The sequence below is a fragment of the Lynx rufus genome, unplaced genomic scaffold (genome assembly GCF_022079265.1).
Source record: "Lynx rufus isolate CCGP_SWC_20201006 ecotype Redwood Valley unplaced genomic scaffold, mLynRuf1.p SCAF_15, whole genome shotgun sequence".
In the NCBI taxonomy this organism is placed as follows: domain Eukaryota; kingdom Metazoa; phylum Chordata; class Mammalia; order Carnivora; family Felidae; genus Lynx; species Lynx rufus.
This window is the reverse complement of record NW_025814829.1, coordinates 52,692,450-52,834,214: the sequence shown is the minus strand read 5'-3', so window position 1 is coordinate 52,834,214 and position 141,765 is coordinate 52,692,450. Positions and strand designations below refer to the sequence as shown.

General features: G+C 47.3%; 3 protein-coding genes across 3 annotated transcripts; all 3 read left to right on the top strand.

The window, feature by feature from the left end:
* The first annotated feature begins 28,285 nt into the window (after positions 1-28,285).
* Positions 28,286-60,655, top strand: TIPRL (TOR signaling pathway regulator). The gene is made up of 7 exons (XM_047077055.1): positions 28,286-28,484; positions 34,726-34,905; positions 36,070-36,169; positions 42,945-43,076; positions 53,618-53,713; positions 58,102-58,164; positions 59,079-60,655. The coding sequence occupies exons 1-7, from the start codon at positions 28,381-28,383 to the stop codon at positions 59,220-59,222; spliced, it is 819 nt and encodes a 272-aa protein (XP_046933011.1). The 5' UTR covers positions 28,286-28,380; the 3' UTR covers positions 59,223-60,655.
* An 11,750-nt stretch (positions 60,656-72,405) lies between these two features.
* On the top strand, positions 72,406-90,804 carry SFT2D2 (SFT2 domain containing 2). Its single transcript, XM_047077054.1, has 8 exons — positions 72,406-72,546; positions 75,425-75,511; positions 75,753-75,838; positions 79,580-79,661; positions 80,908-80,943; positions 81,028-81,086; positions 82,880-82,909; positions 85,294-90,804. Exons 1-8 carry the CDS (start codon positions 72,484-72,486, stop codon positions 85,331-85,333), a joined length of 483 nt encoding a protein of 160 aa, XP_046933010.1. The 5' UTR covers positions 72,406-72,483; the 3' UTR covers positions 85,334-90,804.
* Positions 90,805-111,394: 20,590 nt separating this feature from the next.
* Positions 111,395-134,265, top strand: TBX19 (T-box transcription factor 19). The gene is made up of 8 exons (XM_047077053.1): positions 111,395-112,167; positions 119,836-120,100; positions 121,735-121,869; positions 124,881-124,942; positions 126,094-126,155; positions 128,394-128,582; positions 130,803-130,938; positions 133,878-134,265. The coding sequence occupies exons 1-8, from the start codon at positions 111,965-111,967 to the stop codon at positions 134,161-134,163; spliced, it is 1,338 nt and encodes a 445-aa protein (XP_046933009.1). The 5' UTR covers positions 111,395-111,964; the 3' UTR covers positions 134,164-134,265.
* Positions 134,266-141,765: the final 7,500 nt, after the last annotated feature.

The following is a 141,765-nucleotide window of genomic DNA, read 5'->3' as shown; positions in this document are numbered from 1 at the left end:
AATGAAGTAATTTCAAAACGACACAAGAGTCAGGGCACCTGGGTGGCTCAGTCGGTTAAGCATCCGACTTTGGCTCAGGTCATGATCTCATGGCTCGTGGGTTCAAACCCTGCAACTTCTGTCTCCCTCTCTCTCTGCCCCTCCCCTGCTCGTGCTCACTCTCTCTCTCTCTCAAAAATAAACGTTAAAAAAATTTTAAAAAGACGCAAGAGCCGAAGTGAAGGGACAATCTGAGCATCAAAAAGGAATAACTGCAGTGGATGGAAAATACCCAATAAATAAAACTCTCCTTTTGTAGTTAAATCTAGTGGTCACCACTGGTGATTGCTAAGTAACCAACTAATTTCTCTAAAAAATTAATAAACAGAAGGAATCAAATATTCATTCCACCTTTTCTATAGGAATTGCATGCCCGTGTCACCAAAAGGGAAGTGAAGGAAAAGTTCTTTTTGATGGAAAAATTCCAGCCAATAAATGCAGAAGAAAGAATAGAATTTTAAAATCACTCCTTTGCCACTGTTAAGGGAATCAGGGTGGTAGGCACCAATCATCAACGGATACTGAAATCATTAGGTGAATGGTTGACGAACAACTGATCGATTTAATCTTAATATGCCAAAAAATGGGATGCAATGGAAGTCTACGGCACCATTTAGGAAGTATTCTTGCATGAATCTTACGAAGCAGGTGGATGTTCAGCAGGAAAAATGAGTTTAAAAAAATTGCCATGTTAACCTTCAAGCAACAATTACTGACTTAGTGGACTTCCAGCTGAGAGAAAGCCCCAGTGGAATAAGAGAAAAGCCCGGAACACTACCACCGCGTTCTACCCACCGTATGATTTTACCCTGAAGAGGCTTTCTTTGAGCTGTTGACTTGTCAGTTTGCTGCCCTGCTAGTTTCGAGGTGCCTCTTAGCGATTGGCTCTGGCCAGCAATGAAATCTCCAAATCCAGAGTACGTGGGAAGGAACCCGTCAGGTTAAAAATGGGAGCTCTTGAAAACCTGTACACTCGCAGGGCAGAGAAAATCAGTATTTTTTCAGCGACGTTCTGAACCAGCTGAGAAGGCAAAGATATATTTGTGTTTTTACACTTGATTTGTTCAGGCTTAAAACTCAAGATATTTTCGGATCGCAAACATGTTTATATGCATACCTTTCTATTCTATTGCTGCTGTTACTATATGCATTATGCATATAATACGTATATCGCTTCATGCATGGCCCTTTGAAGGATGGCCTGTGGTATAAATGGCAGTCTGCAGTTTGAAAGTCGGAAGAGCTGGGTTCGGATCCTGACTCAGCCCCAGCCTTGCTGCTGGTCCTGACTCCACAGGGAGTCAGATCAGATACTAGCAAGGGCAGACTCCCAATGCTAAGAGCCATAGAGACCTCTGAGTGGGCTCAAGAAAAACACCCAGGAGGCTGGCACCGGAGGGCCAGGAAGTGGAGGGAAGGTAAGACCTCAGGACGGTTGCAGAGCAAAAGCTCCCCAGCAAGGAAAAGCAAGAGGAGCTGGGAGAATCCTCCCCAAGGTCATGCGGAGAGAGATGGTTAAGAACGAAGTGTTGAGGGGCACTCGGTTTCCTTCCTGCTAACTCTCCTGTCATGGCCAATGTAACTTACTGTTGCTTTGTGTTCCCTCAGAGGGGGGAAGAAACGGAACCGAGGCTGGAGCCAATCAGCCGTATCAATCGAGAGCTAAGACTAGGTTTGGGTCGTCTTAAACTCAGAAGCTGTATTTGCTGTTTGGAGCGTCTTCTTAAAATTTCTCTTTGTTTTCCCTTGGTTCGTCTGGGGGATATCCTTTTGAAAATACCCGGGAGACTTATTTCCATTAAGAAAGTTGGAAACAATGGGGCGCCTGGGTGGTTCAGTCGGTTGGGCGTCCGACTTCGGCTCAGGTCGCGATCTCACTGTTCCTGTGTTCAAGCCCAGCGTCGGGCTCTGCGATGACAGCTCAGAGCCTGGGGCCTGCTTCGGATTCTGTGTCTCCCTCTCTCTGCCCCTCCCCCACGTAAGCTCTGTCTCTCTGTCTCAAAAATAAATAAACATTAAAAAAAAAAAGTTAAAAAAAAAAAAAGAAAGTTGGAAAAGAGAAAAGGCATTTTTCTCTGCCCACAGGCCAGGGGAGCAGAGGGCCCCTAGTGGTCAATGTTGGAACTGCAGCAGCCCCAGCCGTCCGGTGTGAGGACCTTGGGTTGGAGGGGGGAGATGGGGAGGGGGGAGATGAGGAGGGAGAGATTGGGAGGAGGGCAAGGAGAAAATAATAGAAAAGAGAAGAAAAGGAAAAGAATGAGGAAATGCCAACATGGGAATATAAAACATATGGTATATTCAGTATTTACTTTTAGCAAACAAATCTAATACTTTTATCCAATACAAGATCATATTTTGTTTCTCTACAGAAAAATTAAAACATTAGGGTATTTTTGACATAAAGGTTAGAATTTTTGTAGCAAAATAATATTGCTGAAAGAATTGTTCTGATTACTGTTTGAATGACGGCCATGTGTTATACATAAGCTATAGACTTAATTGAATTTAAAATATTCCATCAGAGACGGCAACGTTCTACCATATACTTGTGCTCACAACAAAAATTTATTAAAAGATAAGTATTACCAGTGGGGTGGACAGATAATGAGACATATATTTAAGGTTGAATTATTAATATTTTCTTTCTCCAGTCCTGTCAAGTTTTCTGTTGCTTATAATTTTATTATTGTTTTAATGTTTACTTATTTTTCAGAGAGAGAGAGGGAGAGAGAGGAAGAGGGGCAGAGAGGGAGGGAGGCATAGAATCTGAAGCAGGCTCCAGGCTCCGAGCTGTCAGCACAGAGCCCAACGCAGGGCTCGAACTCAGGAACCCCGAGACCATGACCTGGGCTGAAGTGGAACGCTTAACTGACTGAGCCACCCAGGCACCCCTGTTGCTTATAATTTTATTTGGTGATAATGTGAAAAGTTTTCATTGAAAGTCCTTTGTTAAAGGGAGTCCCCCATCAGATGTCTTTCCTGATCTCTGCCCCTTATTTCTCCCATGGGGTAGATCCTACAGAGACAAATCTGTGACTTCCAAATCTTAGTACCTATTAAAATTACATGGAGAGCTTTGAAAAAAATAGAGATTCCTGGGTCCCTCCCAAAGCCTACTAAATGGACAATTCATGAGGCGGTCTCAGACTAGCATTTGGAACTATGACCTGTACTCTCCTACATTGCTGGTAAAGTGTGTGTTTGTATAGGCATTGAAAAGCAATCTGGCAATATCTATTCAGTGATAATAATTGTATGCCCTTTGACTCAGAAATCCTACTCCTGGGAATCTATTCCATAGAAATAAAAACACCAGGGGCACCTGGGTGTCTCAGTCAGTTGAGTGTCCAACTTCGGCTCAGGTCATGAGCTCACAGTTTGTGGGTTCAAGCCCCACGTCGGGCTCTGTGCTGACAGCTCAGAGCCTGGAGCCTGCTTCGGATTCTGTGTCTCCCTCTCTCTCTGCCCCTCTCCCCTTCGTGCTCTGTCTCTCTGTCTCTGTGTGTCTTTCTCTCTCAGAAGTAAATAAACATTAAAAAAATTATTAAAAAACACACACCAGTACAGAAGAATATACATATGCAAGAAAGTGTATTGCAACATTATCTGCTGTGGCAAAAAGTATAAACAAGTGGGGCGCCTGGGTGGCGCAGTCGGTTAAGCGTCCGACTTCAGCCAGGTCACGATCTCGCCGTCCGTGAGTTCGAGCCCCGCGTCAGGCTCTGGGCTGATGGCTCGGAGCCTGGAACCTGTTTCCGATTCTGTGTCTCCCTCTCTCTCTGCCCCTCCCCCGTTCATGCTCTGTCTCTCTCTGTCCCAAAAATAAATAAACGTTGAAAAAAAAAATAAATAAAAAAAAGTATAAACAAGTAAATACCCATCCATAGAGGAAAGTTTGAATAACCTAGAATAACCATACTATGGGTTATATCATTAAATAATAAAGAGTTAAAGTGATATCAACTGATCTGGAAGGATTTTCACTATTGTTAAGAAAATATAGCAATAAGTAGTATATATATATATATGAGCATAGAAGTGCATAAAACTATATATTGTGAGAAGTATACAAAACAGGGGCACCTGGGTGACTCAATCAAGTGTCTGATATCAGCTCGGGTCATGATCTCACGGCTTGTGGGTTTGAGCCCCACATCCAGCTCCACGCTGATGGTGCGGAGCCGGCTTGGGATTCTCTCTCTTCCCCTCTCTCTGCCCCTCCCCAGCTCAAGCTTTCTCTGTCTCTCTATCTCAAAATAAATAAATAAACTTAAAAAAAAGAAAAAAGTATATGAAACAAACTATGGCCAGTTCCTCAATGCCACCAGCGAGAAATACACACCAACTGCAATTGTTTTTGTTGGGGGAGGGGGTGACCCAGGGAGAGGGCAAGAGGTGTGTAAGAGAAAAGAAAATAACAAGATGATAGAAATACATGTATGCATATGTGGAAAAGTTAAAAATATGTGATTTCCATAGACTATATAAAATATATTAAAACAATAAAACTGTACAGTATAGTGGCAATTGAGAATGAATACTACAGAATTCTGATATTATGGTAAATCTGTAAAAATTAAGTATGCAGGGGCGCCTGGGTGGCTCAGTCGGTTGGGCGTCTGACTTCGGCTCAGGTCACGATCTCGCTGGGTTTGTGAGTTCGAGCCCCGCGTCGGGCTCTGTGCTGACAGCTCGGAGCCTGGAGCCTCCTTCGGATTCTGTGTCTCCTCCTCTCTCTGCCACCCCCGGCTCGTGCTCTGTCTCTCTCTTCTCTCAATAGTAAATAAACACTAAAAAAAAAAGTATAAAAATAATTAAGTATGCAAATACAAAGTTCTAGAAGATGACAAAGACAGATGAAAACTGATGGGAGTTTTAATGAGACCAAGAGTAAGTTTCTTCTTAAATTTGCTACTTAATGCAGAATCTGTAATTGTGTGGGTTTTCTTTTTAAGAGAAGGAAAAAATAAACCTCTGCTCTGGACTCCAGCTGGGAAGAATTGCTTCCCTTAAAAGGCGTATAAAAGAGTTTAGACTTTCCAGCCAGACATTCTTGAGTTTGGCTTTCGATTCTATCACTTAAGGAGCCTTGCGATCTTAAGTAAGACACTGACTTCTCTAAGCTCTGGTTTCTTTGACTATAAAGTAGGGATAATAATTGTACCTGTGGGCAAAGGGCTTAATGTAGTCCCCGCACACAGCAAACTTTAAAAAAAGGTAGCTTCGTGGTCGATTAATTAATTGCAATATTAATTGGAATTTTTTTATTTTTACTCCTGTGGAACTGTCCAAGAGAAAAAGCTATTTGTGCTGTACTCTCAGTATTTCCCTCCCCTGCTCTAAAAGGGCTTCTTTTTTTATTTTATGTATTTGGAGAGAGAGAGAGAAAGAGAGAGAGAGAGAGAGAGAGAGAGAGAGAGAGAATCCCAAGCTGACAGCGCAGAGCCCCACGTGGGGCTTGATCTTCCGAACTGTACGATCATGACCTGAGCTGAAATCGAGAGTCGGATGCTTAACCCACTGAGCCACCCGGGTGCCCCCTAAAAGGGGTTTCCTGTTTCAGGGGATATTTGCATCGTTTGAGGGGGAAGGGGAGGGGAGGGGAGGGGAAGTGGGAGATAGGCAAAAACAGAGACATCGAGACTTCTGCCAACGGAGAAGGATACGGAGAATTAGGGGAACCATGAGTGGCACGGACCTCCCTCCCCACGCCCTCCATACGTCCTGCAACCTGGGACAGGGCAGGATCCCCACGCGACAGAACTCTCAGGGGGGCTGAGCACAGGCAGCGGGGCTCCGGCACTCCAGGAAGCTGCAGGCTGGACTTGTGGGCATCGCAGGGGTGAGCACGTGGGCCGAGACCAGAGAGGCTTCCTCAAGCATTTTCCCCTGCGTACGATCCAGAACCCTAAGACCTTTGCATCAGCCTCAGGACAGGGGTGGATCGCACTGGGGTGAGGATAGCACTCGGCTGAGGTTCTGAGTTGAACTTAACCTGATTTGAAGAAAAGACAGGGGCTATCGCTAGTGTTGCAAGTACCTTCCGTATTTGTATTCTTTTTCTTATTTGCTTTATTACTGTGTGATACTGGGGAAGTAGGCTGTTTGACCCTTACCCTCAGCTTCCTCCTCTGTAGAATGGGCATAATAGCGGGTAGCTCCCAGAGTTGTGGCAGGTGAAGGTTGAGAGGGAGCGTGTGTCTGCAACGCCGTCTATAACTGGTCACTGTTATCGCCCCTGCTATCATTTCCGTGGGTGTTCTGGGCTCTTGGCCTCTGGACATGACGCTTTAGCGCTTAGAGTCATTTTTCCTCTTCTGCTGTTTGAATCCTACTTCATCATTCAAGTCCTAACGGAAGCACGGTCCGTTTATGCCTTCCTTGACCACAAGGCAACATTCCTTTCTCTGGACTCCTGAGGCATTTCTTGATCGCGCTCCATTCTCCTTTCACTCATCTGACATTTCTTAGACACCCTCCGAGCGGCAGGTACACCGAAGGGAAGAAGAGAAGGTCTTGCCCCCACCCCCCACAGCTCACGTAAGCAAATTGTGTCCATGGTTGTTTTTTTATCCTGCCCCCAGAGTGGTCAAGGTTGTACTTACCGCAAAGAAAATGTGCACATGAGCATCTATCGTATTCACTTTCCACGCCATATAGCCTGGGATTGAGCTGGTGACTCTGGGGGCCGGCTGGGCTGCCCTTTCCACAATGGCTTTGGCTTGGGGCTTCTGGGAGGAAACACCGTGAGCAATCCGAGAACAGCGAGATCTCCTGCACCACAGGAACACTTCCAGCTCCTTGATGTGGTGGACGAGGAACCTCCAGAAGCTTCTGGGCAGCGTGGGCTTTGTTTTCTGGTTGCCCCACGGCCGTTGTGGGGCATCACCATCTGGCCCTGGAGGGCGGATGTGATGCTAGGGGAGGAGACGGCTGCCATCCCAGCTGGTGGTGTGAAAAGGGAGCGTATGTCTTTTTTTTATGGAGATGTGTCACGTTCCCCAATACGCTATCTGCTTCCTAAGGTCAGAGGTGATGTCCTTTACTTCAGTATTGTCTACAGAGAACAGTGCCTAGAATACAGAAGATACAACATGGATGCTCTCTTGACTGGGTGTGCCCTGAGGCAAGCGATTCCTCCTTCCCCTTTCTTTCAAACCTAGATTCCCCCTCTGTCATTTAGTCCGAAGTGGCGCTTCCTGGGCATCGTGGTCCGTATCATTAGCCTCTTTTCCCAACCCAGCACAAACCAAGCTCGTATATGTTGGAATGCATAAAATAACACAATATTTGAAAGATGGCTGACAGGATTGGGGTGTGATCTGTGGCATAGACCTGTAGGATTCTGGGCAGATGCTCCTACCCAGTCCCCACTTTACCCCTGCTCGGTCACCTGAGTGGCTTCAGAATTACTCAGAACAAAGAGCCAAAAATCATTGGGATTTCCAGAATTCCATGTTAGGGTCAAGTAATAGTTGCCTGCATCTTTCCACGTTTGCGTCACAATCAGGAAAACAGACCTGCGTGGCTGAACGTTTGAATCATTATAGTAACTGATATATGGCCATTAATGGTTTAGGAAGGGTCCCGCATTTGTGAGGAAGCTAAGGGAAGTCATTCGATCGTCATCGTTATTATTATTACCGCTGTGAGGTTACAAAAATACAGATTCCAAACATTATCTCAAGGCCTTATGGCACCGCAAGGCAGTAACAGATTCGGGAAACGAACAGGCCGACTACTGCAACTCCTGTGGTCTTTGCATTACATCACATGGTGCTTTTTGCTTCACTTTCCCAAAAGCCCACCTCTTCTAGCCCTCAAAGATTTCTTTCATCGTTTAAGGAGGAAATAGATGTCTACATTCGGTCACTTCCCGACACGCCTAGTTCACAGCCAAGCTGAAGTAACCACCCTTGGTTTCAAATACCCTGCTATTTATTTATTTTTTTTAATTTTTTTTTCTGAATGTTTTTATTTATTTTTGAGACAGAGAGAGGCAGAGCGTGAGCAGGGAAGGGGCAGAGAGAGAGGGAGACACAGAATCGGAAGCAGGCTCCAGGCTCTGAGCCATCAGCACGGAGCTCGATATGGGGCTCGAACTCACAGACTGTGAGATCATGACCTGAGCCGAAGTCGGACGCTCAACTGACTGAGCCGCCCAGGCGCCCCTCAAATACCCTGCTATTTATTTAGGCAGCAACCACTATAACCCCCTGGTTCCACGCAAGGGGGTACTTCTCAGGAGAAAAAAAAGAAAGACATTCCTTGGGTGGCGGTGGGGGAGTCGGTCATAGGAAAGACACGGAGAAACAATCTGATATTGTTATCGAGTTGATTCGTTAATCGTGCCTTCCTTGGGGAATATTTGTTAAACTGAATCATGGTTATGCGGTAATCAATTAGCTCTCGCTGTGTGAGGAGAAGGTCATTGTTTTCTTGCTGAGGTAATAAGAAAGCCCAGTATAATCCGGGCCTCTTTATTTGTGCCGCAACTTAAGTCAGCCAATACATTTCCCGGACACCCTCCGAGCATTTGCAAGGGCTGGCTTTTATTTCTCCTTTACTAATGAGTTGGTATGATTTCCAACTCACGGTACAAGTGAGAGTAGGCAACGTTTCTTTTTTAAAAATAAATTTGGATGGGGGCGCCTGGGTGGCTCAGTCAGTAGAGCGTCCGACTTCGGCTGAGGTCACGATCTCACGGTTGGAGAGTTTGAGCCCCCACGTCGGGTGCTGTGCCAACAGCTCAGAGCCTGGGGCCTGCTTCGGATTCTGTGTCTCCCTCTCTCTCTGCTCCTCCCCCCGCTCACGCTCTGTCTCTCTCTCTCTCTCAAAAATAAATAAACATCAAAAAAAATTTTTTTAAATAAATTTGGATGCAGTCAACTCTCCATAGGAGAAAACTCCCGTGGGTTTTCTGCGTCCTCTCTCCCAACCCACTTAGCTTGTTGAAATATTTATATTCTCACCCCTGGCAGGCTCCTCCCCTCCTTTTTGAATTCCTCAAAGCCAGAATTCCCTTATTCTCTCATTCTGCTCCCTCCCCTGCACAGAACTTGGCCTCCCTTATACATTCTATGTGAAAATTGGGGGATGAAGGGCCGTGGCTAGCGGTACTCCGGGAGATGTGGCAAGCAGGTTCTTATTTCCACTGAGCTCTTTGGTTGTAAGGAACGGAGACTCTCACAAACGGACTTGACGGACTTGACGAGATGATACACACGACAGTGAGGAAAGAGCCATCTCAGCCCAGGGACTAAGTTCTTCCCTTGTTGCTCTGTGACGAAACCTCTCTCTTGAGTGATGGAGCCCTCTTTTCTCCCTATGGGTCTGATGCTCTGAGCCCATTCTTTGTTTGTTACAACACCTGTCGGTGGACGGGCTTCTGACTTCCTCTCTTCATGCTGTGGAGCTGGATTCCCAGTCTTGGTCCTCAGATCTGTGACTGCATCTTCCACCTAGATGGTCCCACCAACGGGATGCTTCTGTCTGGGTGGTTTCTCTCCCCGTCTACTATTGGATTTCTCCCGAGGGGGTCCCTGTCTCCCTGGGCTTCCTCCCACCAACTATCTCTGGAATCCATCCCAGTCCTTGCTTTGACCCTGGGAGTCCATCCAGTCCCCAGCCTGCCTCTTCCCACTATTGCCCAAGCCCTGGATCATCTGTCCGCTCCCTTGAATGGTTTGCTGAATGACTACTGTGTCCCTCACGGTTCCAAACAGGCTCTGAGGGCACACACGTGAGTAAGACGAAGGTCCCTGCCCTTGAAGAGCTCAAAACTGAGGAGTTTTGATAATAGCTTCAACTGAATGGGTAAATCAGTGAGGAATTGGAAGCTATTTGGAATTGGGAGCCAAGAAGAGTCGGAGGGAAATAAATGGACCAAAGGAAGTAGGAAGGAGAGTTTGTGACCTAAAGACAGCCCGGTAGAGCTATAGGTTGGTTCAGTGTGGCTCATTTGGAAGGTAGAATCACACTGTTATGATACAAAGCAAGTATTTAAAATTTTTTTTTAACGTTTATTTATTTTTGGAGACAGAGAGAGAGACAGAGCATGAATGGGGGAGGGGCAGAGAGAGAGGGAGACACAGAATCCCAAGCAGGCTCCAGGCTCTGAGCCGTCAGCCCAGAGCCCGACGTGGGGCTCGAACTCACGGACCGCGAGATCGTGACCTGAGTCGAAGTCGGACGCTTAACCGACTGAGCCACCCAGGCGCCCCCAAAGCAAGTATTTTATTGCTGATTCTTCCTATTGAGACTCCCAGGAAATTGAACAGAGTGGAATAGTTTCAGCACTGGGCCATTTTATCTGTGTTTATGCAGCCCCAGCCCCAGTTGTCCCATATGTGTGTCAAAGGTACTCTTCACCGTGTGGATTCTGCAAGGCAAGGTGAGTTCTAAGCTGGCTCTTCCTGACACTTAGAAGATTCTTGGGTCCATTCCTCCCATTAGAACTAGCTCAGGAAAAGTGCCACGAAATGTAAAGGCCTTCCATATTATTTTATTAGAAATGTGGTTTCATTTTTTTTTTTCATTTTTGAGATCTTAGCATAATCGGATTTTCAGAAATTTCTTTTGAAATATGTTATAAAATTATTTATCCTAGGGGCACCTGGGTGTCTCAGTTGGTTGAGCGTCCGACTCTTGATTTCCGCTCAGGTCACGATCCCAGGGTCATGGGATCGAGCCCTGCATCAAGCTCCGCATTGCGAGTGCGGAGCCTGCTTGGGACTTTCTCTCCCTCTCTCTCTGTCCCTTCTCCGCTCGCGTTCTCTCTCCCTCTCCCTCTCTCTCTTTCTCAAAAAAAAAAAAATTATTTATCCTAACGAGACGAAACTTTTATTACTGCTTATCTATAGCATGACCACGAAAAAAAAAAGCCACATAATGGTTTTTGAGCAGGAATAAGGTATGTCGATATGGTCTAGCCTCTTCCCAAACTCGCCGTGCTCCACCTGAGACATCACACTGTTCCTTCTTTTTGGCTTCTCCATGGGGGATTCATAGCCTTTTTGGGGGTCTGCTTTCACATGAGAACCCTGCAATCATTCCAGTCTGGTCAGCGGCCCCTCTGTCTGTATTTTCGTAGCGCTTCCCACACGTGTCTACTGGCATTGGGGACACTGTCTATGTGTCTGTCTTCTAGGTGTAGATGGACATTCCTAAGCATACGTACCTTGTCTTTCTCATCTGTCAATCCTCAGGACCTAGCAGGTGCCCGCACCGCGGTTGGCTCTCGGTAAAAGCGTCTGAATCTGTAAGTCCAGTCACAGGCCCAGACTTTTTTTTTTTTTAAATACTTTTACATGCCTCCCGAAAAGGCACTGAAGTGCTCTGTTAAAACCTAAATTGGGGGGCGCCTGGGTGGCTCAGTCGGTTAAGCGTCCGACTTCAGCTCAGGTCACGATCTCACGTTCTGTGGGTTCGGGCCCTGCGTCGGGCTCTGGGCTGATGGCTCAGAGCCTGGAGCCTGCTTCCGGTTCTGTGTCTCCCTCTCTCTCTGCCCCTCCCCCGTTCATGCTCTGTCTCTCTCTCAAAATAAATAAACGTTAAAAAAAATTAAAAAAAAACATAAATTGGTAAATAAGCTGGAGGAACATGCCAATCACTAGTACTAAATCACTAGTGTGCTTGTTTCGATTAGTTTATCAGATAATTTTGTTAGTTACCTAATGAGTACTGAGATAATGAGACACAGAGAAAGTGAGCTTTCACTGGAGAAGGTGCGCAAGGTTCCACGGTGATCCGACCTGCCTCAGGAAAACAGGGGACGCTTTAAGGGACTCCCTGCTCATCGGGGGTTGATGTTAAGGGTACGAGTAGAAGAAAGGGGGTGGAGGCTATGATCGACCAGGCACAAAAGTTGCTTAATATACCGTTGAAAATCCATGTGAGCTTTCTGGATTTATTTATTCAACAAATATCCATGGAAGGTTTATCACGTGCCAGGCACTGTGCTAGGGAATTGGGGAAGATGAACCCACAGCTTCTCCCACGCAGGTTCTTGACGTGCGTCTCTTGGACCAGCAGCAGCAGTATCACGTTGGAACTTACTGGAAATGCAGATTCCTCGAGTTCCCTCGACGGAGTGGTAATAAACCCCCTAAGTAACTCTGGTGCACACTAATGTTTGAAAATCACTGGCTTATACTATGTCGAGAGAAGCAGAGGAAGAAGGGGACAGTTGCTATGTGATGAGAGAAGAGCTTTGATGATGCTGAAGAGAAGGTTCGGTGACAGCATGAAAGAAACATTTCATTCTGACAGGGTAGGTGGGGAGGGAAGATTTTCTCAAAGACAGAACACCGGGGCCTGCTTCTGAAGGAATTTATGATGAGTGAGCCAGATGGGGCGGGAGGACGGACAGTCTCAGGCCAGAGGGGTTTGTGCAAAGGCCCAGGGGTGGGAGAGAGAGAGAGAGAGAGAGAATGAGAGAGACCAAAGGAGAGGGGAAGGAAGGAGATGGGGGTGCCGTTCACCGATATCCATGAAAAACAAATTCTCACGTACGTTTTTAAGCTGTGTATAGACTGCTCCTTTCAGCGTCCTTAACTGAAATCTTTCCGGGAGGACTCTGCTTCCCTCGCAGCCCTTGTGAGCTGGGCGGCTCATTCTTCCCGACCCCGTATATGGTGGTGGGTTTCAGTCTCCTTACTCGACGGTGGTGCTTCGGAACCATTGCTTTTCCAACACTCCCTGAACCCCCTACCCTCTGAGGCCAAATCACCCCACTTTATCGTTCTCCCACCGTCCTCCGCTCTGTCGTCTCCAGGCCTGTCTGAGAGACTTGGCAACTGGCCTTCTGTTGCCTGTCCCTGCTAAGTCCTGCCATTACCCAGGGGACCTCAGTGCTCAACACATGGTCTACCCATCTAGAATCCTGGCCCAGCGTCCCCGGGAACAGTTTCAGTTACCTGTAGCCCCTTTGCTGAAATTAGGATGCCCTACTCATAGGTTGGCAGGACATGGGTCACGGTCTACATCAGGTGTCTCACAAATACGGTTAGCTGAAGCTGAGGTCATACTATGTTTTTAACGTAAAAGAAGAGTGTAAGTTAAATTTTATTCATGTTAAGAATTAATTTTTGGGGCGCCTGGGTGGCGCGGTCGGTTAAGCGTCTGACTTCAGCCAGGTCACGATCTCGCAGTCCGTGAGTTCGAGCCCCGCGTCAGGCTCTGGGCTGATGGCTCAGAGCCTGGAGCCTGTTTCCGATGCTGTGTCTCCCTCTCTCTCTCTGCCTCTCCCCCGTTCATGCTCTGTCTCTCTCTGTCCCAAAAATAAATAAACGTTGAAAAAAAAAATTAAAAAAAAAAAGAATTAATTTTTTTTCTAATGTTTATTTATTTTTGAGAGACAGCGCACGAGTGGGGAAGGAGCAGAGAGAGAGGGAGACACAGCATCCGAGGCAGGCTCCAGGCTCCGAGAGGTCAGCACAGAACCCGACAAGGGGCTCGAACTCACGAACCGCGAGATCATGACCTGAGCCGAAGTCGGTGTTTAACGGAAGGAGCCACCCAGGCGCCCCTATTCATGTGAAGAATGAAACGGGGATGCGCGGGTGGCTCCCTCCGTCCAACATCCAACTCTTGATTTTGGCTCGGGTCACGATCTCACGGCTCGCGGGTTCGAGCCCCATGTCAGGCTCTGTGCTGACAGTGCGGAGCTTGCTCTGGATCTCTCTCTCTCTCTGCCCCTCCCTCTTTCTCTCTCGCTCAAAATGCATACACTTAAAAAAAAAATTAAATGAACTCATTTTGTAAGTAACTTATCCCAGTGTCTGACACAGAATAGGTGTCCAATACATGATAATTACGGTCATCACTATTTTTAGCATCAGGCTCCACCCCTTCCAAGCGCACAGGGGTGCAGACACGCCGACACACCCCTCCCAGCAGAAGAAAAACACCGTGACCAGTAATTTGTAGGGACATCACATTTTCTCCCAACAGCCCGTGCTCTCTCTTTCTGGGTGAAAGCTGCCTCCGGGGTTGCTGCGTTCTGAAGATTCTGAGTTTTACGTACCTAAGACTAGTGTGGAGGGCTTGCTAAAAACGAAGTACCCCTCTGGAATCAGATCCCACTCTTGGAGATGGCGGATTAAGTGGTTCCGGGGTGCACGTGGCCTCAGGACCACACTTGAGAAGGAGCGACGCTCTGAGCGACCCGCGTGCCCTGGGCCTTTCTCCACTGCTGCGGCTGCATTTATTTATGCCGAAGGACCGCTTACCGAGCAAGGGCCTTTGCGAGGTACTGTGCTAGGTGTCCGCTTGTGTCCACCAAGGAAGAGGCCTGATTGCCACTGAGGATCCCCCCAGATCTCAGCCCTGTTGTCCCCCACCCCGCCTCGACCAGCTCATCCCTGCCTCCAGGGTCTGAATTTACGTTGACGCTTTCGCTTTCAGAAAGAAAGCCTGTTTTAGCCATTCAAGTTCCCGGCCTGTAGCTTGCCTCAGTTTCTTTTATCCTTGTTTTGGCTACAAAAGAAGCGGGGGGGAAAAGAAAGAAAAATATTTTGGCCATACAGCATCCCTGGACAAAAAGAGCATGGAGGGGCGCCTGGGTGGCTCAGTCGGTTACGCGTCAGACTTCAGCTCAGGTCACGATCTCGCGGTCTGTGAGTTCGAGCCCCGCGTCGGGCTCTGGGCTGATGGCTCAGAGCCTGGAGCCTGTTTCCGATTCTGTGTCTCCCTCTCTCTCTGCCCCTCCCCCGTTCATGCTCTGTCTCTCTCTGTTTCAAAAATAAATAAAGGTTAAAAAAAAAATTAAAAAAAAAAAAGAGCATGGATTCCTGAGAGCAAAAAGAGCACGGATATTCATTTTGTTGTTGTTTTTTATTTTATTTTATAAACTTACTTACTTACTTATTTACTTATTTTAAGCCATCACTACACCCCACATGGGGCTCGATCTCACAATCCCGAGATCAAGGGTCGCATGCTTCTCTGACTTAGCCAGCCAGGCACCCCTATTCGTTTTGTTTTTAATCCGTGTTTCTTGGCCGGCGGCCTTAGAATCCCTGGTTCACTTGCTCATTCCTGCCTTCCGACATGAGTATACAGTGTAGTTCCCCGAGTAAATCTGTGCATCCTCTGGAGTTTTATTTATTTTTTTTTTTTCTTAACGTTTATTTATTTATTTATTTATTTTTATATGAAGTTTATTGACAAATTGGTTTCCATACAACACCCAGTGCTCATCCCAAAAGGTGCCCCCCTCAATACCCATCACCCACCCGCCCCTCCCTCCCACCCCCCATCAACCCTCAGTTTGTTCTCAGTTTTTAACAGCCTCTTATGCTTTGGCTCTCTTCCACTCTAACCTCTTTTTTTTTTTTTTTCCTTCCCCTCCCCCATGGGTTTCTGTTAAGTTTCTCAGGATCCACATAAGAGTGAAACCATATGGTATCTGTCTTTCTCTGTATGGCTTATTTCACTTAGCATTACACTCTCCAGTTCCATCCACGTTGCTACAAAAGGCCATATTTCATTTTTTCTCATTGCCACGTAGTATTCCATTGTGTATATAAACCACAATTTCTTTATCCATTCATCAGTTGATGGACATTTAGGCTCTTTCCATAATTTGGCTATTGTTGAGAGTGCTGCTATGAACATTGGGGTACAAGTGCCCCTATGCATCAGTACTCCTGTATCCCTTGGGTAGATTCCTAGCAGTGCTATTGCTGGGTCATAGGGTAGGTCTATTTTTAATTTTCTGAGGAACCTCCACACTGCTTTCCAGAGCGGCTGCACCAATTTGCATTCCCACCAACAGTGCAAGAGGGTTCCCGTTTCTCCACATCCTCTCCAGCATCTATAGTCTCCTGATTTGTTCATTTTGGCCACTCTGACTGGCGTGAGGTGATACCTGAGTGTGGTTTTGATTTGTATTTCCCTGATAAGGAGCGACGCTGAACATCTTTTCATGTGCCTGTTGGCCATCTGGATGTCTTCTTTAGAGAAGTGTCTATTCATGTTTTCTGCCCATTTCTTCACTGGGTTATTTGTTTTTCGGGTGTGGAGTTTGGTGAGCTCTTTATAGATTTTAGATACTAGACCTTTGTCCGATATGTCATTTGCAAATATCTTTTCCCATTCCGTTGGTTGCCTTTTAGTTTTGTTGGTTGTTTCCTTTGCTGTGCAGAAGCTTTTTATCTTCATAAGGTCCCAGTAATTCACTTTTGCTTTTAATTCCCTTGCCTTTGGGGATGTGTCGAGTAAGAGATTGCTACGGCTGAGGTCAGAGAGGTCTTTTCCTGCTTTCTCCTCTAAGGTTCTGATGGTTTCCTGTCTCACATTTAGGTCCTTTATCCATTTTGAGTTTATTTTTGTAAATGGTGTGAGAAAGTGGTCTAGTTTCAACCTTCTGCATGTTGCTGTCCAGTTCTCCCAGCACCATTTGTTAAAGAGGCTGTCTTTTTTCCATTGGATGTTCTTTCCTGCTTTGTCAAAGATGAGTTGGCCATATGTTTGTGGGTCTAGTTCTGGGGTTTCTATTCTATTCCATTGGTCTGTGTGTCTGTTTTTGTGCCAATACCATGCTGTCTTGATGATGACAGCTTTGTAGTAGAGGCTAAAGTCTGGGATTGTGATGCCTCCTGCTTTGGTCTTCTTCTTCAAAATTCCTTTGGCTATTCGGGGCCTTTTGTGGTTCCATATGAATTTTAGGATGGCTTGTTCTAGTTTCGAGAAGAATGCTGGTGCAATTTTGATTGGGATTGCATTGAATGTGTAGATAGCTTTGGGTAGTATTGACATTTTGACAATATTTATTTTTCCAATCCATGAGCAGGGAATGTCTTTCCATTTCTTTAAATCTTCTTCAATTACCTTCATAAGCTTTCTATAGTTTTCAGCATACAGATCCTTTACATCTTTGGTTAGATTTATTCCTAGGTATTTTATGCTTCTTGGTGCAATTGTGAATGGGATCAGTTTCTTTATTTGTCTTTCTGTTGCTTCATTGTTAGTGTATAAGAATGCAACTGATTTCTGTACATTGATTTTGTATCCTGCAACTTTGCTGAATTCATGTATCAGTTCTAGCAGACTTTTGGTGGAGTCTATCGGATTTTCCATGTATAATATCATGTCATCTGCAAAAAGCGAAAGCTTGACTTCCTCTTTGCCAATTTTGATGCCTTTGATTTCCTTTTGTTGTCTGATTGCTGATGCTAGCACTTCCAGCACTATGTTAAACAACAACGGTGAGAGTGGGCATCCCTGTCGTGTTCCTGATCTCAGGGAAAAAGCTCTCAGTTTTTCCCCGTTGAGGATGATGTTAGCTGTGGGCTTTTCATAAATGGCTTTTATGATCTTTAAGTATGTTCCTTCTATCCCGACTTTCTCAAGGGTTTTTATTAAGAAAGGGTGCTGGATTTTGTCAAAGGCCTTTTCTGCATCGATTGACAGGATCATATGGTTCTTCTCTTCTTTTTTGTTAATGTGATGTATCACGTTGATTGATTTGCGAATGTTGAACCAGCCCTGCATCCCAGGAATGAATCCCACTTGATCATGGTGAATAATTCTTTTTATATGCTGTTGAATTCGATTTGCTAGTATCTTATTGAGAATTTTTGCATCCATATTCATCAGGGATATTGGCCTGTAGTTCTCTTTTTTTACTGGGTCTCTGTCTGGTTTAGGAATCAAAGTAATACTGGCTTCATAGAATGAGTCTGGAAGTTTTCCTTCCCTTTCTATTTCTTGGAATAGCTTGAGAAGGATAGGTATTATCTCTGCTTTAAACGTCTGGTAGAACTCCCCTGGGAAGCCATCTGGTCCTGGACTCTTATTTGTTGGGAGATTTTTGATAACCGATTCAATTTCTTCGCTGGTTATGGGTCTGTTCAAGCTTTCTCTTTCCTCCTGATTGAGTTTTGGAAGAGTGTGGGTGTTCAGGAATTTGTCCATTTCTTCCAGGTTGTCCAATTTGTTGGCATATAATTTTTCATAGTATTCCCTGATAATTGTTTGTATCTCTGAGGGATTGGTTGTAATAATTCCATTTTCATTCATGATTTTATCTATTTGGGTCATCTCCCTTTTCTTTTTGAGAAGCCTGGCTAGAGGTTTGTCAATTTTGTTTATTTTTTCAAAAAACCAACTCTTGGTTTCGTTGATCTGCTCTACAGTTTTTTTAGATTCTATATTGTTTATTTCTGCTCTGATCTTTATTATTTCTCTTCTTCTGCTGGGTTTAGGCTGCCTTTGCTGTTCTGCTTCTATTTCCTTTAGGTGTGCTGTTAGATTTTGTATTTGGGATTTTTCTTGTTTCTTGAGATAGGCCTGGATTGCAATGTATTTTCCTCTCAGGACTGCCTTCGCTGCGTCCCAAAGCGTTTGGATTGTTGTATTTTCATTTTCGTTTGTTTCCATATATTTTTTGATTTCTTCTCTAATTGCCTGGTTGACCCACTCATTCGTTAGTAGGGTGTTCTTTAACCTCCATGCTTTTGGAGGTTTTCCAGACTTTTTCCTGTGGTTGATTTCAAGCTTCATAGCATTGTGGTCTGAAAGTATGCATGGTATAATTTCAATTCTTGTAAACTTATGAAGGGCTGTTTTGTGACCCAGTATATGATCTATCTTGGAGAATGTTCCATGTGCACTCGAGAAGAAAGTATATTCTGTTGCTTTGGGATGCAGAGTTCTAAATATATCTGTCAAGTCCATCTGATCCAGTGTCTCATTCAGGGCCCTTGTTTCTTTATTGACCATGTGTCTAGATGATCTATCCATTTCTGTAAGTGGGGTGTTAAAGTCCCCAGCAATTACCACATTCTTATCAATAAGGTTGCTTCTGTTTATGAGTAATTGTTTTATATATTTGGGGGCTCCGGTATTCGGCGCATAGACATTTATAATTGTTAGCTCTTCCTGATGGATAGACCCTGTAACTATTATATAATGTCCTTCTTCATCTCTTGTTACAGCCTTTAATTTAAAGTCTAGTTTGTCTGATATAAGTATGGCTACTCCAGCTTTCTTCTGGTTTCCAGTAGCATGATAAATAGTTCTCCATCCCCTCACTCTGAATCTAAAGGTGTCCTCAGGTCTAAAATGAGTCTCTTGTAGACAGCAAATAGATGGGTCTTGTTTTTTTATCCATTCTGATACCCTATGTCTTTTGGTTGGCGCATTTAATCCATTTACATTCAGTGTTATTATAGAAAGATACGGGTTTAGAGTCATTGTGATGTCTGTATGTTTTATGCTTGTAGTGATGTCTCTGGTACTTTGTCTCACAGGGTCCCCCTTAGGATCTCTTGTAGGGCTGGTTTAGTGGTGACAAATTCCTTCAGTTTTTGTTTGTTTGGGAAGACCTTTATCTCTCCTTCTATTCTAAATGACAGACTTGCTGGATAAAGGATTCTCGGCTGCATATTTTTGCTGTCTAGCACCCTGAAAATCTCGTGCCAATTCTTTCTGGCCTGCCAAGTTTCAAAAGAGAGATCAGTCACGAGTCTTATAGGTCTCCCTTTATATGTGAGGGCACGTTTACCCCTTGCTGCTTTCAGAATTTTCTCTTTATCCTTGTATTTTGCCAGTTTCACTATGATATGTCGTGCAGAAGATCGATTCAAGTTACGTCTGAAGGGAGTTCTCTGTGCCTCTTGGATTTCAATGCCTTTTTCCTTCCCCAGTTCAGGGAAGTTCTCAGCTATTATTTCTTCAAGTACCCCTTCAGCACCTTTCCCTCTCTCTTCCTCCTCTGGGATACCAATTATGCGTATATTATTTCTTTTTAGTGTATCACTTAGTTCTCTAATTTTCCCCTCATACTCCTGGATTTTTTTATCTCTCTTTTTCTCAGCTTCCTCTTTTTCCATAACTTTATCTTCTAGTTCACCTATTCTCTCCTCTGCCTCTTCCATCCGAGCCGTGGTGGTTTGCATTTTGTTTTCCATTTCCTTTAAAGCGTTTTTCAGCTCCTCGTGACTGTTCCTTAGTCCCCTGATGTCTGTAGCAAGAGATTCTCTGCTGTCCTGTATGCTGTTTTCCAGCCCAGCGATTAATTTTATGACTATTATTCTAAATTCACTTTCTGTTATATTATTTAAATCCTTTTTGATCAGCTCATTAGCTGTTGTTATTTCCTGGAGATTCTTCTGAGGGGAATTCTTCCGCTTGGTCATTTTGGATAGTCCCTGGTGTGGTGAGGGCCTGCAGGGCACTTCCCCTGTGCTGTGGTGTATAACTGGAGTTGGTGGGCGGGGCCGCAGTCCGACCTGATGTCCGCCCCCAGCCCACCGCTGGGGCCACAGTCAGACTGGTGTGTGCCTTCTCTTCCCCTCTCCTAGGGGCGGGATTCACTGTGGGGTGGCGTGGCCCGTCTGGGCTACTTGCACACTGCCAGGCTTGTGATGCTGGGGATCTGGCGTATTAGCTGGGGTGGGAAGGCAAGGTGCACGGCGGCAGGGGGGGCAGGCTTAGCTCGCTTCTCCTTAGGAGATCCACTTCAGGAGGGGCCCTGTGGCAGCCGGAGGGAGTCAGATCCGCTGCCGGAGGTTTGGCTCCGCAGAAGCACAGAGTTGGGTGTTCGCGCGGAGCGAGCAATTTCCCTGGCAGGAACCGGTTCCCTTTGGGATTTTGGCTGGGGGATGGGCGGGGGAGATGGCGCTGGCGAGCGCCTTTGTTCCCCGCCAAACTGAGCTCTGTCGTCCGGGGGCTCCGCAGCTCACCCTCCCTTTGTCCTCCAGCCTTCCCGCTTTCCGAGCAGAGCTGTTAACTTATGACCTCCCAGACGCTAAGTCGCGCTTGCTGTCGGAACACAGTCCGTCAGGCCCCTCCGCTTTTGCAAGCCGGACTCGGGGGCTCTGCTTGGCCGGCGAGCCACCCCTCCGCCCCGGCTCCCTCCCGCCAGTCCGTGGAGCGCGCACCGCCTCGCCGCCCTTCCTACCCTCTTCCGTGGGCCTCTCGTCTGCACTTGGGTCCGGTGACTCTGTTCTGCTAATCCTCTGGCGGTTTTCTGGTTTATTTAGGCAGGTGTAGGTGGAATCTAAGTGATCAGCAGGACGCGCGGTGAGCCCAGCGTCCTCCTACGCCGCCATCTTCCCAGAATCCCCCCTCTGGAGTTTTATAACTTTGTATTTGTTACCCGAATTAAGGCACACACACACATCTACCTATACCAGAGTCTACTGCTATAAAAACACTTTCGAAAGTGTAATCTGTCTTGTTGAAGAATCATCCGGTAATTTTCCTCACAACCTTTTCAGATAACGTTCGAATCAAGGTCTTTTGTGTGTGTATATTTTCCCGAGTCCCCAAATGCCCACCTATGTACTGAAACAACACCAATTCTCTATGAAATGGACCAGTGACTCCCAAAGTTCACATTATTGTCACAAAGAGATAGTACCCCTGTTTCCCTTTATAACAGATCCTAAAATAGCGTCATTTACGGTCTGTCAGCTTTTCTGCCACTGTGGCATGCCATGCGCCTAAAGCTACACTCACAACGGGTCCCTCTATCGTATGCATGACACAACAAAGCGCTACAACGTTTGTGTAATTAAAACCACGATGCCCAACGTGAACATCAAAGACCAAAAAATTAACGCAAACAATGCGACTGATTCCCCACATGGTCGCCACTCTCAGCCATTCGAGTGCTCTGAGAGGGTCTCAACACAGCTAGGGACCCCCAGCTCTCTGGATGGCCACTCGGTGGGTCCTGCTTCCTGGTGCTCAGCAGCTCTCCAGGCAGGTGAAAAGTCACATCGGCCCTGGGTAAATTCAAAGAAATGCCTCAGAGGCCTAAGGAGGAGTGTTCATTCTCATCCATTGGGTTTCTCCTAATCCAAATGGGCGTATATCGGGTTATAGCAGTAACTATTGAAGACTAGAAGACTGACCTATAAGTAGATAACCCCCCGTTTTGCAAATTTGGTGAGCCTACATAGTTTTAATGTTGACTTTCGGAATAACCTGGTGCACACCTTTTTTCCATCCTTTTGCGGGTCCCCAAACCTTGCCAAAGTGTTGATGAGACATTGGATCTGTTTTGGGTCACAGAAAACTGTAAAGTACGTAGAGGTACAATTTCATAACTTCTCTTGCAACTTCTTTTTTCATATCCCATTCTGCCAATATTTTCCGTCCCCAGTGGGGCTTGCCTTTACTAACTATAACACGTACTTAAAAACCCTTCTGTTTCTCCCCTAATCAGCCCAAAGCCCACTGTTACAAACACTGGGGGTGGGGGGTGTATATCTATCTCTGAGAACCATTGTCTCCAAAGTCGAGAGGCTTGTACTAACGTGGCCCCATTTAGTCATGCTGACTGGGCTATGCTGAACACGGGACTCGAGCTGAGCCAATCAGATTCTCCCTTCTGGAAATTTAAAACGTGAACCAAGAAACGGCTATCAAGATGTCTACCAGGAAGCTTCTTAAACACGTAGAATAGACTACTTTGCTAAAGCTAGTTTGAAGAGGGTTTCTGTTACTGTCAACCAAGAGTAACCTGACTAAGATGCTCCCTTAGGGAATGCGCTTTGTGTTTAATATTCTCTACAGGCATTTAAGTCAGGAGACGCTTCCAGGCCCTAGGCTAACCCACTGTGAGCTGCTCTCTGTGCTGCGGGGGCTTACAAAACATCTCACATGTCTGCTGCTCCTCTCCACCTTTCTTTTTTTAATGTTTATTTTTGAGAGAGAGAGAGCGTGAACGGTGGAAGGCAGAGAGAGAGGGAGACACAGAATCCGAAGCAGGCTCCAGGCTCTGAGCCGTCAGCACAGAGCCCGACGCGGGGCTCGAACTCACAGACCGCGAGATCATGACCTGAGCCGGAGTCAGACGCCCAACTGACCGAGCCACCCAGGTGCCCCATCTCCACCTTTCATAAGAACTTTTCTTCTCCTTGCCCACGTCGGAAGGGACCAAAGGGTCCCGACAGCCACCTCCTCTGTTTGGTTTTGATACAAGTACAATTCCTTTTGAGGGTTTTTGAAAAAAAATCAGTTTAGGCAGCTAGTGAAAACAGGGAGCCAGAGAATGGATTTTTTTTTTTTAAAGCACAGGAGGAAAATAATATACATAAAGTGAGATGAGCGGTCAGGATGAAAGCACGCCAAGATCCTTATGTTGTCTGAGAGGAGGGTAGTCGTATAAACTAATAGGCTTTGGGAAGTACCCATGTTGGAAACTTCAGGGGGAACATTAAACGGGAATAGAATATAGAGCTTAAATCCTTGGCCTCGTGCACTGTAAGCAAGAAATTCAGGGAGTGTCTATGGTCACCTGTTATAAGTATCTCTGGCCTGTTAGAGCTACGAAGCTAAAATAGCACAAAATGAGCCACAGTGATGGCCTTGCAGGTAGCCGACCTGCAAGCCTCTTTTTTTTTTTTTAATGTTTATTTATTGTTGAGAGAGAGAGAGTGGTGCAGAGAGAGAGAGAGAGAGAGACAGAGGATCTGAAGCAGGCTCCAGCAGACAGCCCAACATGAGGCTCAAACTCACACCCCATGAGATTGTGACCTGAGCTAAAGTCAGATGCTTAAATGACCGAGCCACCCAGGTGCCCGTAGCTCACAGGCCTCTTTGGGGACTTATTCGACCCCGAGTGGGACATTTAGAGCTGAGGCAGTGAGATTTGAGAAAACTTTAAATACCCTGTTCCCTCAATCACTAGCCCCCTCCCTGTCTTTAAGGTGGTCCTGGTTTGCTTCAAGGCTCTAGGATGACCTCCTTTGAGGCAGACACCTTGCAAGAGAGTGCCAGTTCTCTCTGTGCCCAACACCTACCCCTTCTCGTGGCTTCTGGGTCCTTAGCTATATTCACTGTCAGGGCATCCAGAGGCCAAGACGCAAAGTCACATCTAGAACTTGTAAACAGCAAACGCATCGCAATAATTTGGTAACTTACGTTGGCAAGATTCCAGGAAACCAGTAGCAAGATTCCAGGAAATCTGTATTTCCATGCTGAGGATGCTGGTCCAGCGAAGGAGGAATGCAATTTTACAGAGAGCCGAATGCGTTGCTCTGTGGATTCGATGTGCTAGTGTGAGCAGCTGGGACTCGTTCGTTCAGTAGGCTCACTGCAACTTGATCTCAACCATGACCCGTGATGCCAGAACTAGAGATCCCGAGTTTCTTTCGTTTAACGTAGAAGTAACGCAAAGACGTAGGGGACAAGCACGTTGGCATGGATTTCGCTCACGTCACCTGCTCATCTGCCTCCTAATTATGTCCCGAGAGGACTAGAGTCCATGCCCTTTACCCAGAAATACACTGACGAAAGGGGCACCGCCATCCGTGAGAGGTGTTTCGTTGGCTGACTTCTGCAAGGCAGGGATGGAGATGGGAGATGTGCCATTAAGAGTGGACTCCATGATTTCCGTGAGGATGTAGCGATGTCCAAGATGGCAAAAACCAAATAGCGGTACTTAACCTCCCAGAGGCAAGGTGAGTACGGTGACTATAATAGGCAGCAAAGACAGCGTGATCATCAGAACGAGTTGACCCACAGAGATCTTGGGAATGCAGGGGTAACTGACAGTGGGTCCCGAGGCCAGAAATAGATGAGCGATACCTTAAGGTTCCCCTTGACGTGTACTACCAACACAACCCCGAGTATAGTAAAACATACAAACTGGGATCGCCACGGAAGCCACAGCTGCTCCCTAATTCCCAGATCGGAGTCAGTTCACAGACCCTGAACCCCTAGAACGAAGGAGAAGCTGGGCAGCCTTGTAGATGGGCAATGTGGCCAAACTGTTTGCAGTTTGAAGGTTCATCTTTCTGCATGCTCTCTTGCAGAGCAGAAGGGAATCACTCTGAAATAGAAGAGACAGTTAAATCAAATTATAACTGATGCCATATACATACTTGAACAATATCTACTGTTTAATGACCACGATCTTTCTTCTAGAAATGCCCCCGCCTCACACAGATCTTAGCATTCCGTGCCCATGTGCATCATCTGGAATTTCACATATGGGGGAACAAAGCAAGTCGGACTTCGTTTCCACAGGCTCTTCCTCAGAAAACTCCTTTTCCTCTCTTTTTATATGATCATGTCTTTTCTCATGGGGGTCCCTGTCTTTCTTTGTCATTGCAGAATACACAGGTCAGTTGACAGGCACCCTGATATCGGCGTTGTGATATCCAGGCCACAGACCGGACGCTTCTCTAACATCCAACCAGTCACCTAGCCCTCTCCCATATCTGTCCTCGCCTCTCTAACCCCTCGACTACTGCCTTCAAGTAGGTCGATGGTCCACAAGGTCATTTGATCACTTGACATTAATATCTGTAAAAAATCGAGCACACGTCCCAATATTTGTTTGCAAATAAAATACACATGAATGTGATATATTATATACATTATGAAACATGCACAAAAACAGAACTAAAAAAGGCGAGAGATAAATATAAATAGAAGTATTAATATTTTCTTCCTCCCCTCCAATGCATTTTGCAGTATGATGATATGTGTGCATGGATCTCACTTTGAAGACACAAGTTTAGGCCATCACACTATCTCACGGAGGCAGTGGCCCCTAATCACCCATTGGAAAAAGTCCCAGGTTCTTTAGCATGACATTCAAGTTCCTTCTCAATTTGGCCCATGCCCACATTTTTCGACTCATCTCCTAGATACTCCCAGTAATGGGCTCGTCTGATCACTCCATCTGTACAGTGCGCTCTCTGTCCCCAAACACACACACACACACACACACACACACAACTTAACTGTTTCTACCTAAGTTGCTTAATGTTCTGCACAGAACGTATCCATTTATGAAATTATAAATCATATTTGTTTACTTATTACCTGTCTTCTCCATTATCATGAAAGCTCTAAGACGAAAGGGATCTTGCCTGTCTTATTTCCTGCTGTGTCCTTAGGCCTAAAACAGATTCTGTCACCACAGTTCAGTGCCCCAAAAAGCCTGTGTAATGAGCAAATTTCTATAATAACCCGTTGGTTGTTCTCAGAACTGAATCTTGACAAACTTGTGTGGTAGATGGCTTGATTTTGCGGTTCAAACATCCTTTGTCCAATCTAGCTGAAGAATCAAGTCCCAGGTATTATGCCTTCCCTAGAACCACCTTTATAAAGCAGATAGTTTTTGCATGATAATACTTGAATGGGGACGGACAGTACCCAGTTAATGCCTAAATATCTCTCTTTCTAATGTGTGAGTGCTTTATCTTTCTTTAAGTTTATTTATTTATTTTGAGAGACAGAGAGAGAAAGCATGAGCAGGACAGGGGCAGAGAGAGCAGGAGAGAGAGAATCCCAAGCAGGCTCCTCAGTGTCAGCACAGAGCCCAACTGGGGGCTTGAACTCATGAACCGTGAGATTATGACCTGACCTGAAACCGAGAGTCGAATGCTTAACCAGTTAAGCAATCCAGGCACTCCTCTAATGTGTGAGTGCTTTAAATTGTACCTTTAAAGATTTGTTTCTTTGTACTCTCAAGAATTTTAGTCTTAAAAACTCTAATAAGTTGCTGAATTGGAGGCCATAGAGACAACGGGCTGAAATGTTAGATTTTAAACTTAAATTAAAAACTCCTTCTAATGGGCAGTCTTCATCATATCTTGCCTAGGAAAATCTGGGAGGAGGACAAATGTTTTGGAAGGGTAGGTGGGAAAGCACTGACTCAGGTCTGGATAGTGTGGCCTGGTACTTCTCTGTCAAGGCCAGCTCACAGAAAATGCTATAATAAAATCATTTAGACTAAGATGTAAATGACTGATTAAGCAAATCAGTGGCCCATTGCCCTATCTAGGAGTATTTGAAATTTTAGATGAAATTGGATAGATAGATAGATAGATAGATAGATAACATACATTTCGAGGGGAAGGCAGCCCTGCCTTGTATCGCTGAAATCATGTCTAGGAATTCCATTGTCAAGCTCTGTTATAAGACAGGGTGAGAGTGCTATTTTTGTAATAAAATGAATAGTTGGCAAATAGCAGGTGCTTACATTTTGACAATCATTTGGATGAGTGGACACTGAAGTTGATTTAAATAAACATGTTGGCCCAGAGAAAGAAGTAAATCCAGCTCCAAGGTTTAGGAAAAGCCTTTTTTTTTTTTTTTAAATTTTTTTTAATGTTTATTTATTTTTGAGACAGAGAGAGACAGAGCATGAACGGGGGAGGGGCAGAGAGAGAGGGAGACACAGAATCGGAAACAGGCTCCAGGCTCTGAGCCATCAGCCCAGAGCCCGACGCGGGGCTGGAACTCGCGGACCGCGAGATCGTGACCTGGCTGAAGTCGGACGCTTAACCGACTGCGCCACCCAGGCGCCCCTAGGAAAAGCCTTTTGAAGACGTAACTGATCAAGGCAAATCATTCCTTGGCTAGGGTGAGGCCCAGGGGCTGGAGAATCTATATTTTTAAAAGGTGCTGGGTTGAGTCTGAAACGGGATAGGTCTGAATACGCTTAATAGGTTTAAGAGAACAGCAAGAATAAGGGCTTAGAAGTAAGGCTGAGTGCAGATGGGTAGGGCTAAGAGGGAGTTTCTGGACATGAGACCGGAACGACAGATTTGGGAAATGTCCTAACACCAAGCTATGCTGGTTTGCGGCAACTGAACCCCAAAGCATTAGTTAAGTGATTTGCCCAAGGATGCACAAAACAGCACTGCAGAAGTGGATTTAGCACCGGTCTCTCCGGTATCGCTTCCACCATATCAAGGGCCTAGACCAGGAGAGCCTCGACCTGTCCGAAGGATGAAATTTTTGACAGGAGTCTGTCTTAGTCAACAGTAGTTACGTGTCCACTTCTAAATCATGTAACGCTTGGTGCAGGACCTCTTGAATTACAAGGATTTCTGCTTTGTGGCCTCAACAGAAGAATATAGGGGCCTCTCCTTTGCACACCGATTCGCCAAAATGCAAGGTAATCACACTGCTTTGCGAGGTCCGGAAAGGCCTTGTAGAACTCGCTTTCTCCACCTCCGGCGTTCCGTTAAGTACTCCCATCGGTACCAGCAAGTATCGGATGATGATCCAATGAGTCCGGGGACGGGGGCGGTGCGTCCCTGACCACACCCACTGCCGCCGAAGCCCCGCCCCTCAGCGTTTTCTCCCCTATTCTGTTTTCCGGTGCATCGTGACGTAAGACGTGGGTCACGCAACATTGGCGACTGGTCCCGGAAGCAAAAATCGAAAGGGCGGGGTAGGCGGAAAGGAGGGCCTGCGTCCGGGTCGGCCGGCAGGGGGCGGGGCGGGAAGGGGCCGGGCATGGAAGGCTCGGAAGCCGAGGGGGCTGGGCTGGACGGAGGCGGAGGAACCGGTGTCGGCCGCCGCCGCTGCCGCCGCTGCTCCAGCCTTTTCCGCGAGGCCCGCGCCGGCGCCGCCTCGGCCATGATGATCCACGGCTTCCAGAGCAGCCACCAGGACTTCTCCTTCGGGCCCTGGAAGCTGACGGCGGCCAAAACCCACATCATGAAGTCAGCGGATGTGGAGAAGTGAGGCTCCGGGACTCGGGACGCGACGCGGCGCGGGGCGCGGGCCGGGGAGCTGGGCCTGGGCGGGAGGCAGGGCGAGCTGCACGCAGCCCCAACCCTCCCCGGGGCGGAGGCTCCGTCCCTGAGGACGGGACCTTCGAAATGACATCGGGAGAGAATCCTGTCGCCACCTCCCGCCCTGCGGTGGGGGGTTCGCCAGGGGCTGCCTTCGTGCAACTGTCACTCCGCCCGGGTTTGAGCGGCGCTTGACTGTTCCGGTGGACTTCGCCCTCGCCGCAGGTCCCTACCTGCCCCAGCCTGCCACACCTTTAGACCGTTGCTTCCTGAGTGGCTGGGACCGGTTTTCTTGGGGGTCGATAGCGGGGATGATACATGTGCTTGGATTTTGAGCGCGTCAGGTGCTGTGCCAGGCGCTTGAGATACGGCAGATGAAAGAGCCTCTTGCAGGAATTCACCGTCTTAGGAGAGAGACGGAGAGGCCATTGTAATGCCGGGTGAATAACGGATAGAGACGTGTACGCGAGGTTATTTGAGATCGTTGAGAGGGGACAAGGCGTCCGGGAAATTCGGATGCCCGAGTGGATCTTGATAAAAATCAGAGGCACGGGGTGGGGGTGGTCGCGTGTGTGAAGCCGGGAGGCCAGGCATGGGGCGAGCCGTGAGGCGTTTGTGATGCCTGAACAGGATCTGGACAGAGTTTGGGGCTGTCAGGGGACACGTGTAAAGCCGGGAGGCCGGGGAGACTGCGGGCCTCCATTTGTTCGAAGAACCGTTTCTGCATGGTTGGAGCGAGAGGTACCAGAGCGGGAGTAGTGGGAAATGGGAGGGCCCCAGGGGAGTGGAGCTACTAAGGGAATTTGTATGCCAGGCTAAGGAGTTGGTATTGTATGGGGGCTCCCACCGGTGTCCTTTTGTACGCAGGAGTGACATGGGCAGATGTGCACTCGGAAAGATTTCTCGGGGGTTGGGGGGGGGGGGTGATGCGGAGGATGGATCGGAAGGCCACAGGACTGGGTAAGGAGACCAGTTAGAAAGGGCAGAGAAGAGGAGAGGTTTCAGGAGATTAAGTGCCTGGATGGCCACTTGGCAGGAGGAGGGAGGAGAGAGGAGAAATCTATGTCGATGAGAAGATTTCTGGCTTGGGAATAGGAATGGGAAGCCTCGCCATTGAACACGGTGGGCACAGGAGGAGGAACAGATGGGGGCAGTTGTTGGCTAGAGGATGAGTTTAGATGGTTGAAGTGTGAGTCGCGTGAGGGTCCTAGAGTGGTGGGCAATTCTCTTGGAACTCCAAAAAATGACTGTCGGTGGGTTTAGATTTGGGAATCGTCAGCTTATTGTTGACACCTGGAGCCTTGGGCGTGAACTAGGATCATGTAGAAGTCATCCTGAAGAAAAGGAAAGGTTATGGGATGGTATCCTAGGGAACCCTAGGGTATTTTAAGATTCAGGCAGAGGAAGTCACCAGGGAAGAGAGTCATGAAAGGATGGTTTAGCAGTGTAAATTAGTGACTAATTGTTTTATGTACATAACCGGAGTATTTTGTAAGACCCCTAGATTTTTTCAGGTATATTGGGGAAAATTCAGAATCACATCTTATTTCATGTGTGCATTATTCCATTAAGTAGTTTAAATTTATTTAATTGCTTTTTTATGGAATTTTTGTTCTAATACATTCAGTCTTCATCTTATTTAATCTTTGAAGTATTTAAAAAAAATTTTTTTTTAAATCTTGGTTTAGGGGCCCCTCGGTGGCCTGGTCAGACTTGGGCTCAGGTCATGATCTCATGGTTTGTGAGTTCGAGCCTCACATGCACCCAGCTCTCTGCTGTCAGTTTGGATCCTCTATCCCCTCTTTTCTCTGCCCCTCCCCCATGCACTCTCCCCTGTCTCTCTCTCTCTCTCTCCCTCTCTCTCTCAACAATGAATAAACATTAAACAAAATTTTTTTAAATTTTGCTTTATTGTAGTAGAAATACTTAACATGAGATCTGTGTTTGTAATAAATTTTTTTTCTTCCCCCTTGGGAGTTTGCACTTTTTTTTCTTGGAAGTGTGTGTGTGTGTGTATATATCTGTCTATATTTATATCTTTATCCATTTATCCTTCGATGGACACCAGTTGCTTTCATATCTTGGCTATTATAAATAATGCTGCAGTGAACATAGGGGTACATATATCTTTGCAAATTGGTGTTTTGGTTTTGTTCAAATAAATACCCACAAGTGCAATTGCTGGATCGTATGGTAGTTCTAGTTTTAATTTTTGGAGGAACCTCCATAGTCTTTTCCATAGACTGCAAAATGGCTGCACCATTTCGTATTCCCATCAACAGTATATGAAGGTTCCCTTTTCTCCACATCCTTGTTAACACTTGTTATTTCTTGTCTTTTTAATTTTAGCCATTCTGATAGGCGGATATCTCAATAGGGTTTTGATTTGCATTTTCCTGATGATTAGTAATGTTGAGCATCTTTTCATGTGTCCGTATGTCTTTTTTGGAGAAATGTCTATTCAGCTGCTCTGCCCATTTTTATTTTTATTTTTTAGCTGCTCTGCCCATTTTTAATTAGATTGTTTGGGTGTTTTTTGTTTTGTTTTGTTTTGTTTTATTGAGTTGTGTGAGTTCTTTACATATTTTGGATATTCATCCCTTATTGGTTATTTCACTTGCAAATATCTTTTCCCATTGGGTAAATTGCCTTTTCATTTTGTTGATGGTTTCTTTTGCTCTGTAAAAGCTTTTTAGTTTTATGGAGTCCCATTTATTTATTGTTTTTGTTGCCCTTGCTTGAGGAGACAGATCCAAAAAATATTGCTAAGACCGATGTCAAGGAGTTTATTGCCCAGTATTTCCTTCTAGGAGTTTTATAGTTTCTGGGCTTACAATGAAATTGTCTTTAATCTATTTTGAATTTTGATTTTATTTTTGTGTATGGTGTAAGAAAGTGGTTCAGTTTCCTTCTTTTTCTTTGTTTATATTTTAGAGAGAGAGCGTATGTGTCCATGAGTTAGGGAGAGGGAGAGAGATTGAGAATCTCAAGCAAGCAAGCGCCATGCTCAGTGTATGGAGCCCGACACGGGGCTGGATCTCATGACGCTGGGATCATGACCTAAGCCAAAATCAAGAGTCGGATTTTCAGTCAACGGAGCCACCCAGGCAACGCTCAGTTTCATTCTTTTGCATGTAATTTCCCAGTGTTCCCTACACCGCTTATTGAAGAGACTGTTTTTTCCTCTTCGTATAGTCTTGCCTCCTTTGTCAGAGATGAATTGACCATATAAGTGTGGGCTTATTTCTGGCCTCTCTAGTCTGTTCCATTGATCAGTGTGTCTGTTTTTGAGCCAGCACTGTACTGTTTTGATTACTACGGCTTTGTTGAAATCAGGGAGCATCATACCTCTATCTTTGTTCTTCTTTCTCAAGATTGCTTTGGCTATTCAGGGTCTTTTGTAGTTCCCCTCTTTACACGTTTTTAAGTTTACAGTGCTTTATTATTAACTACAGGTACAGCAGATTTCTAGAGCTTATTCCTCCCGCTTGACTGAAAATTTGTGTCTGTTGATTAGTCACTTCTTTCCCCACCCCCCCCAACCTTTAGTAACCACCGTTCCACTTTTTTAAAAAAAAAAATTTTTTTAACGTTTATTCATTTTTTGATAGAGAGAGACAGAACGTGAGTGGGGGAGGGGCAGAGAGCGAGGGAGACACAGAATCCGAAGCCGGCTCCAGGCTCCGAGCTGTCGGCACAGAGCCCGACGCGGGGCTCGAACTCACGGACCGTGAGATCGTGACCTGAGCTGAAGTCGGACGCTTAACCGACTGAACCACTCAGGCGCCCCCACAATTCCATTTTGTGATTCTGTAAATGTGACTATTTTAGATACATCATTTAAGTAGAATCATGCAAGGTTTGTCTTTCTGGGACTGGTTTATGAGGCCCTCAAGGCTCATCCACGTTGTTGCATATCGCAGAATTTCCTTCTTTTTTTTAAGGTTGCATTGTGTTCCGTTGTGTGGATAAACCATGTTTTCTTTATCTGTGCATCTGTGAGTGGACGTTAGGTGGTTTCCACATGTTGGCAATTGTGAATAGTGCTGCTATGAACATAGGTGCGTTAATCTCTCTAGTACTTGATATTTTCTATTTCCTTTTTTTTTTTTTTTTTTTTTAAAGCAGGCTTCACACCCAGCACAAAGCCCAACGTGGGGGCTTGAACTCACGGCCCCAAGATCAAGACCTGAGCTGAGATCAAGAGTCAGACACTTCGGGCGCCTGGGTGGCTCAGTCAGTTGAGAGTCAGACTTCAGCTCAGGTCATAATCTCATGGTTCGAATGCCACATCGGGCTCTTTGTGCTGACAGCTCGCTCAGAGCCTGGAACCTGCTTTGGATTCTGTGTCTCCTCTCTCTGCCTCTACCCCACGCGCGCTCTGTCTCTCAAAAATAAATAAATGCTTAAAAAAAAAAAAAAGTCGGACATTTAACCGATTGAACCACTCAGGCATCCCAATATTTTCTATTTCCTGATAATGAATACATTTTACTTAAATTTTTGATGAACAATTAACATTATTAGATATCTTAAAGATGTGCAGCTTAAAATGTTAAATCACTGATAGGTGCACACATACATACACACACAGATGTAATAAATATGTGTCCACTTTTTTACTATTGTGTCATAAACATTTTTCTACATTATTATATTTTCTCGTTAAATAAACATTTTTAACGATTCTATAATGTTTCATTCATCGTATGGATAGACCGAAGTTTACATTATGGTTTATTTCCTTATATTTGGACATTCCAGGTATTTCTCATTTACTATTATAAATAAGATGATTTTGAATGTCAATGTGTATAGCTCTTTTCTGCATTGGAGATTATTTTTTTATTACAGATTTCCCATTGCTGCCCTTTGGAGTCAGAATATAAATTTGATGAAATTCCTGGTGCTTTCTCCCTAATTGGTGCCCCAGGGGATAGACGGTAGATTTGCACAATCCTTCCAGAAATCCATGTAAGCAAGTGCTGGTTTCCCTCATCAGCCTTGGTGCTTTTGCCTTCTTCATTACCACCTTTTAAAACTTGTGACAAGGCAGGGCACCTGGGTGGCTCAGTTGGTTAAGCGTCATGATCTCACTGCTTGTGAGTTCGAGCCCCGCGTCGGGCTCTGTGTTGAGTTGTCTCAGCTTGGACCCTGGAGCCTGCTTCGGATTCTGTCTCCATCTCTCTGCCCCTCCCCTGCTCACACTTTGTCTCTCTCTCTCTCTCTCTCTCTCTCTGTAATATAAAATAAAACATTAAAAAAAATAAAACGTGACAAGTTGAGAATTATACTGGAAAAGTTGTTTTCCTATAAGAGACAGCATCTTTAATTGCTATATTTTCTTCATAACTTTAATTAATATAATTGTGTAAGAACAAAAAGTCTACCAGAAACATGAAGCTTATGGAAACATGAGACTGTGGTATGTTAGGTCATCTCCTAGGCAGTCATAGGAGGATTGGAACCCATATTTATTCTCGAAAGTGGTGGGCCTTTGATGAGCCAGGAATGAAATAGATGTTTCTAGTAGGAATCAGTATTTTTTTCCATTGTTTAATTTGTTCATGTAGTTTTCTTGGCTTGTTTGTTTTTAGTATGTTTGCAAGACTTGATTGGTATGTCTGATTGGAAATAAATCTAAAGCGATTAGAAAGAGGGTAATTGTGGTCTTAGGATATGTGTGATCTTTTACTGGATTTATGTAAGAATATATTCTTTAATATAGTGTTATTTTACCTTACCTAACAATAATAGCTGTGTAACTGTTCAAAAATGCAGAAGTCTCGGGGCACCTGGGTGGTTCAGTCGGTTAAGTGGCCCACTTCGGCTCAGGTCCTGATCTCAGGGTTCATGAGTTGGAGCCCCGTGTCGGGCACTCTGCTGTCAGCATGGAGCCCTCTGCTTTGGATCCTCTGTCTCCCCCTCTCTCTGCCCCTCCCCTGCTCATACTCACTCTCTCAAAAATAAATAAACATTTAAAAAAAAATCCAGAAGTCTTAAAGAAAATCGAAAAGAAAACCTGATCTGCTAAAGCGGCTGTCGTAGAACACTTGCACTAAAGTCCCGTGCCTTCTTTGGGGTCCCTTAGAACTTTACTCAGGGCACATTTAGATTTTTGCCTCTGTTGCACACTTTATAATTATACACATATTGGAAATATTACCTGACTTTTGGTTTTGCATAGGTTAGCCGATGAATTACATATGCCATCTCTGCCTGAAATGATGTTTGGAGACAACGTTTTAAGAATCCAGCACGGCTCTGGCTTTGGGATTGAGTTCAACGCTACGGATGCCTTAAGATGTGTAAACAACTATCAAGGAATGCTTAAAGTAGCCTGTGCCGAAGAGTGGCAGGAAAGCAGGTAAGAATCTCAACATTTATGGGTTAAGTGAAAAAGAAGAGTGGGGCGCCTGGGTGGCTCAGTTGATTAGGCATCTGACTTCGGCTCAGGTCATGATCTTGCGGTTCGTGAGTTCGAGCCCCACGTCGGGCTCTGAGCTGACGGCCCAGAGCCTGGAGCCTGCTTTGGATTCAGTGTGTCCCCCTCTCTCTGCCCGTCTCCTGCTTGCACTCTCTCTCTTTCTCTCTCTCAAAAATAAATAAACGTTAAAAAAAAAATGAAAAAGAAGAGTTGAAAGAAATCTTCTGTCATGATATGTGTATTTTATGAGAGTGAAGGGCAGGTATTATTATTAACTTAACAGTTGGATCATTCTAGAAGTCATTTTTCCCATCCATAAAACGGAGATTAGTTACTCTACCTTTTAAATACTTGTTGGGTTAAATTGAGTTGAGCCATGCAGGGTTTACATTTTTGAGCTTTCAGTGTTCCTTGGGGAAGACACAATAGGCTGTGGACTTCACTGTTCCTGTTTTTGAAGAAAAATGTTTACTGATGATTTGAACTGTAAATGTGAGGAGCATTAAAATAAAGAAAAATGTGTTTTCTTTGATAATCAAATCGGCAGTTATTTACTTTGTGCCTATCGTATACTAGGTACCTTGCAAGATACCAAGAAGTATAATAACGCCTTTATTTTTTTTTTTAATTTTTTTTAACGTTTATTTATTTTTGAGACAGAGAGAGACAGAGCATGAACGGGGGAGGGGCAGAGAGCGAGGGAGACACAGAATCGGAAGCAGGCTCCAGGCTCTGAGCCATCAGCCCAGAGCCCGATGCGGGGCTCGAACTCACGGACTCTCGGACCGCGAGATCTTGACCTGAGCTGAAGTCGGATGCTTAACCGACTGAGCCACCCAGGTGCCCCAATAACGCCTTTAAACTGTGTCCTCAAGGAGTATACTAACTAATTGGAGAGACCACATCAGCATATGACAAGTTTAATAACTGTAAATATGCAGACAAACCAAGAAGGATCTTGTATTAGTGAATTATGACAAGTATATGTATGTATTGATTAGGATATTTGCATTATTTGTAGAGTGTAACTTGGTGTGATATATGAATACAGACAGTCTATATTCTGCATCACTGAATCTGATCCTTCTCATTTTAATATTTGAGGACGGAGGGCGAACACTCCAAGGAAGTTATTAAACCATACGATTGGACCTACACAACGGATTATAAGGGAACGTTACTTGGAGAATCACTTAAGTTAAAGGTAAATCTTTATTTTTTGCTTTTATGATAAAGTCGTTAACTGTCTTGGACAGTCTCAGCATTAGAACTTTCTAGTAATGGATTATTTTTGCTACTACTTTCATCCCACTTTCTTTCTAGTGAGGGGAAGCTTCAGAACCTAATGTGAAGGGGTTTTGCTAATTGATAATAAGCCAAAAATAAGGAGGCCACAGCGAAACAATTTTTATTCTCAAAAGTAACCATGGCAAACTGCCTTAATGTTATCGTTATCACTGTCAAGAAGCATTCAAGGGGCACCTGGGGCGGCTCAGTTGATTAAGCGTCTGACTTCCGCTCCGGTCATGATCTTACAGCTCCTGGGTTCGAGCCCCGTGTCGGGCTCTGTGCCGACAGCTCAGAGCCTGGAGCCTGCTTTGGATTCTGTGTCTCCCTCCCTCTCTGCCCCTCCCCTGCTCATGCTCTGTCTCAGTCTCTCAACAATAAACATGAAAAAAAAAAAAGCATTCAAATGTGTATCTGTTCTTGGTGTGGTTAATTGGGTGATTGAGACAGAACCTGCTAGTTAATAGCTTACGGTTTTCCAGATGAACAGGTAGGTAGGCATATAGGACCTTTGTTCAGACCGCTTATGTTTTTGTCCTTCCTGCGCTATGTGTGAACCTGGTATGACTCCAGGCCAGTTACTGAATCTGAGTCTCAATTTATTAGTAATTTGGGTAAACAGACATATTTACCTCACATCAGAGTTTTGATAGGAAATAATCTGTGGGAAAGCTCTAGGTGAATTCGAAAGCCCCGTATTAATAATGCGAAGTTGCATCTGTGTGAGTCCTACTTAGGAAGAGATTCGCTTCGCGGTGAATGACGCTGGGAAAGTGGATTTGGTTGGTGTCGTATTGGGAGCTTAGCTACATTTCGAAATCAGACCGTACGACTGAAATGAAAATCTGGCTTAGGTTGCATGTCTCTGATGATCAGTGATAACATTATGGAGAACAAAATTATTTTACCGTAGATGAAATATTTATTGGAGACCCTATATCATGTGTTGGTGCTTAGGCAGAAATGTTAAGGAGATGAGTTGTGTATGGGCTTCTGGTCTCTACAGAGATTTTTAGTCTTGGGAGGACAGAACTTAAAGCAGGAATTCAGTTCTCAGTTTTTGCCTCTCTTATAATCCAAGCTTTACCTATTTTTCTGTGCTGCTTCTGAGACAAATACACACATTTTTTGAGAGAACATGTATTCATTCACTCACTGACTCGCTCTTGAGCTCTTCTCTGTGCCAGGCACCAATCCTAGGAGCCATGGATACAGCAGAGAACAGACAAAAATCCCTCCTTTACAGTCTATGGGGAGCAAGGTTATGTCAGCCCCTTAATACTTCACAGATGAACGTTCTCCTTTCTGTCTCACTCCTGATTGAAAAACTTTGTAAAGAACACAGTCCATTTGATATTTCATTGCCGGGAGTGAAGACATGGGAACTTGTTTTAACCCTGTGCAGGAATGATGACTTCTAAAAAGCCTCCTTTAGGTTATGAAGTAGCATTAGCTGTGACCGAGGAGCTAGAACCACGGCAGTAGAAACGGGAAAAGGAGAGTAGTGGGAGGTGAAAAGCGTGTGTTCAGTCCTCTTCCTGACAACTTCCGCCTGTAATGCAATTTGTTCTGAGGCGTTGTTGAGAAATAGCGGTGTGATCACCTGCTCACTGGAGTTCAGGCTTTGGCAGGCCTGGGTTCAGATCCCAGCACCATCACTCGACTTGGAAAAGCAATTTAATCTTGCTGAATACTGTTTCTCACTTTGGTAAACTGGATAATACCAGTTGTGGGAAGTAAATAAGATTATATATGTAAAGTGTTTAGCACAGTGTCTGTTATACAGCAAGATCTCAATAAATGGTAGCTGCTGTTATTAATAATATATCTCAAATGTCAGGGGAACTAAAGTAATATTATTGAAATACCAAGACTAGAAGTAGATATATAGATATAGTATCTAAATATTTATTCTTGCTTTATGGTCTAAACAGAGTTGTGAGTACATTCCTTTGCTTTCTTAAAAAATTGAGTATCTTTTTTTTTTTAATTTTTTTAACGTTTATTTTTGAGAGAGAGAGAGACAGAGCATGAGCATGAGCATGAGCAAGGGAGGGACAGAGAGAGAGGGAGACACAGAATCCGAAGCAGGCTCCAGGCTCTGAGCTGTCAGCACAGAGCCCGACGCGCGGCTCGAACTCACGGACCGCGAGATCATGACCTGAGCCGAAGTCGGCCGCTTAACTGACTGAGCCACCCAGGCGCCCCTTGAGTACCTGTTTTCTAGGCAAAAGTGTTAAAACTTTGTTGCTTAATCTTCAAAATAACCTTGTAGGATAGGCCTTCTTATCCTCGTTTTGTGGATGAAGAAATAGGTTCAAGATCTTAAAGTATGTATCTCTTGATAACGTAATACCAATGCTGTAGCTTATTGTTAAGCATGTTGTAGGTGGAAGATCACTCCATGGGCATATTTTTTGCATCTGACTTTCTTAATACCTAAGGGTTTTTTTGATCTATAATATCACTTGGGATTTTAAATTATTTAATGCTTACACCCTTTCTGAAATCAAAAGCCGTAGTGTATATAGGAAATATATGCCTGTGTAGGAGCATATATCTTATATGAACAGTAAGAATGTCAGAATGAGGCATTAGAATGAAGCCTTTCCTTTTGCACTTAAATTCTTGCCTTTTAATTGCTGGGAGCTGCTGGTGTGTGTGTGTGTGTGTGTGTGTGTGTGTGTGTGTGTGTGTGTAGTGCTTTCTCACTCTTTTTTGAGTTGTTTTACCTCTTACTCGTGAGTTGTAGCATAATTTAAGAGAAGAAAGCCAGTCATAGAGTTGTGCTGGCTGCATTCAAATCCAGCGTTGCTATGTATTGGCTGGGCCACCGTAGGAACATCTCAAAGATTATGGTATAAGAATGTTAGGAGGTCATAGGGCGCCTGGGTGGCTCAGTCAGTTGAGCGTCCGACTTCAGCTCAGGTCAGATCTCACAGCTTGTGAGTTCAGGCCCCGCGTCGGGCTCTGTGCTAATAGCTGACCCACTCGCATTCTGTCTCCGTCTCTCTAAAAAATAAATAAACATTAAAAAAAAATGTTTTTAAGGACTGTTAGGAGGTCAGATGCCTAAAAGGTACCTGGCAAAATGTGGCCATTTTCTTCTTTTCGGTTAAATACGTAAACTGACATTGTAGGAGAATAGAGTAGAAGACTACCTCTTCTAATTATATTGCTTTTTTGGAATAAAATGTGTGTAATGTCCACGCATTTAAAAAGCATTTTTTTTAAAGCATGTTGGAACATTTGCCAACTCCTTCAGTGTGATTGAATGTTTTGAACCTTTTTTTTTTTTTTTTACTGTGGTAAAAAACAACAAAACTTACCATCTTAATTTCTAAATATATTAAGTTAGTGGTAAATAAGCATATTCATATTGTTGTGCAGCCAGTTTCTGGAACTTTTTCATCTTGAAAAAATGACAATTGGTACTTTTTTTTTTTGGGGGGGGGTGCATAAAGGCAATTTTATTAAGGCATCCTAGGACACCTGGGTGACTCGGTGGGTGAAGCGTCAGACTGTCCATCTAGGCTTAGGTCATGATCTCATGCTTTTGGGGGTTCGAGCCCCACGTCGGGCTTTGAGCTGTGCTGGCGGCATGGAGCCTGCTCGGGATTCACTCTCCCCATCTCTCTGCCCCTTCCCTGCTCGTGTGCATGCTTGCTCTCTCTCTCTTTCTCAAAAATGAGTAAATAAACTTTAAAAAAAAAAACGAAAAGAAAAAAACTTTCTTGTCCTTACTTTATATATATATATATGTATATATATATATATATACATATATATATATATATATATACACACACATATATATATATTAAATGGCAAATATAGGGGCGCCTGGGTGGCTCAATCGGTTAAGTGGCCGACTTCGGCTCAGGTCATGATCTCACGGTCCGTGAGTTCGAGCCCCATGTCGGGCTCTGTGCTGACAGCTCAGAGCCTGGAGCCTGCTTCGGATTCTGTGTCTCCCTCTCTCTGACCCTCCCCTGTTCATGCTCTGTCTCTCTCTGTCTCAAAAATAAATAAAAACGTTAAAAAAAAATAAATGGCAAATATATATCTCAATGTGTACATACACGTATTACTGCTTTCAGTAATATTTAAAGAGGACATTTTTGAAACAAATTTAAAATAGGGTTCTTAGTATTTAGCATTAGTTGACTTTATATGGTAAATTTAAAAACACCTATAAATCAAGTGACTTCCTTATCATAAACCTCCATCTGACGTGAGGGAGGACTTCTTCGAAGGATGTAACTAGGACTCATTTTTCTTGTCAGGTGTCAAGAATGCGGTGTTCCATATTTTTTTAAAGCCTTTTAACGATTGTCAAACAACTCCGAAAATACGAAGTTACAGTGTAATGATTTGTGAAATGTAGCCACTCAGGAAAAAAAAAAACAGAACATTGCAACCACCCTCCAGCGGGACCCTACCTGATCACAATTCTTTTTCAAAAAACATTTCCTAGTATATTGTGGCATTTTTCAGCCTTAGCTTTGATTTCCTTGAAACTAGCGTGCATTGTTGCTGAACAGCTCGGGCCTCATTTCCAGTATCTGGGGTCCCTTGGGTCTTGTCCTATTGGCCTGTTCTTCTGTTGGTTCTGGTTTATGGTGTGCAGGCTCCTGATGGACCTGACCTCCTTAGTTTTGAGTCCCAGGATGATGATGTTTTTCCCCAGAAGGCAGTTCTGACAGGCACCTGAGGGTATTCAGAGTCAGAGACATAGTTGTACAAACTTTCTGTAAAGGTAGGAAATACTTGAGGCTCTGAGGGCGGTAGGGTTTATGAGCAGCTGCCCAGCTGTGCTGTTGTAGTTGAACGTAGCCATGGACAGGAAGTACACAAACGGGCACAGCTTTGTTTCGGTAACATTTCACTTAGGGACGTGGAAATGTGCGTTCCACAGTGTGAGTTATATGTGAATTCTTACATAGAATTTCATGTCATGAATTTCAATTTCATGTGCTCTGGAATATTCTTTTTTTTTTTTTTTCCAATCATTGAAAAAATGTAAAAATGATTCTTAGTTCCCATTTCACGCAAAAATGGGTGATGGGCCACATCTGGCCACATCTGGCCTACAGGTCTTAATTTGCTAACCTCTGGTCTGGGACCCGTGTTTGAGGTTTCTGGGCCTGTAACATAAGCTGTAACACCAGTGTGGCCCCATAGGGTACCATCCCCAATTCAGGAGGGGCACGGGGAATTCTCCAAGGTCCCTGTCCTTAGCACTGAGCGGTGATGGGGCCAGGAACTAGCAGACCCCAGCCTCTCCCCTGGAGCGGCCATTACAGATACGTCAAGGCCAAAGCCAGCCAACTACAGGCTCACTTTCACTTTTTCTGGGTTCCAGTCCTCTTGCAGATCTCAGTCCAGGAATTCTTCAGGATCTTGACCGTTTGATGCTTTTCAGAAATTTTTGTTTCTTCGTCCAGCTTTTAAGCAAGAGGGTTTGTCTGGGTTACTCATTCTGCCAATACTAGGAGTCAGAAGTACTTGTTACATTTTAAATTTAGCTGTTGGTTTTGGTTTTTTCCCCCTTTTCAGATGCCTGAGTTTAGTGAGAACATGAAAAGAGTTGAGAAAGAGAAAAGAGAAAGAGCAAATGTGTTTTAAATATATTTGTCCTTGTAAATGAAGAAGATAGTATAGGTAAATTAAATGTAATCAATATCCTTAACGCATGTTTTATCTAATTTTCTCTTCCAAATATTTAAAAAAATTTTTTTTAACATTTATTCATTTTTGAGAGAGAGAGACAGAGCATCAGTGGGGAAGGGGCAGAGAGAGGGAGACACAGAATCCGAAGCAGGCTCCAGGCTCCGAGCTCTCAGCACAGAACCCGACTCGGGGCTCAAACTCACAGACTGCGAGATCATGACCTGAGCCGAAGTCGGACGCTCAACTGACTGAGCCACCCAGGCGCCCTCATTGTGTTAATTTATGATACAACTATGTCAAAGAATGGAAAAGCTCAACATTTTGTAGTGAAATTGGATGGAGTAAAGAATGATGTGAGCTACCTACCGATTTAGTGAGCTACCGATAGGACCTGCCTTATTAGCATTGGTGACGCTCTTGTGGGGTTGTGAATATGTGTGTCCGTGAGCTGCGAAATAACACAGTGAAAAACCGGCCAGCATCCTCAGAAGCCCAGGATGCTAGGAGTTCTTCCCTCAGAATTTCTCGGAAAGTTCTTAATTTACCTCATTATTTAAAACACTGTTTTGTAGGCGTGGGGGAGCTAGGCTGCGAATCTAAAATACATAGCAAGACTCTAATGGGAGTTTTTTGTAAGTTCCATACCGATGTTTTTTACAAGTAGACTTTCACCGCACAAAACTGCTTTGGGTGTCTATGATAGCAGTCGTCCATCACACTGACTAATGTTCAGAGGACTGATTTTTCTCATAATCACAACAGAACACTTGATTTTAACTTGACTTATATGAAAGCTGAAGAATTTTGACTCTGTCTTGTAAGGCTACAGTATCAGCCACCTGTAGTGTTGTCAGCGTTTGAGGGACAAGGCACACACCTCATCTTTTGTGTCTACTGAGGACACCCAGGTGTAGAGCTGTGTGCTTTGGCCATGCAGAAAAGACTGGTAGGAAGACTGTTTTCCTGTGTCTCCAGCTCCTTAAATTTTCACGTGTTCCTTCCGAAATTTTTTCTTTCAGGTCGTACCTACAACAGACCATATAGATACGGAGAAACTGAAAGCCAGAGAACAGATTAAGTTTTTTGAAGAAGTTCTCCTGTTTGAGGATGAACTTCATGATCATGGAGTTTCAAGCCTGAGTGTGAAAATTGTGAGTATTATAAAATTAACTTCTTTCTTCCAGGGGCGCTTGGGTGGCTCAGTCCGTTGAGCGTCCAACTCTTGATTTCAGCTCAGGGCACGATCCCAGGGTCTTGGGATCGAGCCCCCCATTGGGCTCCACGCTGAGTGTTGAGCCTGCTTGAGATTCTCTCTCTCTCTCTCTCTCTCTCTCTCTCTCTCCTGCCCTCCCCACCCCACGTGCAGCACTCTCTCTCTCTCTCTAATAAATAATAATAATAATAAATTAAGTAAAACTAAATTAACTTCTTTCTTCCATTCTTCCCATTGGTTAGAGATATAAAGCTCACTTAGAATCACAGTGTCTTAACATGATATCATGTAAAGTATCACATGGGTTTAGAGTACATCTTACTATCCATTATAAAGTTCATAAAATCTTAGTATATTCCTAAGTCTTTAGTAGAACATTTTCTTTCAAGAGCTGCCTGACTGCTTTGTAGTTTTTTGTTTGTTTGTTTGTTTGTTTGTTTTGTTTTTTGCTGATTATTTAATTAGAATGAAAATTATGGATTTTCAGTTTTGAGTTAAAAATTATATCGAAAGGATCTGCAGACAGCACCTTGGGGGGGTCAGAATTTGGGTGCTCCAGAAACTGCACGTCCTTCGCCAGCACAGAGGTGACAGAAACGACAAGTGTAAAACGCCCTTCTCCGTTTGTACTCTCTTCTATCAGTGGAAGGTACTTCTGTTTACAGTGTTATCGGTGGAACGTGTTTAAGAAGGGTAATAAATAGCTCATTCGCATTGACTCATATGTGTTTACTATTAGGTCAGAATTGTGTTTCTAACACTTCACAGGACATCTTCTACTGAGACTTTGTATTACGTGCCTTATCCCTTAAGGCCCAGCCAAAATGTCACCTCCTCTGTAAGATGCACCACAGCTCCCCCGGGCAGAGTTCAGTATTCCTCTTCCAGACCCCCATGAGCACTTTTTCTTAACCCCTCAAGTATAGAACTTACTAGAAGGTCTCTCAAAGACAGGACCCTAGCATCAGAAATAGCTCTTAGATGGGGCGCCTGGGTGGCTCGGTTGGGCGTCCCGACGTTTGCTCAGGTCCCAATCTCACCGATCGTGGATTCGAGCCCCACGTCGGGCTCTGTGCTGACAGCCCAGAGTCGGGGGCCTGCTTCAAATTCTGTGTCTCCCTCTCTCTCTGCCCCTCCCCTGCTCGCACTCTGTCTATCTCTCAAACATAAATAAACATTAAAAAAAAAATGTTAGAGATAGCTCGTGGAGCATAATGGTTGTCGGTGTTGGGATTGAAATTATTGTTTTGTCCACAACAAATCAAAACAGCAATATATTTTAAAGCCACGTTTTTCTGTACAATCATAGCATTTTGGAATTATGATGAATTGGTAGGGAATCGCTTAGTCTAGCTTCTGTATTTTATAGACAAGGCCCAAAAGGTTCATTTACCTAAGGTCATGAAACTAATTAGCAACAAAGTTTTCCTTGTGCTATCTCGTCTATGTCGTTATTCTAGCATTAGATAACTGAAGAGTAGTGTCATCCTATCACGTTCTTTCTTTTACCTCGTGTTACTTTTAAAAGTGACGTGGGATAGGGTTGCATTTTAAGGATGCCTGCAAGAATTTCATTCGAATAGTGTTTCTTTCTAAGAGTGAAACACATATTGCCCTAAATAAATGCCATAGTTCCCAGCAGTGCGGTGTGGATAAATGAAGTTGCTTCTCTAAGCACAGACTAGCCTGGTAAATATAAATGCGGGTGAGAAACCAGGAACGTGGTGCCTGGGAAGCTAAGGAGGCACAGCTTTGCAAGAAGAAGGACGTGAAGGGGCAGCGTCGTGCTGTAAGGAGATCTTAGAATGTGATGGTGTCCACCAGACTAAAAAATTTATCGGTTATAGCAACTAAGATACTGGGATTGACCTCTGCAAGTGCAGTTTAAGTTACATGGTTAGGAAGTAAAGGAAAGATGTGGAGGTGGAGACAGAGTAGACCAGACTTCCAAAAAGCTTCCTAGATGGAGAAGACACAGGGACACGCCTAAGAGAGGACACGCGGTTGACAGGTGTGCGTGAGCATGTGCTTTTTGCTTTTTTAACATGGGGAAGACTAGTGTTGATCACGTGCTCACAGGAAGCAGTTCCTTGTAGAGAGGGGAGAAAATGAATGGTGTGAGGTTTTGGAGGAGGAGGAAGAGGGGAAAGAAGAGGAAGGCTTTGAGCCTTTACCGGGAGGAAAAATTTACTGTGAGACCCTGGGTTGGAAGAACTCCAGTCTTCTCCTCCTATGTCTCTCCTTTACTCTCAACGCTCAAAATGTTTCCGACATCAGATGTGTGGTACTTTTACCGACACCCAGAATTCTGGGACACTGGCCTCACTATCGACTTGGGGATAGTGTCAGATCTCTTAGGTTAAGGGCTCAAGCCCACAAGACCGCCATCCCTCGCCCTACGTCTTCAGTGCCAGCCACAAGGGGTCATAGGTCCCTACGTTCCCCACAACTTCTGTCCATCTTGGCTACAAATTGGAGGTTCCCGTGACCTCCTCTCCTTGGATTTAATTATTTGCGACAACAGCTCGTAGACCTCAGGGGAACGTAGCCAAATGTACTATGGATAGTCAGACAAGAAATATTCTTTGTCTTATGTTCACCAGTTTATTAAAGGATATGGTAACAGAGGTATGGATGAACACCCGGATGAGAGAGATATAGGGGGAGGTGTGGGATGGTCCCAGGTGCAGGAGTTCTGCCCCCTTGGAGTTGGGGTGCATTACCCTCCTAGTATATAGATGTGTTCACCAGCCTGGAAAGTCTCTGAACCCCATCCTACTAGGATTTTATGGAGGCTCCCTCACAAGGCATGATCAATTATTAACTCCCATTTCTGACCCCTCTCTTCTCTCTGGAAAATGAGGGGTGGAGCTGGAAATCCCAAGCTTCTAATCATGGCCTGGTCTTTCTGGGGACCAGCCCCCACCCAGGAGCCCCCCCAGAATCGCCTCATCAGAACCGAAGATGTTCCTAAGTGCCTTTTTCACTTAGAAATTTATAAGGGTTTCAGAAGCCCTCTGTCAGGAACTAGAAGCAGAGACCTATATATGTATTTTCTATTATTTCACATATAGCTTATTTATATTATCTCATTTAATCCTCCAGAAAATTCGGCTCAGTGAGAGGAAACGGAGGGTCAGAGGTATTAAGTAACTTGCCTAAGATCAATCACACAGTGGATCAGTTTGTCTTTGCTCATAATCTTCTAGGATGCAGATCGTGGGAGGGAGGATTAGCTTTAGACAGGAGAGATGCTTCTGTGGTGATGGGAGGAAAGGGGGACTGCGTGTAGATAAGCTTACCTCTCGTCCAGTGATTCCCAAACCTGGAGTTTTATGAGAATTAACTAAGCAGATTAGAGATTTAGTTGTCTCCGCACTATGGGACAAAGAATATTTCTTGTCTGACCGTGGTACCCTTGCCTATCTGACTGGAAAGTTGGGTAGACGCACGTGGGAATGGAGAGAAGAGGTCAGAAAAGGCCTGAGAACGAAGTGTGATGAAATGTAGAACAAAGTGTGACGAAGTGTGACGAAGTGTGACGATCATTTCCAGAGCCCTTGGTAGGTACTTTGCACATAAAGCTCACTCGATGCCCTTCACCTGGCCTTTTTGACATAGAACTTTTTCTGATTTAAAGTCTATGTGTTTCCCAGTTGCTCTCAAATAAAATATGAACCGTCTCAGATCATCTTTAGTTTTAACAGAGCTCTCCAAGGAACTTCTAAAAATAAGTGTAAATGTTTAAGGATTACCGTATATCTTTCCTTGTGGCTAGGAGTTTGACTGTGGGTATGGAATATACCGTTGACTCTCGAATAGTGAGGGAATTAGGGCAACCAGTAACCCTCTGTCCACAGTTGAAAATCGTTGTGTAACTTTTTTTTTTAATGTTTTTATTTTTATTTTTTTGAAGGAGAGAGAGAGAGAGAGACGGAGCATGAACAGGGGAGGAACAGAGAGAGGGAGACACAGAATCTGAAACAGGCTCCAGGCTCCGAGCTGTCAGCACAGAGCCCGACGCGGGGCTCGAACTCACGGACCATGAGATCATGACCTGAGCCAAAGTCGGCCACTTAACCGACTGAGCCACCCAGGCGCCCCTCATTGTGTCACTTTTAATTCCCCAAAAACTTAACTTCTAATAGCCTACTGTTGACTGGAAGTCTTACTGATAACATTAACAGTTGATTACACATTTTTTGTATGTTATATGTATTACATACCGTATTCTTACAAGAAAGTAAGCTAGAGAAAAGAATGTTATTTATTAAGAACATCATAAAGGGGGCGCCTGGGTGGCTCAGTCTGTTGAACATCCGGCCTCGGCCCAGGTCATGATCTCATGGTCCGTGGGTTCGAGCCCCACTTGGTATTTTAATCTTGGCCAGAAAACTACTAAAAAGTTCTTATTTTAGAATTTGTGAAGCTAGTTGCTTATGAATGCTTGATTTCTTGGTTTCTTGGTTTCTATAATAATTATAAAGCACCCTGTAAAGAAATGATACTGTAATGTGGAAACTACTTACATAAACAAAGTAACTTACTTATTTAAAAAAATTTTTTTAAGTTTATTTATTTTGAGAGAGTGCAAGCAGGGGAGGGGCAGAAAGAGAAAATCCCAAGCAGGCTCTATTCTGTCAGTGCAGAGCCTGATGTGGAGCTCAAGCTCACTCACTAGGAGATCATGACCTGAGCTGAAGTCAAGAATTGGCTGCTTAACCGACTGAGCCCCAGGCGTCCCTTTAAATTTTTTTTTAACGTCTATTTATTTTTGCGAAAGAGCACGAGCCGGGGGTGGCAGAGAGAGGGGGAGACATAGGACCTGAAGTAGGCTCCAGGCTCTGAGCTGTCAGGACAGGGCCCGACTGCTAAGGGGCTCAAACTCAACGAACCATGAGATCATGACCTGAGCTGAAGCCAGACGCTTAACTCACTGAGCCACCCAGGAGCCCCCAAAGTAACTTTAGATTCCTGTTACTGTTGGATGGGGCCTTTTAAGTTGCTTTTAACTTACTTAGTTTGTTTCAGGTTTTGAAGTATTTTTACCGTCTTAAAATTTTAATTCTATACCTAGACCATTTTAATTCAAAAAATAATAATGGTTTCCTTGTGACACAGTTCCCCAGGGAGAAAGAGTGGAGCTCTGTGCACCATGAGGTTTTTCGATTTAGTTCAGTGAGTTTATTATGAGTTTTGATAATTTTGTGTGGGTGGCATTACCTATATCTAATTATGAGTTATTCTAGGAATTAATTTTTGTTTTGTGTTTCTAAGGTAGCTTCTTTCAGCTATGTTTTTAGGCTAGGATTTTGTGTTGTAATCTACTGTCCTTGGTGTGATTTATAGTTTATAGGACTACTCTAAGATCTAAAGAAAAGCTATTTTCATGCTAATACGCAAGGTTTTAACTTTCAGAGAAAATATATTTCCTATCTCCCAAATACTGGCAGTGATGTTATGTAACCAGCTAATGGTTAGTTCCATTCTTTTTTTTTTTTTTAATTCATTTAATTCATTTAACATACAGTGTAGTGTTGGCTTCAGGATTAGAACCCAGTGATTCATCTCTTATATAAGACACCCAGTGCTCATCCCAACAAGTGCCCTCCTTCATGCCCGTCACCCATTTAACCCATCCTCCCACCCAACACCTTCCAGCAACCCTCAGTCTGTTCTCCGTATTTAAGAGTCTCTTATAGTTCGCCTCCCTCTCTGTTTTTATCTCATTTTTCCTTCCCTTCCCCTGTGTTCATCTGGTGAGTTTCTCAAATTCCATATGAGGGAAATCATATGATATTTGTCTTCCTCTGGCCGACTTATGTCACTTAGCATAATACCCTCTGGTTCCATCCGCATTGTTGCAAATGGCATTTGTATTCCATTGTATGCCACATCTTCTTTATCCATTCATCAGTATATGGACATTTGGGCTCTTTCCATACTTTGGCTATTGTTGATAGTGCTGCTATAAACATTGGGGTGCATGTGCCCCTTTGAATCAGCATTTTTGTATCCTTTGGATAAATTCCTAGTAGTGTAATTGCTGGGTTGTAGAGTAGTTCTATTTTTAATTTTTTGAGGAACCTCCATACTGTTTTCCAGAGTGGCTGCACAAAGTTTGCATTCCCACCAACAGTGCAAAAGGGTTCCCTTTTTTCTGCATCCTCGCCAACATCTGTTGTTTCCTGAGTTGTTAATTTTAGCCGTTCTGACAGGTATGAGGGGGTATCTCATTGTGGTTTTGATTTGTATTTCCCTGATGATGAGTGACGTTGAGCATCTTTTCATGTGTCTGTTGGCCATCTGGATGTCTTCTTTGGAAAAGTGTCTATTCATGTCTCCTGCCCATTTCTTCACTGGATTATTTGTTTTTTTGGGTGTTGAGTTTGGTAAGTTGTTTATAGATTTTAGGTACTAACCCTTTATCTGATATGCCATTTGCAAATATCTTCTCCCATTCCCTTGGTTGCCTTTTAGTTTTGTTGTTTCCTTTGCCGTGCGGAAGCTTTTTATCTTGATGAGGTCCCAATAGTTCATTTTTACTTCCCTTGCCTCTGGAGACACGTCGAGTAAGCAGTTGTGGTGGCCGAGTTCAAAGCGGTTGCTGCCTGTTTTCTCCTGTAGGATTTTGATGGCTTCCTATCTCAGATTGAGGTCTTTCATCCATTTTGAATTTCTTTTTGTGTCTGGTGTAAGAAAGTGGTCCAGTTTCCTTCTTCGGCCTGTTGCTGTCCAGGTGTTCTCCCAGCACCATTTGCTAAAGGAGACTGTCTTTTTTCCGTTGGGCGGTTAGTTCCACTCTGAGTAGTCAGGAGTGAATGTGGTCTACCTTCTGCTTCCATGTTTTACCTAAGAATCCAAGTATATCAGGTAGGCACGTATCTCATCTCTGTGGTACAAAAAATTCCACAAAGCCTGTGCTGAGGTGGCTTTTGTTGAAGTAGTCTTACAGAATGGTCGTGTTTTACGGAGACAGGGTCTAAGGAACGGTTTCTTCACACCCCCTAGTTTTATAGATGAAGAAGGAGACTTTAGGTGGTTTAGGATCTTGATCTGAGTTACTGGTTCTCAACCTACTTCCCCTCGTTGCTCCTTTTTTTTTTTTTTTTTTTTTCCTAACCAAATACTTTTAACACCCCCTCCCTTTTACTACCGTGAAATGAATTTCATAGATACTATAACCCACCTTCTTTCCAGTAAACCAACGTTGTGTCCTAATTATAAGATAAAAGAGAAATAAAAGGAAATTGATTTAGAATAAACGATGTATTTCAGTATGTACGTATTGAAATATGCATAATATGACTGCACTAAAGTCATAATGAAGCAGTCACATTTGCATATCGAATCACTGTGAATGTGACAGCTACAAGTGAAGGCTGATGGGGTGCCAGGGAGCAGCCAGTGACTCAGATACCACAATCAAGACTGCCATTGGTGATGTAACTTTTCAAAAATGGTGAACAACCCTTTAGTAAAGTTCCAAATGAAATACAGTATAATCCTTCCTTGATTTGCAAAGTAATTGCGTGCCCGGAAATTCAGTGTGTTTTGTATTTGTATGTAAAATGGAGTTAGGTTCTAAGGTGAGGTCAGTATAAATTGTTGGCTTATTTATGTATGTATGTATTCGTTTGTGTTTATTGCTATTGTTATCTTTTTCCCCACATGAATGCCAGAGAAGATCTTTGGAAGTTTTGTGGATGCAGGATTGGACTTTGTTGTATAGGATGGTCCTGTGCGTTACAGAACATCTAACGTCCCTGGTCTTTAACTGCCTAATATCATTGTGACGACAAAAACACCCTCAGAAATTTCCAAACATCCCCTGTGAGAGAACTGCCGCTTTAAAATACACAGTTAAATTGCGGAATTAGGACGAGCACTTGGGTCTTCTGACTCCTGCTCTGCCCTCCGCCATGCCGAAACGTTACTTCAGCTCGCTTCCTGTGTTGTGCCCAGTATAACTGTCGATAACCCACTTGGAAATGTGGGGAAATGTGGCCAGTGAGTCTTTCCAGTAATTACAGAGAGCGCTCTGTCAAGTAACGCTGCTTCCCAGTCAGTTGGCTGTGACGTAGCAACTTGTCTAGGTCAGGTTCTTCCTCCAGCCCTTCTTTATTCTGGGTTTTGCTTTGAAGTCTGTTGCTGATAATCCCGCCGGAAGGCAGTGTGACTGTGGGCCTTTTCTCCGGCAAAGAGAGCTCCAGCCTCTCTTTCCTTCAGGGAGTCGCTGACGAGCACCCACCGTGTGCTCGCTACTCGTCTAGACAGCAGGGACAAAGTGATGACCAGAGCACATGTTCGCAGTTATGGAGCCTGCGGCCTAAGTGGGGGCAGATAGGCTTTAAGCAAGTAAACACGTGAACGGCTGTAGTTACAAATCTTTTCGTTTATAAGGGAATCGAGAGAGAATAACAGAAGCCTGAATGGTAGGAGAAGATTCTGTGTACAAGTGATATTTACACCGAGATCTGAGACCAGTAGGCATTAGGTCAGGGAACAGGGTTCGTAAAGGTCCTAGGGCAGGAGAGCTTGGCCTGTGGCTGGTGACTCTGTAGGTAGTAAAGCCACTGTTGTTAGTGGGTTATCGTGTTAATTTCTTCGCTCTTCATTAATGTTGCCCTGTGCTTCTACAACTCACTCAGTTCCCTGCGTGTATCTTCTATTCCGTGCCTCAGTACTTGTTATACATGCTGTTTCCTCTTTTTGGAAAAAAAAAGGAGCTCGCCCCCAGCTCTTCTTTCCATGGTCAGCTTTCCATTGTCTTCTCTAACTTTCTTCAGCCAACTTCGGGACTTTCTCTGAGTGCTTACTGAACCTTGCGCATACCTCTGTCACTATATCTGCCACATCATTTTTTTTTTCTCTGTTTCTCTCTTTGATAAACTTCTTGACCACTGGGATTGTAACTTTTTATATAAATCCAAGATCTACTTATAGTTAGAACTGGACACTTAGTAGACGACGAGTGTTTATTTAGTAAATGGTCAGGCTTTTTTCTTTTTTTTTTTTTTAAGAAATGGTCTATATTTTTTTATTTATTATTTTATTTATATTTTATATTTATATTTATATTTTTTATATTTATATATGTATTTTATTTATTATATTATTTTATTTTATTTATTTTATTTTATTTTATTTTATTTTATTTTATTTTATTTTATTATTTTATTTTATTTATTTTAATTTTTAGTAATCTCTACCCCCAATGTGGGGCTTGAACTCATGACCCCAAGATCAAGAATCATATACTTTACCAACTAAGACAGCCAAGTGCCCACAAGCATATTCCTTTTAAAGGTCTAAAGGCCCCACAATATCCAACCCCTCCCTCCCTGCCACCAGGACCCACCTTCTTACTCTGTCACTGTCTCTGTCTTTTTTCCCTGGTTTACGCTTGGAAAACAGAAATGTGTAGATGTGACATAGATGAAAGATGCCAAGAACATGTTATAATGATCTGATAAACCAGTCTTCGGCAGTATGAAATAATACTTAATCGATTGCACTGAATTAGAGCATCTCGTTTAAGTTCTCGCCTTTATTTAACGTAAAGTGAGTAGAGATGAGTAACAACAAAGAAATAGGTTATTCTTTCCTTTTGGTATTACTGGTGTTGACATTAATGGTAAGTACTGTCAGTTTTTAAAATTTTTTTTTCAGTGTTTACTTATTTTTGAGAGAGAGCGACAGAGTGCGAGTAGGGAAGGGGCAGAGAGAGAGGGAGACACAGAATTCAGGCTCCAGGCTCTGAGCTGTCAGCACGGGGCCCGACGCGGGGCTCGAACCCACGAACCGTGGGATCATGGCCTGGGCCGAAGTCGGACGCCCAACCGACTGAGCCACCCAGGCGCCCCAAGTACTGTCAGTTTTTAAAGTGAACATTGTAATTTTCATATTACTTAGGTAAGTGTTAAGTCTTTTTAACCTCAATTATCTTTTGACCTAAAAAATATTTTTCTATTGTAGGAAACTGAAGCCAGGATATTTAGAATAGGATAGGATAGGATAGGATAGGATAGGATAGGATAGAATAGAATAGAATAGAATAGAATAGAATAGAATAGAATAGGACTAAGTTGGTGCTATGACAAAGAACCTTTAGTTCAGAGATTTCTGTATACTGCTAATTCAGCTTTTCTCTGATGCCTTTTAAAAAAAATTTATTTTCTGGGGCGCCTGGGTGGCGCAGTTGGTTAAGCGTCCGACTTCAGCCAGGTCACGATCTCGCGGTCCGTGGGTTCGAGCCCTGCGTCGGGCTCTGGGCTGATGGCTCAGAGCCTGGAGCCTGTTTCCGATTCTGTGTCTCCCTCTCTCTCTGCCCCTCCCCCGTTCATGCTCTGTCTCTCTCTGTCCCAAAAATAAATAAAAAACGTTGAAAAAAAAATTAAAAAAAAAAATTTTATTTTCTCAGCAAAGTAATAGCATTTAGTTTTCATTAAAATATTAACGTACTATTTTTTTTTTCAGAGAGTAATGCCTTCTAGTTTTTTCCTGCTGTTGCGATTTTTCTTGAGAATCGATGGAGTGCTTATCAGAATGAATGACACAAGACTTTACCATGAGGTATCTCTTCTTATTTAATGAATGTACTAGTTGATGTTGGGCTCGTTCGTGTTCTTTCACTGTCTGTCTGAGAATTTGAAATGAAATAATGCTTTATAATTTATGGCAGTCCTTCTAACCTTGAAGATTGGGTGTTCTACATTCACTATTGACCGCATCACATCTTCCTTTCTGAAAGTTCTGGTAGCTGAAAATGTTTTCTTTTTTTTTTTTTTTTTTTTTTTTAAATTTTTTTTTTCAACGTTTATTTATTTTTGGGACAGAGAGAGACAGAGCATGAACGGGGGAGGGGCAGAGAGAGAGGGAGACACAGAATCGGAAACAGGCTCCAGGCTCTGAGCCATCAGCCCAGAGCCTGACGCGGGGCTCGAACTCACGGATCGCGAGATCGTGACCTGGCTGAAGTCGGACGCTTAACCGACTGCGCCACCCAGGCGCCCCTGAAAATGTTTTCTGAAAGACACTCCCCAGTGTTCCTCCCCAGTAGAGGATGTCTGATGCTTTTTTAAAAACTTCATGTGTACTTAAGCTGTGTTTAAGAAACCTGTCCCTGGGGTGCCTGGGTGACTCAGTTAAGCATCCAGGTCTTGATCTGGGCTCAGGTCATTATCTCAAGGTTCGTGAGATCGAGCCCTGCATTGGGCTTTGTGCTGACAGTGCAGACTCTGCTTGAGATTCTCTTTCTCTCTCTCTGCCCCTCCCCTGCTCGCCCTCTCTCTCAAAATAAACTTAAAAAAAAAAACAAACCTGTCCCTTAACTCTTACCTTTGTGTATCATATGTATTGTTTATATAATGTCTTGATATTAAAAATACCAATCACGAGGGGGCACCTGGGTGGTTCATTTAGTCAAGCGTCTGACTTTTGATTTCAGCTCAGGTCATGATCTCGCGGTTCGTGGGATCGAGCCCCTCGTCGAGCTCTGTGCTGACAGCACAGAACATGTTTGGAATTCTCTCTCTCCCTCTCTCTCTGCCCCTTCCCCGATCATAGTCTCTCTCTCAAACTTAAAACAAAACAACAATCACATGACCTACTGAAATTTGTATTACATAATCATTTTGATAGTTGTTCTAAAGTTTGAAAGCTCTGTACTCACCTCTGAAGGAACTGTTAACATACAAGGTTTTCAGAAAAAGTTAAAAAAAGGAGGAGGCTTAAATTGAAGGCATGAAAAGTCTTCTAATAGCTTATAGCAGCCTGTCCTTGTGGAATGGATTTGTACCCTCAGATCTGTGATCATGTAGAATGGTGACTTAGCGAAGGGAACACCAGTACCAGTTGGGCAGTCCTAGGAACAGTGAAATCTCACAACCACCCTGTGAAATAAGTCCCGTTATCATCGCTGTTTATAGCTGTGGCAACTACAGCAAAGACAGAGTAAGTAACTTACCCGAGTTACACAGTTATTGGGTGGCAGAAGTGAGATTTGTACCCAGTAGGGTGAGGTTGGATTGGTGTTTTCCCAAATCCTGCACTTATAGACGGGTGGGGCTTTTTTCCTTGAAATAACATGGTAACTGTGATCTTTTTCTTTTTGTTTTTTTTTTTTTTTGCGATCTTTTTCTTTTAATAAGTGGTAGGGAAGTACTAAAGATAGACTGCATTTTTCTCCTTCAGAAAAGATGAAATCTAAGTTTTAAAAATGCTTATGCTTTAAGTCAACAGTATTTCTTAGGAATTTATCCTAAAATCATTCTTATACAGTAATCTGCAAATATTAATCAGGCAGTTGTACATTTATATATATATAACGTATATATATGTATATATACATTATATATATACACAGTATATATGTATATATACATATATACATACATATATACATATACATATATATACATTATGTATATATACATTATGTATATTATACATATATAATGTATATATACACACATGTATGTGTATCTATATATAAACGTATCTACACATACATATATATATATGAATGTTCATGGCAATGCTTTTGTTTATAATAGCAAAAAGGAGAGAAGGAGCTTAATGCCCACTGAATGGGCACTGATTTAAATTGTTTAATTTAGGGGCGCCTGGGTGGCACAGTCAGTTAAGCGTCCGACTTCAGCCAGGTCACGATCTCGCGGTCCGTGAGTTCAAGCCCCGTGTCGGGCTCTGGGCTGATGGCTCGGAGCCTGGAGCCTGTTTCCGATGCTGTGTCTCCCTCTCCCTCTGCCCCTCCCCCGTTCATGCTCTGTCTCTCTCTGTCCCAAAAATAAATAAAACGTTGAAAAAAAAAAAAAAGAAAAAAAAATTGTTTAATTTATATCCATATAGTAGAAAAGTACACATCCATTAAAATGAATGGCAGAGTTGTATTTAACTGGTATGTAAAGATCTGCATCTCAGTGTTGAATTTTAAACATTCGTTCATTTATTTATTTATTTTTTTTTTAATTTTTTTTTTTTCAACGTTTATTTATTTTTGGGACAGAGAGAGACAGAGCATGAACGGGGGAGGGGCAGAGAGAGAGGGAGACACAGAATCGGAAACAGGCTCCAGGCTCCGAGCCATCAGCCCAGAGCCTGACGCGGGGCTCGAACTCACGGACCGTGAGATCGTGACCTGGCTGAAGTCGGACGCTTAACCGACTGCACCACCCAGGCGCCCTCGTTCATTTATTTTTGAGAGTGCACGTGCATGCACGAGCTGGGGAGTGACAGAAGGAAAGAGAGAATCCCGAGCAGGTTCCGTTGTGGGGCTGATCTCACAACCCTGGGATCGTGACCTGAGTCAAAATCCAAGAGTTCGACGCTTAACCAGCTGAGCCACCTAGGCGCCCCTCAGTGTTGAATTTTAAAAAGCAAGTATGGGGGCACCTGGGTGGCTCAGTTGGTTGAGGGTCCCACCTCGGCTCAGCTTGTGATCTCGTGGTTTGTGAGTTCAAGCCCTGCATCAGTCTGGCTGCTGTCAGCACGGAGCCTGCTTCCGATCCTCTGTCCCCCTCTCTCTCTGCCCGTCCCCCACTTGTGCTGTCTCTCAAAAATAAATAAACATTAAAAATTTTTAAAAGAAAAAAGCAAGTGTGAATCTGTGTAAGATTTTGTGTAGAGATTTCTAAGTTAAAGATAGTATTATCTATAGAAGCTGTACTTATATATTATACTTTTATATCATCTAATTTTTCTTTCCTTAAGCATGAATGTGTTTTTATTGATAGAAAAGAATAAAAGTTGGGGTGCCTGGGTGGCTCAGTTGAGCCTCTTGATTTCAGCTTCAGGTCATGATCCCAGGGTCGTGGGATCGAGCCCCATGTCAGGCTCTGCACTTGAGTGTGGAGCCTGCTTGAAATTCTCTCTTTCTCCCTCCGCCCCAGGCCCCGGCTTGCACTCTCTCTCTAAAATTAAAAAAAGGATAAAAACGTTAAGGGAGTTTAATCTTATGTGATTTTTCTTTTATTGAATAATGTTTCACCAAAAAACAAATTGTAATACATTGCTTTTTAAAACCTAATTTTATTAAAAAATTTTTTTTAATGTTTATTTATGTTTGAGAGAGAGACAGAGTGCAAGCAGGGGAGGGGCAGAGAGAGAGAGAGAGAGAGAGAGAGAGAGAGGGAGAGAGGGAGACATAGAATCTGAAGCAGGCTGCAGGCTCTGAGCTGTCAGCACAGAGCTCGACGCCGGGGCTCGAACTCACAAATTGTGAGATCATGACCTGAGTCAAAGTCAGATGCTTAACTGAGCCACCAGGCGCCCCTCTAACACCTAATTTTAAACAGTTGTAAATGGAGGGTGCCTGGCTGGCTCAGTCAGTAGAGCATAGGACTCTTAATCTCAGGGTCGTGAGTTCAAGCCCCATATTGGGCATGGCGACTACTTAAATACGTAAGTAAAAAGTCATAAATGGGAAAAATTGAAGTGCCAAAAACTTGCTTTATTAAATAAGCAATTTGACAAGAATTTTGTGGAAATAGGAGGGAATAAAATTTGGTAAAGCTTTCTTTTGTTTTGTTTTGTTTTGTTTTGTTTTGTTTTGTTTTTTTAAACATGAGAGTAGCCTGGTTATGTAAGTAGATACTATAGCTTAAGGAAAAGGTATAGTTCCAAACATGCGGTAATATTAATATCTCTTGCATATCTCATTTGTAAATATACATACTTTCATAGTAAAACTTTGGCTGTGTTTCTCTTAGTTGGTAATTATCAAATCTGTTTACATATGCTATCACTGTGATTTATAGAGATTGGAATCAATAATTCAGAATTCTTGGTGAGATTAGTTATCTCATTACAGAATAAGATATTCTTATCAGACGTTATGCTGCTTTTGCAACCTGTTCTGTTGTCATAGGTGGTTCTGTTTAATAGAAACTATTTTGTAACAATAGAAATATTTATTGCAACCTTTTTTTTATCTTTCCACATAGGCGGACAAGACCTACATGTTACGAGAATATACATCACGAGAGAGCAAAATTGCTAATTTAATGGTACGCTGTTTAAATACCAGTTTCTAGAAGTTGACTTTTAATGTTTCATTTTGTATATTTCCAGCCACATCTGCCTCCCTAGATCTAGCGATTCACCCAATAAGCCCACCTATAAGATAAAGCCTCCTGGAGCGTAACTTCTCTGAATTCACCCCAGATACCAGGACAGGGTTGTTATGGGTAGCAGCACCATCATCCAATCTAATTTCCACTTTTTATGGTGGAAAAACAGACCCAGAATTGGTTGGCGGTGGGTCTGGTACTGGCACCAATTGGATGTTCATTCCACTTAGCGCCTCGTCCCCCCGTAACTTCTTTCTAGCCAGTCTGCTTTTCTGATTTTTTTCTTAAAGTGTGGTAATTCTGTACCGTAACTTGTTTTCACATAACGTCCTTTATTTTCTTGCCCCTCTGGGACTTGTAAAGGGCTTCTCCAAGTCTGTAGGATTCTGTAACGGGTTGTTTCCCAGGTGCCACCTTTCTGCAAACTTGTTATTCTTTTTCACCCCTAGCGCTTGTTTCCTTCTGGGGTGAGCACGTTCGTGGGTTAGAAAAGTTACTTAAGAGTCTGGCGTAGACCACGTACGGGGCTCTACCCGAAGGCTAGTGCTTTCAAGGTACAAAAGCAGCAGGGAAAGGGGATTGGATTAAGATGTATTAAATTCTTAATACATCTGTGGGAGCGTTATAAATAATATATCCCTGTGAGCTTTGAGGAAGTCATTCGGTAACAGGGCTGAATGGTCCAGTAACGAGATACCCGTTCTCATTAGAAACACCCATACATCCTCATAGACATCGATTGCCACTCATTTTAGAATTGGCATGCTTTATGCATGCTTGAACCAAAGCATTTCCAAAAAGTATCAGTGCAGTGACTGAATATATGCTAATACGACTTATGTATCTCCCAGCACGTTTCACCTTCCCTCTTCACGGAACCCAACGAAATATCACAGTATTTACCAATAAAGGAGGCAGTTTGTGAGAAGCTACTGTTCCCGGAAAGAATTGATCCTAAGCCTGCAGACTCACCAGAAAGTACACCTGTGGAATAGAATGTGCCACACAATGTCTACTCACCATGGAATCTGACTGGAGACCTTAGCTCCTTGGAGGGGGTATTTTTATTATGAGAATTAATCGCCTTGTCTATGTGCAGATTTTCTGTAGCCTTAAAGGAAAAAAAAAAAAAAGTAAATACAGGATTGTTGCAGGCAGGTTCCACTCAACTGCTACTTGTATTGTCTATCTGCAGAGTCCTATTCCAGATTTATATTTTCTGCAGCCAAATTTGGATTTCTAAATTGTTACAAAGTAGGATCTCACGAGTCTCAATGTGTGTATGTCTCGTGAGCAGTGGGCATAATCCGCATCCGTCACGGAACACTGTCTTCTCCCAGGAGGAGGTTCGTGGAAATCACGGAATCGCAGCACCTTGTGACTTTCACGGGATTCCTGACCGCGCATGTTGATGTACTAGCTCTTTACTTTGGGCTTTTTGATGTTTATTCGTACTTCTGGAGAGTCGTGAGTTGCCTTTTAGGAAAATCAGTGTCAGACTTTCATGATCTTTACCCACAGATTAAAAAAAAAATATCTCCCCTCTATGTTTAAATTGACTTTTGACGTCTTAGAGAAGATTTCAGACCCAGAACTGAGTAACCTAGGGTTTCGGCGAACTAGGGTGTTCTGTCCGTGGAAACACCTGAGCGAGGTGTGCCTCTCCCAGGCAGGCTCCCAGAGCTGTCCCTCCTCCGTCCGTAGGTGCTTTTTCTTATGTGTGGTTCTACTTGTACTTGACGTTTTTTACTTCCTTTTCCATGCAACCGTGGAATGAATAAATCCATTGAATATTGAATTTGTATTACCGTCTAGCTAATTTTGTTAGCTAAATTTTGTCAGAAGTGATTTTGGTATTCGTTTGCCTTCTGCATCACCTGCAGGGTATAGGAAATCGGGATTTTGTTGGCTTTAAGAAAATACATGGCATGTTCACTGTATATTAAATATACCTGTATTTAATGTTTTCTCTTAGGACAGAAAAGTGTATATATTGTACTCAGCTTTCTGTTGTATTTTATTTGCCGTGCAGATTTGAACAGAATAAACTCTTTATTCATACAAGATACAAGAAATGAAAACTCAATATTCATTCATTGAAGTTTCGGGGCAACGTCATTATATACGTGCTGACCTTGAATCAGATGTCTTTGTCTCTGAGTCAGGGTTAGGTTACTTATTTTGAGGCTCCATTGTTGAAAATTGTGAGGAATGAAAAGAATTGACTTTTTTTTTTTTTTTTTTTTAAACAGAGGGTGGAAAGCTGATAGGATGAGGGCACTTCTGGAAGCTCCTTTAGTTCATCCCTGTGGACAGTACCCAGAAAAACCTGTATTTGCCCATTGCTAAATAAGACGTATGCCATTTTATATTTATTTGTTCCAAGTGTCTTTTTGTAAGAAAAGAATAAACAATAAGGAATTACTGATCTATGTTTTTTGCTAGTTCATTTATTTCAGTTGTTCCCGAAGCTTCATGAAAGAAGGGTTTGGTATCCTTGTCTCATTTGCGCTTTGTTTTGAACTTGGTCAGCATCACAGCCAGATTCTCTGGGCAGATGATAAATGAAAATCTAGCAGATAGTTCAGAATATAATCTCCCAGTTTAGCTTTTGGGCCCTCGTTCTTCCTCTTCCTCGGCCCTCCCCTGCCCCCCGGTACTTCTGTGGATGTTTTAATCAGCCAGTGTTTGCTGTATGGTGGGCTAATGATTTTTCGAAAAAAGAAATATGTCATAAGTATCTTTTTGTTTAGTTTTAAGGGCTTTGTGTGCAATGTGGCACTCGGTGCGAGGGATTACGATCATGAAGAGACAGTGTATGTTTTCACGGTCTTAAAGTTAAGTGGGGGAAACAAAACAAAAATAATTACAAATTTACAAATTTTAGTAAGTATAATGATGGAAATAATAACTGGTTTCAGACAATAACAAAATCACCGTTAGTTGAGGTAGTCCGTTCTGCTTCTGAACAGGGTGTAGGAAGTCTCGAGACTGTAACCTCATAAGGAAAAACTTCTGGATAATCTACAAAATTCCAGCTTTCCTTGAGCGTGTCAGAGAGCTGAAGTTGGGAGACGGAGCACACAATCCCGGGGAGTGATCAGCGCTCCAACAGGAGATGGGATATGCACCCATTTCCTTCTAGAAAGAGTGCTCAAGAAAGAAGTGGCCGCTATATGAGCAGCTAAAGATAATCTAGAATGTTAAGTTCTTAAAGGAGTTTAAGAATGTGGCATAGCTGAGAGTTTCAAATCGGGGGACTTGATCTTCCCAGTGGTCTATACCAAGTGTTCACAAGAAACACCGGGGCAGGCTGGAGACCAGAAAGCCCCCGCTCGTCGCTGGTTCAAGCATTCGGGACGTAATTGGCTACTGCCGAGGGATAGGTAGGTATGAAACCCTGCCCACTTCCCCAGACCCGTTTCCAGAAGATGCAAAAGCTTTAGGCTGCTGAGGGAGGCGCAGCAAATCCTGTCACCCCTGGGGCTCAGGCAAAAATCCATCATCTCTAGGGGAGGAATAAAGACAAAACCCATTTGCCAGTGCGGGAATAGGAAATGTTCTGCCTTTGGACACAGGCAAAGAACCATTACTGCCGAGAAGGAGTACAAGCCAGTATCCTCCAAGGTCAGAGGAGGGACAGAAAAACCTGGGCCCGGGATCCTACATGGATAACATGACCCGCTACCATGGGGAGGTGGGCATGAGATTCACATAACAGTATAATGCACACCGTCTTCAAATGTTTAGGGAACATTCACCGAGGCAGAGAATATTCTGGGCCATAAAAAACTTCTACGTGGAATTAAAACTACTAAAAACCAATAACAGAAAGGTATCTGGGAAATCCCAAATAACTTAGGATAAGAGAAATTAAGGAAGTCCTGAGTAAATGGAGACAAATACCACATTTATAAAATGAAAGACTCAAGATGTTAATATGCCAGTTCTCCCAGGACTGATCTATAGTTAGTGTAATCCCGTGAAAAGTCCTAGCAGGCGGGGACTCGGGTGGCTCAGTCGGGTAAGCATCTGACTCTTTGATTTTTGGTTTCAGCTCAGGTCAAGATCTCATGGTTTGTGAGCTCGCACCCTGCGTCGGGCTCCGAGCCCCACACCAGGCTCTGTACTGACACCCCGCCTTAGGCTCTGTGCTGACATTTTTCTCGAAGTTTTTCTCTCCCTCTCTGCCCCTCCCTCGCTTGTGCGCGCACGTGTGTGTGTGTGTGTGTGTGTGTGTGTGTGTGTAGCGTGTGTCCACACCTGGGTGGTTCAGTCAGTTAAGCGTCCGACTTTGGCTCAGGTCCTATATGGTTCGTGGATTAGAGCCCCGCACCAGCCTCTGTGCTCGGAACCCGGAGCCTGCTTCAGATTCTGTGTCTCCCTCTCTCTCTGCCCTCCCCAGCTCACACTCTGTCTCTGTGTCTCAAAAACAAACAAGTTTAAAAAAAATTACGATAAAAAACTTCCACTTTTTGAAAGACACTCTTAACGCGTATCAACAGACAAGCCACAGACTGGGAGAAAAGATTTCCAAGACACATATAGGACATAGGACTTGTATCTAGAATGCATAAAGAACTCTTGTAACACAATAACCCAACTGAAAATGGGTAAACGCTGCGGATGGTAAAAACGCGTATGAAAAGATGCTCGAAATCATCACCTATTAGGCAAATGCAAATTAAAACCAGTAAGATACCACTGATGAGGGAACTGACATCCGGCAAAGACCCCGCCCCCAGGTGGGAGACCCCGCCCCCAGGTGGGAGACTAACATTCCTCAGGCACGTCTGGCTGCCCAGGAACAAAGGAAAGGACAGAAAACAAATGGTTAAACTGCTAGAGTCGCCCTCAGTTTACAAACATCTTCTCAAGAGCCTAAACTCCAGGAACTCCCTACTGAATGATAACGCTTTGCTAGAGGGGAAAACAACCTTAGCTTGAAAATAGGCCTCCACTATCCTGGGAATCTTCCTTAGCATATGGAAATCCCTTTAAGAAACTTCCTCTTGGCTTTAGTTCCCCAAACTCCACGGTGTAAAACCAGCCTCTCTTTCGCAACCCCCGGGGCAGCTCTTCCTGCCCGTGGATCCTGTCCCCGTGCATTAATAAAATCACCTTTTCTGCACCAAAGACGTCTTCAGGAATTCTTTCTTGGCCGTCAGCTCCGAACCCCGCCATCACCCCCAAAACCTCACCGCCGCTACGCCTGTTGCCAACAGCTGCAATTTAAAAACGGGCGAGACCACCGTCAGTGAGGATGTGAAACAACCAGAATCTCATAGGCTGTTCGGGAGAACGTGAAATCCGTTCAACCGCTTTGAAAAACAGTTTGGCGGTTTCTCGCGAATGTCAGCTTTCACTTACCTTTCAGCTCCTAGATAAAACGGGTCCACACAATGGCCTCTATACAAATGTTTATAACAACTTTGTTCGTAATTACTGGAAACTGGAGACCATGCAAATGTCCAGATAAACTGTGGTACATTTTCTTATCAGTCATCCACAAAGTGGAACTACTAATGCGTGGATGGTCTCAAAATCACTATGCTAAGTGAAAGCATACCTACTGTATGCTTTCATTTATTTTTTTTAAATTTTTTTTAATGTTTATTTATTTTTGAGAGAGAGAGCATGAGCAGGGGAGGGGCGGAGAGCGAGGGAGACGCGGAACCCGAAGCAGGCTCCAGGCTCCGAGCTGTCAGCGCAGCGCCCGACGCGGGGCTTGAACTCACGGACCGCAAGATCCTGACCCGAGCCGCAGTCGGCGGCATAACCAACCGAGCCGCCCAGGCGCCCCCGACCTCATTTCTGTGGTCCTGTTGGGGTTCTTCAGAGAAACAGAACCAATAGGATGCGCAGATACGTGTGCGTGTGTCTGTCTCCATAGATTCCGAGAGGTCCCAAGAGCTTTAGTGGGCAAGCTGGAGACCCAGGAGGGCCAGTGGCGTGACTTCTGGTCTGAAAGCCGGCAGGCTTGGGAAAGCCTTGAGATCCAAGAAGAGCCACTGGTTTTCAGCTTAAGCACAAAAGTCGGAGAAGACCTTTGTTCCGGCCCAACAGGCAGGAGGAGTTCACTCCCCAGCAGCGTTTGGTTCTCTTCAGGTCTTCAGACGGTTGGGTGAGGCCCATCCACAGGAAGGAGGCCCACCGGCCGCACCGGGCAGCCCCCTCAGATGTTCGTCTCTTTGGGGGGCCCTGGGCGGCTCGGTCCGACTCTTGGTTTCGGCCCAGGTCGCGACCTCACCGGTTAGGAGTTCGAGCCCCGCGTCAAGCTCCGGGCTGACAGTGCAGAGCCTGCTTGGGATTCTCTCTCTCTCCTCCTCTCTCTGCCCCTCCCCCACTCGCTCTCTCTGTCTCTCTCTCTTTCTCTCAAAAGTAAACTTAAAAAACCGCTAATCGCTTTCAGAAACACCGCCACAGACACACCCGGGATAACGTCTGACTCAGCTGACCCAATGCCTGCCTGGGCACCCTGTGTCCCAGTCGGGCTGACATAAAATTAACCGTCACAGCAACGTTCTGGAAAAGGCAACCCTGCTGGGCAGAAATCGGATCAGTGGTTGCAAGGGCAGGGGGAGGCCCCTGAGCACAAAGGGTCGGGAAGGAAACTGGGGAAAGGTGAAGGAAAGTGCTACGAATCTCCTGGTTTGTTATTACACCTCAACAAAACATTCATTTAAAAACACAGAGAATTTGAGGATCCATTTAAATAAATAAGAAAAAGAGGCAGTCTGGGGAATGTCGTTGAACTTGCGACCTGAAGGATGAAAAGAAGCTGACCAGGGGATTTGTTCAGGGTGGGAAGGGCTTTCTCAGGGAGGAGCAGTATGAGAACAGTCCTCAGGGCAGCAAAGATTGGCTCTTTCCTGGAAGTGGATAGAGCACAGGGTGAGTCCCAAGGGGCCGGTTGAGGCCAGCTGAGACCCACGAACAGGTTTCTAGTCCTCTTTTAAGGAAGACAGAGTTTGAGGCAATGAGAAACAAGAAGTTAAGCCTGGGGGCAAGTGATGTGACTTACATTTTAAATTCACTTTAGCCGTTGGGGCACCTGGGGGGCTCATTTGGTTGGGCTTCCGACTTTGGCTCACGGTTCACGGTTCACGAGTTCGAGCTCCGCTGATAGCACGGGGCCTGCTTCCGGGATTCTCGGTCTCCCTCTCTCTCTGCACCCCTCCCCCCCAGGAATAAATACATAAACATTAAAAAAAAAAAAAAGAAATTCACTTTAGCTGTGACATGAGGACGAATTGAAGGTGTTAGGAGGAGAGGCAGGGAACACATCGAGGAGGCCAGCAGACGGCCAGGTGAGTGACGGTGCCTTTGAACCAGGATTACAGCAATGCCTAGGAAGAAAACGAGACTCAGATATACTTTGAAATATTTTTATTGTTTATTTTTGAGAGAGAGAGAGAGAGAGAGAGAGAGAGAGAGAACACAACTGGGGGAGGGGCAGAGAGAGAGGGAGACACAGAATCCGAAGCAGGCTCTGGGCTCCGAGCTGTCAGCACAGAGCCCGACGCGGGGCTTGAACCCACAAACCGCGAGATCATGACCTGAGCCGAAGTCGGATGCTTAACCGACTGAGCCACTCACGCACCCCTCATTTTTTAATATTTAAAAAAAATTAAGTTTATTTATTTATTTTTGAGAGAGAGAGACAGAGCAAGAGGGGGAGGGGTGGAGAGGGAGACAGCGAATCCCAAGCGGTCTCTGCACTACCAGCCTAAAGCCCGATGTGGGGCTCGAACGCACGCACTGTGAGATCACGACCTGAGCTGAGATCAAGAGTCAGACGCTTAACCAACCGAACCACCCAGGCACCCCTGAATTTTTCATTTTAAGTTATTTCTGAGAGAAAGAGAGAGAGTGAGAGGGCAAGAAGGAGAAAGAGCATGCATGCGTGCATGGGAGGGGTGGAGAGAGGGAGAGAGAGAGAGAATCCCAAGCAGGCTCTGCGCCATCAGTATGAGCCCGATGCCGGCCTCGAACTCACAAACCGTGAGACCATGACCTGAGCTGAGATGGAGAGTCGGACGCTTAACCGACGGAGCCTCCCAGGCGCCCCTCACTTTTCATTTTAAAGTGTAGTGTTTACAGGGGCGCCTGGGTGGCTCCGGCGGTTAAGCGTCCGACTTCAGCTCAGGTCACGATCTCATGGTTCGTGAGTTCGAGCCCTGTGTCGGGCTCTGTGCTGACGGTGCAGAGCCCGCTTTGGATCCTCTGTCTCCCTCTCTCTCTGCCCCTCCCCCACTCTGTCTCTCTGTCTCCCAAAATAAATAATCATTAAAAGAAATAATAAAAAAAGTAAAGGGGCCTTGAATGCCAGGAGAGGCCTTCAGGCAGTGGGAAGCCGGTGGGGGCCTCTGAGTCCCGGCGTGAGCCCATGAATATGGAGCATGAACGTGACCACAGCTGTGGTGGTGGCCGGGTGGGCTTGAGGTGCGAGCGTGGCGAGGCAGGGAGGCCGCTGTGGAAGCGAGTGTCGCCTTCTGGATGTGGGGTGACTGGGACGGAGGCGGGAGAAAGGGAGCGGAGAGGAAGACTTGCGGAGAATCTTCCTTCAGGCCATTAGCGTGGGATGGAGCAGGTTCACATGGCAGGGGACAGAGCGGCACCGACACAACAGTCCCCTTGGGAGGGGCTGGCAGGGAGAGTCACTGCACGGTTGGTTTTCTTGCCCTGGTGGTGGGGGCGTCAGAGGCACGTTGGTGGCCCGGGGAGGAGTGAGTCCCGGAATGCTTGTGGGAGCTGGAAATTCTGGGGGTCCCTGGAGAAGTTCGGGCGCTACCCCGACTGATGCAGTTTTGGAGCGGTGGTGGGGGTCTGGCCAAGCTGATGGCCAAGAAAGAATTCTTGAGATGTCTTTGGTGCCAGAGGGTGGTTTTATTGGAGCGCAGGGACAGGACTGCTGGGCAGAAAGAGCTGCCCTGGGTTGTCAGGAGTGATGGTTATATACTCTGGAGTTGGTGGGAGGGGGCGTAAGGAAAGAGAGAGGTTTCCTAAAGGACTTCCATATGCTAAAGAGGACTCCTAAGGTGCTGGGGGCCTTGCTGTTGGGGAGCTAAAGTTATTTTTCCCTCTAGCAAAACATTAACATTAGGTAGGGGTTTCCTGGAGGAACGTTCTACGGTGTCTGTGCCTCAAGTATTTGTCAATGGGCTGCAGGTTATAAAGAGATTGAATTTTGTCTGCATTTTCTTCTTGCCTTTGTTTCCCCACATCCCAGTGGAGGGGAGAATGAGGTTAGGGCTCCAGGAAAGGGAGTCCATAGGTTTCTGGAGAGTGCCCTTTTTCTTGTAAATCATTCAGACAGTTGCAAACTGATGGAGACTCCGGTCCTGTAGGACTGTGATCTTTATCAGTTCACCATTTGTTTTCTTTCCTTTCCTTGGTCCTTGGGCAGCCAGGAGGGCCTGAGGAATATCACACAGACCCCGCCTGGGTGGGGGGGTCGCTTGTGCAGCTTGCTTTGGCTCCCATGTCACTCCTGTCCGGGGTGGAGAATAATCAGCCTTTTGTGTTAAGTGTTAAAAGAAGCTTCCTGGCCCTGCTGGGGCTACAGAGCCTTAGGCATCCAGCTGGGACTGGCCACAAACGCAGGGGGTGCTGGGAGCGGGTGAGTGCGAGCCTCGAAGGTGGCTCTGAGGGGGGCTGGGGGTGGGCAGGAGACATTGGTGCTCTGGATCCTTCCAATGGCAATGCGATGGTGGGTGATGAGGGAGCGTGGAGTGGGCTGCGGACAGAGTGCAAGCTAGCGCCCCCCCCCCCCTCCCCAGGTGGGAGGTGTGTGACATTCCTCGGGCACTCCTGGCTGCCCAAAGGACCAAGGAAAGGAAAGAAAACAAATGGTTAATGGATAGAGATCATAGTCATCTAGGACGTGGGTCTCCATCAGTTTACAAATATCTCAGTAAATGACAAGAAAAGGGCAATCTTATCAAAAGCCTAATCTCCAGAAACCTTGCAGACTCAGTTTCCAGGAGCCCCAACATCACACCTCCATAGCGATGTGGGGAACAAAGGCAAGAAGGAAATGGCAGCTAAAATTAAACTTCCTTATAACCTGCAGCCCATTGACAAGTACTTGAGGCACGGACAGAGTAGAACATTCCTCCAGGAGCCCCCTACCGTCTAATGCTTTGCTAGAGGGGAAAAACAACCTTAGCTTGGCCATCGAGGAGCCCCAAGGTGAAGGATGGCGCTGGACATCAGGGGAACGCCCAGGACGGAAGGCAGTGGGCACCCATCGGCTCTGGTGTCCTTCCCAATGCCTGGTCTTCTCCCTCCGACTTCCTGATCACTGGATCACTGTGACAACTGTCTCCTCCCCCAATTCCTGACTTAGCACAGGCCTCTGCATACAAAGCCGTTGGCTCAAAACCTTCCAGGTCAGCTGCCGTTCTGTTTTGCTGTTCTGTTCTACATTCTCCCTTCCCTTCCCTCCCCTTCCTTCCTCCCTTCCCTGTCTCCCCCCCCCACCCCGCTTTTCCTTTTCCTCTCCCTCTTTGTCTTTCAAAAAATAATTCATTGAGTGAAATTTTCATAAAATACAATGAACCATTTCAAAGCGAACAATTCAGTTGCATTTAGTACAGTCACAATATTGTGCCGCCACATCCCTATCTTGTTCCCAGATGTTTTCATCTCCTTGACCAGTTTCTCCCCAGTAACCCCTCCCCCAGCCCCTAGCAACCGCCATTCTGCCTTTGGTTTCCATAGATTTATCTGTTCTAGGTATTTCATATAAATGGGATCATAGAATATGTAACCTTTTTGTGTCTCTGTTTATTTTGAATAGCAGGTACATTGGCAAGGTTCATAACTGAAAAGTCAGTAGATACACAGGGAAAAGTTCTCTGCCCCACGGTCACCTGGTTTCCCTCCCGGGAGGTAAAGAGTAACATCAGTATTTTTGTTTGTTTATTCTTGGTTTTGTTTTTCTATCCTTCCAGATGTATTTTACATATACGTAAGTAAATTTTTTTTTTTTTCAACGTTTATTTATTTTTCGGACAGAGAGAGACAGAGCATGAACGGGGGAGGGGCAGAGAGAGAGGGAGACACAGCATCGGAAACAGGCTCCAGGCTCTGAGCCATCAGCCCAGAGCCCGACGCGGGGCTCGAACTCACGGACCGCAAGATCGTGACCTGGCTGAAGTCGGACGCTTAACCGACTGCGCCACCCAGGCGCCCCTACATATACGTAAGTAAATAAAAAGCTTCCTCATTCTTCTCTTTCTTAAAATTTTTTTTTTTTAAGTTTATTTACTTTTGAGAGAGAGATAGAGCATGAGCAGGGGAGGGGTAGAGAGAGAGGGAGACGGAATCTGAAGCAGGCTCCAGGCTTGGAGCTGTCAGCATAGAGCTCGATGCGGGGCTTGAACTCACGAACCGCAAGATCATGACCTGAGCCGAAGTCGGACGCTTAACAGAGCCACCCAGGTGCCCCTCATTCTTTTCTTTCTCATGACTGCCTTGTATTCTTGCGAATGGATGTATCATAATTTACGTAACCACTCCTCCCACTGATGGACTTTTAGCTTGTTTCCAATCTTTAGGTATTATAAACAATGTCACAATGAGTCACCTTGTACATGGGTCCATGTTCTGTAGATAAATTAGGAGTCCAATATTTTGGGTTCAAACTCGGATACATTTAGGGCAAGAGAAGAGTGAACATCTGTTACATTTTCTAATAGATAACATTCATGGATTGGGAAACACCCACTAGGCACTGTGCTAAGCATGTTTTCAGCAGCTTTGTTGTGATGAAATGTATATACCATAAAATTCACTTCAAGTGTACAATTCAATGTTTTGTTTTGTTTTGTTTTGTTTTGTTTTGTTTTGGTGTTTTCAAAGAGTTGTGCAACCATCACCACGATTGATTTTAGGACATTTCATCACCCCCAGAGAAACCCTCTATCCATTACCTATTACTTTCCATGACCCTCTGTCCCCAGACTGTGGAAACCACTCATCTGCTTTTTGTCTTTGGATTTGCCCATTATGGAACTCTCATATATATGAAATCTGAACATGTGGCCTTTAATGTGTGCCTTCCTTCACTTAGCAACATGCTTCCAAGGTTTATCCATGTTGAAGCATGTGTACATTACGTCACTCCTTTTCGTTGCAGAATAATATTCCATTGTATAGAGTTACCACACTTCATTCATCCATTCACCAGCTGATTTCCATTTGCTTATGGTGTGAGAAGGAGGTCCAACGTCATCCTGTTGCATGTGGACATTCACCGTCCTGGCAGCATTTGTCGAAAAAAAAATATGCTAAGCATTTTCTACTCATTAGCTCATCTACTCCCCCCTAAAACTCTAGGAGTAGGTATGACTATTACTCTCCTTTTACAAATGAGAAAAACCAAGTCTTGGAAAGGTTAAATAAATGTCCCACGGTCCCAAAACTAATAAACGGAGGAGTCTAGATTCAAACCTATATCCTCTGACGCCAGTGAAAGGACTTTGCAAGCTATAAAGGATTGGAGAAAAGTGTTGTAAACCCTGAAAGGAATCAGCTTTCCGGAGGTGAGTGTGGAAAGGGAGAGAAGAGAGGGCAGATAACCCAGCCTTGAGAAACTCCCACTTTGGGAAAAGGAAACAAAGCTAAAGAAGAACTGGTTGTTGAGAGGGGTCCATGGGACCAGTGGTTCTCGGACGTATGGATGTCACAGACATGGTTTTCACAGTGTGACCCCTGGTACCTTGACCACATCACCAGATCATGTATGCAGCTCATAGAAGGGTCAGGTCAGGGTGTCATGAACAGAGTTGAGGAAGACCAAGATATTTAATATTGCTAAGAATATTTTTAAAAAATCCTACTTTTTTCATTTCAGAAAACCATCAGTAATTACAGAAAAAAGAACAATTCTCCCCCTGTGTGTATATCAACACACATGCATTACACCTTGTCATATATTGCATATTAAATATTTTTTTAATGTCTATTCATTTTTTCAGAAAGAGAGAGACAGAGAGAGAGAGCAGGTGAGGGGCAGAGAGAGAGGGAGACACAGAATCGGAAGCAGACGCCAGGCTCTGACCTGTCAGCACAGAGCCCAACGCGGGGCTTGAACCCACAAACCAGGAGATCGTGACCTGAGCCGATGTCGGTTGCTTAACCATCTGAGCCACCCAGACACCCCCCAATTGCCCTCCTTAATGCCCATCACCCAGTTAGGCCATCACCCCACCCAGCAACACCCCACCAGCAATCCTCAGTTTGTTCTCTGCATTTAAGAGTCTCTTCTGGTTTGTCTCCCTCTCTGTTTTTATCTTACTTTTACTTCCCTTCCCCTATGTTCACCTGTTTTGTTTCTTAAATTCCACATGAGTGAAATCATATGACATTTGTCTTTCTCTGACTGACTTATTTCACTTAGCATAATACCTTCTAGTTCCTTCCACGTCGCAAATGGTAAGATTTCATTCTTTCTGATCACCGAGTAATATTCCATTCTATACAGACATGCCACATCGTCTTTATCCATTCATCCAGACTGGCATCTGGAACTTTACCCACTTGGAGAGCAGAACTGCGTATTTCTTCATCGGCATAGAAATTCAATAAATGTTTTTTGGAGTGAATAACAGACCAACTAAAAGAATGAATCAGCAGCCCCGGGAAGAAAGGGGAGCGAAAGGTACGTTTAAGACGCTCGTGGAGAATATTCCTGGGACATTACAAAACTACCCGCCTAATTGCAGAACTAGTAAAATTGGCTCCATTGCAAAGTCCAACATTCGGCTTTCCTCCCCCTTCCCGTCACACAGCCAACTCCAAGTGCTTCCTTCCCTCCTCTTCCCGGCAGGAGAGGAGGCTGGTCTTTAAAGGTCCTTGAAGGCAGGGATGGTGTCGGTCCAGTTCTGCATCTGTGTGTCACACATCTGGCATTGTGCACGGTATGCTGTAGGTGCTCAATCAACGCGGAAGGAACGTGGGCCGCGAGGGCGGCGGGCTGGAGTCGGCAGGCTTCGCGGGGCGACGCCTGGTCGCAGAGCCAGGCTGGGCGGCCCTTAACCCCCGAGCGGCCCGCCCCCTACCCCTGGCCGCAGCCCCCGCCCCAAAAGCCAAGGGGCGCCTGCGCGGGCGGCCGCCAGGTGGGCAGGTACCTGGGCGGGGCGCGCCGTGGTTGGCGGGCGGCGGCGGCGGGCCCGGCACCCGGAAGAGCCGCCGACTCGAGCGCAACAGGCGGCCGAGCGGGGCTGCGCGGCGCCGACCGGGCCCGGGATGGACAAGCTGAAGAAGGTGCTCAGCGGCCAGGACACCGAGGACCGGGGCGGCCTGGCCGAGGTGAGCGCGCCCGCTGCGGGCCAGCGGGAACCTTTCCAGGCTTTCCTGGAAAGCAGCGCCGCCCGAGTGCGTCCTGCCCCCGGTCGGCCGGGCGCGGGTCCAGCGCCCCCCCCCCCTCCTCCCCGCGCCGCCACAGGTGCCGGGCGCTCTGCTCCGGGCGGCCGGCCTGTGCGGTGCGCTGTGGCCCGGCGCCCCCTGAGCGCTCCCCGCCCCGCAGCCCCGCTCGGGAGGGCGGCGCCGGAGCAGAACCGCGGGAACGCCCGCGGGGCCAGGCGCCGTCTCGGGGTTCTCCACCCGCTCGCCCCCCAGCCCCGCCGGCCTCCCCGGGCTCCGGGGCCGGGCCAGGCCGGAGTGCGTGCGGGCCCCCGAGAGCCAGGCGGAGGGAGCCGCCTTCGGGGAGGTCGCCTGGGCCCGGCGACGGTCCCGCAGCCTCCCCTGCCCGCTGCCCCCGCGCGGCGGCCCTTAGTTGTGCGCCTGACCCCCCCCCCCCCCCCACCCTTGGTCACCTCTGGTTGTTGTGGCCCGTCTCCACCGCCGAACCGTGTTGTGTCTCTGGGCCCCCAGTCTGCATATAAACGCTGCAGGCGCCCGGGACCTCGTGAGGCTGCCTGCGTGTTCGCGGGACCGTTCCCGTGGGAGGGTCCCGTCCAGCTGCGGTCTGCGCAGCCGCACAGAATGTTCGTTTCCTATTTCGAGCGCTTTTTCGCTCCTGTTTTCCTTTGTGGAAGGCAAAGTAACATTTTACGTTTTTGGTGTGTATTCCGCGGGCCTCGGTTTCCCCAGCCGGAAAGTTCTAGTTCTGTACACATGAAACTGGGTGATTTCTAAAAACTCCTCCGCAGTGCCTAATCACGAAGAGCCACCCGACGAGTTTTTTAATTGATGCCTCACCTTCATAAATACACCTTCAACCTTTAGTTTCAGAGGGCTTCTTTCTAAAAGTATAGGTCTTAGGTTTTCCATAAAGGATTCCAGGGAGGAGGAAGGAAGGAGTGGTACCTTTGAAAGCACAGGAATGATCAGTATTCCTTTCTCACCTTCTGGTTACCAGCCGGGTTTCCTCCAACAATTGTTAGCTTTTCTTTATTTTGGCAAGAGCCTTTCTTTTCCCAATCCCAGAGTCAAAGAGACCTTTGTTCTAACTGCCAGACAGCTTGTGAGCAGATTGCCTGCAAATTCTATCCAGGTGCCTTTTTTTTAAAATGTTTTTCTTTCCTTATTTTGAGAGAGGGAGAGAAAGCGCTTGCATGCATGCTCGCAAGCAGGGGAGGGGCAGAGAGAGAGGGAGAGAGAGAATCCCAACCGGGCTGCACGCTGCCAGCACAGAGCCCGACGCGGGGCTCGAACTCACAAATGGTGAGGTCATGCCACGAGCCGAGGTCAAGTGTCAGATGCTTAACTGACTGAGCCACCCAGGCTCCCCAGTAGGGTGACATTTGGATGGAAATTCAGCTTGAGAGACTTGTGGAACCAATGTCCCTTTCCTTTCTGAAGGAAGAAACCAGAACTGCTTGGAATACTCCCCTTTTCCCAAATGGAAGTTAGGCCATTCTGTAGCAGTGCCGGCCACACCTGGAAGAGCATCTGGTCCTTCTCTTCAAGCTTCTGGTTTGACAGGAAGTTTGGAGAGCTGGTTGAAAACAGGTTCCTGAGTTGGGAGCAGTCACGGTTGAAGGGGTTGCCAATCTAGTGACTCTTGCAGCTTCTGCCACCCCTTCCTTCCTCCATCAGCGGGTGGAAATGCTGCTGGCCGCTTTCCCCCCCACCCCGTTGCTGGATGGAGACTCTGATGGCCACATGAGGTGAACCTTGTGTGAATACGCTGGGGTGGTTGGGCAGGAGGCAGGACCTTTGGTCTGAGTGGCAGCTGCCTGTCCCCAGCTTGGAGCAGCGGTGGCCACTTTCATCGGGTGGACAGACTCAGAAGGCCTCTGGCGTGACTGCTTGGCTGTCCCCTTTGACATGGGGGGGGCGATCCCTGGGGAGCCACCTGCAGGCTCCCCTGTTTTAGCAGAGTTGTTTTTGGAAATCTTGGCATCCTTTGAACCTAATCATGGTAGCAGAGAGTCAGAAGAGTAGGGCAGTCATGAATTAACTGGGATTTGTCTCACCCTTGGGTGACTTGGCCGATGCCAGCACCCTGCGGCACACCTGTGTCTGCCAGGAGTGAATACATTCAGCCGGAGCCCGACACAGACGAGAGCCTCAGTCCTTCGAGGTCTCAGGTGCCGCTGGGAGCAGCTCCTGCCGAAGCTTGGCTGGTTGATGCAGGAGACGATGCCCAGCGGACCCAACTGCCTGAGCGCCTGTCCCTGTCTTGTCCCCGTTTCCTGGGCCCCTGCCTGGTGGAGCCCATGCCTTTCCAGTTGACCTCGTCCTGCCTGGGCGGCTCTAGGGTCTGCCGCCTTGCATCACTGGGCGGGAAATGGTTTGTGCGGCAGGTGGAGAGTTCCCACCTCTGCAGATGTTCATCCAGAGGGAGGCTCGGTGACTTCTCATGTGCTGCTGGAGAGGAGATTCATGGATGGATAACGAGCTGGAGTCCATGACTCTCGAGGGCTCTTGGAGCTCTGAGTGAGTCGGATTCTTTGTTCCTGCCTTCCGCACTACCTCTAATTATGTGCTTCCTGGGCGCCTGGGGGGGCTCAGCTGGTTAAGCATCTGACTCTTGTTTTCTGCTCAGGTCATGATCTCGCAGTTTGTGGGTTCGAGCCCCACATCGGGCTCTGTGCCGGTAGAGCAGAGCCTTCTTGGGATGCTCTCTGTATCCCTCCCCTGCACTCTCTCTCTCTCATCAAAAAAATAATTACATGCACCTTGGTTTTGGTGCTATGATACGCATATATGTGTATGTAATTAGTTTTTTTGAAAATTTCAGGTCGTCGAGGCATCTTCGTTAAGCTGGGGCACCAGAATAAAAGGCTTCATTGCGTGTTTTGCTGCAGGAATTGTCTGCTCACTGCTGGTGAGATGTCCCTCTCCTCGCTCGGTTTTTCTCCACCCCGGCCCTCCTTCCCTCTGTCGTCTTCTCTTTCTGTGCCCTGCCTTTTCTGTCTGGCGCTTCATGAGACGTGTGGATAAGAGAGAGAGGTTGGGAGGTGCTGAGGAAGGCGGGGAGGAGAGCGTGTTTCTCCGTGGGCTCTTGCTTGTGTGGCCGTGGCAGGAGGGGGTCCTTGTGTGCAAACACCCTGTGCTTTATTTTCTAGGGAACTCTTCTGCTCTGGGTCCCCAGAAAGGGACTGTACCTCTTCGCGGTGTTTTACACCTTTGGTAACATCGCATCGATTGGGAGGTAACAGTTTTTTTGTTTCTTTTTTCTAATCTAAGCGTAGCCGGTCACGGGATGGGAAAATGGGTGTGGATTGTGCTGGAGGGAGGAGGAGGATGCTTTCGTAGTTCTAAGGATTTGGTGGGAAAAGAGGTCGTTAAAATACATCACGTCCAAAAAAAAAATATATATACATCATGCCCATATCCTATCCCTTCAGAATACTTTTGTATCGTAGTTTATTTTGTTTATTTTTTTTGTGTGTGTTTTAAATATAATTTATCGTCAAATTGGTTTCCATACAGCACCCAGTGTGTTAGTTTATTTTTGAAGTCCCCTGGGATATAGTTACTGTTGTGATTTTGTGTCTGAGGGAACCGTGCACGGAGCCGTTGAATGGTTTCTTCGGGGTTGACCTCACAGCCCTCTTGGCGCCCTGGCCTGCTACGGCCAGAGACTTGAGTGGTGATTTGGGCGACAAGGGCCCAGCGGGCCCGAGGCTGCAGATGGGCTGTATTACTATTCTGCCCGCTGAACACCATCTTGCACCTGGCTCTTGGCGCCTGAGGTCAGGGCAGCCCATTCTGCACGCGGCAGGTGCCCAGATACCCCAGGTCAAGTGCAGTTCACGCTTCAGCCACACCTTCGTGCTGACAGCATAGTCCTGCTCTGAGCTGGGAGTGCGGGCCTGACTATATGGTCCTCCTGGAGCCTGAACTCCGTGACCTTTCCTCTCCCTCCTCCTTCCCCTGCGTCTCAGTGAATGGTCTCAGAGTCCCAGGTGTCCAAGCCGTGGCCCCCGTTATTACTCACCGTGGCTTGGTGCCGACCTCTTATTGGCTTCTTCTTGGTCTCCGTGGCTATTGTCCCTGACTGATCGACTCACATGCTCAGTGAGTAAGCCCTGATCACACCCTGGGCTGGGCTCTGAGCTCTCGCAGACAAGTGTGGATTGGGTCCTCCTGCAGTGGAGCTCACTGGCCAGCCAGGCGGACATGAACTGGTAACATAATTGGGCATGGAGAAAGGGGGTGCTCAGGGAGGGGCAGCTGCCATCATCTGACCCAGGGAGCCAGGGAAGGCTTCTTGGACGTGGTGACCCTCGTGCTGCTCTTAGCTCTGGCATGTGTCACTTCCCGTCTGAACTCCTGCAGGATTCCTCTGCTGGCTTCTCTGCCTCCTTTATTGTCCCTCCCCAGGCCATTTTCCACAGAGCTGTAGAGCCATTCAGTGACCTCCCTGCCTAACTGTCTGTAGTGGTGCCTCATTTCCGGCACAGGTGTGTGCATGCAGGAGGGGCCCTTCGAGATGTGTCTTCACCCACTTCCACTCCCCAGCCAGGCTGACCTTGCAATTTCCCGAAACTTCTTTGTGCCCATTCTGGGGCTAATTTCTCTGCCTGGAGTGCTGCCCCGTCTGTCTCTCCCTCTCTGTGCCCCACCCCCATCCTTTTGCTCGCTTGTCAAGACTTTGCTCAAAAGTCTCCCCTCCTTCGAAACTTCTTTCTCCTTGTGACCTCTCCCCACCCCACCCGGAATCAATGACCTCTTCTTTCATATGGGGTTCTGTGTACCCCAGGTATATTGACACGACAGCGCGGATAGCATTTTATTACACTGGCTTGTTAAAAGTCTCTAAGCCACTTGACAAGGGCTGCCTCTGTCTTAACTGTCCGTCTCTAATTGTTCCCAGACCTAGTTTTGGTTTTAGCCAGAAATGTTAACCAAATGAGTGAGTCTTTGACTCTGGTTACCTTCTAAGAGCTTTATGAAGGCTTAAGATAGTAAAACGCTGGCTCACTGAGGTGTCTAATCTCGTCTCTAAAGCTCTCTCACATACTAACTTTTGGACGGTTTTGCTCTGGGCAGACAGTGTCGGCTGTAATGTAGTCTACAGATTGACCATAAATACAGGAAGGAGTGTGTTGTTAGTCCAGAACTATTTAGCAAACCCTAATGGGGTCAGCTCTTCACTGCCTGCGGAAGTAGCAAAGGGAGCCGATGATTATTTCCGGGGTGTGGCTAGGAGTTTATGGCTTTGCCTATAATGTGTTATATTTTCGTAGGTATGCTGCATTTAATTTTGAATGCCAGCCTTGGCTCTCCTTGTTCACTGTTGGCTAAAATACTTAAGAGTGCAACTATGTCGGGCGCCTGGGTGGCCCAGTCGGTTGAGCGTCCGACTTCGGCTCAGGTCATGATCTCGCGGTTTGTGGGTTCGAGCCCCGCGTCGGGCTCTGTGCTGACAGCTAGCTCAGAGCCTGGAGCCTGTCTTCAGATTCTGTGTCTCCCTCTCCGTCCCTCCCGTGCTTCCTCTCTCTCTCTCTCAAAAATAAATAAAACAAACAAAAAAAAAAAAAGCGCAGCTATGAATTCAGGTTGAAAGTTACTGGCAGTTTACAGAGACGTAGACCTATGTTTTAAATTTGTTGTTTTACCATCACCCAGTAGCTAATGTTATCTGCCGGTTGGCTTGTTAAACACTGGTTAATACCAGTTACTCCCCAGGGTGACGCCACATGGGGCATTTCTGCCAGGAACCCAGACACATGACAGATATGACCCTCAGGGGCTAAGCATGACGGTCTGCTTGTGGTTCCTCTCACAGGCCACCTCTCAAGTTCCACTCCTCCTGAAAGCACACTAGGGATTTCTTTTGGAGCTTTGGATCCAATAGATGGGGGTTTGAATGCCAGCTCTTGAAGTTCCTAACTGTGAGATTGTGGATAAATAAGTTAGCCTTTCTAAGCTTCGTTTTCTCATCTCTGAAAATAAGTGTTATAACACCTAACTCACATAGTTGCTGAGGGATGGAATCAGGTCGGGGATGTCCTATCTGGCATCTAGCAAACATTGAACAAATAATAGATGATACCACCTGTAGAATTATTCTCTGCAGATTATGAAGAAAATGAAAGGCACTACTTTTTAACCTAAACAACCTCCACCTGTCAGATGTGGCTTTCCTTTTTTTTTTTTTCTTTTTTCTTTTAGAGAGAGAGAGCAAGCAGGGGAGAGGGGCAGAGGGAGAGAGAAATAATATCCCAAGCAGGCTCCATGTTCAGTGCAGAGCCGGACCCAGGGCTCGATCTCCCAACCCTGAGATCATGACCTGAGCCCATATTAAGAGTCGGCCGCTCAACGGACTGAGCCACCGAGGCGTCCCTGTGGTTTTTCTTTTTAAAATTACCCGAGTGTTTGGTTTGTTCATTTGTTTCCATGGGTAGGACGGTAAGGAGGCAAGGCAGCACCCCTTAGAGGGGTCCTCTAACCTGGTGGCTGCGACAGACCTCCATGCACTTACTGCCTGATGCGCCGGGGTTGGGGTGGGGGGGAGCTTGGATAGGTAACAGATCCTTCCGCCATTCAGTTTTGTCATCTGCCAAGTAAGTACGATGCTTTCCTGTCCTCAGCCCTACAGTTGGCAAAGGATTCCGTGACAGTGATGCACCCGAGGCCCTTAAGCACAGTACTTGGCATGTAGTGAGAACTTTTCACATGATGGCATGTGAGAGACAGACAGAGTGCAGGTGAGGGAGGGGCGGAGAGAGCTGTCAGCACAGAGCCCTACCTGGGGTTCGAACTCACGGACCGCGAGATCATGACCGCGCTGAAGTCGGACGCTTAGCCGACCGAGCCCCCCAGGTGCCCCCACACGTCGGCTGCTCTGACTGCTGTGATTACCGCCAGTCACCTTGGGGGAGGGGATGGGGGGCAGCTTGGGGTTCTGTTCTGGGCTGAAGGCGTGTGTACGTTTCCCTCTTAGCACCGTCTTCCTCATGGGGCCCATGAAACAGCTGAAGCGAATGTTCGAGCCGACGCGCCTGATTGCGACTGTCATGGTGCTGGTAAGGTCTGCCTTTTAGCTGCGCTTGTCAAATGGCCGTTTTTATTTCCGCCGTATGGGATTTTTCTTGTCTTAAACCTAAAGACCGCTTTTCGTTTTCCTTTCGTCTTGACTCACTGCCTGATGCTGGTAGCCACCGTCACTCAGGGAGAATTCGGGGTCTGATAATTACCCCCTTGCTGTGGCAGTTGGTGTTAGGGTCCTGCCGGCTCTGCACCCAGAGGGATTGTGAAATTGGCCATACTGATGTGGTAGTAAGAGAGCTGGGACACCCTCTTGGGGACGGGGGGAAGCCACGCACAGGCAGAGCTTAGTGGGAAGAACCCGGAAAGAGAGAGGGAGTGTGGGGGCGGGGGCAAGGGCAGAGAGAGAATCCCAAGCAGGCCCCGGGTTGTCAGCACAGAGCCCCGTGTGGGTTTCCATCTCGCGAATGATGAGATCGTGACCTGAGCGGTAATTAGGAAATCAAGAGTCAGACGCTTAACTGCCTGAGCTGCCTAGCGGCCCCATTCGTCCGTTTTTCTGACACGGGTCTGCTTTCTTTCTTTCTTTCTTTTAAAAAAAAAAATTTTTTTTTAATGTTTATTTTTGAGACAGAGAGAGCATGAACGGGGGAGGGTCAGAGAGAGGGAGACACAGAACCTGAAACAGGCTCCAGGCTCTGAGCTGTCAGCACAGAGCCCGACGCGGGGCTCGAACTCACGGACCGCGAGATCATGACCTGAGCCGAAGTCGGACGCTTCACCGACTGAGCCACCCAGACTCCCCTTAAATTTTTTTTTAATGTTTATTTATTTTTGAGAGAGAGCGACAGCACAGCAGGGCAGGGGCAGAGAGACAGGGAGACACAGAATCCGAACCAGGCTCCAGGCTCTGAGCTGTCGCACAGAGCCCGACGCGGAGCCCGAACTCACGGACCGCGAGATCACGACCTGAGCCGAAGTTGGACGCTCAACCGATTGAGCCACCCAGTCTCCCCAATCCAGTTGTTTTTAATCCACATCAGTTTTTACTGGCCGGTTTCGTTTCCTGGGGATTTTAACTCTTCTGCCAAACATGGGTAACTCGCAAGCCTCCACGTGGGTCCAGTGCTTTGCAATGAAGGATGCCTTCGGTTGCCATGATCGTCACGGAATCGGGTCACTGCAGCGAGAGAAGCATCGTTAACGTTTGCCAACGGTGAAGTCTTAACAGTATTTTTCTCCGTGTTGTTGCTGTATTAATTCGTGTTTTCCCTCTCTCTCTAGCTGTGTTTTACACTCACCCTGTGTTCTGCCTTCTGGGTGAGTGTGCATTTTAATTTCCCTTGCCCTTTCTGGTTTATGCCCCTCGTCACGCACTGTGCGGTAACCGTTGTTTTCTTTCAGTGGCATAACAAGGGGCTCGCTCTCATCTTCTGCATTTTGCAGTCCTTGGCCCTGACGTGGTAAGTGCTTTTTACGTAGCCCCCTCCCACCTCCATCTCTGACTAGTGCAGCTGAAGGAGATTAAACTCCACGTGGTGTGGGTAGGAGGAGAGAAAGACACAGACACTTCAACTTAAGGATTCTCCATGATTCGAGTGAAGTCAGGCCCCGGAGCCAACAGGTGGCATTAGTGGTCTTGGGTGGTCAGGGGAGGCCGATCGTTTGCCCGGTGGGGCATTTTTGTGCGGGGCTCACGGTTGATTTTGAGATGTGATAAATGTGACTCAGTCACTTATGTCCGGTCAGAGCAAGGACGATGAAGCGTTACAGGGGCTGGTAGGAGGAGGCTGTGAGTCAGGGAGACATCGAAGGAAAGGAGAGCGGTACGGAAGTCATGATGTTACGTTTGTGATGGAAGGAGTCATTCAGCGGAAGCACAAAGAGGGAATTGTCAGCAGGAGGTGAATGGTGAAATGGAAAGCCACGCGGCTGTGGGCGATGGGACCAGCATGTGCACTGGAGGCCGGTTGGCAAGGCCGGGGTGCTGTCAGTCAAGAGCCACGCACGGTGATCGGGCGCTGGAGACCCCGTTATTGGGGGCCGGTGGTGGGGCTGCAGGTTCGGGCCCTTTCAGATGGGTCCAGCATCGGAGGGAGAGGGTGGTGGAATCGATGGCTTCTGAGACGTTTCTGTAGTACTTCCGGAGTTTGTCAGGGGATGATTCGTGCCTGCCTCAGCAGTTTCTATGGTGTGCTGATCCACTTGGGAAAGTAAGAGGGTTTGCTCTAGGGCAAAGGGGACAGGGCCGCGGAATGGCTGTGCCCCTGCTCGCCAGACTGCAAGCTGAGCACCCGTCCCTCCCTTTCGTGATTTTGGACTTCTGAATAAATAGACTTCCCAAATGCTTTTTGGGATTTGCTGTGTCCACAAATGAACGAGCTTCCGTGTACGGGAGTATGAGAAGAACGATGGCCTGATTTTTAATGACACACGTTCCGGGAGTAGGTGCCGGAAGGGTCAGGTTTCATGACTTATGTTTTATTGTGGTTTCTTCTGGGGGCCGAAACTGGTACCCACACGCACATGCCTTTCTGATAGACTGAATTCGAATCCAGTTTTCAGAGGCTCAGCATTCATATGGGCTCAGGCAGATGGCCATATCCCTGCCAGGACCGACGGTGTTGTGCTCTTTGCGGGCCGACCAACTCACTCCCTGCCTGACACACGGGCCTGGTCCGTTAGGGTTGTTGCCTCCTCCCTGCAGGGTCCTCCTCTCAGAAGGGGCTGAGCCAACTGGGCTCTCGAAGAATCATAGCATAGCTTGCTTATGTTTTTATCCGTTGAGCAGTTGGTCGTGGGTTTTTTTCTTTCTGTTCTCTTTTCTTTCAAGCTTAATAGGAACAGAGCAGAAAATTATCCCTGTCAGTTACACTCTGTCGAGGATTTGTAAATATTAGAGGACAAGTGATCAGGGTTTTACTTGGTACTGTTTCAGAATAGGGCTCTGTACCACCTGGATATGTGGGATTTGCTGGCTTATTTGGTTACAGCAGTGACCTTGTGAGGCTGAGGGGACAGGGTTGCTTCCACGTGGGTCTTCTGCCCTTCTTCTCTGGCCACAGACGACCCTACCTCCGTCCCCACCTGAACGTGTGGCACAGCTCATGTTCACGTGTGGGTGCGAGCGTGCATGTGTGTGTGTGCGGCCTGCACGCTGGGGAGGGAGAGGGTCACAGCTCAGGGCCCGTTCCTCCCGGTGTGCGATCTTCCACTCCCTCCGTCTAATTTCCACTTGTGTTTGTTTTCGTTGCAGGTATAGCCTTTCCTTCATTCCGTATGCAAGGTAAGACAGACTGTATTTCGGACTGTAACTTCCGTCCCTTGGGGCTGATGGTATGTTCGCGAAGGGCGTTTAGTTCAGAGCGCTTTCAGAGAGCACATATTACCTTCATTGAAATTCTTTGAGACAAACAGGTAAATGTCATATACCTGTTTTGTAGATTAGGAAGCCGAGGGCCCTCTCCACCCCGCTCCCCCATGTTTCAGGGACAACAGGCGCTGACCCAGGACCACCAGTTCCGGTGGCGTGAACATTCTCCTGTGATACAGAGTGTGTTTGTGCACACGATCACTCTTTGTAACTTGTAGCTTTGCGGAGATCTGCAAGGGGAACGCCACTTTAATATCACCGAGGAAGGCGGGCGGGGGTGGGGGGTGTCTAAGCTCATGCCCGTTTTCTCGCGGTGTCATTGAGAGTGTCTGAGAGGAGTTTACAGACGGAATATAAGCAGGGCCAGTTCTCGCAGGACCAGGGTTTCCTAAGTAGCAGTGTGACCTCGGGCAACTTGCTGGACCCCTCTGGCCTTAGTGGACTCAGTGGACAAGCAGAGCGTTGGACCAGATCACCCCCCCTTCCAGCTTCCACACCGCCTTCAATTGGCACTTCAGCCATGGGCCTCTCAAAACTGTGATCTTTGCCTGACTCTGTTCTCCGGCAACCATTCGATCTCCACTCATCTCTGTCACCACCTGTCAACTAAAAAAAGAAGGTTTTTCCTTAACCGTGGAGAAGAAAAATCGCATGGGAGCGGGGAAGGAGGGAGAGCAGCCCTGCGTCTTCACGCATTCTGAGTGTGCTGCTGACAGGGATTTGAAGACGCCGGGGGGTGTCCGACGAGAGGTTCACAAGTCCATCAACACAAGGGCAGCCGTGTGGCTCGGGAGCGGGTTCTAGGGGAATAACAGGAAAATTCAGCCTGCTGACCCAGCCGGTTCGGGGAGATGGGGGGCTGTCTTGGGAAACTAGGTTTTTGCATGAAATAAGCCTGAGCCTCCAGTGGGGTATTTACCAGCTTTGCCAACAGGGTGAACGTGTCATCGTGCCCGGACCAGTAGCCTAGTTTGCAGGGCCCGGTGCGAAATGTAAATGTGGGCTCCTTGTTAAAAAGATGACGGAGGATTTCACGATGGCAACCACGGGGCATTAACCTAGGCGTGGAACCTTTGAAGTAGGCGGCCCGGTGCAACTCTCTACACGTCTCTTACCCATGAAGCTGGGCCTGCGTGGTGCCGTTCTTCAAGGGTTGCAGACTTGACCTGGATAGGCATTTCTGGAGCTTAGGCACAAGTGATGACCGAATGATAGAAAGCTACTTGTAGCAGTGAATTTCGTGTGCTGACTAGTAGGGCAGGAATCACAGAGAGAGGCCCTGCGCTCCCACAGTGTTCCACAGAAATAGTGGTTACGTGGTGGAAAAGGCTTCTGTGGTCAGATACGTTTGGGTAGAGGTTAAGCAAAATTAGGTGGTCGTTCCGGGTCCTTGAATATGTTGTGTGTGTTGTCAGCTGCCATGAGGGATCTTACTTGGTTGTAAAACCCTTTCTTGTGCAGAGCATCTCCCAGGACTACAGGACAGAACATATCTTAAGAAATGCAGCTCTAGAAATTATCTTCGTATTAAGACACAGCGCCCGCTCATGCAAATGCATGCACTTACCCCTGCCTGCCTCCGTGACTCCCAGTATCCTTGGTGTAGGTGCAGCGGAGAGCAGAGGGACTGGGGTGGGAGCCCTGGCACACAGCCGGGTTTGGTGGGGCTGGGACAGTATTTGGGTACCCACTCTTTCCTTCCACGCTGGACACTGAGTTCTGAGGAGTAAGTACCTGGTGCAGGCCTAATACAGCAGGTTAATACACTGTCAGTCACTCCAGAGAGCCCCCTATGCTAGGGAGCTCCTGACAGCCGTCCCTTAGCAGGTTTCTGCTGCTTGCTTAGGACGAAGAAAGGCCCTGGTGACTATTTGATCTAATGTTTTCAGCGCGTAGAGTGATTCTGGTTGATATTAAAACGCACAGTCCTAAACTCTTGGTTTCTGATAATCTCTACTTTTTCCCCTGTCTTCTCCTTTGGTTATCATGAATGGCTATCAGTTATTAAATACCTACTCTGTTTGGTGTATTCGTTCCTGCGGCTGGTCTTTAGGGTGAGAGGGACACCCCCTTTTACAGATGAGGAATCTGAAACTCAGCAAGACAAATAACTTGCCCACAGTAACACTGATTTGGAGCTGAGGTTTGGTGCCAGGTAGAGTGACCCCGTAGTGCAGGTGCTTTCTGCTCCACAGGGTGCTACTCTGGGTACCCTGGAAATCTGAAGGAGGGGCTTTACCGCTTACAGGGCCTTTGGGGTGATGACCTCTCATTTATCTCTGTGCTTTTCCTCCTAGGGATGCCGTGAAGAAGTGTTTTGCTGTGTGTCTTGCATAACCCACGGTCCGTTTTTGCAAAGCTTTGGAAGAAGGCACCATGCCCGGAAGCTGGTGGACGGTTTTGTAAATACCTTCTAAACCTCTTGCAGACACGTGCCTTTTCTCTCGCAGCCGCGTGTTGCTTGTGAGCCGAACATTGGAGGGCTGCTTTTGGAGGCAGTGTTGGTTTCGCAGACCCAAACGTCTGTAGCACGGTGTGAGAGATGGGTTCTGGATCTTAGGGAGTAGAATATTTCTCATGCACCTGTTTCCCCTTTGGACGGTGTTCCCCTGGAGTCTCACAAATAAAAACCTCGTTAAGCAGCAGCAGATAAGCCTTGGGGAGCCAGTGATTCCCCAGGGGATGACAGGCAGCGCCATCAGAGAAGGCAGGGGTGCGACAATAAGGGACAGAGTTTGGGGGTCAACGGGGACTTGGTAGACTTGCCCTCAGCGTGGAGACCATCCCCCCCCGCCGCCGCCGTCTCACACAGTGTGGACGTGCTTCTGGTCTGGGGTCTGGGAACCAGTGGTTCTCTGCGGTGACCTCTGTATACAAACCCGTGGAAGGCCTGGTCGTGGAGTGACCTGGAAAAGGAGCGCTTTTTGGTGACACGTGTTGTTTTCAAATCTGAATGTCAGCCTTCTTGGTCTTCTGATTCCACACCTGACGATGATATTTCAGTGCACACTCTTTTTCTCTTGAGGTTTCCTTTCTCCCCCTTACCCCACCCCCCAATCTTTCCTCATGACCTCTTAGAACTAGACTGGGGACAGAGCCGCGACAGAACACACACAGTTTGCTTTTGCACAAGAGCTGACAGGAGGTGAAAAATCTCGCTGCTCCCTACTGTATTTTTTGTTTTTTTTTCCCATTATCTATAAATGTTGCTTTTAAACTGATCCCATTTTCCATTCTGCCCTGGAATGGGGCCACGGGTGAGTGGGTGGGAAGACAGAGCCCCACTGTGGGGCCCGCAGGAAGGAGGCACGCCTGCCCAGTGACCTTTAAACAAGTGCCAGTGTTTGCACTCGAGCCCCAGGCGCAGACACCGGGGCGGGACGCCGTGGACCGTCGGGTGTTTCCGTTGCTAGCCCCGTCTACACACAGGGTGCATTGTCCCCTGGGCTTCGTCTGGTCCTCACGAGAGCCTGGTGACAAGGAGGTGATGGCTCTGTCACTGGGCAGTCCAGGAAAGCAGGCTCAGAGAGGTTAGCAGATTTCCCTAAAGCCACAGCCCGTGGCAGAACTGGGCCCGGAGCCTGGGTGCCCCAGCTCCAGTCTCCTCCACGACCCCGCGTTTCCCAGTGTGGCTCTGGAGGTGCCTCCTCTAACTGTTTTGCCTGTTCTGTTTTCACCAGCCAAGCCCGTGCCTTTTCCGGTCCCGTTCTCTTTACGTCACTGCACTGTCTCCTGCCCAGCCTCCCTTTGGGGAAGCTTCCTTCTGGATCCGTAGGATCTCCGTTGTTCCTTTGTGTGCCCTTTCAGCTCCTCCTCGCTGCCTGACCATCATAAATACCCTGCCTTGATGGCCAGAGTTCTTGGCATTGCAGGGCCTCTAAAGCAAGCCCACAAGTGAGGTGTCTTCGGGGTCGCCTTTCTGTTCTCCACCCAGGTCTGGCTAGCCCACTCGGGTTCTGGCTCCGGGACCTCCAAACCAGAGGCTGTGATGTCCACTCGTGGTCTTCTTGCTTGTGGCCAGTTGCTAAATTCGTTCTCCTGTTGCAGCTGAGAAGCTGGGACCTCGGAGCTGCTAGCGTTTTCCTCCGAGCTGCGAGGTATGAGCTGGCCCGATAGGGCCAGCGTGAGGGAGCCAGTCTTACCCAGTCCTCTCTAGGCTGTGGAGGGCACCCTGTTTTATCCCAGGGTCCCTAACCTGCCTTCAGCCAGAAAGGGAAGTTATGTGCTACCTTCTGGCTTTTGTGGAGCCCTTTCACACCTGCGGCGGCTCTAGGAGGTCGCTCAGATCTCAGAAGTGCTCCAAGAAGGGGCCCAGAAGAGGTCAGGAGTGTCCATTGCTCCCTCTCTTCGGAGCTGATGTGAGGCTAGCCTGTCTCTACGGGCTCCAACCAGCCTGGAGTAACTGAAAGGCTGATCCCTGTGACCCTTTTCAATGTCTGGACTGGACTTTGTGGGACACGAGGTCGAGACACCCTTTGAGATGTCACCAGGGCTGTGTAGCTTGGTGGTAACGGATGTGGGCTTTAACGGCCAATGGGTCTGTGTGTGTCGTGACTCAGTCACGTGCTGGTGTCAGGTTGAACAAGTTACTTGAGCTCCGTTCCTCACTTTGCTTATCTGTTTAGAAACAAAGGAGATAACAGTTCCTGCTGGATCTTGGTAGTACATCAGTGAGCTGTGTATCAGGTGCTTAGCCCAGGGCCCAGGATAGGTACAGGATATCTCTGTGAAAGGAAGGTATTATTACTTAGTCCCAGAGATAACAGGTGACCTTTGAAGGGGACGGGATGAATGTCCCTGACGGCTAACTTATCTAAAAAAATATTTATCTAGCATTATGTCTAGCACAGTAGACGTGGCCATGCATTGTCTCCTGTAATATTCGCAGTGACTTTGCAGGCTGGTGGCCCTGTTTCCGGCACCGAAGAGAAGGAATAGCCTCAGGGCAGTGGTCCCTCCAGGTCTCACCAGTAGAGGGCGCGGGTTCTTGCGTTAAAGCACCTGCTATGCCCTAACGTGTGGCCTGCGACCGGTTGGCGCGCACACAGCTCCGTCTGGACAGTGTTGGCAGCTTTTGGATGATCCCGTCTTTCAGAATCTTCCAGACTCCTGCATTTCCCTTCTGCCACCTCCCCCTTTGGTTTTCCCTACTTGTTTCTGCCCACTGCACTGTGGGAGGAAGAAATCCATGTCAGATCCGCTGAAATCTGTAACCAGGCAACAGTTCTGGTTGTAAGCACCCTCTTTGGGGGGGGCTAGTGGGGAATTAGAGTTTGGACCCCATGGCCGGCAGGCTGGCGGCCGTCTTGGCTTCCCTGCCTGCCGTCCTGCCTGTTCACTGCTGGGGGAAGCAGAGGTCGTTGCATTTTTGGAACGAAGGGAACCATTGAGGCCACTTTTTTTGCGCCTGGGAAGTATGCTCCCCAAGGGGGTGCCTCCAGCTGCATGGGAGCAGTGCCCCCAGTGCTCTTCCCTCTGCTCCCCAAGGCTGGACAGCCGTCCCCCCACCCTCGGAGCCTGCCGTTGGACCCCCTGCCGCCCGTCTCACCACCTAGGAGGTTTCCCTTCTGCCCACCGACAGTGCTCAGAGGCAGCTTTGGCTGCCAGATGGTGTGTGTGGCCGTGCCCCGCCCTGGCCACTGCTGCCCGGGCCCGGCTGGCTGTTCCCTGGGAAAGTGGGACACCGTCCCCACCTGGGCATTTCCGCTGGGCTGCTGATCTCAGTGCTCAGAGCCTCTCTCCCTCATTGTTGTATGGGGACTTCGTGGGGTATCCCTCTGAGGGTCCCCTCCCTCCCACCCCCATCAGGGTGCGCTCAGGGAGCAGGAAATCAAACCATGAGATGCATCTAAATCAATTACTTTGGATACTTCCATTAGAAAAGGTCAGGAAGAAGTAAGGCACACCCTGGGAACAGGGTGTGGGAGATACTGGTTTGGCCGCTTCTGCTTTTGAGAGCTCCAGGAGCGTGACTGGTGTGGCCGTGTGTCCCTTGGGGGACTGAGTTAGGAAACTGAACTCAGCCCTCGGGTTCCCGTGGCTGTGGGTTCCCTTTTCCGTGGGGCAGCCCACACCGGGGCTGGCTGCCTCACCTCTTCCCTCCAACAACACCCAACCAGAGTCAGCTGCGGGATTACAAATTAGTTACAAGTTTACAACTCATCCTGGACCTCGTTTTCAGCAAATGAAATGCTCATTTTCATTTTCAGCCAATGAAGAAAACCCATGTTTGTAGATTTTTGGCATAGTTTTCTTGATTTTTAAAATCTAAAAAATGTTTTGGATGTTTTAAGATGTCCTGTAGTTTTTCTCAGATAACAGTTTATAAAAAGCTAACAGACCTACATCTGAAGTTAAATACAGATTTATATCTGAAACTCTTGATAGGATATTAACAAAAGAATGTAGGATGTTTGACTTTTTGGAAATTCTTATTGAAAAACTTGGGAGATTAAATCGCGTGCCTTTAAATCACGTACCTTCTAAGTCACAGTTCATGAATTTTATGAAATTCTGAGATCTGGGGCATTTTTAGTCGAGTAAAAAGTGTTTTGTGGTTTATTTGAGCCCGGTTCCTTCAGGACAGGCTGTGTAGTCCCGTCTGGGCCGTTTCCAGTTCTATCACAGGCCACCCTGCGAGTCCCTGCTACACCAGGCTTTGTTCTTGGTCGCTCAGGGATTCGTGGTGCAGAAAGGCCTCACGAAGCTCAAAAACTCATGCTGACAGGGATCTGACCCTAAAGCTTGTGGGCAGAGCCTGGTGAGGCAGAAGGGAGCCGCGGGGCCCTTGTTCAATGCACACCGACCAAATACAATTCCATTCTTCCTAGCAGGAGCTGATAGGCTGTTGATGGGCTGAGAAGTGCACAAAACATTTTCTGTGGACGGGATGAGCTGAAAGCAGGCAAGAGCGAGTTCACTAGGCAGGTGATAGGTAGTCCTCTAGGACCAGATGCGGCTATTTGAAATGAAAAGTCAGTCCACAGCGTTGTCGTAAACAGCTGATGCTGATGTGTGTATTTACCACAAGGTAACCAAAAAACCTTCGCGGACAAACATTCCCCGATTAAGGGGGCTGCCTGGCCTCAACATCCTTTGAGGTATCCTTGAAGACCAAATAAAGACGTATCTGGGCAGAGTGTTGTCCTCTGTCTGTTGAACTTCCGTACTGCAGCTAGTGAGCCTTTACTTGTAAGTACAAGTGAATCTTGGCATTTGTTGGACACCCTAAAGGAGAAGTCTAGTTGACTTTCAGTTTCGTGGTCCTTCTGCTGTGAAGAGTGTTTGTGTTGCCTTTTTCAATGTTTGCTTGACTTTGCCACTTTGAACAAGGAAAGGAAAAATGTTAAATCCTCCCAGCTCTGATCTTTTGTGGCTTTTGTAAATTCTGATTGTGAAGCTGGGGATAAAGATGTTCAAAGCCCGTGGATAATTTACATGCCTTCAGAACATTGTGCCTGTTGTAATACCATGAGCTTTTAAAACACTTTGTTAAAACATGAATCGATTTTTGCAATTGTATAGAGATATTCAACTAATTTTGAATGCTGCTGATTGCATAACTGAGTTTTTTAAATCCAAAAATATATTCTTGTCTGCTACTTTTCCTACCTTGAGATTCTGTTTCATACAAGTGTTTCTTTTTTTTGCTAATGCATTTCAAAGGGAAAGAATTTTGCGAACGATGAAGCTGTTTTTTCCCCCAAAGCATTATAAAACTGTTCTTAATTTTTCTTCTCTTGCTTTTTGTTTCCTTCTCCAATAAATGATTGCATTATGGTCTTTAATAAATCTAATACTGTCTCGTATTCATGTTTGTTTTCCCGGGAGTCACTAAGCCAAATGAAGGTTGTATGACTGCAAGATAAGACCCTGCCCTCATTTTGCATTCGTAGTACGCAGCATGCATTGTTAAGCACTTAAAAGTTGTTTTTGAGCTAACTTGGTATGTAGTCGTCTTTCTCCAATGACTTGGGGATAACATGGCTCTAAGTTTTGAAGAGTTTTGAAGGTAAGAAATGTCAAACGTTTTTGTTTTGTTGGAGTATTCCTACACACCTAGCTGGTTTAGTCACTGCCTAAACTAGTTTGTATCAAGTTGTTCATAATATTTCGCTATTCTTTTAGTGTTCTAGGATTTGTAGCTATGGTTGTTCTCTCTTTGCCGATGATACTGGTAATTTGTGTCTCCTTGCTTTATCTTGGTCAGTCGGGCTTAACATTTATGATTTTATTGATCATTTCAAAGACAAACTAGTTAAAAAGTTTTGAGCAGATATTTAAAAAAAATTTTTTTTAATGTTTATTTTTTTGAGACAGAGCGTGAGCGGGGGAGGGGCAGAGAGAGAGAGGGAGACCCAGAATCCGAAGCAGGCTCCAGGCTCTGAGGTGTCAGCACAGAGCCCGACACGGGCCTCGAGCTCATGGACCATGAGATCATGACCTGAGCTGAAGTCGATACTTAACTGACTGAGCCACCCAGGTGCCCCAAAAGTTTTGAGCAGACATTTGACAAAAGTATATGAATGGCCAGCCAATACCTCTTCTACTGTGTTATCATTATATAAGTTAAAGCAGGTAAAACCCAAACCTAGGCTAAAAATACATGCTTCGGTGGTAAGATTATAATGAAGAGTAGGACTTTACACTTCATTTGCATGGAGTTAGGATAGTGATGACCTGAAGTATGAAGAGGTTGGTGATTGGGGAAGGGACACTGGAGGAGGGCTCTGGGCCCTGGTTGTCCTGTTTCTTGATCAAGTGGTAACTTACAAGGTGTTCACTCCGATAAATCATTACACTTGTCTTTTTTGTGTATGTGCACTTTTATAATGTGTTTGGTTTCATTGATTTTCACTGTTGTCTATTTTTTATTTAATTGGTTTCTTTTCTTACCTTTGTTTCTTTCCTTATACTTTGGGTTTAACTTTTCTAGCTTTTTAAGGTGGGAGCTTAAATAATTGCTTTTAGATCCTCCTTCTCTTCTAATATAACTGAATACCATAAATTTCCTTGGAAACACAGCCTTGGTTGCATCTCACAAATTTTGGTATGTTGTGTTTTTCAGTTTAATAAAGTTCAAAATATTTTCTTTTTTGCCTTTTTATTATTACTACCATCCACCTCTGGACTGCCTCCACAATCCCAGCTCACCACCCCGCCTTTTCTCCCCTTCCCCCTCCCCCTGCTTCTGGCTTCACCACCTCCTCCCCTCCCTGTCTTTCCCTACCCCAACCTCACACCATATCTCCACTCCCTGCCCCTCCCAAACATGGCCTCGCCCAGTTTAAGATATTCTGCTTCCCTATAATTTCTTCTTTTACACAATGATTGCTTAAAATCTTTTTTTTTTTTTTTAAGTTTACTGATTTTGAGAGAGAGAGAGAGGGGGAGCAGGGGAATGGGGGTGGGGTGGGGAGAGAATCCCAAATAGACTCTGTGCTGTTAGTGCAGAGCCCCACGTGGGGCTCAAACTGAACGAACCGTGAGATCATTGCCTGAGCTGAAAGTAAGAGTCAGATGCTTAACCACCTGAGCCACCCAGGTGCCCCTTGACCCATCGGTTACTTAGATATGTGTTTAATTTTCCGATGTTTGGGGATTTTCCAGATACCTATTACTGGTTTGTAATTCTGTTGTAGTCAGCAAACATATTTTAAATGATTTTCATCCTTTAACGCGTACTGGGAGTTGTTTTAGGTTCTGCATATTGTCTATCTTGGTGGATGCCCCATGTGTATTTGAAAAGAATGCATATTCAGCAGTTGGGTGGAGTGTTCTATAAATATCAATTAGGCCAGTTGGTTGGCAGTGTTGTTCAAGTTCTTTAAATTTTTTTTTTTTCAACGTTTATTTATTTTTGGGACAGAGAGAGACAGAGCATGAACGGGGGAGGGGCAGAGAGAGAGGGAGACACAGAATCGGAAACAGGCTCCAGGCTCTGAGCCATCAGCCCAGAGCCCGACGCGGGGCTCGAACTCACGGACCGCGAGATCGTGACCTGGCTGAAGTCGGACGCTTAACCGACTGTGCCACCCAGGCGCCCCTCAAGTTCTTTAAAAAATATATTTGTGTAATGTTTATTTTTGAGAGAGACAGAGACAGAGCATGAGAGGGGGAGGGGCAGAGAGCGAGGGAGACACAGAATCCAAAGCAGGCTCCAGGTTCTGAGTCATCATCACGGAGCCTGATGCGGGGCTCGAACCCACGAGCTGTGAGATCATGACCTGAGCTGAAGTTGGATGCTTAACTGACTGAGCCACCCAGGTGCTCCAGTGTTGTTCAAGTTCTAACCATACTGATTTTGTCTATTTCTATCAATTGTTGAGAGAGACATGAATTATAATGTGGATTTAACTATTCTTTCCATTCAATTAGTTTTAAAATACTTGTTTATTTTAACAACAAAAAAATAAAACACAGAAACAAAATACAAAACACAATAAGGTATGGCTCGAATTATTTCAAAGTGATGGTATAACCACCACCCAGGTCAAGAAATAGGATATTGTAGGGGCGCCTGGGTGGCTCAGTCGGTTAAGCGTCCGACTTTGGCTCAGGTCATGATCTCATGGTTTGTGGGTTCAAACCCCATGTTGGGCCCTGTGCTAACAGCTCACAGCTTCCTTTGGGTTCCTTCTCTCTCTGTCTCTCTCTCTCTCTGCCTCTCCCCTGCTTGCACCCTTCTCTCTCCCTCTCTCAGAAATAAACATTAAAAAAAAAAAAATAGGACATTGCCAGCATCTCAACTTTCCCTTATGCTCCTGGCCAGTTACTACTTCCTTTATCCCACCTTCAAAGATGACTATCGTGGCATTATAGTGTCACTTCCTTGGTTTTCTTCAGAGTTGTTTTTTCCTTTTGCTTTTTTTAAAGTTTATTTTGAGAAAGAGAGAGAGGGAGCACATGAACGGGGAGGGTCAGAGAGGACCAGAGAGAATCCCAGTGCAGAGCCCAACACAGGGCTCAAACTCATGAACTGTGAGATCATGACCTGAGCTGAAATCAAGAGCCAGATGCTCAACCAACTGAGTCACCCAGGCGCCCCTCTTCCTTTCAGTTTTATTGAGATTTAGTTGACACACAGAACTGCGTAAGTTTAAGGTATACAGCATCGTGATTTGACTTAGATATATTGTAAAATGGCTATCACAATAAGTTGACATCCATCATCTCATGTAGATACAAAAAAAAAGGATAAAAAATTTTTTTCCCGGGGCGCCTGGGTGGCGCAGTCGGTTAAGCGTCCGACTTCAGCCAGGTCACGATCTTGCGGTCCGTGAGTTCGAGCCCCACGTCGGGCTCTGGGCTGATGGCTCAGAGCCTGGAGCCTGTTTCCCATTCTGTGTCTCCCTCTCTCTCTGCCCCTCCCCCGTTCATGCTCTGTCTCTCTCTGTCCCAAAAATAAATAAACGTTGAAAAAAAAAATTTTTTTTCCCTGTGATAAGAGCTCTTAGGATTTATTCTTGGCAACTTTCGAATATACCATCCAGTAGTGCTAACCGTAGTCATCATGCTATACATTACATCTTCAGTACTTTTTTTTAATGTTTATTTTGAGAGAGAGTGTGGTCGGGGAGGGGCAGAGAGAGAGGGAGAGAGAGAGAATCCCAAGCAGGCTCCTCACTGTCAGCACAGGGCCCAACGCAGGGCTCAACCCCATGAACTGGGAGATCATGACTTGAGCCAAAATCAAGAGACAGACCCTTAACTGACTGAGCCACCCAGGCGCCCCTTCAGTATTTATTTCTAACTGAAAGGTCGTACCTTATGACTACTTACAATTTTCCCGCCTCCCATCCCTACCTCTGATAACCACAAATCTGATCTCTTTCTATGAGTTTGGTTTTAGATTCCACATATAAGTGTGACATGACAGCATTTGTCTTTCTCTGACTTATTTCACTTAGCACAGTGTCCTCAGGGTCCGTCCATGTTGTCACAAGTAGCAGGCGGCTGAACAGTATCCGTGTGTGTGTGTGTGTGTGTGTGTGTGTACCCACCATGTTTTCTTGATCTTTTCAACCATTCATGGACACTTAGGTGGTTTTCATGTCTTGGCTTTTGTAAATAATGCTGCAGTGAACGCAGGGGTGCATTTATCTCTCTGACAGGGCTTTTGTTTCCTGGGGTTTTAATTCTCAGAAGTGGAATTACTGGATCGTATATTTAGTTTTTTGGAAAAGTCCAAAGTACACTTAAAAATCACAGTTAAAAGTAAACTTAAAAACAACAACAGCGACTAATAATAATTCTTTTAACTGCATTAGCCTCTTGAATTACGTAGAAACAGGATTTGGAGTTACAAACCAAAGTAACGATAGCGCTAGCTTTTATGATAATCCTTTTTTTTTCTTTAAGTGTATTTAAGTATATTAGTGTCTAAAATGTAGAAAACAAAAGTGTAATTATAAACCATTCTTACAACAAAATTAGCTTTCATAGTTGCTCCTGTGTTTACACTTATCGAGATCTTATTTCTCCATTTAGTTTCAAGGTACCTTCTAGGACTTTCAAGGTACCGTCTAGGACTTTCATGTCACCTCTCAGGGCTCCCTTGGGTGTTCTTGCGGGGCAGGTCTAGTGGTCATGAACTGTCCTAGCTTTTGTTTATCTGGGACTGTCTTGATTTTGCTCTCACGTTTGAAGGGCAGTTTTGTTGGATATAGAATTCTCAGTTGACAGGTTTTTCTTTTCTTTTAGCATTAGAACATATTGGCTCCCTGTCTTCCAACCTCCCAAGTTTCTGATGAAAAATCTGATGATGATTTTACTGAGGATCCCTTGTATGTGATGATTCATTTTTCTCTCGCTTTCAAGAATCACTTGTTTTTCTTTGTCTTTTGAAAGCTTGATTGTAATGTGACTTGGTGTAGGTCTTTGAGTTCATTTTACCTGGAATTTGTTGAGCTTCTTGGGTGTTTATATTGATGTCTTCTCATCAAATTTGGGAAGTTTTCAGTCATTATTCAAGTAGTCTGTCTGTCCCTTTCTGTCTCCTAGGTCACCCACAATGCATCTGTCGGTCCAGTTGATGGTCTCCTAGCGGTCCCTTAGGCTCTGTTGACTTTTCTTCAGTCTTTCCTGTTTCTCAGTCTTGATTATTTCCCTTGTTCTGTCTTCAAGTTTACTAACTCTTCCTTCTGCCTGCTCAAATCTGCCTTTGATCTCTATCGCGAATTTTTCAATGATTGTACCTTTCAGTGTCAGAATTTCTTCTTTTTTTTAGGATTTCTCTTAAAAAATATTTTTTTTAATGTTTATTTATTTTTGAGAGAGAGAGACACACACAGAGTGTGGGCGGGGGAGGGTCAGAGAGAGAGGGAGACACAGAATCTGAAGCCAGCTCCAGGCTCTGGGCTGTAAGCACAGAGCCCGACAGAGGGCTCGAACTCATGAAAGGTGAGATCAGACCTGAGCCCAAGTCGGACACTTAACTGACTGAGACACCCAGGTCCTCCTAGGCTTTCTCTGTATTAATATTTCCATTTTGTTCACACATCATCTTCCTGATTTTCCTCCACATCTTCTTTTAGTTCTTTAAGCATCTCTAGGGTAGTTTAAAAATTTTTGTCTATCTATCTGTCATTAAGTCTTTTTCAGGGACAGATGCTGTTGAATTATTTCCTTTCCATGGGCCACACTTTCCTGTCCTTGCATTCTTTATGATTTTTTGTTGAACACTGGACATTTGAATATAGTAATGTGTTAACTCTGGAAATCAAATGATCTCTCCTCCAGGGTTTGCCATTTTTAGTTTTTGTGTTTTTGATTGTTGTAGGCTGTCTCTATGCCTAAGGTCAGCCTGAGGGGTAGTCTTTCCTGAGCCTTGGACATGCACTTTCTACCCCTCCCCACTCACGTGTTGTTTTTGAATGTCCTCGTCTTATAATGTATGGCTCCCAAGGGGGAAAAGAGAAGAATGACGGTGGGTGGGGGGAGGGTACTGGCCCTTTAAATCCCCAGGAAGTGACTTCAGCTGGAGGGGGGAGGGCTTACAGCAAGTGAGGCGGGCAGCAACAATGGCTGTTTACCTCTGTGATAAGGAGTAAGTAGCAATCAGCCATCAGAGCACAGATCTCCAGTATTTAGAGGTCACTGTCCTTTTCATCTACCCTAGCTTTCACAGGCCGTGGGTAGCTTCCCCGGAAACACGGCACAGCTGCCTGCAGGGTGACTGGGAGGTGGGGGGGTGGGGGGAGGAGGATGGGTGGCTGTTCTGTGCTAGGAGCTGAAATTTACTGAAATTCCCTGAAGTTTACTGTGGAAGCCTTCCCCTGGAAGTTGCAAGACTTCAACAGATTCCAGAGTTCCAAAATAGTTAGATTGTGCCAGTGCAATTGTTGTCTAGGTGGAAAGACAGATTTCTGGTTCTTTCTCATGTGCCATCTTCCTAGAATCTCCTCAGCAGTCCATTGCCTCTCTACTTTCATTGTTTCTGTTTAGAAGTCAGTTTTATGATACTCGGTGCGTCTTTTTTGAAGGCAAACTGTCTTTTCCCCCAAATCTTTGTAGTTTTCAGTATTTTACCATGATGTACTTGGATGTCAGTTTCTTTTCATGACCTTAGGGTTTTTAGGGGTTCGTGAACCTTTATCTCAATGTCTTTCATTAGTTTTGGAAAGGTCTTAAGCATTATCTCTCTTCACCTACTGCTTCTTAATTATTTCTCTTTTCCTTCTGGGAATCTCATATGAGGTCTCTTACCCTCCTTCCTGTTGTGCTTTAGTTCTTTTGTTGCTTCATACTTCAGTTCTAGATATTCTAGCCTCTTACAGTTTATGTGGTCTTCAGCTGTGTCTAATATATAGTTGAACCTATCCATCCTGAGTTCTTATTTTTGGTTGTGTTTTTTAGTTCTAGAAGTCCCATGTAGTTCTTTTAAGAATAGCTTTCACTTTCCTGCGGAAAAGCCCCTACACTGTCTTTTTTCTCCCTGATAATGGCCAGCGTGTGTCTGTCAAATCCATCATCTGAAGCCTTTGCAGTTGTTTCTAGTGTCCTTTGCTTTTTCTGGTTTTCGTGGTTTTCCTTTTGTTGTCTTTTCCCCCTGTCTGCCTATTTTCATCTTGTGCTAAGTGCTGCATTTTCAGAGAGCTTAGTTGAAATAATTTGCAGCCCAGGACCTTCCAGAGACAATTTACATGTGTTCTGGCAACTGGTTGGGGGTTACCAGCAACTCAGGGTAAATTCAAGGTGACTACCAGCCAAAGTTACTCCTGGCTCACTCTTCCTGGGGCACAGCTCTTCAAGGCCAAATGCAAAGATGAAGAAGCTGTATCAGCTGTTCGACCTCTTTGCACCCTAGTCTCCCCGCCCCTCAAGACTTAGGAGGCCTTCAAAGTGCTTCGGATCGTTAGCCTCCTCTTTTGCCATTGGCAAAACCTTCCCGGGAGAAGCACTACAAATACCCAAATCGCTTCCCTAACCTCTGTCTTCCTCCCTGTCCTGACTTTGCAGTTCTTTGCTGTCTTATTGGGTCTCTGACGACTTCAAGTAGATGATTATGTTTTGTTCAGATTATCTGTTTGTCCTCAGCATATGGACTCGTTCCAGATTATTTGGTTTGCCATTAATGGAAACAAAAATGCCCTCCTATCACCTTTTGAGGTTCTGTCATAGCCACAAATGACCTTTCTATGTTTTTTTATAATTTTTTAAGTTTTTATTTATTTATTTTGAGTGAGACAGAACAAGCATGAGCTGGGGGAGGGGCAGAACGAGGGAAAGAGAGAATCCCAAGCATGTTCTGAGATGTCAGCACAGAGCCAGATGTGGGGCTCAAACCCCGAACCGTGAGATCGTGACCTGAGCTGAAATCAAGAGTCTGATGCTTAACTGACCGAGCCACCCAGGTGCCCCTAAAATTCTTAAACTTTTACTAATAAAGGCAATGACCATTTTAGTTCCCTTCTCAGCCTTTTTGGTTTTGACATTTTTCGCTCATCTCTCACATATTCTCCTTTTTAAAAAAATTTTTTTTAAATGTTTATTTATTTTTGAGAGAGTGTGAGTGGGAGAGGGGCAGAGAGAGAGAGAGAGAGAGAGAAAGACACAGAATCTGAAGAGGCTCCAGGCTCTGAGCTGTCAGCACAGAGCCCGACATGGGGCTCGAACTCACGGACTGTGAGATCATGACCTGAGCCGAGGTCAGATGCCCAACTGACTGAGCCACCCAGGAGCCCCTCACGTTTATTTGCCATCTTCTTTCAAGTTGTATCAAAGCTAATGCAAAACAAAACAAAGTTAAGAATGGTGACTATGTCTATGTGGGCAGGGTGAAATTTGATTTCATTCTTCTTACCTTCCTCATAGCCAGAGTAGTTTGCCGGGCGCCTTCAAATTTTTCTGCTTCAGAATTTAGTATTAGAAGATAACGTTACATGTAACTTAGGTAAAATACTTCAGTTGTATGTTAAAAAAACCTTTTAGTTATTCATGTATACACATATGTGTTTTTTATTATAAAAGACTTCTCATTAGACTTACACATATACATAGTGGATAATTGAAAGTTTTTTTCTGCACTCTATTTTCATTTATTTAAAAAAACGTTTTAATGTTTGTTTATTTTTGAGAGACAGTGCAAGCGGGAGAGGGGCAGAGAGAGAGAGGGAGACACAGAATCTGAAGCAGGCTCCAGGCTCCGAGCTGTCAGCACAGAGCCTGATCCAGGGTTCAAGCTCAAGTACTGCGAGATCATGACCTCAGCCAAAATTGGATGCTTACCAGACTGAGCCACCAGACGCCCCTCATTCATTCATTTAAATTGAAGTATAGTTGACAGATATCATATTAGTTTCATGTATGCAACAGGATGATTTGACAATTGTATGCATTAGGAAATGCTCACGTGGTAAGTCCAGTTACCATCTGTCACCGTACAAAGTTAATACGATATTATTGACTACATTCTGCACGTTGTACTCATTATCTCTGTGACTCACTTGTTTTACAACTAGAAGTTTGTACCTCTTAATCTCCTTCACTTATTTCGCCCATCCCTCCGCTCCCAAAAATCTACTTTCAACTTTACTTCTGAACTGTTGCGTAGAACTCATGCTTCTGTTTTCTGGAGTCATGTTTATCCGTAAGCTAACTCATGAAGAAGGAGGAAATGTTAGCTTCTAGTTAGACTATCATAGAGCTTGATTCAAGGTAGATAAAACAATAAATCAATGGAAAATATCTTTTTTTTTTTTAATTTTTTTTTTCTTAACATTTATTTACTTTTGAGACAGAGAGAGATAGAGCATGAACAGGGTGGGTCAGAGAGAGAGGGAGACACAGAATCGGAAACGGGCTCCAGGCTCTGAGCTGTCAGCACAGAGCCCGACGCGGGGCTCGAACCCATGAACTGCGAGATCGTGACCTGAGCTGAAGTCGGACGCTTAGCCGACTGAGCCACCCAGGTGCCCCTCAATGGAAAATATCTTTAAAAAAAATCACTAACAAGTTTCTAGAGAGAAACGTCTCATTTTCTAAACAAGTGAAACTTGAATTCTCATGGGATTGAGGGGATTAAAATAAGAAAGAAGGGAATATGTCGAATAGTGAAGTCCACTGGGGATCAAAATTGAAATTGCTTCTATTTTAAAATTTTCATAACCATTCTTCAAGAGGAAGTACAAGGTGAAATTGAGAAATTTATAGAAAGTGCAGAGTTCACCGGAAAATAAAAATTCGGCAGCTGATCTAAAAGTGCAGGAAAATCCAAGCGATTCTTATGAATGGGCAGAAAAACGGAGATTGACTAGGCACACAGTGAAAAGCCACCCAAATTGTGTGTCTGCCTGGGCTCCAACTTGCTGTGAACGTCTTTGGAGGTCCTTGTGGCTACTGGTGGGAAGGTAGGTATTGTAAACAGAGCAGAGGTAATGCGTCCAACTTACCACCGTCACTGTTGGAGGTAAGGAAACGCTCCTAATTTGTCCACCCCTCTTCAATGTAACCCGAGTGGTTACTTTTAGGAGGAGGCAGTGTTGCGTACTTTGACCCACAAGACCGCGGGGTCTTGCGTGGTCTAGCCTCTGCCTCCCTTTCCGCCTTCCTTTGGCCTTCGCGAGCCTCTTTCCGTCACGCCATGCGGGCCTTGCACATGCGGTTCCATCTGCCCGGATTTCTCCTCTTCGCCCATCTTGCTTGCCCACCAGATTCCAAAGTGAGCCTCGTATCCTCTGGGAGGCCTTCCCTCACCTCCCTGACTCGTGCCATCGTCCTTAGCAGACTCGGTTCCACGAAGGCATGGGCTGTGTCTCTTTTTGCCCACTTTTGCCTCGTATCCCCAGCCCTCGGCAAACCGCCCGAAGGACCATAGACACCTGAATGTTTGCTGATTGAATAAAAGTCAGTGTCACTGTGTGTGTGTCCCTGATTTCGCTGCGGAAGGGTGTGGTTGGTAGATGTACGGTGGGTAGCTATACAGGGATGTCACAGATCTTTCAACTTTGTCAACATGGAAGGACAGCCCTATTCCTATCTCACTGCTGTTCCTTCTTATCGTTGGTGGAGTCTTAACGGGGGATTTAGAATGCCATTCTCATGCCATGCCATTCTCACCTAGAAACTCAGAGCAGAATGCAGAACGTGGGCAGAATTCATTTTGGGGTGATATTTCTGGGGAAAAGTCACAGGCATTTGGGGGGCCTGATAAGTAGGTTGCCCGTGGCTTTGTAAAATCTAACCTTTCAGACATGGAAAGGGATGGGCCGCTGGCCCAGGAGGGTCTCTTAAAAGGCTCTAATGACATTGTATTGGAACTGACCCCAGACACTAATGAAAGAGTAATCCTCCCTAAATCACCCCAAAGCTAGTAATCCCTAGGGCTGCATGTTGGTGATTAAAAAAGAAAGGTAGGAGCAGCTGTCTCTTTGTTCAGTTTAATTATGACCGATACCTGGGTGAGTGTTAATTTCCCGGTGCCACTGGAGGTGGGCGGAGAAAGGTGTTCGGTTTCCGCAGGCTGCAGGGACTGAATGTGCAGACATGACTTCTGCGGGTGTGCTCAGGGATCTGGGCACGGATGTTCAGGGCAGCGCGAGCTCATGAGCTCAGGTTGCGTGGCTTTCAATTTTTGCCCTTTAAGTCCGAGACACGGGCCGCTCTGTGCCCGAGGACACAGCAGTGCTATCGGGTGTCAGCTAGACCGCACATCTTAATTAATAACCGCCCCCCCCTCCCCAACCCCCTCGCCTGGCAGCGGGACAGCAGGGCAGCTGCTGGGCCTGTGAGATAGAACTTACTGAGTTGTCAGGCCGAAGGGGAACGTGTCACCCTCTTGATCCCTTCAGCAGCGTGCGAGGCCAGAGGTCACCGAACCGGGCGTCTACCCCGCCCGGCTGCCAGCTCTCGATGTTCGGGTGGCGTCCCAGGGTGTGCTCACAGCCGGCTTGTGCACTGCTGATTCTTCTTGGGCCTTAATGCCCCTGCCCGTGGGGAACATGGAGCCAGCTCCTCCCGGTTCTTCTCTGTTCCGTCCTGGAGAGCGGTCCAGCCACCTGCCGGGCCGTCCTGCCAGATGCTTGACCATCACCGCATGTGCCTTCTCCCTTGACAGCCACGCCAGGGACTACCACTTCCGTGGACCCTGCCCTCTAAATAGCTCTCACCCCTGCCGTGTCCTCCTTCCCCGATGCCCCTCGTGGCTCTCCCTCACCCCTCGCGAGCTGCAGCTGCTCCCTGCCTGTCTGCCTCCCGTTGCTTTCCCACCCAGCTTCCACGCCTCCTAAATAGCACTCTCCCGAAAACGCTGCTCCCATCGGCTTGTCCGCTTGCTCGCCCCAGGACTCATCACGCATGGCAACTTTGCTAAACGCTGGTCATCTCCCTGCCTTTGTGAGGTTCAAGGTCTACCTTCGCCATTGCCTTATTAACATTTTAATGTAAGCGACATCTCTTTTCTAGTTTTACTTAAAAAAAGAAGTATTTTTGAGAGAGAGAGAGAAAGGAAGGGAGGGAGGGAGAGGCAGAGAGAGAAGGTTATAGAAGATCTGAAGTGGGCTCCGGGCTGACAGCAGAGACCCCGATGCAAGGCTCGAACTCACAAACCGTGAGATCATGCCCTGAGCTGAAGTTGGATGCCACCCAGGTGCCCCTAGTTTTACTTTTTTTGGTCCTAAGAAACCGTGTCCTTAAAGGCATGGGTTTCACATGCTGGTTACACTTCTCTGTTACGATAACCAGCGTTAGCCCTCGTGCCACCTAAAATTGTTGACTCGTGGGAAGCACTGAACATCCAAAGCCCGGCTGCCCTGTCCTGTCTAGTCTAACGTTCCACAGGCTCAACTCCTTGATGTTATTTACATGCTCGGTGTTTTGCTTCCGCTGGCTTTTTTAGTGGACTATTCATTCTCTCTTCCTGCAACGCAGCTCCTCCCGAGCCCAAGGCAAGACTTCCAAGACTCAGCTTAGGTGTTCCCTGCTCTGTGCAGGTGTCCCTGGCTCTCCCTTTCCTGGGCCTCCTCCGGTGACCTTCCTGCCGAACTTCCACGGCAGGTAACTTGTCGGTCTCCTTGCACCCTGAGCTCCCTGAGGTCGGACGTGGTGCCGAGCACACACTGAGCACCCAGCCCTCTTTGAAGCAGGCCCGTAAGTGAACGTCCACATCTACACAAGATTCTTACGGGCTGGGGATTTCTACAACGCGAGGTCTTTGCTTTGTTCTAGAATTCACGATGGGTTTGCTTACATAGCGGATTTCCTCGTTACACATAAAGTGCGAGGTGAAGAGGAGTTGGGCTCATCGGTGGGGTAGTTACGTAGTGCTCCCTCACGAGGGGCGTGGGCAGCACCTGTATCCCACTCCTGCCCATGGGGAAGCTTTGGTGAAAAGACGGAGCCTCAGTTGATCTAGTGGATTTGTGGACGCGACCTGATGTGTGGCTGAGCTGACCGCCGTGGTTCTGGTCTCCGCGGGGGTAGCAAGCGGCCAGGATGTTCGGTGCTTGGGGTTTGCGTGACATCTCAGTTCCTTCTCTCCCTTGTAATTTTCAGTCACCGGGCAAAGCTTCTTCATAGATCGGAATCATATATATATTTTTAATTGTGTTGACTTTTTTTGGTTGTGTAGCGTGTCTTTGTGGTGTGTGTGTGGGGGGGAAGCGGGGGGGTTTGCCACTTTGTGGAAAGTGCAGCATTCCCCACATCTAGGAAGAACCACGTAACATTTGACTTCAAACCCTCAGAACGCATGAGCTGTGAGGTCATGACCTGAGCCAGAGTCAGAAGTTCACTGACTGAGCCGAAGGAACAGAATTCTGACAACGACCTGAATGAGGTTGGAAAAAGACTCCCAAGTCTTGGATGAGATTGCAAAATTGTCTCTGTGTCTTCAGAATTCCTTTTTTAGTTCCTTTTTTCCCCCTTTGGTCTGACTTCTGTGCCTGAAACCCCACGATCTGTGTGGTTGTGTTTAAGGGCGAGGCACATCAATCCCTATGGAATGCCAGTGCGCATGGGCAGGGCTTTACAAATGTTGGCTCCCCCTATTTGATTACGGTCAGTGGTGATTGGGGATGTGTCGTCTCACTGAGGACTCATCAAATCTATTATGCAAGGAGCGTGTCTTAATCCTCTGTTTTCAGTATGGTCCTCACCCCTGCCCCCATCAGTGACTGCTGTCTCTGAGTACAAATCCTCTCAAAACCCTCTCTCTCCTGAAAGTCAAGTCTCTTGTTTTCTGTTGCAATAGGGGAAGGAGAATTGCCTGGCTGGAGGGGGGGGGGGGGCGGGGATCTAAAGGTTAACTTGTTTCTTATACAAAGTTTCTTTTTTTTTCTTTTAAATGTGTATTTATTTTTGAGAGAGAGAGAGAGAGAGAGAGAGAGAGAGAGAGAGAGAGAGAGAGGCAGAGCGCGAGCAGGGGAGGGGCAGAGAGAGGAACACACAGAATCCGAAGCAGGCTCCGGGCTCCGAGCTGATGGCACAGAGCCAAGCGCAGGGCTTGAACTCACAAACCACGAGATGACGACCGGAGCCGAAGTCGGACGCTTAACCGACTCAGCCACCTAGGTGCTGCTGAGCCTCCTATTTTCAGTTCCCTCCAACATTTCCAGTGGGTTGTCCAGGAGTCAACTCAAACTTTTCCCAACGCTGTCTTTTCAACCCCGATTCTCCTGTGTTCCTTACGGCCGTTCATGGTATTGGCGTCGACCGGTCACTCAAGACTCAAAGTGGTTGAGGCTTCCTAACTCCTTCCTCTCTCTTAATCCCCACATCTAATTGATGCCAGAGTTATGTGGACTTTATCTGCTAATGCGCCAGTGTCCCCGCTTTCCTCACATGACTTACTGCCATTGACTGGCTCATGACCTTGCCATCCCTCCCCCTGAACTCCTGTAACGGGCTCCTGGCTAGCCTCCCTGTCCCTGTCCATTTGTCACCGTGCCGTTAATAATCAGTATTTCAGGGGCGCCTGGGTGGCTCAGTCGGTTGGGCGTCCGACTTCGGCTCAGGTCATGATCTCACGGTTCGTGGGTTCGAGCCCCGCATCGGGCTCTGTGCTGACAGCTCAGAGCCTGGGGCCTGCTTCAGATTCTGTGTCTCCCTCTCTCTCTCTGACCCTCCCCCGTTCATGCTCTGTCTCTCTCTGTCTCAAAAATAAATAAACATTAAAAAAAATTAAAAAAAAAGAAAGAAAAAAAAATCAGTATTTCAAAAACAAACCTCAGTATAGCACTGTTTATTTATTTATTATTTTTCTTTTCTTTCTTTTTTTTAATATGAAATTTATTGTCAAATCGGTTTCCATACAACACCCGGTGCTCTTCTATAAAGGTTCAAGACCTCCTCCTGTTTGGTCCTAGCCAGAAGCACCCACCCCCCCTGGGTGTCACAGGTATGTGATGCATCCGATCCCTGAGGTATTTCGGAGTTCTCGGGCACAGACTGGCTTGCTTCTTATACTGGCTTCTGCCTGGAAAGCCTGGATCTCCACTTTTCTCTGATCTGCTACATGGGGGGCAGGGGGACATCCATTTGTTTCGTCAGTTTCTAGCATCCATTTGTTTCTCAGTTTCCAACATTTGTTGACCGCTCTTATCTGCCCCCATTTCCTCTTCTGTACTTTTCAACTGTGTGGGTTTACACTGTGTATTTCCTTAGTGCCATTTTAGAGGGGCTTGGTGGGGAGCAGATATGAACGAACGCATGTGTTCAATCTGCCACGCGGTTTTCAAATCCCATTTTTTAAAGGAGAAAGTGTGCATATATTTGTAAGTAAAAAGTATCTACGGCAGACTTGTTAACAGGCGTCTCTGGGTGTTGAGATGATGGAAAGTTTTTATTTTTTTCCCTTATACTTCTCAAAGTCATCTTTAATAAGATACTTAGTAACTAGAAACCAATTATCCAAGTAAAATGGTATTATTATATAGATGGTATTAGTATATAGTCAAGGCATTTTATTTATTTATTTATTTATTTATTTTTAATTTTTTTTTTTCAACGTTTATTTATTTTTGGGACAGAGAGAGACAGAGCATGAACGGGGGAGGGGCAGAGAGAGAGGGAGACACAGAATCCGAAACAGGCTCCAGGCTCTGAGCTGTCAGCCCAGAGCCCGACGCAGGGCTCGAACTCCCGGACCGCGAGATCGTGACCTGGCTGAAGTCGGACGCTTAACCGACTGCGCCACCCAGGCGCCCCATCAAGGCATTTTATATTAGCTTAAATCCAAGAATTAGATTGAGCCATATGAAATTGCCGTTGTTTTCAGGTAAAACATATGTTGAGTATCCGCCGTTTCATGCGGTTCCGTGTGGTTCCATCTAAAATGTCTAATATATCGGGGCACCTGGGTGGCTCGGTTGGTTAACGTCCGACTTCAGCTCAGGTCATGATCTCACAGTCCGTGAGTTCGAGCCCTGCGTTGGGCCCTGTGCTGATGGCTCAGAGCCTGGAGGCTGCTTCGGATTCTGTGTCTCCCTCTCTCTCTACCCCTCCCCCATGTGTGCTCTCACTCTCTTTCCTTCTCTCTCACAAATAAATAAACATTAAAAAAATTAAAAAATTGGGGTGCCTGGGTGGCTCAGTCCATTAAGCGTGTGACTTCAGCTCAGGTCATGATCTCATGGCTCATGAGTTCGAGCCCCATGCCGGGCTCTGTGATGACAGCTCAGAGCCTGGAGCCTGCTTCGGATTCTGTGTCTCCCTCTCTCTCTGCCCCTCCCCTGCTCATGCTCTGTCTCTCTCTGTCTCAAAAATAAATAAAAACATTAAAAAAAATGCCTAATATAAGACAGATTTCAGAGGTGGCATAGGCTGGAAAGAGGCCACACATAAAGCCAAGAGAGCGTAAACCATTTTTTATTGCTTGGGGACCCTGTCTTGGGGCTGCCCCATGGCCACTGCGTGTGCTGTTCCCTAAGGGCCATCCTCTCAGGGGCCCGCTGGTTGAAGAAACTCATGAGCTAACGTAGTTTTCAGGAGCACATGGTTTGGGATATAACTGACAAGAAAAGAACACTATTATTATTTCCTACTTTTCTCCCTTTTTTGGTACTTCCAAAACACTTTGCACACTCTGTATTAGAGTTCCCAGAGCATATGTCTTTTTCTCCCTCGTAGCTTGTTAAATTCCTTGAAAACAAGAGTCCTCTTCTCACTGGGGTTATGGACTCTTTGGGGGAAACATCGTTGACTGTATTGCCCTCTGTTTTCTTTAGGATTCTTTAGATTCGTGGGAACATTTTCTCATGGGCAAATGGGTCGTTTTTATTTTAGGAACACGGTGTAATATATGCCGGATTGCATCCCCCCCTTTTTTTGCATTGGCTGCTAGGAAGCTCAGAGCCACACTCGTGCCACGATTCTAAGCAGTGCCTTTTGGAAATCTCTACTTGGAGGCGTGTCTTAAGGTCTTCGTGTTAGTCTCTTATTGTTGCTGTAACACAATGCCACGAACTCAGTTTCTTTAAAACAGCACAAATTTATCTTCTAGTTCTGGAGGTCCAAAGTCCAATCAGTTTCACTGGGCTAAAATCCAGATGATGGCAGATGCTCCTTCTGGAAGCTCTAGGGGCAGAATCCATTTCCTTGCCTTTGTATCCCCTGGAGGCTGCTTAGATTCCTTGGCTTGGGACTCCCTCCTCCATTTTCAAAGCCAGCGGAATATAGCATCTTCTCTCCTCTCTGACCTCTGCTTCTGTCCATTTTACCTTCTCTGTTGGCCTCCGGATCCTTTTGCTCCTTCATATAAAGACCTTTGCGATTACACTGAGCTCCCCCCGTAATTCTGGATATTCTCCCCATCTCCGGATCTTTAATTTAGTCACATCTAGAGGGCCCCCCACCCCCTTCCCTTAATAGGTTTTAGTTTTTAGAGCAGTTTTAAGTTTACAGTAATATTGAGCTGAAAGTATACAGATTTCCCATACGCCTTCTGCCCCTCCCCCTCCCCCCTGCAGCCTCCCCTGCCTTCAACATCCAGCACCAGAATGGTAAATTGGTCATAGTCGATGGACTGCATCGATACACCATCATTACCCCAATTCCATACTTTTCTTTTTTTTTTTTAATTTTTTTTTGAACGTTTATTTATCTTTGAGACAGAGAGAGACAGAGCATGAACAGGGGAGGAGAGACAGAGAATCTTTGAGACAGAGAGGGAGACAGAGAATCGGAAGCAGGCTCCAGGCTCTGAGCCGTCTGCCCAGAGCCCGACGTGGGGCTCGAACCCACGGACCGTGAGATCATGACCTGAGCCGAAGTCGGACGCCCAACCGACCGAGCCACCCAGGCGCCCCAATTCCATACTTTTCATGAGGGCTCCTTCTTACTGTTGTACATTCTGTGGGTTTGGACAAATGTGTAATGACAGGTATCCGTCATTATGGTAATTTACGGAGTATTTTCACTGCCCTAAAAGTCCTGTTCACCCCTCTTCCTCTTTCTCCCCAACCCCTGGCAACCATTGACCTTTTCGCTTTTGCATAGTTTTGCCATTTCTAAAACGTCCTATGGTTGGAATCGTACAGTAGGTAGCCTTTTCAAATGGGCGTCTTTCACTGTGAAAATGCACTTCGGTTCATTCTCCCGTGTCTTTTCATCATTGACAGGCCATCTCTTTTTGGTGGTGAGGATGGACCCACGGTCTGGATGGACCACGGTCTAGGTATCCATTCACCCACTAAAGGACATCTGGGTTGCTTCCAACCATGGGCCATTATGAATAAAGCTGCTAAAAATCTGCGCGCAAGTTTTTTGTGTGGACATAAATTTTCAACAACTTTGGGTAAATACCAAGGAAAGAGATTGCCAGACCCTACGGTGTTTAGTTTTGTGAGAAACCACTGGACTGTCTTCCCAAGTGGCCGTGCCATTTTGGATTCCCGCCGGCAACGAATGAGAGCTCCTGTCATCTCACGTCCTCGGCAGCATTTGGTGCTGTTAGTGTTTGGGATTTGGGCCATTCCAACAGGTGTGGAGTGGTATCTCCTTGTTGGTTTCATCTGCCGTTCCCTGATGTCATATGACGTGGAACATCAGAATCCCTTTTTACCCCGTGAGATAATACTCACAGGTGCCAGGGTGTAGGGCACGGACATCTTTGGGAGGGCCATTAATGCGTCTATCAGTCGTCTCAGTGTTGTGCAGAAAAATGACATTTTGATTCCACTATCCAAAGCTGTACCTCTGCCCCCAGCCTTCCCCATCTCAGCACACGGCCGTGCCGTCTACTAATTATTCATCACGTACACGGTTCCTCACTCCCCCTCTGCCCCTCACGGAGTCCCTAGAGTTCTGTCCTATCTGCTCCTTTTTTTTTTTTAATCTTTATTTATTTTTGAGAGAGAGAGAGAGAGAGAGAGAGAGAGAGAGAGAGAGACAGAGTGTGTGAGCAGGGGAGGAACAGAGAGAGAGGGAGACACAGAATCCGAAGCAGGCTCCGGGCTCCGAGCCATCAGCACAGAGCCCGACGCGGGGCTCGAACCCACGGACCGTGAGATCGTGACCTGAGCTGAAGTCAGACGCTTAACCAACTGAGCCACCCTGGCGCCCCTGTCATATCTGCTTCTAAGATGTATCTGGAGTCCGTTCACATCTTTGTGGCCACTGCCGCCACTCAGGCTGAGCCACGACTGCCCCTTGCCTGAACTGCTGTTAACAGCCTCCTAATCTCTTTACTTCAACCCTTGCCTTTGACTGGTCTGTTCGGTACAAATCAGACTTTGAAAAGTGCAAAGCAAATCATGCTGCCTTCCTGCTTCATTCTGTCCGCGGGTTTCCTGTCTCACGTTGGATACCATCCGGTTCCTTGCCATAGTTTACGAGGCCCCTCTCGGAGCAAATCTTACTCTACTCTCTCTGCAGCCCCCTTCCGGCCCCGCCTCCCACAGTTCTTCGACTGGCCCACCCGTGCCAGGAACCGCTTGGGGTTCCTCTGCCTGGAAACTCTTCCCCGACTGTGTCCTTGGCATCTCATTGGTTTCGGCAAGACTGTCTGCTCCTCCGAGGTTTTCCACACAACCCTCTCTAGTTGGGATCTTCCCCGCCTTGCTGGGTGCCACTACCCCACCCGTTACGCAGTCTGCATAGACTCGTCACCGCTGAGCATTTTTCATTTTCCGCATCAGGTTGTTAATTCCACGAAGGCGCAGGCTACTCGGCCTCATTTGTCGCTGGATGTGACGTGTCACCAGTATTTGGCACTTACTAGGCACTGAATGCGTTTTAAGTATCATCTTTACCCTGACTTTCTCTTCTCTTTTTTTGCTTTTATTTTCCCTTTAATCCTCTTTGGGTTGTAATGAGAGAGAAACTCCTAACCCCCGGGGATCTACCCCTGGCCAGCTCTGTCCTTGCCCCCGCCTCCCCGGGTTGTACTGTGTGTCATGGGTAAAAGAAGCATCTATTGGCGGTATCTTCCCAGGGAAAATGGGGCTTCACCCCAGAATGCCAGATAGGTCGCGGGCCGTCTAAGAGGAAAGCCCGAGAGCCCTTGTGGAGCCCTTCTGGATCCTTCTGGATCCTTCTGGGTCCAAGTTGCTCTGCCTAGTAATGTCAACAGCTTATTTTCACTCACTGAGGGCAGTGCTTCCTTGGAGAGGGTAATATGATGCTGAGTGAGTTTTTTTTCCTCCCTCTGGCGGGGGCTCGACTCAACAAAACTGGGGCTTTGACTTCTAGGGAGGAAGGACGAGGTTTGGAGATCTGATTGCGGGAGGTGCTGGGGTCCTGTGTGTGCACAGGGTCCCAGAGGAGGGAGAGGAGCAGTAGGGGGTGCTCCGGGAGGAAGGGGGCCCTGGCTCTTTCCCCTTCCTCTGGATCTCTGACTGTTGAGTGGGTGGCACACAGAACATCTTCACTCACTCTTGGGTACGGCTGCCATATTCCCTGGCGTGGTGCCTTTGGCCTTTCGTGTTTGCTGTTCCGTCCGGGGCTGGTAGATATGGGAGGGATTTGGGTTCCTGACTGTGGCAGGACAGCCTGCTTTGGCCTCAAGTTTGGCGATTCTCCCCAGGAGCTCTTTTCCTATAGGTACCACATGCCACGATTTATACACAAACATGATTTGCCTGATTGTCGCAGTCTGGGCCTGGAACAGTTTTAATTAATGGGAAAATGGTCCTCAAAACAGTGATTAGACCTCTTCAGGTACAACAAGATAAAAGCCTGATAATTTGGATGGAGTACTCTTCTTAAATGTCTATTCTATGCACAGCAGCCAATGGGAAAGCCAGGCTCTCTCCCACCTGATCCAATGAGTAATTAAGAGAGGGCTTTTTCTTCCTACCTCTCCCCGCCCTCCCCCTCCCCCTCCCCACTGAAGCTTAACAGGTTGGTGGTATAATTTGGAGACCTTAAGGGGTGTCATGCTAGGAGCTTAGGCGAGAGCCAAAGCATCTTCTCCCCAGCTCCCCAGGCATTGCCGGGCTGGGGTTTGAAAAGCAGGGAGGTGAGAGGAGGAAGGAGCTGGAAGCAGGCTCGAGGTAGGTCACGACGCTCCGCGGCCAAGTTTGAGAGGGGCCTATGGCCATGAGCAAGCTGGGCGCCCAGAAGACCAGTGATGGCACTGTTTCTCGGCTGCTCAACGTGGTAGAAAGTGAGCTTCAGGCAGGGAGGGAAAAAGGTGACCCTACGGAGAAGCAGCTTCAGATCATCCTGGAGGACGCGCCTCTCTGGCAGAGATTCAAGGAAGTCACTAACGAAATGATCGTGACCAAGAATGGCAGGTGAGTGGATCTGCGGCCCGGCCTGGGCTGCGGGGGGGCTTGGCGAGGGAGGCGAGACCCCCCGAAAATGGAAGAGGCTGCCGCTCTTCACTCAGAGGCAGCCGAGTCGGATTAAAATGCTCACGAGAAGAACAATCTCAGACGGCTGTCCCCCAGCCAGCTTGATTAATTTCCCGAGGTCAGAGAAGCGGAGGATGAAGTCACCTTGCATGCATTCTCCATGGAGAAATCCTGGGAAATTACCATAAGTGGGGGCCTTAGGGAAGTTAGTCGGGAGGTGATACTATGTTTTGACTGACTGCGTACCTTGGAGCCGACCTGAGCTCCACCTCCGTTCGGATAAGGTGAAAGTCAACTTTATTTGGAAGCCGGATGTTTCCTCTTAAGGGTAGCAAACTTGCCAGGGAATTGTGGACTTAGCTGAAGATCGGGAGCCAAAGGGCAAATTTCATCTCACTGCCTGTCGCGACATCTGCTTCCTCGTGTGTGTTTGTGGCGAGGGTTCCTCTGAGATTGTGTATGTTTGTGGTGACAGGAGAACCAACGCAGGAATAGTTGCTGAAGCCATAACATACCGTCTGAGAAAAGAGAAGAGACCCGCTTTTTTCCCATCGCCACAAATGAGAGATTAACAGAAACCGATCTCCGGTGGCATTTCTTGGATTCTATTAAATCCAGCCCTGCTAAGTGGCTGTCAGGGTAATAGTGGGAGGTTTCACTTAAGCAGAGGAGATGCAAATATTTTGAAAGAAAATCTCTCTGCTCCCAGCTTGGTCAGACTGGCTCCCGAGAGTCAGACGATGCTCACAGAACCTTTGGTTCACAAGGTCACCAGGTACAAAAGTCAGAAAGCATTTTCGATATGCTCAGTTTCAGCAGAGCTCCAATTGTGGCCCTTCGGAGAAATGCTGGTAAGAGAGAAAAGTTGGGGCCAGCAGGACCTCTGGCAGGCTTCTGCCCTCGTGCAAAATGCCTCCGTCCCTGATGTCTTGCTTTCCTCTTTTTGAATGAAATGCACCATTCCTTGTCTACCTGGGAGAATTACGACACTGCCACGCGGGTGCCCCGTAATTTTGCAATTTGGGAATGGCTTCCACGTGCCTCTGTTCACCTAAATATTTTTTCTGCATATGTAAAATTGGAAAATCTTCCCAAGTTTAAAGTCCTTTAATGTTAGCTATGTGAAAAAAAATAGCCTTTGTAGAAAAGTCTCATGTCAGCCAACTCGGTTAGTCTTATCTGTGGAGGTCCTGCTGTCATTTCCCTTCCTCCAGTGAACGGAGTCATTTCTCAGGTTCTCTTAAAGGTCTCTGAACCCCTTAGGATCGAGATTCTTCCAGGAGACCATTCCCCTTATACTTCAGATAAAGAAGGGAAGACACATGTCTAAGAAATTGACACGGTGGATCGTGAGTGAGCGTGGCCTATCTCGTATTTTCACAGGTTAGATTGTTAGCCACATCTTAATGTTCTCGATACCAAAAGATCGTTCTTGCTCCTGTCCCCTTGTCTTCCCTTAACCGTCTGTCCCTGCGTATCTCCTCTGTACCCCCGGCCTCTGCCTGCAGACCCGCTATCTCCAGATGCTTCATCCCTGCTTCCAGACCAACTCCTGAGCCCGGGGCACATGCCCCCGTGGCCCTTCTCTGTGCGGAAGACTGTTTCTGGTATTTAACACCCAGCTGTAGCCCTTTCCATTCCACATAACCCGCCTGCCTCCGTGGGCAGACTTTTGGGGGTCTAGAAGCTTCAGTGGGGGTAATCAGATAGCTCCTGTCCACTTGATGTCTCCTTGTTCTGTGTTAATAGCAAATTTTGAAATAACATAGGGTGGGCTGATGAAAGAATTCAGTATATATATATGTGTGTGTGTATGTGTGTGTGTGTGTATACACACACAGAGGAGGCTTCTCTCTGACATTGATCAGAGGTAGTAAAGAAAGGACGTCCCCCTGGATTATCCCCAGAAACCGGGACCCTGATGGGTTTCATTCCTCCCTCCGTCTCTCCTGCCTCACTCCCTGTCCTTCCTTTTCTTCCCCTCCTCCCTTTCCCCCTTCCCCCTTTCTAAATACAACTTTCAGTTTTCCCTCTTCAGTCGTCTTTCAGCTACAACAGCAACAGTTATAACATCCCCCTAGAGCTCATTTGAATCATCTACGTGCAGCTTGACGAGTATTCTCTTTCATCTCAATCCTTGGAGACAGGAACTTCAACTTTAGGTCAGAGAAAACAACAACAACAACAACAACAACAACAACAACAACAACAACAACAGAACCCTTATTCCAGGCTTCCGAGGCAAATATATGAAATCGCCTGCGCCTCTTATTGTCTTTACTATACTGTCTTCACCTGAGTGGAAAAGGCCGTATTTCCCATGTATTTCCACGCAGTCAAATCATTTCGACTCAGTTCTGATTCGGTTTGCCTTGCACACGTTTTCAGAAACTGGAAGCATTTCAGATGTAATTGGTGTGCCCATGTGTTATAAACGAACAAGCGTGGGGAATCATTAAGTTGAATTTGCCCGTGATTAAGGGCAGCGAGCGGACCGTGCGAGGGGGGGGGAACGGAGGCTGTGCATCAGGCGAAGCCACTTCCCTGCCCCGTAGCTCACACACCGTTTCCCCCCAAAGTTCACAGTTAGGATTCGTGGGGATCGTGGGTATTGGTGCCAGCTGCCTTCGGCTAACCAGGTTCCTTCTGCTGCTCTTAAGGCTGCTTACCGTCGCACAAGCCTCGACACGCGCACGCGCACACACACATCCTGACGGGTAGTTGACGAATATCATAGTTCTGCGGTGAGAGCGGAAGGTGAATATTACCTTTAACCATCTCTGCTGTTCCCCACCTCCAACAGCTGCCCCCTGTCTTCCTGCCAACGTCACTCCTCGTAGCCTCCTTCGCAGCACTGGCTCTCAAGATCCGTTAGGAGAAGACAGAGGGAGGAACCGACCTCCTAGCAAAGCAGAGTTCACGGGCAAGGCCCAACCACCTGTGGTCCCTCAAGCATGGTTTTGGGGAATGCTTTTTCACCTTGCTGCATTTGCTTCTCTATTCCTCTCTCTCTCTGTCTCTCTCTCCCTCCCTCCCTCCACTCCCTTCTTCCCTCTGTCTTTCTCCCTGTCTTCCCCCTTCTTTCTGTCTCTCTCCTCCCCCGCCCCCAACTCCGAATTAGGGACCGATTTACGTATTTCTCAGCTCCTCACCAACTCCGGGGCTCCTCTGTGGTGAGCCATACCTTGGAAACAGAAGGAGGAAAATCAACCAGATTAGAAGTGCAGTTCATCCTGGGCGCCTGGGTGGCTCAGTCAGTTAAGCGTCCGACTTCAGCTCAGGTCATGATCTCGCGGTGCGTGGGCTCAAGCCCCGCGTCGGGCTCTGTGCTGACAGCTGGGAGCCTGGAGCCTGTTTCAGATTCTGTGTCTCCCTCTCTCTGTCTCTCTCTGCCCCTCCCCTGCTCACCCTCTGTCTGTCTCTCTCTCAAAAACTAAAGAAAACATTAAAAAAAATAATAAAAGGAACGACACTATGTTGTGCACCTGAAACTAGTGTTATAGGCGTAAACTATACCTCAATTTAAGAAAAGAAAAGGAGAGAGAAAAGGTGTGGTGAACGTACCAGAGGAGGAGGCAGTGGGGCAGAGTCAGAGGAGCACGGACATGTACCTCCTGAACCCCAAGTGCCCAATCTGTGAAATGGGCATGGCAACATTTACTTCCGTGGGGCAAAATGAGACGTGAGTGAGACGCACATACGTTAAGTCCCGGGTGCGGTAAAATTCCGTGTTTAGCTGCTGTCGCTGGAAAAACGGTCTTTCGTTAAGTCATCTCGTAAATCTTGAGGCAGAGTTATACGATCACAGCACGGAGAGAACAGCCCGGCCACGTGCTGGAGCAGCCGTGTCCTTCCTCGCACTTTAGTGTGAGAAGATGTGTTACGTGAGCTTTCTTTTCTTTTTATTGCTTTCACACGTACCGCGTATCCTTACTGAGAAAACTTCCGGTGCTTTCTAACTTTGTGTGTGAAACGACAGTGATCCACGTTTAATTCCTGAGTTTTCTTGAAAAACCCAAACCCAAACCCAAACTTCAGCATTTCAGAGAAAGCAAAGGACCAGGAGCCGGACCATCTCTTCTCTGTGTACGTCGTGCAAACAAGCCAGGCTCCTGGCTGTCAAAGTGACCCAATCTGACCCCTACGATCATTTCTGATGCCCACTTTTGTGATTCTTTGCAAATGACATTTGTGTTTTCAGGAGGTTTCTGCTTTTTCTTTCTTTCTTTCTTTCTTTCTTTCTTTCTTTCTTTCTTTCTTTCTTTCTTCTTTCTTTCTTTCTTTCTTTCTTTCTTTCTTTCTTTCTTTCAAGTTCATTTATTTTGAGAGAGAGACAAACCGTGAGCATGGGAGGGGCAGAGAGAGAGGGAGAGAGACAGAATCCCAAGCAGGCTCTGTACCAGCAGCACAGAGCCTGACACGGGGCTCAAACTCACAAACCACGAGATCGTGGCCTGAGTTGAAACCAAGAGTTAGACGCTTAACCAACTGAGCCACCCAGGTGCCCCGGGGCTTCATTTTCTGTACGTGGCCAGGATTATTAAAATAACGGAAAACATTAAAATATATTGCGAAAGGGAATAGTTCAGTCTGATGTGAGAGAAGAGAATAGATGAAATCCTTCTGTCGGAGAAAAAGCAAAAGGGGGGGGCGCCCGGGTGGCTCAGTCGGTTAAGCAGCCCACTTCGGCTCAGGTCATGATATCACAGTTCGTGGGTTCGTGCCCCGTGTTGGGCTCTGTGCTGACAGCTTAGAACCTGGAGCCTGCTTCGGATTCTGTCTCCCCCTTTCTCTGCCCCTCCTCCTCTCATGCTCTGTCTCTCTCTCAAAAATATAAATAAAACATTAAAAAAAAAAAGAAAAAGAATGTGCAAATGGAAGAATTTAGATGACACAGGGAGCCTCCCGAGGGGAGAATCCTCATTTTCCTTATCATGAAAGTCTCATCATTAACGGAGAGGAGAGACAGGTGAGTAACGCCGTGTTCAGGCAGGATCTAGATTCGAGGTGCATCATCTGATGCATTTTTTCCTAGAAACTTCTTTTAACTCACATACTTGTCATAACCTCCTATTTAGATTTTGTCTCCTTGTGCCCGCCAAGACAGAGGGAAGAGAGAGACAGTTCTTCTGGGAGCCAGGGGAAGGAGGAAACCTTTAGCATTTCCCACTCGTGATGCCAAGGCCAGGGTCTCTGGGCAAATAACTGTGATCCTGCTGGAGAATAAAAACTGGTGGTGTAAGTTATTAGTTTGCTCTTTTTTTGTTGTTTTGGAGAAAGAATTCCTATGCTATCGAATTCATCCTTTGTAGAGTATACAATTCAATAGTTTTTAGAATAGTCAGCCATCACCGCTATCTAATTCCAGAACATTGTTCTCACCCCTAAAAAGGAACCCAAAGCCGTCAGCAGTCACTCCTCTGTTCTGCCCAGACTTCTTCTCTCCAGAGAGAAAGGCGGAGGGAACTGGCACCTGTCAGCCAGGCAGAAGGGAGGTGGAGCTGGTGTCCCTCGTTTCCAACTTCCAAAGTCACTGCCCCGGGGCAGGATTCTGGAACAGAAGCAGAGCTGGGCCAGCTGTAGGGCTTAGACGTAATGACAGAACATCCGACGCTTGCAAAGCACTCACTAGGCGCCAGGCCTTAGAATGAGCACTTTGGTGAATTAGCTCGTGGAGTTCTTGCCCCCCGTGGACAAGGCTGGGGTGAGTGTGCTTGGAGAACAACTTCAGGAAGGGCGGGAGACGGAACCAAGATCGCTCTTCCGTCCGGCCTCTCGGAGGGACTGCCGAATCCTTACCGAGTCCCGGACCAGAGACACGAACCAGGCTCTGTGTTCTGCCGCGAGGAGATGGGAACTGGTCTCTGAGGCAGGGAGGGGTCTGAAAGCACACCCCACCACCGCCAGCTGGAAGACCAAGTTGAAAGAGGGGCCAGGAAAGGACATGCCAGTGAGGTGGGATGTGCCGAGGGACATTCTGGTCTATGTCCAGATTGCTCAGGAAGCCCTCGTAATGTCAGCTCAGGAGACAGGGAGCCTGCACGGCTTGAGTCCGTCTCTGGGTCCGTCCCTTGCCATCTGCCTGTCAGGTCCCTTTTCTTTTCTTTTCTTTTAAAGTTTATTTATTTATTTCGAGAGAGAGAGAGCGTAGAGGAGGGGCAAAGAGAGAGAGAGAGAGAATCCCAAGCAGGGCCCGACGCGGGGCTCGAACTCACGAACCGTGAGATCGTGACCTGGGCCGAAATTAAGAGTCAGACGCTTAACTGACTGGGCCAGCCAGGCGCCCCTCCTTTGAAGACAACAAAGCCAAAGATGCTTTGAAGCTAAGTACCGCTTCAGCTTTAATGTTCCTGTGACGCACCCGGGGCCTTGGGAAAAGTGGGTCTGGAGTGAGGTCGGAGGTTCCGCGTTTCTGATGAGCTTCCAGGTGATCCTGGTGCTGCTGGGTCGGGGACCGCTTTGGGTAGCAAGTGTCCAGACTCTCGGTTATTAGCCTCTCAATGTGGAGACTGAGATTTCAAAAGACGTGTTCACAATACGATGACGTCCGGGGCCATCAGGTGGTGGAGGGGGCATGTCCGGAAACCAGGTCTTTTGAGGATAGATTAGAGCGACTTAGGACATTCGGTGAAGGAAAAACAAACCAGAGAGAGGGAGAAGCCAAGCGAGGTAGCCTCTCCACACATGTGAGAGCACATTTGCTGGCACCGTTCTAGAGGGTGGAAGAAGGACCGAGGACTCCAGATTGGTGCGTCTCCGAGTACATCCCTTGAACACAAATTCGCACGAAATGCTCAGTGAAAGGATGGTCCCGCTGTCCTATAAGTTCCGTGTGTGCACAGTCCTCATCTGCTCGGAGGTTTATCGTGCACATTCATATATTAAAGGCTCTGAGAAGTCACACAGGGAAGGAACTGGTCTAGCTCTGTAGAGCCAAGCGTTCCCTCACTTATTTTTACCATGAAACCAATTTTCGCCGTTCAATGCTATTGCTGTCATTCAGAGCTAGTGTTCTCTGTGACAGGGGAAGGACTGGTTTGTGGCCTTAATGGAAGAACTGCTGTGTGCCCGGAGGAAGTCATTGAAGAAAGGACTCTGTGAGAACGTGGCATGTGATGATATGCTTTGGGCTTCAGGGTCCTCTGTCAAATGACTAGATTAATGGTTTTCAGACTTTAAAACGGAGCACAGTGGTTTTCAGTAAAACCCATGTATCTATACAGATATAGACATATTTAACTCTATTTATTTTGAGAGCGAGAATGCACGGGGGGAGGGGCAGAGAGAGAGGGAGAGAGAGAATCCCAAGTAGGCTCCCCGTTGTTAGCATAGAGCCCAACACGGGGTTCGATATCACATAACCCGAGCCAAAATCGAGAGTCCGACACTGAACTGAGCTCCCCAGGCGCGCCCCTAAAACCCCAGTCTAAAATGCATTTGTAAAAAAAGAGGCTCTGGAATGGGGGGCTGCTGTCCTGGGGCACTCTCTGTACCCCGAGGCTCTCCACGGAAGGTCTCCGCGCAGTGGAGAGACGGCCGGACCAGGCGAAGGGTGGCCCGAACCCGCCACCATCCCCCCTGTGACTCAGTTTCTGCCTCTTCTTTTAGACGGATGTTCCCCGTCCTAAAGATCAGTGTCACGGGCCTGGACCCCAATGCCATGTACTCCCTCCTGCTGGACTTCGTCCCAACGGACAGTCACCGCTGGAAGTATGTCAACGGGGAATGGGTGCCCGCGGGCAAGCCAGAGGTCTCCAGCCACAGCTGTGTCTACATCCACCCGGACTCCCCCAACTTTGGGGCCCACTGGATGAAAGCTCCCATCTCCTTCAGCAAAGTGAAACTGACAAACAAGCTCAATGGAGGAGGGCAGGTAAGATCGGGTCGCCTGATCGCCTGGCCTCCCGACCGCCCCACACCACCAATCAAGAAATATCAAGGGTGCATTTAGGCAATTACAGGGGTCCTCACCGGCCTCTTCTCCCATGGAAGCCAATTATTCCCCGGAGTCCAAATGTGAACAGGAATAAACAGCTCTTAATTGGTGCTTTCAGTTTTTAATGGACTTCCTGATGTTAAGAGAGAGGGAGAGAGCGCGGTAGTTTACTTAATCATCGAGGGCCCTTTCAGAGTTTTGTCTTGTGTGGGGCTTTTTACCCAGCCCCCCGGAGAAGGAGATGGTTGTGGGTACCAGGGTTTTGTTGTTCTCTCCCCTCTGTTTTGGTGTAAGTGGCATGTTGGCAATAGACAAATGCCTTAATAAAAAGCGGCTCCCAAATGAAATAATTGCTACCTCGGCTCGGGCATGATGATAATTGTCAATAGAATATTGAATCCGCTTTGGGTTTTCAGAACAACAAACACACCTTAAAGAAGGAAGGTTTTATTTAAGGTCTCCAATTAGAGTAAACACGAATTTGGGGCTTTTTCCTCCTTTGTTTTCTCTGGCAGGATGGCGGATACTAGTGTAATGTGTAAGGTTGTGATTTATGTTATAAAATGTAGACCGTTTGGGGGGGGCAGCGTGGGGGAACTCTGTAGGCTGTTCAGAGCCGGAGCTGGGAGGCGAGGCCCTCGCCCCTATTTCCTGTTGTCGGCCTCTCAGCCCTCCATCTCTGTGGCCTCTTCTGATCCCCATGTTTAACCACCCGGGACACGGGAGTTGACGTTTTAGGAGGAGGAGGTGACCCACCCAAGCCTAGGCAATAGTCAGAAGGTTTCAGTTCTTTATTAAAATAGGAAATTGAAAAGCGAGCTGTTCTTGCCTCCCACATGTCACAACCAAAGACTTATTCTTTCTTTTTCTTTTAACTTTGTTTATTTTGAGAGAGAGGCAGAGAGAGAGAGAGAAAGGAAGAAAGAATCTCACACAGGCTCTGCACTGTCAGTGCAGTGGGGCTCGAACTCACGAACCCTGAGATCATGACCCGAGCCCAAAAAACGTGAGTCAGAAGGTTAACCGACTGAGCCGCCCAGGCGCCCCCACGACTTAAGCCTTTTAAGAAGGCTTCTGTGTGAATCGCAGAGTGGGTGCTAGGTAACCGTCAGACGTCAGACATCCTTACTCTTTAGCTAGTCGCTCGCAAAAGGCAGCCACATCAGCATTTTGAGATGTCAGGATTCCTCATATGGAGAAAACCAGTATGTTTTAATGGATCGAAATCCACATTGTTGTTCTGAAAATAGGGAGAGAGTGAGAGAGAGAGAAAAGGAAGGCATGATGTTGGCAGAGAATTGAATGCTTTAGAACTTTCTGGCAATCCTAGCATAAGCTCTCATTTCATGCTCCCTGGGAGCTTCTGAATAACTACCCCCCCCCCCTCCCGCCGCCATTCAGTTCTCAGACAAGGGAATCGTGTGGTGGCAGCTCCGGTGACCCGGATTCGAAACGTGTGGCCCTGACCGGGCTTGGGTGCCCAGCCTGGGACCAACCAAAGGGGTCACTATTGCCTGTGCTACACCAGGCTCTGCATGGCTTCTCCTTCTCTTCCTCTCCCACCTCAACAGATAATGTTGAATTCTCTGCATAAATACGAACCTCAGGTTCACATAGTGCGCGTCGGAGGTGCCCATCGAATGGTGATGAACTGCTCCTTCCCAGAAACCCAGTTCATAGCCGTGACCGCCTATCAGAACGAGGAGGTGAGTGTGCACAGGCGCGTGCCTGGGCGGCTGTCCCTTGGAAGGAGGTGGGGGATGGGGACCAAGCGTGGGTGACAGGTGGGTTTCTGGGATTCACCGGTGAATCTAGCAGAGCTACAGTCCGGAACACCCCAGCGGAGATGAAGTTAAGCAGGAGGAAGCCACTCTCCACTCCCTCTTGCCTGTTGGCCAAAGGCCTGCCATCCTTGCTCTCCTGGTGCACGGTTGTGCACTGCGTTAAAACCAACAGACCCAGGAGTCTTTGTGTTCCGGGCCCGGTGGGCGCTTGGCCCAGAGCTGGTGCTCAGAGCCGGGTGGTCTCCTGTTCCAGGAGCGGGTCTGTGAGAGCCGATCCCTGCACGCCCGCCTCCGGCTTGGGTTAGGCTCACTGTCCTGTTGGCTCGTGCTGAGCACACTTAGGTCTTTCCTGCCCCACGGGAGCCGCTGGCGCTTTGAGCCGAGGAGGCAGAACCTGGCCTCTGTGGATTAGTTTGGGCGCAGGACGTTTGGGTCCGTGTGCACCTTCTAGGGCTTTCCAGGTCTGTGTGTCATCGGAGGGGCTGGGGACAGGTTAGATCCTTTCTGACTAAACTTAAAAAAAAACGAACACTTTTTTTAAGTAATACAGGTTCATTACAGAAACTTCCCACAATAAATACATAGTGCAGAACTACCTTCAGTGAAAATTACAAACAAAAGGTAAAAATGTATTCTTTCCCTCCTGCCTTTTGAATCCAACTCCCCAAGGCCGCCACAAATAACAGCTTAAAGTGTGTGTCTTCCCCCCCCCCCCCACGTATTCTCTGTATATATAAATATATATGAGAATACAGACTTACATAAGTTGGCTAATGAAGTACAATATTGGTCTGAAAATTTCTTTTTATTTCCCATTTAGCCGTATATTATGGATATCTTTCTATGTGATTAGGTTCAGGCATATCTCTTTTTCTGAAGTGCCTGCAGAGGATATATGGTCTTTCGGGCAATCAGCTCCCCAGGGTGGCTATTAGGTTGTTTACAGGTGTTTTGTTTGCTCTGACCCGTGATGCTGCAAAGACTATCCCGGTACCTCCGCCCCCGCTGTTTGCTTGCATGGATGAACATCTAGAAATGGAATTCTCTGTCAAGGAGGGGGTGGGTTGAGAATCGTGGGACATCACCCAATTACCTCCCCCAGAGAGCCCACGCCTCTGCAACCCTCCCCCGGTTCCCGACACGGGTGATAATCAGCCCTTTTCAGTTTTGATAACCTGACAGGTGAAACAAAACAAAACAGAACAACCCCAAAGTATCTTATTGCTGCTTTAAGCTGTAGATCTTTATTTGGAAGCTTTAAAAGATTTGGAGCTCCCCCCTCCCCGACCCCCTCCCAGCCGATGGACTCAGAATCTCCAGGGATGGTGCCCCGAATCTGTAGTTTTTAAAGTCTCCCTAAAGGACTCTGATGATGAGCGTTCGGATTTGGAAACGGCTACCTTAGTGCCTCGAGGTGAAAGTGAATTGTAGGTCTAACTCCCATCACAGACGTGCAGAGAAAACGTAATTTCGTTTCTGTAAGTCGTCTGGCCTCTTGGCCGAGTGCCTCCAAGCAGTTAAATATTAGATCATTTAAATATTAGATCATTTAAACAGGCCCTCAGGTGGTGCTGACCGTAGGCTAAAACAGGCTTGTGTTCTAGACGGCCTTCCCTGCCCTGCTTCTCTCCCTGTCGTGGAGTCTGTGTCTTTGAGGGGAGGGTGTGGCTTTTGCGACTCCAGAGAGTGGGGAGGGGGTGTTGGGGACTAAGCCCTAGCCGCTTCCGTCTCCACGGCGATGCCCCTGCCCGCTTACTCCCACCTGCTCCCTTAGTCAGGCTGCCTGCTGGGTGGGTGCTAGAGAGTCCCCTCCGGACCACCAGCCTGGCTAAGGCCACCCCTCCGGCAAGCTCCCCAGCCTCATGCTGGGTTTCAACCTTGATTTTCCCCCCTGGGAATCAAGCCCAGGAAACCCCACCTTAGAGCCTCCCTCTACCGCCAACACTTTCCAGCCAAATGGGTGTAGATGCACCCTGAGAGGGGAGCGTGCACCTGGGGCTGCATGCTAGGTCTCCCTATGCACCCGAACACCCCCCCCTTCTCTCCCCACGCCCCTCCTCCCCCCGGGTTTAGGCCAGGAGAAAGACCAGGTCACTCGCATCAGGCTCTGTGGCTTTCCTCCCTCTTCTGATTTCTTCCGCATTCCCGGGGCCAGAAAGAGGCGTGCTTTTATTTCACTTTTCTTCCTTCCCCGAGGCCCTTGCTGCAGCGAACATTCTTTCCAACGCTTATTCATTCAGCAAAATATTTGTTGAGTCTTAGTACCTGCTGGGACTACTGTGATGGGCATCACAGATGTGTGCACCGCCCTCAAATCACTTACACTCAGGTCACGAGAGCACACATGCGTCATATACACGTTTATGTACGTCCGGGGGCTCTGAAGAAAAAGGACGCCCGCGAAGGCCAGCGGGTTGGCGCGAAGGCGGGTGGGAGTGAGAATCTGTGTTTGTGTGAACATGAACGTGGCCCAAGGAGTAAGTGATCCCCGAAGACTTATGGAGTGACATTGGGCCGTACTCTCTGGGTGAGGGGGAATCACTCCGACTGTGTTCCCAGGGACTAGAAAACTGACACGGAGATGTTTTGGTGGGGGGGGGGGGTGTTCAATAAAAAAAAAAAAGGATGAATAAATAAAAGAAGACATGGCAGGTTTAGCACATCAGGCTTTGCTCCTTTCTAATTTTGTCCTTCCCTTGCTCGCTTTTGCTGCGTTTGCCTTTTTCGCTGCAGCCACAATACAGCATCCTTTGTCAGGAACGGTGTACTAGTAATTTCGTGCAGAAGGAAGCAAAGAAACGCGGACAGGGAGAAAAGGGAAGAGAGGGGGAGTCCTTCCGATTGGACAGGAATTCACAGGGGGAGATACAGGGTTCTGTCTGTTCGTAACGTGTTCCGCTTTCACTAACGCTTCTTGTCTTTGTAAACGCAAGATAACAGCTCTCAAAATCAAGTACAACCCTTTTGCCAAAGCCTTCTTGGACGCCAAGGAGAGGTGAGTAGAGAAATTGCAGCGAAATCTTGCGGGTTGGCTTCTGCAAATGTGAGATTGATGACAGGGTGATCTTGAAAGGACACACACTCCCTTTGATAGAAAGAGGTTTGCAACATTCAATTCGATCTTCAACAAAATCATCACGATTCAACAAAGTTCCTAATTATCTGTCCCTTAAGCAGGGCTCCAGGGGAACCTCATAACTGGCAATGTTTTGTCAGCTCCGTTTTACTACCAGTTCTCGAAAGTAGCACAGGCACGTTTAAGAAAACATAGTTAAGTGATTCAGATTTTTAATAATTCACTCCTTCCCTCCTCCGATTATCTCTGAGTAGTATGGTTTCAATTTTTTTTTTTTTTTTTAAACTTCATGGAGCCTAGGAGAGGTGAGTGATTCATACAGGTAGCTCATAAAGGAGAGAGCTTTTGAGAGAAGAACGTTCAGAGACTTCTGGGACTGTGAGTGGTCACTTTAGGCCAGTGGCTGTACGTACATCTTTGCGTTTTTCCTTTCCATTCTAGGGAAAAAAAGAAAAAAAAATAGTGCTTATCATTGACTTCTATCAAAGGACTTTGTCCGTCCTGTCAATATTTGATTTCATGTAATTTCAGATAACCAAAGGCCTAAAAAAAAAAAAAAAAAATCTGATGTGTGAGATAACAGAACTTTGAATATGCGGTCCTGACTTGGAGTCCTAGCTTTGCCGTTTCCTGGCTGTGTGACCTTACATAAGTCACTTAACCTCTCTGACGTCCACTTTTTAAATCTATAAAATTGGCATAGGAATATTTCCCCCCCCCCGCCCCGGGATTATCGGTGGTTCTAGCATATCACAGATATGTTTGTGCCCCGAAGTCCTATGCAAATCCTAGCTGTTGCTATTGCTTGAATTTCGCCAGGCGGGAGCAGTGACCCCAAATCAGTGAGATCAAACTAAATAGGGATAGCTATAAATATGGCAAGCTGGAGTCACATGAACTTGGAATTCAAAGAGGAATTGCACATTAGATAAAGTATCCTGGAGGAAGAAGGGAGGGGAGAGATTCGAGATAAAAGATATAGAGTGCTTTCCAGAGAGAATATGGGGTACACTTTCCGCAGGACTTGTAGAATACGCTGGATGGCCATGGTGTACTTTCCTCTCTTTCAGGAATCACCTAAAAGACATTCCGGAAGCTGTCTCTGAGAGCCAGCACGTGGCCTATTCTCACTGTGAGTTGGGTGGACAGTGGGTGGGACATGCCTGGGGTGGGGGGGGGGGAACACTGGAGCCACCCCACCCAGACTGCACTCGGACCCTACCTGTTGTGTTCCAAAGCTTCTTTCAAGACTCCACAGGTTGTTTCTTCCACTCAAGACATGTGTATGCCCTTTCCAGAATTCCCAGAGAGAACTGGTGTTCCTGGGGGACTGGACTGAAACTCAGGCAGGAGATAGGCATGGGGTGATGGATTTCTCAGACTCAAGTTTTCACCTCCCAGAGGCTCAGGACTGTCTCCTCCGTCTCCACTCTGCACCCCACACCCTTGTCAGTCTGGCCTGGATTGCCCCTGTTCTTAGTGTTTGCCCATTTTTGTGTTGGTCACCACTGCAGCGTTTCCCTTGCACATGTGGGGGAGACTGGGGAGGCTGACAGGAAAGCCATAGGGCGAGGTGAGTGATATGCCACTGGGGGCTGGGCGTCCCTAACAGGGCACTGGCCTCCCCATGTCTGGATGGCATGGGAGGAGGGGAGGAAGCCCCCTAAAGCTGCAGCAGAATCCCAGGTGAGTGATGTCGGAGCAGAAAGTTAACCCTGGTGTCGGAGATGCTCTAATGTGAATTGTGGGGGTTTGCTCGGGTCCAGCTGGGGGTGGGGGGCCCGCTACTCGCTCGGTCCCCTGCGCCTCTGCACATGCGCACTGTGGAGCAGCAATATCGTGCATCAAAGGGAGGAGCTCTCAGAAAAACACTTTTTAAAGGGAGCTGGAATAACAAGCCTTGTGTATAGTACCTGCTTGTGAACCACATCTTTTCCAAGCTCACACGTTACAGTCTTCTCAGCGAGCTTCTTCAGGTGTGTCCCTTAATGTGGCAAACCAAGGGGGCAGGAGTCCAGTTCAGGGTGACCACATGCCTGGCTTTGCCCACTGGACACCTGCATCAGACAAACTTTTCTTTTTTCTTTTCTTTTTCTTTCTTTCTTTCCTTCCTTCTCTTTTCTTTCTTTCTTTCTTTCTTTCTTTCTTTCTTTCTTTCTTTCTTTTCTTTCTTTCTTTTCTTTCTTTCTTTCTTTCTCCCTTCTTTCTTTTCTTTCTTTCCTTCTTTCTTTCTTTTCTTTCTTTCTTTCTTTCTTTCTTTCTTTCTTTCTTTTCTTTCTTTCTTTCCCTTCCTTCCTTCCCTCCTTCCTTCCTTCCCTCCTTCCTTCTTTTCTTTCTTTCTTCCTCCCTCCCTCCTTTCTTTCTTTCTTTCTTTCTTTCTTTCTTTCTTTCTTTCTTTCTCCCTTCTTTCTTTTCTTTCTTTCTTTCTCCCTTTCTTTTCTTTCTTTCTCTCTCTCTCTCTCTCTCTTTTCTTCCTTCCTTCCTCCCTCCCTCCTTTCTTTCTTTCTTTCTTTCTTTCTTTTTCTTTCTTTCTCTCTCTTTTTCCTTCCTTCCTTCCTCCCTCCCTCCCTCCCTTCTTTCTTTTCTTTCTTTCTCTTTCTTTCTTTCTTTCTTTCTTTCTTTCTTTCTCCCTTCTTTCTTTTCTTTTTTTTTTCTTTCTTTCTCTCTCTCTCTTTTTCGTTCCTTCCTTCCTCTCTCTCTCCCTCCCTCCTTTCTTTCTTTCTTTCTTTCTTTCTTTCTTTCTTTCTCTCTTTTTCCTTCCTTCCTTCCTTCCTTCCTTCCTTCCTTCCTTCCTTCCTGTCTCTCTCTTTCTTTCTCTCTTTCTTTCTTCCGATGCCTTTTCTTTCTTTCATGTTTTTTTGTTTTCCATTCAAAACCAAGTTTCTGTGAGCCATCCTGGCTCGTCTTGCTTGGAGTGAGAACCACAGACACCTTTCCCGCTGGGCAGAAAGAGGCCTTCACGCCTGTGTAACCACATGAAACATTCCCCCCAGCTGGACATTACATATGCGTCTAACATCAACAGGTTATTGCTTCTCAGACTGACTTTTAATTTAATTCAGTGAAGTCAGAAGCAACTTCACTTTTGCATTTCTGTAACTTTTCATTCAAACGGTCTTTTATGTCGCTCGGGCCCAGCGTTCCTCCAGAGGCTTTCCGAACTTTGATAGGAACCTTCATCCTTCTCCAAAGAAGCCAGCTTCGGTGCTGCTGTGGAAGGGGGGTGGTCGCGGCCGCGGTCCCCGTCGCTACCCCGGGCGGATGTTCGGCGTCGTTCACACAGAGACGCAGTATGTGCACTGGCTGGTCAGCTGCCTTTTGGTGTGGAAGTTCAGAGTCGGTCTCTGTGTCTTCCTCTTGTCTATTCTAGTGGGAGGCTGGATCTTTTCTAATCCTGACGGAGCGTGTGCAGCAGGAAACGCCAGTTACCAGTATGCGACACCCTTGCCTCTGTCCGCAACCCACACCCACCATGGCTATGAGCATTATCCCGGCCTCCGCGGTCACCGGCAGGCTCCCTATCCTTCTGCCTACATGCATAGAAACCATTCTCCCTCAGGTGTGTGATTTTGTGAATTAAGCCCTTGGGGGTGTGGGTAAGGGGGGCGGTGGTGCCGAGAAATGGGTACACAGCGGGTAGTAAAAAGAAGCATCCGAATATAGGTAATAGTATTGGGTAATATCATTGTGATGGTTTTTTAAAAAACTTTTCATGTTTCTTTATTTTTGAGAGAGAGACAGAGAGAGAGAGAGAGAGAGACAGAGCGTGAGCAGGGGAGGGGCAGGGAGGGAGCGGGACACAGAGTCCGAAGCAGGCTCCAGGCTCCGAGCTGGCAGCCCAGAGCCCGACGCGGGGCTCGAACCCACGAGAACCTGTGAGATCGTGATCCGAGCCGGAGTCGGACGCTTAACCGACTGGGCCACCCAGGCGCCCTATCATTTTAATGTTTTATCTTGTATACTAGTAGTTGGTTATGTAGTTATAACATTATTCGTGTTTTATAATGGTTTCGTAAGACGCTCGGTCTCCTGGTTTCTCATGGGGGTGAAGGGCCTCCGCTCACCGCCTCCGCGGGGCTCTTTCCTTCACTTGTATTACGTCCGGGGGACGCGGGGCCCAGAACTGGGCTTTTAGGAAGACCTCTGGGTCTTCCTAAAGACCCAGACTCTGGGTTGTTCCTGATGTTGGCTCAGGTCCTGATCTCACGATTCGTGAGCTCGAGGTCTGCGGTGATGGTGCAGAGGCTGCTGGGCATTCTCTCTCTCTCTCTCTCTCTCTCTCTCTCTCTCTCTGTCTCTCTGATTCGAAATGAAGATGAGGAAACATTAAACATTTTTTGTTGTTGTTGTCTAAAGAAATAAGTGAGATCCGTGGCATGGGAGTCGGAGGAGAGGGTTAAGATCCCACCCTGAGCTCTGTCTGCAGAGGGCTTTCTGGGTCACCGGCTGCCTGTCTCTGTGTCCCTTCGTGTGCCACTCCCAGCAGCCTTGAGAGCTGCTTCCGGGAAGGAATAGAATGTAGCTTAATGACACCAGAAAGTGGGCAGCGTTCTCGCTCTGCTTCCCGGTCCTTTCCCACGGTCAGCACGTAAAACACAGCTTCTGAGGCCCTGCTACACGCCAGGCCCTCGTCCGGACAGTGGACGGGAAGGTGATGAAGGGATAGTTTCTTCCCTGAGGAAACTCAGGCCCATGCGGATACATGAATACCGAATCGTAACACCAGGCAGTGAGAGCTCTCGTGTGGCCCTCGGACCTACAGCATCACCTGGGAACTCGTTAGAAAGGTAGACTCTCGGGCTCTCCTTCTGGACGAGTCTACATTTTAATGAGATCCCTAGGTGATTCTCCTGCACGTTACAGTCTGAGAGACATTCTAGAACACACTTAAGCCCAGGTGCTGTGGGAACGGAGGGAAACGAGCAGCCGTAACTGCCCCGGAGGGGTGAACCCTTAAGTTGAGATTCGCAGGGTGAACAGAAGCGGACAGAGGTGGGGGTGAGCAGAGGCGGAAGGCGGAAGGCAGGGGGCCCAGGAGAGGCGAAGGGCCCTGAGGTAGGAGTGGGGTGAGCAAAGGCCTGGGGTGGGGGGGAGAGGGGACCCAGGGTGTCCGGGGAACGGATTTGGAACAGAGCGTGGAGGGAAAGGCGGAGGAAACAGAGCTGGGGCTGAAGAAGTTGCAGGTGCCCCATCCTGACGAGGAGCGACTGGGCCAGCCAGGTGTGCACACTGGAATGTTCTTCCTCGCTCTCTTCGGCCTGCCTCCCTCCTCTCTCTTATTTATGCACACCATTTGTGCACACGGAGAGCCAAAGACGTAGAAGACACTGTTCTTGAGGTGTTTAAATGTACTTGGGATTGCTGAGAAGAATAAGGTGTGGGTCCTTAGAAATCTTGTCTGGGGCACTGGCGGGCCCTTCGGCCTGTGTTGAGGGGATGCTGACACGATCCGTTCTTCAGGGGGCGTGAGGGTGGTGATGAGTCAGACGGGTCTGTGTCATGAAGCGCGGATCACCTCTCCTCTCTGAGCCTCATGGACAAAGGGGAGAGGACAGGTCGCTGTTGTGCCGAGTAAAATAGGACTGGAAGGTGCCATGTGGTTGACGTTCCGTATACCTGAGGGCTTCCTTCTTTGCCGTTTCCCTCGGAAAGCACTAACAAACTATTGGCCCCTGTGGCACGAGCCACGGCCACGTTTCGCCCTCGAATAATATCATTGGCCGCCATCGTTGCGTGTTCTACACACCCCATCAACTGAACTATTGTTATTTCCCCAAAGTGAATTTGATAGAAAGCTCCAGCAATAACCTGCAAGTCTTCTCCGGAGCCGACAGCTGGACTTCCTTATCTTCCACACCCCACGCCAGCATCCTGTCTGTACCCCACACCAGCGGGCCGATCAATCCAGGGCCTAGGTAAGACCAACGCCGGCAACGTGCTCATTGGTGGTCTCGAGGTCTTGACATTAGCATTGGAGACTCAAGGTCATTCTTCTTCCTCGGGTGCCTTGGCCTAAGCCATTGTCCTGACTCCTAAGCCACGAGGAAGGGAACATGAACACAGGATGGGCTTTTCACTTTCAGAGAGAAGGGAGGGGGAGAGCAGCTGCTCAACTGTATGCCGAGACCCTGGATTGTCGGTGTTCTCCTAAGCCACCCATCCGAACAGGGGAACAGACGGTGGGTGCCTGGCCCGCAATCCAGGTAACAGGGCAGAATGTAGCATGCCGCACCCGAGGCGGAACTCACACACCAGAGACCTGCATGTCATTCGAACTTCTGGAGATCGGTGTGGGGAAAGGGACAGGGAGGGACCTTGGAGTTTGACGGACGCTGGCTTTAGTCCTGGTTCTACCTGGTATGGGCTTTGTGGCTCCAGGCGGTTTCCTGAGCCTCACCGAGCGTCCGCTTTCTTCTCGCTAAGTTGGAAATGATATGAGCGGCTCGGTAGGTTATGGTGAGCTCACAAGGAGAACATGCATTAAGATGCGTTGTAAGCAGGAGCGTTCCACGTAAATGTCCGCTGTTGCGTTCAGTTCCGTGTGCAGAGTTTTGAGAAGGTCCTAAAAGGGACCCAAAATGAAAAGGTGGGTCTTGGGAGATGTCTGATAACTTGTGATTTGCTGGTCTAGAAAATGTTAGGGGAACGTAGTGCTTCGGTCTACAGCAGGGCTGCTCACACTTGAATGGGTGTTAGTCTCATCTGGGAGGCGGGGGCTCGGTCGGTTAAGTGCCTGACTTCTGCTCGGGTCGTGGTCTCCTGGTTTGTGGGTTCGAGCCCCGCGTCGGGCTCTGTGCTGACAGTTCAGAGCCTGGAGCCTGCTTTGGATTCTGTGTCTCCCTCTCTCTCTGACCCTTTCCCGCTTGCACACTCTCTCTCTCTCTCAAAAATAAGTAAACATTAAAAAAAAAAATCACCTGGGATGCTGTGAAAATGCACAATCTGGGTGCCTGGGCGGCTCAGTTGGTTAAGCGTCTGACTCTTGATTTCGGCTCAGGTCATGATCTCACGGTGCGTGAGACTGAGCCCCACATCGGGCTCTGTGTCGACAGTGCGGAGCCGGCTTGGGATTCTATCTCCCCCTCTCTCTGCCCCTCCCCTGCTCACCGAGTCTCTCTCTCAACATAAGTAAGAACTCTAAAAAAAATGCACAGTCTGATGAACAGGTCTGGGCTGGAGCCTGAGATTCTGCATTTTACAAGCTTGCGTGGGTGTTGCTGGGGTTGCTAGGATCTTGATGGTTTTGATACTGATGTGGCTGTGGCGATCAGGGTCTAGCGCTGGGCTACCCCATGCAGCAGCCAGCGGTCGCCTGCGGAGACTGAACCCTTGAAATGCAGCAGGTCCCCATGGACGTGTACTGTGAGTACACGGAAGTCTGAAGACTGGGCAGGAAACAAAGAATTAAACATCTCAACTCTTCTTTTTTTTTTTTTTTTACCTTGAATGCATGTTGAAATAATATTTTGCACGTTTTTGGTTCCATAAGATATTATTACCAATCAGTGCATTTTTTCCTTCTTTTTTCTTTTTTAAAATATGTGGCTGCTAGCAAACGAAGCCTGGCGGTTATGGCTCACGTTTTGTTCCTATCGGTCGCTACGCGGCTGGATTACCTAAAGGAAAAGCGCGGGTTCGGGTTGTGGTGGCAGGAAGTGAGAAAGCGAGTCCTTGAAGATGGTAAACGATCACGTGGCAGGTTCTGTCCCAGATATTTTGTCAGTTGTTTACGGTATTCAGCGACATCCACGAGGCTGCCGTTAAAGTCCCTATTTTACTGTTGGGGAAACCGTAGCTCAGACACATTAAAGACGTCCTGAAGGTCATCCAGTAGGTGGTGTCACCAAGTGCTTGGTTCTCCCACTGGCCCACGAGGCATCAGGAAGGGGCCCTGCCGCGGGCGATGCCGTAGAAGAGACCTCTTCTAGAGGGCAGACCCCAAATCACAGCAGGCCGAGCGAGCTAACAAACAGACAACAAGCACACAGCCAGAGCAGGGGCTTCGGCAGGTTTCGTGTGGCCCAGCCAGGTCTATAGTATCTGGACCATGGCACGGAGTGCAGGCTGGCGTTTCTGTTTCTGGTTTCCCCAGCAGCATCTTTAACCCGTTACCGACTCCCGTCGCGATTTTGCTGGAGAACAGCAAACGCGTCCAGTGCCGTCACCGCGCAAGGAGCCCGTTCTCCCGTAGCTCAGTATCAGGCGATAACAGAGGCTCTAAAATGTCAGGACATCGCGATGGCTGAAGGCTTAGGGCGCTGGCATTTACCCGGCCTGTCCCGACCGCAGTCATTTCGTCTACGTTCGGGCGCAAAATTTGCTGCGCGTTACTGTCGACCGGAAAGCTTTAAAAAGTCCCGATCCCCAAGTGGCACGCCAGATTGGTAAAAACCCGAGGCTCTCTGGCGGCGGGACCCAGGCGTCAGAGCTTGCTAAGTGGTTCCAGCAAGCAGTTGGGTTTGGGAGCCAGCAATGGAGGAGTTCATTCTAACGGCCACCGTTGGGTGAGCGCCCCGTGCGAGGCCTCGTATCCTCGTTGTTGTCTAACCCTCGTGATAGCGTCTGTAACGTGCGCATCGTCATCACTCCAGATCTTGAAGGTGAGGAAGCCGAGGCTCAGAGGTATCGCCCGGACCAGGGTCTCGGGGGCAGTAAGCGGGAGACCGGGATGCGAACCCGGGTTTTCCGACCCCGGGTGTCCCAATCGTTGTGTCCGTCACGTCCCCTCTCTTCCAGGGAGGGGTCTCACTCACAGGCTGGGCCCTCTGGGTCAGAGCTGGAAGGAAAGCCGTGGCCGGGTGCTCGGTCCCAAGGCCCGGGCCCTCAGCAAGCGTCTGTGTCTCTGTCTCTGCAGCCCCTACCCGTGCCTGTGGACCATCAGTAACAGCGGCGGGGGCCCCGCCGGGCCGGGCCCAGACGTGCACGCCAGCTCCCCGGGGACGTTTCTCCTGGGGAGCCCGGCCGTGACTTCGCCCCTCTCTGCCCAGGCACCCGCTTCGGCCGGCGTGGAGGTTCTGGGGGAGCCTTCGCTGACCAGCATTGCCGTGTCCACCTGGACGGCGGTGGCCTCGCATCCCTTCTCGGGCTGGGGTGGCCCGGGTGGGGGAGGGCGCCATTCTCCCTCTTCACTGGATGGTTAGGCAGGATCCTAGGGAGGGTGTCGGCGGAGAACCTTCTATGCGTAGAGCTTTTAGAAACCCCACCTGCGGATCCCAGGAAGTTAGACTGCGGGGTTGCCTCGCCCAGTGAGCTGGGGGGGGGGTGGGTGGCTTACGGGAGATGATTTAGTCTGATGAGGCTCCCTGCTGTCTCTTTGCGCTCCCGTTTCTCTCTGCAGCTCATCTGCGACCCGCTTAGGTAACCAAAGCTCACCGAGCACCTCCCTCGGCCCTGCCCCTCACTTCCAAATGGTTCCAGAAGGCCCCACTTCCTGTTCTGTCTGAGCTCACCTGGCCTGAGGCTTTCCAGCCTCGTGCCGCCCTGCGAAGCATCTGTGGCCACCGGGCTTCTGCTCTGAGGCCAAGGGAGGGCGTAAGGCCACCGAGTGACGTGAACGCGCAGAGAGCTAGTCACGGTTTACTCACAGCTCCGTGCCTGGGATGGAGGAGATGAGACCGTGACCTTCCCTTGCTCAGAAACCGTCCATGGCTCCCCGTTGCCTACAGCACGAAGTCCTACCTCCTGGCCGGAAGGACACCGTCGACCGTCGAGCCTCAAGCTTCCCTGCGTGACCCCATTAGCGTCCTACGTTTCCGTCGAGGTCGACGTTCTGCCTGTTGTCTCAACGTTCCGTGGACTTTGCCACCTCTGTGCCTTCTCGGCGCCTCAGCTGTCCTTCTCGGTTCCGTCCCGTCTCTGGGACTCCCGCCCCTCCCCCCCGGGGGCCGGCTGAGGCGTCACTGCCCACATCATACCCCTGAGGTGCCTGGGCACGAGTGATCCTGCCCCGCCGGTTTTTGCCTCCGTTTTGTGGAGCTCGCCCCATCCTGCCTTGTGTTTTTGTCACCTGTGAATGTGTCTCTCTCCCCCTAGACTGTGAACCCCTTGAGGGTGAGGACTAGCCTTCTCGTCTTTGTACCCCACAGCACCCGGTGCCTTGCCTATAGTAGGTGCCCAATAAACACTGGCCGAATGCAACTTGGCGTGCAGTGCGTGCGTGCTAGGAGGACAGCCGTGGAGCTCGCGGGACGGCAGAGCTCGGAGACACGTGTCCGGGTCGGGGTAGCGTGTCAGCGTGCGGAGCCCAGGAACACGCTGTGTTACCCAGGGCTCCTCGTCTGAGGCACAGCCCACGGGCAGTGACTGAGGAGCGGGAGAAGGTGTGGGCAGAGCCGTTGCTTCCAAATACGGGTCCTTGGAGCCCCCCGTGCCGGGATCACCAGGGGCACCTGTTAGAAACACGCATTCCAGGGGTGCCTGGGTGGTTCGGTCGGTTGAGCGTCCGGCTTCGGCTCAGGTCACGATCTCGCGGTCCGTGGGCTCGAGCCCCGCGTCGGGCTCTGGGCTGACGGCTCGAGCCTGGGGCCCATTTCGGATTCTGTGTCTCCCTGTCTCTCTGTTCCTCCCCTGCTCGTGCTCTCTCTCTCTCAAAAATAAATAAACATTAAAAAAAAAAAAAGAAACACACGTTCCTGGGCACATTCCGTACCTACCGGATCAGCATCGTTAGGGCTGGAGTCCAGGAATCTGCCTTTCAAAACAGAGCCTACAGAGCCAAGTTTGGAACCTACTTGCCCAGACCAGAGAAATCGAGGGATAGGTACTACAGGAACCTGGCTTCAGATAAGAGTTTCTTTTTTAATTTTTTTTTTTTTTTTACAGTGATTTATTTTTGAGAAACAGAGTGAGACAAAGCGTGAACGGGGGAGGGGCAGAGAGAGAAGGAGACACAGATTCTGAAGCGGGCTCCGGGCCCTGAGCTGTCAGCGCAGAGCCCGACGCGGGGCTCGAACTCACACAACCCCGAGAACGTGACCCGAGCTGAGGTCAGACAATTAGCCGATTGGTCCACCCAGCCGCCCCAAACCTGGGATGCTTTTTAAACACACGAAATGACAGCTGGTTCTGCATCGAGGGTCTCTATTTGCATGGTGTGGGCCATGCAGCCAGATCATTATGCTTTCTGGTGTTTTCTCCAGATAGTTCGGGGCTAATTTCTGCCTGGGAGAACAACCCTTGATTGCCTAAGTCATTTAATGACTGATGGAGTCTCTGACGTCCTAGACTAACTTTGGAGCTTTTTTTTTTTTTTTTTTTTTTTTTTAATTTTTTTTCAACGTTTATTCATTTTTGGGACAGAGAGAAACAGAGCATGAACGGGGGAGGGGCAGAGAGAGAGGGAGACACAGAATCGGAAACAGGCTCCAGGCTCTGAGCCATCAGCCCAGAGCCCGACGCGGGGCTTGAACTCAAGGACCGCGAGATCGTGACCTGGCTGAAGTCGGACGCTTAACCGACTGCGCCACCCAGGCGCCCCTGGAGCTTGTTTAAAAAATAAATATTTTAGGGGCGCCTGGGTGGCGCAGTCGGTTGAGCGCCTGACTTCAGCCAGGTCACGATCTCGCGGTCCGTGGGTTCGAGCCCCGCGTCGGGCTCTGGGCGGATGGCTCAGAGCCTGGAGCCTGCTTCCGATTCTGTGTCTCCCTCTCTCTCTGCCCCTCGCCCGTTCATGCTCTGTCTCTCTCTGTCCCAAAAATAAATAAAACGTTGAAAAAAAAAAATTAAAAAAAAAATAAATAAATATTTTAAAATGTTTATTATTTTTGAGAGAGAGAGAGACAAAGAGAGAGAGTGAGAGCGGGGGTAGGGCAGAGAGAGAGGAACACACAGAATCCGAAGCAGGCTCCAGGCTCTGAGCTGTCAGCACAGAGCCCGACGCAGGGCTTGAACTCGTGAACCAGGAGATATGACCTGAGCTGAAGTCGGACGCGTAACCGACTGAGCCACCCAGGAGCTTTTACAGCACCTCCTTGCTCATGCAGCTTGTTACAAGACAACAGTGATGTCGCTTCAGAGATTGAAGCCTGTCACACTGAGTTGAAGAGAAACGTAAATCGCACCGGAATAAAGAGTTAATACAATTCTTTTAGGCAGGCAGGCAGTAGAGATTTGTAACTCTCCCTAGAGCCTGCTCTGTCGAAGGTGTCTCCCCTCGTGGGGTCTTTATTTGGTCCGTGTGGCTTCCGCAGCCCTCCCCGCTCCCGGTGAGCCGGCCTCGCCACCAAAGGCCTCTGCCCGCCACACCATACCTATGCCAGGCCTTCCAGATGCTTCCAGGGGCTTCCTGTCGCTCCGGGGGCACCTCCTGGGACTGAGCGGAGGGGAGGGGAGGTGCTGATATGAGGAGAGTGTAAAAGCTATGCCGTTAAAACAAATCTCAATAAAAGATATTTGAGGCAGTGGGTGTTTGCCACTTTCCCCCAAGACTGGACTCGATTTGGGTGAGTATGAGCGGGTTGAAATAGCGCATTTGTGCAGGATCCGGATTCTGGCTTAGGGACTGGGTGTCAAAGCTGGAAAATGGCACCTGGGGCATTATTCTGGCATTTGTCTCAGCGCCCTCCCTCTTATTCGCGTTACCCCCTTCCCACCTTCCTGAGCCCCTTGCTGGCCCCAGGCCGGTTGGTGGGGTTGGTAGACGGAGCGAGCATGTGCTTCCTGGAGCAGAGGTCCGGGGGGTGGGGGTGGGGGGCGGATATGCGGTGCCGAAAAAGGTGCAGGGAAGAGCCTCTGTGGTCTGAGGGTATTAAATCTTTCCGAGCCTCGTTATAGAGACATGTTTGTCTGCCCGGCACCCCGGCCTTCTGGGACAAGAATTGCACCCCCCCTCCCCACACTCTTGGGGAGACTGCCTCCCCTCCTCCCACTCGGCAGGCGTTCAGTGGGCGGGGGGCAGGGGCCCACATTCCATTCCTGCTGAGTTGGTTGGTTTGGGGGTTTCTGTCACTCGCTGCGGGTGTCCCATTTACGCCGGCCCAACACGGTCACGCAGAGGCTCGTTAATTCCAAGTTTCACTGTGTTAGAGGCCACGTTAGGCCTGTGTGTTAGGCCTACACAAAGGCACCAAAAACGCCTTCAAGGTGGAGGAAATGGAGCTGAACCTTGCCATTTATCGTGAACAAAATGGAATTGGAAACACCTCTTAAGGCCAATGGTTAAAAACCGTGGCGAGTTGGGGCGCCTGGGTGGCGCAGTCGGTTAAGCGTCCGACTTCAGCCAGGTCACGATCTCGCGGTCCGTGAGTTCGAGCCCCGCGTCAGGCTCTGGGCTGATGGCTCGGAGCCTGGAGCCTGTTTCCGATGGATTCTGTGTCTCCCTCTCTCTCTGCCCCTCCCCCGTTCATGCTCTGTCTCTCTCTGTCCCCCCAAAAAAAAAAAAAAAAAGTTGAAAAAAAACAAAAAAAACAAACCGTGGCGAGTAGAAAGCTTTGTTAGCGCGCGCCGCTGGTCTAACCTAGAAAAGGGAGATCATCCCTTTAGGTAAAGACTTTCCCACGGGAGGATCCAACATACGGTCTCTGCGGGTCTCTACTGGCAAGATTCTGTGCTAAGCGCAAGGCACGCTCCAGCTGGACCAACCTCTCTCTCTGGTTGGCTCGTGGAGGCTGTCTCCATGCTGGGGCTGGCTCCTAGTTCGGGCACGGTCAAGGTCCCACGGCTCTCAGCTCGTCTCCCTGGTGATAGCATACACATCCTGGCTCTTGGGCTGCTGTTAGGATCTTGGATCACGAGCACCAAAGTACAGAAGGGACCGGGAAGGGAAACCGTTGTTCTCCCTAGCAGAATCGAACCCAGATCCCCTTGGGTTGGCAATGGAGAGAGAATGTTCTATGAGGAGGGGCAGTTTGAGTTTCCAGCTTCTAGATTTCTGACCAATCTTTCAAATCACCACAGCCTCTACTGTGCTGGGCTCTATGGCTGGCTCAGGTGAGGACACATGACCATTCCACAGTGACCCACAAACCAGGCTGGAAGGTCTTTTTCTTTTTTCTAGAAGCTTAGTGCTTATAGGGGGAAACTAAACCTAACAGGTTACATGCATTTAGAAAACTACCAAGTTTTTCTTCTACCAGGAATTCAATAACCTTCATTTTTCTTGGAATCTATTTAAGATGTTTTAAAATTTGTATTGAGATGTAACTAATTCAGGAAGTAAATAAACCTTAAGCATATGGCTTGATGAATGCTTACAAATGTAACTACTTACAGAACTCTCAACAAGATCAAGGTATAGAATGTTTTCAGCAGCCCAGAAGGCTGCCCTTTTCCAAGGTGATACCTCCAAGAGGAACACTCTTCTGACCATTAGTTTAACCTGTTCTTGACCTTCGTATACATGGAATCCGATGGGAAGGACTGCTTTGCGTCTGAATTCTGTGTCTGTAGTTCCCTGTCGAGCTCCCACCCAGCCGTCCTTTCTGGAAGATTATCTTTTCGCTCACTAGTCAAAATACTCTTAGCAGACAGTGAAATTCATTGATCTCCAAACCGGATGCCCAGAAGAACGCTGGCATGTTTCTTCTGCGGTTTCCCACCTTCTCTCTGGATCACTGGCAGGGAGAGTGTCTACCTTCTGAAAAGGATCTGTGAGAACAGATCCTTACTCTCTCCCTCTCCCCCAATGACGACCACACCATGGCAAAGTAAATTTAGCCCCTGCACACTGCTGGTGGCCGAAGGGTGGTTTTGTCACAGGGGTTTTAGAATGCATCTCTTGTAATCCATTCACTTTTCAGATGAAAAAAAACACTGGTTTAGCATCACCCATGAATGGAGTCGGTCATAACAAGTGAGAGGATTTGAAAGCCAATGAAAAAGAACCCCCTAAGAATGTATCTCCTGGAGCCTGACCTACTCTAGTCCCCCCCCCCCGCCCCGCCCCAATTTGTGATTCTTTTGGGTTGAGACCAAAAAAACCAAACAAACCCTCTTCTATTATGTCAAGATTATCTGTGGCGAATATCTAGTTAATTTTTTCTGGCTTACAATACTGCTGGCCGTACAAATTATCAGGTCACTTAGCTAGTAATTAAGCGAGTTCCAGAGAGGAGGACATCAGATCGAGGTGAAGTGACTATTGATGGCTGCATCACACTTGGCTATGGGCGGCAGCCAAAGACAATAAGAAAGCACAGAATGAGGGGAGAATCAGCAGGTGTGGAGGGCGTGTAGCAATCATTTTTACCTGGGGCCGCTGTGTCCCCTTCCTCTGCAGTTGGTGGTGACGACAGAGAGGACCAGGGACAGGGCACTAAATGAGCAAGTAACCCACTTCTAACTTGTAAATCACCGCGTGAGGACCCACCAAGCATCTGGAATTGGACTAGGGACAAGAGAATTGGCCATTTTTGTCGCCGAGGCTCAGCAGAGCTTGCATGGACAGGCAAGTGTTTGCATCTGTGCAGAAGATTTCTTTCCGAAGATTTTATTTTTAAGTAATCGCTCCACCCAGGGTGGGGCTCGAACTCACCACCCCGAGATCACGCGTCACACCCTCTGCTGACCGGGTCCGCCAGGCACCCCAGAGGGTTTTAAGTTTAACGCTGTAAGGAGTAAAGATTCTCTGCAGCGAAGATCTCGAAGACCAATACAGTTTCGCCTCTGGGGAATGTTGGCGTAAACAGCACAGAGGAAAGAGTACTGAGAGCAATGGGCACAGAGAGAGGGACGTGAATTTCCATCCCAGCTCTGGCACCGGCACGGAGCAACTCACGTCAGCGGACTTCGATTTCCTCATCTGTATAAGACCGAGTCCCGTAGCAGCAGATTTGACAGAGTCAGATGGCATCCGTACCAGTCGGCGTTCCACCGGAGAGGCAGAACCGGTAGATTACGTATGGATGTGTGCACGCGTGCGCGCGCGTGTGTGTGTGTGTGTGTTAGGCTGTGTACAGATAAAAATCATACAGGTTTGGGGTTCCTCAGCTATAATCAGAACCCTGGCCCCCACCTGGGCCACTTAGCATCACCCCCGCGGACCTTGGGAAGCAGGGGGAACCAATGCAAACGTGAAGTGCCCGCCGCCTGCTCTGCCTTGAGGGTTGAAGTCCTTTGTCTCTGACCCAGGAATCCCGTGTCTCTTTCCGACATCCGTGACCCTGGCCCTGGCGGGCTACGTTGCTCGTTTGGAAGGAGGGCAAAATCTGAGATCCTTCACAGTTTTTGACAGTAGCCACAGTCTTGAAGTGAGTGTGTGGTTACCGTCTCCTCCCTAAGGAGAGAGAAAACAAAGGGAGAGAAAACTTCAAAGTAACCTGGCTATGCGCCTCCGTGACAACATCCCTCATGACCTCGTAAACCGAGACTACTTAATCGGACTGCATGTCTGTGTGTGTTGCCGTATATGGGAGACAAAGAAATAGCAAATGTAGAAAAAACCATGCCGCGTGACGTTCGGGGCTCAGTTCTTTGGGTGCGAACCCAATCGAGCAGGGCCGGCATGAATCAGGTTGCTTCCTGGAAATTAAAAAGCCTGTGAGAGAATCCTGCTACAGATGTATATCATTCCCATGTACGTTCTGGTAAGTTTCCTAGTATATATGACTCTATAACTAATACAAACAACTGTTATATGTCTCTTAAATTGTGGGTAAGTGATATTAACCTCTATAAGTCATTTGACATTGATGTGATTTGATTGAGATGATTCAAAATTATATGATTTAAATTAAATGATTGAAAATTATATCCATAATGGGGCCGGCCCCTGGATGGCTCAGTCAGTTAAGCATCCCACAGCTGAT

Excerpts from the sequence above, each read along its gene's own strand:
- TIPRL (XM_047077055.1), top strand. The coding sequence starts at position 28,381 with ATGATGATCCACGGCTTCCAGAGCAGCCACCAGGACTTCTCCTTCGGG. Across the intron at positions 36,170-42,944 it reads GAGAATCACTTAAGTTAAAG|GTCGTACCTACAACAGACCA; the intron begins GTAAATCTTTAT and ends TTTTTCTTTCAG. Across the intron at positions 58,165-59,078 it reads GCAAAATTGCTAATTTAATG|CACGTTTCACCTTCCCTCTT; the intron begins GTACGCTGTTTA and ends TGTATCTCCCAG.
- SFT2D2 (XM_047077054.1), top strand. The coding sequence starts at position 72,484 with ATGGACAAGCTGAAGAAGGTGCTCAGCGGCCAGGACACCGAGGACCGG. Across the intron at positions 75,839-79,579 it reads AACATCGCATCGATTGGGAG|CACCGTCTTCCTCATGGGGC; the intron begins GTAACAGTTTTT and ends TTTCCCTCTTAG. Across the intron at positions 82,910-85,293 it reads TCCTTCATTCCGTATGCAAG|GGATGCCGTGAAGAAGTGTT; the intron begins GTAAGACAGACT and ends TTTTCCTCCTAG.
- TBX19 (XM_047077053.1), top strand. The coding sequence starts at position 111,965 with ATGGCCATGAGCAAGCTGGGCGCCCAGAAGACCAGTGATGGCACTGTT. Across the intron at positions 121,870-124,880 it reads CCGCCTATCAGAACGAGGAG|ATAACAGCTCTCAAAATCAA; the intron begins GTGAGTGTGCAC and ends TGTAAACGCAAG. Across the intron at positions 128,583-130,802 it reads TAGAAACCATTCTCCCTCAG|TGAATTTGATAGAAAGCTCC; the intron begins GTGTGTGATTTT and ends ATTTCCCCAAAG.